At 32.0% G+C, this 108,796-nt stretch overlaps 2 protein-coding genes across 3 annotated transcripts; both read left to right on the forward strand.

Annotated features, from left to right (window-relative positions):
- The first annotated feature begins 802 nt into the window (after positions 1 to 802).
- On the forward strand, positions 803 to 20,608 carry LOC139516830 (cullin-4A-like). Its single transcript, XM_071307157.1, has 21 exons — positions 803 to 1,219; positions 2,312 to 2,531; positions 3,201 to 3,270; positions 3,633 to 3,706; positions 6,104 to 6,266; positions 7,082 to 7,171; positions 7,935 to 8,017; positions 8,894 to 8,961; positions 9,345 to 9,463; positions 10,270 to 10,345; positions 10,613 to 10,741; positions 11,451 to 11,488; positions 12,031 to 12,097; positions 12,704 to 12,814; positions 13,307 to 13,500; positions 15,416 to 15,526; positions 15,977 to 16,085; positions 17,340 to 17,413; positions 17,855 to 17,953; positions 19,460 to 19,612; positions 20,197 to 20,608. The coding sequence occupies exons 1-21, from the start codon at positions 940 to 942 to the stop codon at positions 20,290 to 20,292; spliced, it is 2,424 nt and encodes an 807-aa protein (XP_071163258.1). The 5' UTR covers positions 803 to 939; the 3' UTR covers positions 20,293 to 20,608.
- Positions 20,609 to 27,047: 6,439 nt separating this feature from the next.
- Positions 27,048 to 83,587, forward strand: LOC139516831 (methanethiol oxidase-like). 2 transcript variants are annotated; one of them, XM_071307160.1, is made up of 11 exons: positions 27,048 to 27,179; positions 67,102 to 67,268; positions 71,446 to 71,631; positions 72,608 to 72,728; positions 73,084 to 73,260; positions 77,700 to 77,881; positions 78,774 to 78,852; positions 79,409 to 79,530; positions 81,286 to 81,351; positions 82,271 to 82,416; positions 82,867 to 83,587. In XM_071307160.1, exons 1-11 carry the CDS (start codon positions 27,176 to 27,178, stop codon positions 83,054 to 83,056), a joined length of 1,440 nt encoding a protein of 479 aa, XP_071163261.1. In that variant the 5' UTR covers positions 27,048 to 27,175; the 3' UTR covers positions 83,057 to 83,587. The 2 variants fall into 2 exon arrangements, with proteins under 2 accessions (XP_071163261.1, XP_071163259.1); XM_071307158.1 differs by lacking the exon at positions 27,048 to 27,179 and adding an exon at positions 66,552 to 66,667.
- The last annotated feature ends 25,209 nt before the right edge of the window (positions 83,588 to 108,796 follow it).

Below are 108,796 nucleotides of genomic sequence, written 5' to 3' on the forward strand. Positions count from 1 at the left end.
CAGTGTGAAAAAGTTGTTGATAAAACAATTACGTTTTTTAGTTACTTTCATTCTTTGGTCAACTACTTCAGACTTTTTCTGTTGATTATGAATCAGATTACTATATTCGGTTGTATAACTGATCGAAATGCACATAAGGTACGCCAAATATTCTTAGCATACGGCAAGCCGTTTTTCAATTTATTCTTTAAAATATGTTTATAAGATATCTTATAAACTTTAGGAGATATCTTATTAAGTATATAAGATATCTTATAAACTATAAGAGATATCTTATAAACTATAGGAGATATCTTATAAACTATAAAAGATATCTTATAAACTATAGGAGATATCTTATAAACTATAGAAGATATCTCATAAAATATATTTAGAAATCTCAGTATAAGATATCTTATAAAAAAGAAATTATGTAAGATATCAAGATATCTTATATTTTAAAGAGATATCTTATATATCATAAAAATATCTTATATATCATAAAAATATCTTATATATTAAAGGAGATATCTTATATATATCATAGGAGATATCTGTCATAGTTTATAAGATATCTAATAAAGTTTACTAAGATATAACTAGACATCGTATGTATATATATAGTTATAATTAGATATCTTATAGTTTTCTTTCTTTAAAAGGTATAATTTTCTATTTATTCGTATTATTCTCATCGGCATAATAATTTCATATTTTTCTTTTATTTATGTTCAAATGTAATTTTGTTTTTGTTTTTTTCATTATTTATTTAGGTCCAAAATGATTCTTTCGTAAAAGTACATCAGTAAACAAATGGATTATCTCCCTTGTCACGAGACAACACACGAGATTTACGCCATTTTGACAAAGAAAGGCAGACAGCCTTGTGAAAAAGTGTAAATACACACTTAATTTAACAGTTCTGGCTCCTTAGGCCACTTAAGGCCTAAAGAGAGGTGTATGCCACTCTCAAATGCCAACCAACGCAATCTGCCTGAACAGCAGAGCCAAGAAAACGATCTGACAAGTTCGAAGAAAAGGCGACTGAGTGATAACTGTTCAAGTCAAAACAATAAACGATTTAGGGAGAATTCTGAGATATCCCCAATGACAGATTCTCAGAAACGTGCAAACTTTTCAGCGTTAACTAATCCCTCAAACGGAATAAATAGGCATGCATCCCCTCTTGCCAATAGTAAACCTGGATCCACAAAGAAACTGATAATAAAAAATTTCAAAGGTACTTAATTATGTAAAATAAGTTCTGAAATGCAAAGCATTTACTCTCTAGAACTTAAGATCAAACATTGATGCATACACTTCAATATTTTGAAAAGTACAGCTAATGTCTAAAAAGCCAAATCTGATTGTTTTTAGCATCTGATTTGTATGATGGTGATCAAATAAATTCATTCTGCTGTCAGTGATATTGTTTGCCTTAAATTAGTGGAGAATACAGGCTTTTTCCCCTGGAGAAGAATGCCAATTTGAAAAAAAATTGACTTAAAATTATTCCCAAAAATATAACTTTTCCCCAAACAGTGCAGTCTCAGTAGTAAGTGTGCATGAATTCAAACTGAAAAACACTCATTTAAACAATTTTCTTGCCTAAAATTACTATATGTGCACATTTGAGGGTCTACATGTATTTATGTATGTATCATCACTGACAAAATGGGGTCTTATTTTAAAGCAGGGTTTGACTCTTGAAAATGGGTCTGTAAATTGAAGTTTCAGTCAAATTCATGGTTTATTTTAAATTTCCCAATTTGATGAAAATGACGCATATTTTCCCAATAAAAAAGGGTAGAGGTAGTTTTGATAAAAGCCAACAATATCACTGGCTGTTTGGTACTTCAGATATCTTTTTACTGTTTCAGCTAGGCTAGCTAGCAGTCGACATGTGGGACAATCCTCATTAATGTGTATTATGTATTCAAAAGTAGGTAACCGTTCTTAACGGTTATTGAAATTTAATTATCCTAGGAACTTGACTCAGTGTTATGGTTATCATGGTTATGGTGTGCAAGATGAAGTGACCTCTGGCTCTGCATTTTTGAAATATACATGTATATAAAGAAGTGAAAAATCTCACTGCTATGCACTGGTCATGGAGAGAACTAAATGTATTATTAAATATTGAACTCTATATATATATGCTACTTGTTCACAGTCCACTAGTCAGTACATGTGCAGGTCACCTAGGGTTTTCAAGAGAACTTTTCAATACTTGCAGTTTATTATTATCAGTTGTAATGTTTTTTGTTTATTTGCATGAAACAATCTAAATTTAACACCTATATTTATGTTTATATGAAATGTTTTACTCTAGAAAAGCCAAGACTTCCAGATAACTTCCAAGCTTTAACATGGGACAAATTGGCAGAATCCGTGCAGGCCATTCACACAAGCCGCTCTATAAATTCCAGTTTAGAAGAGCTATACCAGGCAGTAGAGAACATGTGTTCTCACAAGATGTCTGCAGCTTTGTATGATCAGCTGAAACAGATATGTGAAAACCATGTGAAGTCAAATATTACTCAGTTCTTGGAATATCCTTTTATCATGTTTATCAAAACTATAGCCCAATTTGTACGGGACAAGTACAAAAATGAATGCATATTTCAATAATGCTTTCAGAATGTTATCAATATGTAGTAGTCCTTCAGTCAGTCATTGAGCATTGCAAAGCTTATAATTATAATTGCAGATGGTGTGTAACAGATGTACAAATGGCTAATGTTTAAATGTAAATCCATTTGGCTTTATTCAATTTTACTTTAGTAGAAGTTTTCTTGTTTGAACTACTTTAAATCTGTGCATGTATTAAGGCAAGCCATAAAAGAATGGAAAAAGTACCAAAAAAATGAATGAAAAGTTTCGAAATCCATACCAATTGTGTAAAGCAGACTCCTGTGTAATGTTATAAAGGTTTTGAAATTTAAAACAAAGTTCTGGTTTGGACCCTTACCATTTATGACATTATGTCTATTGAACTGGTCTCAGTCAAAACAAATGCAGAGAGTACAATGTACAAAAAATGTATAACAGTTAGTGTAACCTTTGTGTTTGCAAAACATATTCATGATTGTACTCCTTAATGAGTTTTTAGTAATTAACAGCACTTAATTTGTTTTGTTAAAAATCCCAAGCAATCAAAAGTTTTTTTTTTTTACTATAACATGAAAACCTAAATATGTATGTTCCTTAACACTGGATACAGATAACATTGGATATGAACAGTTTCTAAAGAAGATGGATAACATTTGGCAATCTCACTGTAGACAAATGGTAAATCATTTATTTTCCTTTTATCTGGAATTTTGTTAAATGTTTAGATTAGCCTCTGCATTGTGTACAAATCTTCTTAGATTGACACGTTGAAAAAGACTAAAGTCAATAAATAATCCTTTCAGAGGGTCTGTGTGTACTATATAGCTAGTGTTGCACAACCCTTTCAATTCCAACTTTGAAGTTGAAGACCTCGCACAATAATTTAGAATAATAAGAACTTCAGAAAAATATCATATCATGAAAGATACAAATTTCAAATTTTAATTGATATTTAATGTATTTGATTGTTTCTTAGGTCAACATTTAATTGGATAAGACTTCATAACTTATATTGTTTGACCAACTTATTTTTGTTTCAGATAATGATCAGAAGTATTTTCCTGTTTTTAGACAGAACGTATGTTTTACAGACCTCATCAGTGATGTCTATATGGTGGGTATTAATGTTCAGATACATACATGTATACTGCCTGTGAAGGAAATAAATACAAATAATGAGACAGTTTTCTTGCATCATTGATTTCAAACTTTTTAATGAAAACTATACCATTATTGCCAGAACAAATCCAATTTGATCTGTATTTATTTGAATGAAAAATATTAACATGCTAAGTATTTAACTCAATATTGTTATGTTTCCTGCCAGGTCTGCTTCTATCAGTTCATGCCATATAAACTAAAGGTTTTGGGTTTTAAGATCAATTAAAGTGTGGTTTAAATTGGTTTACGATGAAGTAATTATCACATCAACTTGAAATTTATTTCATATATTCATTATGATATGAATGTTTCATATATCATGATATATACAAAAATATCATACATGTATGAGTTTTGTCCCAGATTTCCCTGTTCACTGAACATGACAATGTCAGAGATAGTGCAAGAGGGACATTTTATTTTTGGGATACGATTGCTTTTAAGCAATCTGTAGACTTATACCATTGATTCAGGGCCATGCCCTCACGTCATCGTTTTATTCTAAACCTCAAGGAACATCTCAGATTCTTGAGATTGTCTTGCTTTAAATGGTATAAAAAAACAAAAGGATTGAATTTAAACAACTGTCCTATAATGTTCTTCTCATAATCTTCATGTTTCAATATTTCCCTTGACTTGTATGCGTGTTTTTAACAACACAGAAATCAGAATTAAGCAGTATTTATATTTAGTGTTTTTATAAATTGAGAAACACGTCAGAGGGAATTCCCCAGTTTTGGTAACATGTGAGAGTTCTCTGAATTCCAATCGATAAATCTATTTCTGTCATATAAGAACTGAAGTGGAGTTTTCATATATGTCACCGTTATGAAACTGAGATTTGATATTGTACTTCTACAAAGAAATGGAGGTCGATTAATTAACATTTAATATACGTCCTTGCTACAAATACAAGTCTAGGGTTTGTTTAGGTAATTATGTGCATGCACTGCATATAGTTTTCTTGACTTGAAGAGGTATCAGATTGAATGGTTGCTCTGGATTCCCCACTCCATTGATTAATTTGAAACTCACTAGATCCTTTCTATGTCTGTGTGCTATTGATGGTTATTGTTGTTGCATAATTTTAAATCATATGCATCATTTAAATTAAAATAAATGTAGTCCACAACGTAAAGGTGTAACTAGAACACCCCTTCAGCCAAAATTGAGTCTTCCATATAATTGCTTCGAGTTGTCTCCCTTCCGTAAGTAACTTTCGTTAAACGACGATACATCAAGAAAAATTAATTCGTTCTGTCGATAGACGTGGTATTATATTAAAACCGATCACAATTTAAACAGAGGAATGTGTACTAAAGGAGTCATGCCCACTGACCCAAAGGAAATTAAATATTTAAAGAGTTAGAAATAGGGTTCCACCTAGAATTCACATAGGAAAATAGGTGATAAGGTACGAAGTGAAATACCTTCTCCATAGATGCCAACCATTACGATTTTTCCGTAGTTTTTCCGATTTTGCGATAAAAACTACGCTATTACGGTCAAAGTCGAATAGTTACGGATTCCCAATCATCGCCGTTCAATTTTGTAAAACGCGGATTTTTATCATTACTTTTCCGTCCTGGTCCGGTATTTAGAAAACGCCAATGTAATGCTTCCGGTTTCTCGGGAGTTATCAACCTATTGTAGGGAACTAACTGACTTCCAAAGAGGCAAACTTGCATTTTATGAAGTAGCTTTCCCCCTTTCTATACTTCTCCTTGACAAAACGAAAATGTACGAGTTGAGAACATCTGAACAATTAATAAATGGAATGCATACTACAGACAACATGTTGAACGACAAATTTTAGTGCAAATCATTTTGCAACCACTCGTCGGTAATTTTTATTGGTAAATGCAAGTTTATGAATGATTACTGAAAACTTTTCAATAATACGGAAAATTTGATAGTTTGTTACTGATTGTGTCAAAAGGGGTTGGCATCTATGCTTCTCTCACTCTAAGTGACTACGGTGGAAAGTCAACTTGGAATTGATAGTACAAAAATAAAACTGTTGATAGTACAAAAATAAAACACAATAAGTACATTGTTCATACACTTGTATCGAGGATTGGCTATTTTTTAAGTTGAATAACAATTCAGATTACGTAAATCACATTTTTCGAGTATTTTACACGTGCAGTTGAATTATTTTTGAAAATAATACTAATACATGTATCAATGAAAACAATGGCAATTTCATCCCTCAGAGCAATCTGCTCATTGATTATTTATTGATAACATAAGACTGTAATGAACATTTTTACCTTTTGTTGATTTTCTATAATTTTTGCAACTCTTTTTAAAAAAATTAATACCAGAAAAAACATATTTAAATTTTTAGGGATATGGGACTAGATTTATTCAGATCAAATATTGTTGGGCATCACATTGTTCAGAACAGAACAGTAGAAGGATTGTTACAATTAATATCAAGGGAGAGAAGTGGGGAGGCTGTGGATCGACAGTTAATGAAGTCTTTACTCAGGATGTTGTCAGATTTACAGGTAATTATTCTATTAAAAGATGCAAAATTAATTGACCTCTGTTTTTGTGTTGTTATAAAATACATAGTATTCCCAAACTAATTTTGATTTTTTGGGCTTTGGAACATTGCGCTAAAAATAAACTTCCTTTCACAATTGAACATTCTCTTGCAGATTATAGAAGAAATAGATTTAGTTTGAAGTAATTTCTTTTCAGGGTTCAGGTCTTTGTATATGTCTCATCTATATTCCTCACAGTTTAGTTAAGCTTGCTTTTCTCCTATTTATTGTTCAACTCAACTGACCAAAATGGACTTTGTATGCTATTGCCTTTACTTTGCATCTGTTTTGTGATTGGTGTATGAACTTTTCTCTTTGGAAAGCCACTTTATTTAAGCATAAATTGTTTATAAATATCAATAAAGGTCATTTTAAAAGTTTTGTTTGAGAATTTACTGAAGAAAGAATATTGGATTGTGGGTAATGCTAAAGTGAAAATATGTCATAACATTCCCTTTTTTCAGCTAAAAATATAAGGACTATATGGCAATTATGCTGTCCTATGATGGTTGCCTTTCATATTGTTTTAGATTATCTAGGCTTTCAAACAAATATGGAAGCCAGTATTATATAAAACAAACTGATTAAAATGTATTAAAAATTTCATTTGGCTCATATAAACAATTCAACTATCTGATGTTCATCAAATCACCTGATTACTTGTCTTGAGTGTTTATGAAGATGTGAAGGGTTTGAATTCAAATCAATGGTGCAACTTTGTCATATTTATGATAATCATACATTGTTTTACATAACAAGAAATTGAATTTTTGTAGATATATCATGACTCATTTGAAAAGAAATTCTTAGAAGCAACAGATCGATTGTATGCAGCTGAGGGTCAAAGGTTAATGCAAGAAAGGGATGTAAGTATGAGACTTTAAAGGGACTGTATTAAAGGGAAAATATGTACACTTTGATATCAGTGGTTTGTAACGGACAATGAGTGAAAAATAAGAGCTATAAAAAAAAGATCTGGTATGATTACTCTTCACTAGAGACCAATTGACACAGAAATTTAAGTTTTATATTTAAAAAAAGGGCAATATTGCTATCCATCAGATTCAAATGATATACAGTGGCTAAAATTAGATTTATCAGGGACAGTTGTAGTCTTCTGTATAATTTCAAATGATTTCATTTAGTTAGATTTCAATTATAATATAGATGATGGCTGCTGATTTCTCATAAGAAGCAGATTTGGTAAAGGTTTTTTTACCCCCATTATTTCAGTGTTAAATCAAGTGTTTCAAGTTTTATGCAAAACAATTTAGAAAGTAAAATAGCTCTAATTTGTTGTATTTTTCTAGTAAAAAGTTTTCGGTTCATACTTGATATTCATGTTTATTTAAAGTCATGAAATAAAAGCTGATCAGTTAATTTTCAACAACAATCCAAAATGCCTCTATGATTCACTCTGACTATTAAACCATAATAATTTAAGTTATAGCTAAGAACAGGGACCATACATGTACAAAAGGTTTGAATAAGCACTTTGCATGTTTTGTAGTTTCATTGCATAAAAAGACGTAACAGAAGTAATGAAAATCTTCATAGATGAAAAATAGAAATTTCTTTGATTTTGTGGTGATGCAGTCTTATATAATGTTATAACTACTTCGTTTACAGGTGCCAGAATACCTAGCTTATGTTGACAAAAGACTTGGAGAAGAGAATGAGAGACTCCTGCATTATCTTGATCCATCCACAAAGTAAATTTCATTTCTCGTAAACTATATTGTTTTTTGGTAAAGATTGCATGACATGCAATGAAAACCCTATGTTACTGACTTGATATACTTATCACTATCTTTTTAATATAGTGCATTGATCATAACATTTTATAAATTCTATCCATGAAAATTACCAGAAATTTATCAATGTAATATATGAACAGATATTCAAGTCACAAAATGCTGTAACCCTGTTCAGAAAAATAAAATAACTTTTGCAAGGTGCAGGAATCTATTATCTGTTCTAAAAATATGAAAGATGTCACTGTTAAACTAAAGTCATCTTTATCTTCCATTGTCCAGAACTGTAATTGAATCAACTACAACCAATGCTTTATTGGCTATGCAATATTTAATTTTACTTCTTACTGATAAATTAACACAATCTTTACCCTTCTGTGCTTACAAGCACTTTCATTATATCAGTCATTCATTGTGGAGCATTTAATCTTTTGTACAAGCTTTTGGAGATACCTATAGCATATTCTCTACATACATGTTTAAAAAATTGTCTGTCTGGGTTAAGTTTTGTTTAACATAGGGTAATGTTAAAGCTTATTTAGCATATATAGTTCTGATAGAAAAGACCTACAAAATATTTTTTTCATCTTAAATATTTATTATTATTGTTAATTCTGGTTAAGTTTTAAGTTCATTAAATCATAGAGCAAATAAGAATGTGACTGGAATATGTGCACAATAATCATATCTCTAATTTTCATAACCAAGTTTAACATTTGTTGGTTTTAGAGATGTTTATTTTGTTGCCATTTTTCTCATATTAAAAGTTTTGGAGTGATTTTATCATCATTTATGCTGTAAACAGTTATTAAATGACTATTTTTTTTATTTCAGGAAGAATTTGGTTTGTTGTGTTGAAAAACAGTTACTGGATCAACACTTAAATACAATTTTACAAAAAGGTAAATTAAGATTTGAAAATATTAAATGTTTATTAGTCAAAGATTATTCATAGAAGGGGAAGTTAAAAGAAAAAGTTTTCTCAAACCCATATTATTTTGAAAAATTAATTAACATTTTTCGTCAGTTTTTTATATCGTAGAAGCTGATAGAGTCAAAACTAGTAAGGTGGTTTTAAACTAATAAAAGTGTAATTAAAGATTATATATATACAGGAAGTGAAATATAATTGAAATTGAATTATATAAGTTATATAGTTTAACATTTAATCTTGCATGATAAGAATTTAATTTTGAATTATGTGCATGTTACTGTACTGTAAATAGCTGACAGTTACAATTACAGATAATACATGTTTTCAGATGGTTTATATTGTTGCTTATAGGTCTGAATCAGTTGTTATCAGAGAACAGAATACAGGATCTCACATTAATGTATCAGCTGTTTTCTAGAGTAAAGGATGGGTTAAAGGAACTTGCCATAGCATTTGCTGCATATATCAAAGTATGTACCAAATCATTATATAGTGTCATAGAATGTTTGCTTGGACACCAACTTAATCTTAGTTTTGTGTGTGTCCTGGGGATGATGTTTTGTTGACAAATGCTCTCAATTTCTCCCTTTTGTTGAGCCTGTGACTTTTGTCGCAAAAACGAGACATAGCCATCCTACATTCAGTCGTCGTCATCGTCCACAAATATTCACTCTGTGGTTCAAGTTTTGAAAATTTAATTACTTTCTTAAACTATTCTGGATTTGTACCAAACTTGGACAGAAGCTGGTTTATGATCAAAAGCTAGCATCTAGATGTAAATTTTGTGAACATTTATTTCCTGTTTATCGTATTTAACTTATAAATGGACGTTCTGCCAGTTAAATTACATAGTCTGCAGTCAAAGTTTTTAAATCATTTATTAGATTCATAAACCATCCTGGATTTTTACCAAACTGAGACAGAAGCTTCTTACATTCAAAAGATAGTATCTAGAATAAAATTTTGATTAATTTTTTCGCTACAAACAACAGCAAAAGTAGGCTAGACACTATGTTCTGCGAAACCCTTACAAAATTTTTTCATAACTGTCTGTTTTATTGATCTGATTGGTAAATGTAGAGTTATAATATGGCAACAGGCAGGTTTTAGAAATAGAATTTTGTGAATAATACAGTGAGAAAATCTTTATTTACAGACACACTAAGATTACTTGATTGTATTTTGTTATAAGGTAACAACAGATAAAAAGTTTTTGTAGAAAGATTTGTTATAATTTTTTATATGCAGGAAAATCATTCCTTTTACTTTTTTTCAGACTACAGGTCGTCTTATTGTAGTAAATACTGACAATGATCTAGAAAAGGACAGAGATATGGTACAGAAATTATTAGGTATGGTATTTAGATGAAGAACAGCAATTCAATCACTGATTCTTTGAAATATAAGTTATTTTGCAGTGTGATATTTTTTTACATTGTTTTCCATAGCAGTACATATCAGTCATATAGACTAAGATGTTCAGAACTTTGTACTGTTACATGTACATGTTAAAACTAATAAAAGCAGTGTCTCTTGTGTATAGTTGTCTCTTTCGCAATAATACCACATCTTGTTTTTTATATTGATTAGTGTTATTAATAACAAAACTTTTGTTTCAGATTTTAAAGAAAAATTAGATAATGTAATAGACATTTGCTTTGCCAAAAATGAAAAATTTATCAATGGTTTAAAGGAAAGCTTTGAACATTTTATTAACCAGCGACAGAACAAACCTGCAGAACTTATAGGTATTTATATTATGAAATGATATTATATATATCATAAAAATAACTGTGAAATATCCCATTTACTATCCACCGTTTTCTATCTACCTTCGAAAATGTAGTTTAATATGTGACTATCACTGAACAAATCAAATTAGCTGAAATGTACGAATTGATAATATTATTATATACATCATAGTAAAGATAATTTGTTAAAAATGGAAATATAAGTATTTCTCCAAATAAAAAGTTCATGACAATATACTGAACATCCAACAGTAGATCACGATTTAAATTTTAATACATCAAGCATAACACTTTTCATAAACATACTTTTAATACAAAGATCAAAGGAGATGTAGGGTATATTAATGAAACAGCAACACAACAACACAATCAAATGTAAAAAAGAAATAGTTATCTAAACTTCTGATCTACAGTTAGATAAGTAAAAAAACAGCAACCAAAAAAGAAGACATCTAGTTTTCAAATTATGTTTACCGGTTAAAAAAGTCTTCACACCAAATCATTGAGGTCCACTTATCTAGAGATTTATCAAAAGCAATATATGATCTTGATCTTTTAGTCTGTTTTGCATATCAAAAATCAATCATGGGAGGCTTATAAAAAGAATTGAACACATTTCTTTCTATTTTTGTGAAGATTGTATAATTATGCATGTTGCTGTTATGTTTTTAAGCTATTTATGAAACTTATTTTTTACTTATTTCAGCAAAATATGTTGATTCCAAGTTACGTTCTGGAAACAAGGTAAAGATTTAGTTTAAATTTATTTAGGCATTTGTAGAATTAGTCCATTTAGGTGTTTTGTGGAATTCATTTTGAATTAAAAGGAAGATGTGGTATGATTGCCAATTAGACAACTTTGTTCAAATGAAGTTGATATAAGCAATTATTGGCCAACACACGGTATTCAACAATAAAAAAAACTCATGCTGTATAGTTGGCTATTAAAGGCTAATACAATGTACATGAAAAAATGTGAATCATAAATTAATACATATATTGAAACTGGAATTATATTTTTACTGCACCTCTATTGAACTTGATTTTAAGTATTGCTGGCTCTTCATTGTTACAATCTAAAGCAAACTATGCTCCTCTTAAAGTTACATTATTTTGAATAGGTGCCAACCTGCCTTTTAATGGTATTTCTGTGTATTTTTAGAGAAAAATAGTTTTATGTGTTTAAGATTAACCAGAGTATGTTTCTATAAAAAAAATTCATCTATTGAAAGGGGAACACTATATGAATTATTCTAAGAATTTAATATATAATTATTTGTCTTTAGGAAGCAACAGAAGAAGAACTAGAAAGACTGTTAGACAAAATAATGGTTCTTTTCAGGTTTATTCATGGTAAGTGAACATTTTGTACATGTTTTGTGAGAGAAAAAAATTCTAGCAGGTTTATGGTCTGATCATTTGATTAATTATTCTAGTTTAGATAAACATAGTAGGTTATTATTTGATAGGTAGATTAGAGGGGCATTCATTAGGTGTCAAATTCATGTTACCAATTTGACTAAAATATAATATAATAAAACGTATATTCAAATTATAAAAAGTCTAAAATAAACAATTTACAATGCATGGGCTTGATTATATGCATCAGCAATTCGTGTGTATTTCAGTCTAAATGCCATCTAATTAACCATTGAGGTGACATCTGAACACTGCCAACGGTAATATAACCCTATATCAACATAAATATAGATAGAAAACTCATTCAATTGGATTTTTCTTAGTCTGTTTGTTATACTATTGGTTAAAAACATAAGTTAATCATTGTTTTTATCTGTTTAAAAATCAGTCTTTGTGCAAGTGAAAAGTTCCAAAGCAATGTGTTTAGCTTAATTTTGACAAAATGGAACCGAACTGGCTCTAAAAGTGAATTCTTATTTAACTATTTCACCTTAAATAATGATTGAATAATGTTTTTGACCATTATTTTTAAATTTACAGGTAAAGATGTATTTGAGGCATTCTACAAAAAAGATTTAGCCAAGAGATTATTGGTTGGTAAAAGTGCTTCTGTAGATGCAGAGAAATCAATGTTATCTAAGCTCAAACAAGGTAAAATATTAAATAATTGTCAGCATGCATTTTATAAAGTTATTGTTCGATTATTCTTATTAAAACCTTATAATGCAGATACAAACTTTTACCATGTTATCTGTAAACTTACTTTCAATGATGAAATATCTTCACCAGTTCATTGTAGAAGTAGAATCAATACTAGTATTACTTAAAAATGCAAACAACACGTAATATTGGATAGTATTACTTTAATGAAAACCTTTACATATTATGGCTCCATCTATCTAGATCAAGATTTAATGAACATATTTATGATTTTATTTTCCTCTTTTATAAAATATTTTCACAATACTATAATAGATAAATCTAAATAGAAGTAATTCAGTTGCAGTGTACCTAGACTAGATAGAGCACCATTAGATAGAATAATTATTAGCCTGGCCTAGGTTATCATTCCTTTAAATTTTTGAAAAAAATACAGTAGTTAGGTAGTCCATATAGATATCAATGATTGTCATTGTCTTTCAGAATGTGGAGCAGCATTTACTAGTAAATTAGAAGGAATGTTTAAAGACATGGAACTGTCTAAAGACTTTATGTTGACATTTAAACAACAAATGCAGCATATTGACACCCCTGGTGGGATAGATTTAACTGTCAATATATTAACTATGGGCTATTGGCCCACATATATGCCAATGGAAGTACATCTTCCCGCTGAAGTAAGTATCAGTATAGACAATGATAGATTTAACTGTCAGTATATTAACTATGGGCTATTGGCCCACATATATGCCAATGGAAGTACATCTTCCCGCTGAAGTAAGTATCAGTATAGACAATGATAGATTTAACTGTCAATATATTAACTATGGGCTATTGGCCCACATATATGCCAATGGAAGTACATCTTCCCGCTGAAGTAAGTATCAGTATAGACAATGATAGATTTAACTGTCAGTATATTAACTATGGGCTATTGGCCCACATATATGCCAATGGAAGTACATCTTCCTGCTGAATTAAGTATCAGTATAGACAATGATAGATTTAACTGTCACTATATTAACTATGGGCTATTGGCCCACATATACTGACCGGCTTTAGAAACGCAACACTAGATTATTCTTTTCAATTTTCATTTTTAATTATGCATTTTTTTGTAAACAAACTTATGAATAGAAAGTTCTGTCATTACTTAAATGTTTGAAAAAAAAATGCAGTTCGAAAGTTGAATTGATTACGTCATTTTCGATGTTCAATTATTGTGGTATACACTGAAACCCTGGTTTAACCCTTACCAATGAAAGTGTCACCGTCAAAAGCAATGACTGCCTGTAACAAACCCCAAAATGATTGTCAGAAAGGTCAACCATTTCTGTTCGGCACGTTTTGGTTTCTGTTTTGCACCTTCTGATTTTGCCGTTGTTCCACCCATTACAATGTGTTTTGTCAATTATGCGGTTTAAACTTTAAGGCTCTGAATGTTTTTCTGCAGTCGATTCTTTGCCAGTTCAGTTAATGGGAAACATTTATGGCATAAATCTGTGCAAAATTTCATTCATCAATTTGGTTAGCAGTTGACGTTGCGGCCGTAGATCTGTCTCACAAATGACGTTGTCTAATCAAATTCTATTGACGTTGCATTGTCACTACATGTTGATCTAGTCTTTGATGGTCTTCAACAAATCCAGTCTACCGGTATCATTGTCGGAAGGACAGTAAGATGAGTTTCTGACGTCAATTTGTTGTGTTGCAGCACGTTCACGTTTTCCTGTTTGCAGAATTCTAATGAGTTGATTCAGCTTTTCATTCCTGAGTTTTGGCAATATGGAGATGCAACATTTTTTAAATTATTAAAGTGTGTCCAAGTATTGAACGAACTGTTTCACAAAGAAAAAAAAACGGAAAAAATCTTTTATTGGCTTGAAATTTCTCTTTCTGAAATTTCGTGCGATCTAAAAAATCTGGTATGTTCAATAGCCACAGGTAAGTCAGATGTTTATTTTTCGAAAGGGAAAGACATATGATGAGCATGAATAGTAGTTGTATGAGGATCAAACATTATTTGGTGAAAAAAAATCTACAAAATGAGTGTTGCGTTTTTAAAGACAGTCAGTATATATGCCAATGGAAGTACATCTTCCTGCTGAAGTAAGTATCAGAATAGACAATGATAGATTTAACTGTCAATATATTAACTATGGGCTATTGGCCCACATATATGCCAATGGAAGTACATCTTCCTGCTGAAGTAAGTATCAGAATAGACAATGATAGATTTAACTGTCAATATATTAACTATGCGCTATTGGCCTACATATATGCCAATGGAAGTATATCTTCCTGCTGAAGTGAGTATTGTATTAGTAAACCAAGGCAATGTCATTCTCACAACATATTTAGCAGACTACAGATTTGCTCATTGTTGAGAGCCATACAGTGACATGGTCTCTGTTGGAGAGATGTCTCATTGGTAAATCATATCACATCTACTTATATTTATAACCAAAAATATATCTTAAAGTCTGCTCCTCTTTATTTAAACAATGAAAACTATACAGCTCACAATAATAGATAGTAAATTATTGACAGAAATTTGTAAATTGAATTAATTATTGTAAATTTTTGTTACAGATGGTTAAATACCAAGAAATTTTCAAAAAGTTTTACTTAGGTAAACACAGTGGGAAAAAACTTCAGTGGCAGTCAACTCTGGGACATTGTGTTCTCAAAGCATGCTTCCCAGTAAGTGATTATTTTAAGAAGAAAAAAAGGTTTAAACAAGAAAAATAACAACAAGATGACAAGCATCACCAAAAGTTCTTGATTTAAGCCTAACAGACCATATCAATCATTAACACTGAACTCTGAAAAAAACAGAAAAAAACAGAGAAAATAACATAATAAAAGACACAACTAATTCATGGTCAGGATAGCCTGATTTGGTACAGGAACAAAATGTGTTAGGGTTGAATGAGTTTGTATGTGCACACAAACCTCAGGTATTACAATGTATTTATAAGTAAATCTTTTAATCAAATTTTAAGAAAAACTGTGCATGGTTAATCCTTACATTTACAATTGTTTTGTTTCTAATGTAAAAATATATCAATTATAATAGTATATTGGAAGCCAATATCATAAAATATTATTGTGTAAATGATTAGTTAACCACAAGTTAATAATTGTTTTCAGGGAGGAAAGAAGGAACTACAAGTGTCCCTATTCCAAACCTTATGTCTTCTTTTATTTAATGAGGGTGATGTTTTCACGTTCAAAGAAATAAAACTGGCTACAGCAATAGGTAAGTCTTAGGAGAACATAGCCATCATAAATTTTAAAGTGATATTGATTCTTGAATGGATTCATATTGAAGATAAAAAGATTTTCCTCCCTTTTTAAGAAATTCAGTCATTTCAGAGGAGGCCATGATTAAAAAGAATAACTACGAAAAAAGATCAAACACAGTGGAAATTATCTAAAATTTTAGTTTAGTTCAAGTACCTTTCCTAGGGTTAACATAATGAGCCTTGTATTATAATGTTTGATGGACAGTTATTCTGGTTAAAACGAGTTAAGATAGATAGATGCTTAAATTAATGAACAATAGGTTTGTCTAAAACTTTCTTGGAAGGAAGAATTAATTGAAAATATGTTTAAAATTATTTGAAAAAATAAAGGTTGCTGTTCTTATTTTATGACATAGTTATAAATTTAAATGCTACATATTTTATATTATATATGAGAATCCATTCTTTGGCAAACATAACTTAAACTATACTAAAAAGGAAATGATAAGTAGCATATATATTCCTTGGTATATCACAAGTAATTATAAAAAAAATAGTTGATGTTCAGTCATGTCCAAGTGAATTATCTCCCCTTGAATTCAACTCATTTGTGGCCAAGTTATCTCCCAAGATAAAATATCTGATTTCTTTTTATTCATAATGAGATAAATATTGATTACTTTATTAAAGAGGATGATACGAAAATGTCTTAATCATGTGCAGTTGTATAAAGGCAAAAGTAAATTCTCTTTTGAGAATTAAAATATTTTTTTAAAAATTTAAGCAAATTAATACGCCCAAAACATTACATTTGTTAAGATTTTTTAATGATCTTGGTTTTTTTTCAGAAATGAAAAAAATATATAAATGTAATTGGATAAAAGTAATGTAGATATGTTCTTTCTTGAGGTAGTGTAATTTTAACCTCTTTTCTACCTGTGATTTCTGTGTTTACACAATATGATGCACTGAAGTTAAAATCTTGAGACTTTTAAACAAAGGGAAATCATTTCAGTTGTTGTTGCTAAATATATTTCTTTGATTTATAAAAATAATAAATTATTTTTTGTTCAAATTGCAGCGTTTAAGCAGTCTTTACCTCTCAGTGTCACTAGCACTTTGATTTCATTTTTCTTTAGAACAATTAAAACAAATACGAGTGTAAACTGTTATATATTGGGAACACTTGTCAAGTAATGCTTTTCCATCAAAAACACTTACTTATTTGATACATATATCTGAAACAACTTTTTTTATTTTTTCTACAGAGGATGGTGAATTGAGACGGACTCTACAGTCTTTAGCATGTGGTAAAGCCAGAGTTATCTCAAAAGAACCTAAGGTAGGAAATGTTATAAATTGATGTAAACATATTACCTATGTATGAAAACTTGAACATGTTTGAAGTGTACAATTGTCAACTTCTTAAAAGAGTTTGTACAAAACGCTGTTTTGACTGATTTATACTTTTACAGTGCATAGTATCTTACTTTAGTAGAATTCAAAACTAACACTAAACCATTCTCTTAAAGTTAGTCGAAAGAAAAATTGTATAAAAGCTTTTTAAAAAGATTTGCTTAGTGTTCCTTGAGGTCATGGAGGTGACATGCTTGCTTTAAAATCAAACAAAAAAAGACGTTTATTTGATTATCGAGTAAGTGCATTGAATTAATGTAACAATGGATATCTTATAAAATCTTGATTTTCAGTTTACTCATTGGAATAGTATATAATATATTTTGTGAAATCTACAGTTAAGGATTTTGTTATTATTTTTTTCTAGAGTAAAGATGTGGAAGATGATGACAAGTTCATATTCAATGATGGATTTAAGCACAAATTATGTAGAATCAAAATTAATCAGATTCAAATGAAAGAAACAGTAAGTATATGTAGTAGAATGATTTGTCTTTCTATACAATTCTTAATCATTCCTCTTGTCAGTCATTAAAATGTTTTCCGAAGTCAGAAGAAACGTAATATTTATTACTAAACATAACTTTGACAAGATAGACAATTTTACTATTTTTGAAAGTTTAGGGGTTAAACAGTGGCTCTAATAAGGAGATGTGGTATGATTGCCAATGAGGCAACATTTCAGCACAGCAAAGTCCATATGAAATGGATGTAAGCAATTATAGGCAACTACAGATATTTCAACTATGAGAAAAACTGATACAGTATACTCAGCTAGAAAAGCCCCGACATTTCAATTGATTATTTATATAACGAAACCATTTATGAAAGCTATTATGACTCACATGAACAACAACCACTGAACATCAGGCTCCTGACTTTTCATAGGTACATAAAGAATGGTATTAAAGGTGTATGCTTAATTCTCTAGTACTTGTGACTGGACCAATTAAAAATTCAAATTCTAAAATCCAAAAGGAGCAAATGTCAGCAAATGTCACTTTTAATATTAGTTCATGTTGCTAAATTTTATATCAATAATTAGAAAAATTTGTATTATGTAGAGAGAATACATATATTTCATCTTGATATTGTCAGGTATTGTTGAAATATTTAATATTGGTGTTTTGATTTGTCCTTATGAAGTTTAACCAATATCTATTTTAGTAAAGAAACAATTCTTTGATAAGATCAGGTTAATTTAGTTCCCATCAGCATACATATTTTAATTATGACTAATTGAATCAATTGTTTCCAGGATAAAAGGTTTTGTAATACTTTGAAGTGATATATACTGTGATTTTCTTAAAACTTTAATACCATATTTTGTATCTTAAATACTTTTATTGCCTATATCGTCGCTGTTATGCAAAAACCTCGTATCTCAATTTTTTGTGGAAATCTTTTTATTGATTATTTAGAATTAAATATGTATGTTCCACTGTATGCGAAAATATCTGATCTTCTAACCAATCATTAACCTGAATTCTGACATGTGACGAAAAAGTGTAGTCGGATTGGTGAGACATTTTGTTGTTCGAAAATATCGTATCTCAAAAGAAAAACACACGGCACGGCAGCTGACATCATAACAGCTACAGTTTACTGAATCAATTTTAGGTTCTCAAAGCTAATAAAGCTTAGAAATAATGTGAAAAGCTTTCAAAATACAATATAGGTGCAGACATTTTTGCTCGTCTTGGTAATTTATTGGTTAGAAGATCAGATATTTTCGCATACAGTGGAACATACACATTTAATTCTAAATAATCGATAAAAAGATTTCAGTTTTTACTGCCTGGTGTGAAATAATCAAAACCTTAGATACGAGGTTTTTGTATAACAGCGACGATATACTTTGTGTGCATAAATATATTAATATGAATGAATTTTTACTTTCCATCATATAAGGTGAAATGATTTGTAACTTTTAAAGTACAAAATTTGTATTTGTTCTTTTGATATTTTACAGCCGGAAGAAAACACCAGTACCACAGAACGTGTATTCCAGGACAGACAGTATCAAGTTGACGCAGCTATTGTCCGTATCATGAAAACACGCAAAGCACTTAGTCATAATTTACTTATCTCAGAACTCTACAAACAACTCAAATTCCCTGTAAAGGTAATTCTAATTATTACAACTTCATATTTAGTCAAAGTGGTGGAAAAACATAAAAATGCCACATTATGGCAGGTTATACAACCACTGAAGAAGAAAAAAAACCAGATTTTGATTTAGGATATATGGCTTGTGTGCCACTGCCAAACAATGTCTGTGCATTAAAACTCCGTTCAGGAGTAATGGTTCTTCAAAGTTGAAAAATAATCTTTCCAGTCTTGTTCCTGCTTTTACTCATGAACCGCTCAACCAAAGCTTTTCAGATTTTCATATGTTGTTACTGATGACAAATTGGAGGTCAAGTTTTGTATTGACTATTTTCACTTTACCGTTCAGGAGTTATGGTCCTTGTGATATTGAAAAATGCAACGACACAAATATTAAAAATTCTGGTTTGCTGTCGCTCTGAAATCCTTCTTCTTTTGAGATGTTGATTTAATTTTTAGACGACACAGCTATCATTCTTTATTTGTTATCTTTATACATGTACTTATTTTATAACCATATTCTGATTTATCATTCTCATTATGTTTGTAGTTTACAAAATGTCCATTCAATCTTGACAACACTATTATTCTTTGTTACAGCCTACAGATCTGAAGAAAAGAATAGAAAGTTTAATAGATAGAGACTATATGGAAAGAGACAAAGAAGATGCTAATCAGTATCACTATGTTGCTTGATTTATTGTAAAAATAGGAAGAGAAGAAAACTCTCATATAATTGTGATTATTTGATGATAGAGTCAGATCAGCGCTATCATCTGACTGTGTCATAAAGACTTTATATTTGTATGTTTCAGCACAGATCTGGGTTGAATTCTTATATTTACATCAGTGCTGTTTTGACTTCTTGAATATTTTTAATGCAGGAATTTGAAGCGGATGAGTTAGCTTGAGTTGACTTTGGATTCCTGGATATTTTCACTCTATTTGTACACCAGTTTTCATGTTTAAATTAACTATGTATGATGATGTAAAAATGTGATAATTTTCATTATGTCTTAGTTGTTATTTTTATCACCTTTAACCTTCAACTTCACCTTCTCACTGTCAAATGGTAGAATAGAGATATATACCATTGATAACATACAAATTTTACCAGAATAACAACTTTGTTTGACAGATACTCTAAATGAGAGATTTTATAACATTTTGATAAATAAATGCTAAAAAATAACAAATTTTAGTATTAATTGTGCTTTTTTTTATTGATGTCATTGTGTAAAATGTTAAAAGATGTCAAGCAAAATGAAAATGATTAAAAACCAACAGAAAAGAAACCATGCTTAGGGTTATGCTTAGGGTTATTTTTGAAAATACAATTATGGTCAAATTCCTTTTTGAAATTTTCATTTTAACAAAAGGAGGTTGAAAAATAAACACACTAAAAACCTTATTTATACAATAAATACATTTTTTTGAAATTCAAAGTTCAACAATGTACATATTTGTCTATGCAGACTGTGACAAATTCATGACAAATCAAACACCTTTAGACTTTTTTTTTGTTTCAATCAATGACATTTGGTACCTACAAATAAAAAAGGATTATACTGTGATTAATGTCCTAAGGGATTTCACTTAGGACCCTTCTGTCAAAGCCTAAGGTTATTAAAAATTTAAACTCCATTTATCTGTTTGAAAAGATTTCTGCACATTTAACTGCAATAGGGTTTTTTATTGATATGTTTTTTTGCAGAATCAATAGTTTAAAATTGACAATTTGTAATATGAGAAGTTATTTTAGTTAAGTTAACTATTGTGACCTTTTGCCATCATTTCGTGTCTTTTACTGGTAAAAACATTTTTTTTATGCCCCACCATCAGGCATTATTTTTTGGGCTGTGTGTGCATTTGTCCATCCGTTCGTCTGTCAGTCTGTTCATTTGTCCCACTTCAGGTTAAAATCTTTGGTCAAGGTAGTTGATGAAGTTGAAGTCCAATCAACTTGAAACTTAGTACACATGTTCCCTATGATATGATCTTTCTAATTTAATGCCAAATTAGAGTTTTGACCCAAATTTTAGGTACTACTGAACTTAAGAAATGATAGTGTTAATGGGGCATCAATGTATTATGGACATATTTTTGTTGATGAGTAGTATTACAGAAGACCTAAACCCTGTATCAAAGACTTCTCACAGGATGTAGTTCATAATCAGCATGATCTTAAAAGTTACCTTAAATTAACTTTTATAGTTCTGTTAATTATCACCACAAAGTAAATTTGATACTGGCATGTATAATAATCATCAGTAAAACAAATGAATAAAAAAACACCAAAGGACAATTATTATATATACAAGTTTAATAATTAAAAATAATTTGTTCATAAAAACGGATGCAAAATACAAATTTTATCTTTAAGCAGAACCCTACACTGATCGAATATCTGTATTCATGTTTCATTATCAGGTAAACATTTTGACCAGTCTATGAAATCTTCCTTCCTAGCTGTCATAAAGAAAATATAAACGATAAATTTGATGAGATTAGTAACTGAAAACACTTGCATATAAACCAAATGTGATGTGTATTTTTCACAAAGGGAAGGGCGATTAACAATAGAAAATGTTATCCTGATTGAAATAATTTTGTGTATAGAGGTCATCTTGAGAAATTTCTTTTTATGGACAACAATTTTTTTATATGACCGCAAAAATTGAAAATTTTTAGTCGTATATTGGTATCACGTTGGCATCGTCGTCGTTGTCGTCCAAAGACATTTGGTAAAAGTAAATAGAAATCTATGAAACACCAGGTTTATGACCATAAAAGGAAGGTTGGGATTGATTTTGGGTGTTTTGGTCCCTACAATTTAGGAATTTGGGGCCAAAAAGGGCCCAAATAAGCATTTTTTTTGGTTTTCGCACAATAACTTTAGTATAAGTAAACAGAAATCTATGAAATTTTAACATAAGGTCTATGACCACAAAAGGAAGGTTGGGATTGATTTTGGGAGTTTTAGTCCCAACAGTTTAGGAATAAGGGGCAAAAAAAAGGGCCCAAATAAGCATTTTTCTTGGTTTTTGCACAATAACATTAGTATTAGTTTATAGAAATCTATGAAATTTTAACACAAGGTTTATGACCACAAAAGGAAGGTTTGGATTGATTTTGGGAGTTTTGGTCCCAACGAATTAGGGTCCAAAAGGGTCCAAAATTAAACTTAGTTTGATTTCATCAAAAAATGAATTATTGGGGTTCTTTGATATGCCAAATCTAACCGTGTATTCAGATTCTTAATTTTTGGTCCTGTTTTCAAATTGGTCTACATTAAGGTCCAAAGGGTCCAAAACTAAACTCAGCTTGATTTTAACAAAAATTGAATTCTTGGGGTTCTTTGATATGCTGAATCTAAACATGTACTTAGATTTTTGATTATGGGCCCAGTTTTCAAGTTGGTCCAAATGGGGGTCCAACATTATTATATTAAGTATTGTGCAATAGCAAGAAATTTTCAATTGCACAGTATTGCGCAATAGCAAGAAATCTTCAATTGCACAGTATTGTGCAATAGCAAGAAATTTTCAATTGCACAATATTGCGCAATAGCAAGAAATCTTCAATTGCACAGTATTGTGCAATAGCAAGAAATCTTCAATTGCACAGTATTGCGCAATAGCAAGAAATATCTAATTGCACAATATTGCGCTATAGCAAGAAATTTTCAATTGCAGAGTTTTTATGAAATATTCTTTGAAAATTGGAGTTATCTTTCTTTCTCCAGAATAGTAATTGAATCAACTTAAATCATTGTTGTAGAGCCTGCAACTTTTGTTGCAGAAAGCTCGACATAGGGATAGTGATCCGGCGGCGGCGGCGGTGTTAGCTTACTTCTTAAAAGCTTTATATTTTAGAAGGTGGAAGACCTGGATGCTTCATACTTTGTATATAGATGCCTCATGTTACGAAGTTTCCGTCAGTCACATGTCCAATTTCCTTGACCTCATTTTCATGGTTCAGTGACCACTTGAAAAAAAAGTTCAGATTTTTTGTAATGTTGAATTCTCTCTTATTATAAGTATATGTAATAGGATAACTATATTTGATATGTGCGTACCTTGAAAGGTCCTCATGTCTGTCAGACAGTTTTCACTTGACCTCGACCTCATTTCATGGATCAGTGAACAAGGTTAAGTTTTGGTGGTCAAGTCCATATCTCAGATACTACAAGCAATAGGGCTAGTATATTCGGTGTATGGAAGGACTGTAAGGTGTACATGTCCAACTGGCAGGTGTCATCTGACCTTGACCTCATTTTCATCGTTCAGTGGTTATAGTTAAATTTTTGTGTTTTGGTCTGTTTTTCTCATACTTTATGCAATAGGTCTACTATATTTGTTGTATGGAATGATTGTAAGGTGTACCTATCTAGCGGGCAGATGTCATGTGACCTTGACCTCATTTTCATGGTTCAGTGGTCAAAGTTAAGTTTTTGAGTTTTGGTCTTTTTATCTAATATAGGTCATCGATATTTTTACTACCAACTAATAAATTAAAACAATCTTTACCATTCAGTGATGACAAGCACTTTTTTTTACATTTTAGTATTTTATGATGTATTTGAATGAGTAGTTATTGTTGCAAACTCCATTAGAATTTGAATTGAGATCAGTTTTGGAATAAGGGAAAGGGGGGTGTGAGAACAGCATAGTGAATTGCTCAAAGGCAAAAAAAAATTATGTTCATTAGACCACATTCATTCTGTGTAAGAAACCTATGCTGTGTCAACTATTTAATCACAATCCAAATTTAGAGCTGAATCCAGCTTGTATGTTGTGTCCGTACTTGCCCCAACTGTTCAGGGTTCAACCTCTGTGGTCTTATAAAGCTGCGCCCTGCGGAGCATCTGGTTTTAAATATCAATTGTACATGTTTATTAAGAAAATTAGATTGGAATTTTAAGAAGAAAAATGTAAACACTTCTGCAAGCATTGTTAATTATATGGATTGAATAGGTTTGTTTTAATGTGGCAAAGTAACAAAATGCAATACAGAGATTATGATGGGATCTTCTATAACTGAACTCTGACAGATAGGGTTTAACTGACTTTGACCTAATTTCAGGGATCAGTGATTGAGGATAAGTCCATATCTCAGGTACTCTTTTAAGTTGTAGGCCAGCTTTATTTGGTGTATAGAAGGAATGTAAGATATACTGTACATGTCTGTCTTTCAGGTTTTGTCTGAGTTCATTGAATTGTAATTTAAATAGTCAGTTTCTCAGAGAAACTAAAAGCAATTGGTCAACTGGACTAAGTATATGAAATGTTGTTAAACATGTAAGTCTGTATGACAGTGTTCATCTGACCTCAATCTCTTTGTGGTTCAAAAGTTACCATAATCATTTCAAAGTCTGTTTCTCAGATACTACAAGCAATTGCTTAACTATATGCAGTGAATTGAATGATCATGGATCAGTGAACAAGGTTAAGTTTTGGTGGTCAAGTCCATATCTCAGATACTACAAGCAATAGGTCTAGTATTTTTGGTGTATGGAAGGACTGTAAGGTGTACATGTCCAACTGGCAGGTGTCATTTGACCTTGACCTCATTTTCATGAATCAGTGGTTATAGTTAAGTTTTTGTGGTTTTGGTCTGTTTTTCTCATACTTTATGCAATAGGTCTACTATATTTGTTGTATGGAATAAATGTAAGGTGTACATGTCTAGCGTCATTAAAGACATTTGTATAACCTTTTTCTCTTAGACTCTAACATAAATTAATACTTATCGGTAAGGAAGACATTTCATAGTGTAAAAAGTCTTGGCAAAACAAGAATTGTGCACCTTCATAGTGAGCAGCAACCGTCTATCAAAGAGATTGTTATAAGAAAAATAAATCCACAGAATATCTGGTTCCAAACATTGGACAACTCATCTCAACCCCTTCCTTTTCTAACATGAAAAGACAATTTGAAAGAATTTTAAGTTTGTTCCTTAAGAACCCTGTGTCTTGCATGTGCTTGCTGGTGTCAGCGTAAATTGAGAAATTGAAAATTCTACTCAGTGTGCTGAAGCTTCTTTTCAAGTTATGAAAGATTCCATGAAGGTTTAACAAGGTTATTCAAGTATTATCTTTATTCGTTTGGCTTTTTGCAATTACATCGAATGAGCTATCATTACCCTGTAAAGCAACGTGTTCCTGTATACGTGAGGCAGTCTCTCACTAAATAATCAAGGTGTGTTGATCGTTATATATACTGAACTTGATATAAAGGATACAACACATATACTTGGTATCTTGTCATACATCTAGAAGTCGATATTGAGGGTCGTTTAAGATAAATTTTTCAAAACTACATATAGATGATTTTAATTTTCCCACTTTCTAGCTTCCATTTGAATGAAGCAAAAATTCTGATACATTTAAGGAATACACGTTGTATAGACAGTTATATCTCCTCTGTTATTTCTTTGTCGACATTTCAGTGAGATGAGACAGATATATCTCAGCCTGAATGAAAGACACACAAGTGTTGTATAATTAACCTTGGTTCTTCATGACCCAAGTCTATAATTGGGCGAAATGTTTATTACGTTATAGATATGTCCTTCAGAGTACATGTGCTTGACCATACTGCTTTTGTTTCATAATCTAAAATTATTTTTTTTAAATCGACTACGAAAACCACTACCCTGACCAGAAATATAAAAATTATAACATGACCTATTCCATTTGAATTTATGTTCATGGGAGTTGGTTGCAAATAAACACTAGTAGTTTGGATAGTGGGGGGAAATTAAAGCCTAATACATGTAATAAACACACTGATCATCAGCAAGACCAGTCTCCTTTATATTATAATGCCGAGCATATTTATTTCTGTCATTCGCTTTCAATTTTGTATCTTAATGTAGAGCATATTTTCCGTAGTGAAAAGTGAGAATAAGTAGCATGGGCGTTAAAATTAAAACCTGTACTTAATTATCCTAGACAATAAAAGAGAATATTATGATATTTATAGTGATTTTTATTTTTTGTAAATAATTTCAGCCTTTTTATTTTCAACTTATTCCCAATTATAAACAGATAGGTCATGTTATCCGCATATATATAGGTGACAATCTATTTTCATATTCCAAATTCCAGGATCAAAGTTATCATAATCATTTATTTTTCAAACAGTTCATCCGACTCTAGAAGGTAATAAATTTCCATGTTGTGAATTGTTTGCGATAATGACTGCATGGGTTCAACGATGACCATATAGGTCGATTCCTACCGGACGTATTGAGACGTGCAAATGAAAGCTGTGCCACTGGCAACTATTTACGTTTCACATAATATGTTTAAATCACAATATTTAAAAATTGTAAGGATATATTCAAAGATCTTGCATGTTTTGATTTATGTAACGTACGACAGACCATCAATTTCAAAGGTCTTTAAAACCTAAAAACCGGGGTCAAGAAACAGGGCAATTTTAAATATTTGCAATATGACACAGGTAATATTTGTTTTACTTTTAACTTATCAGTAATATATACACTGATCTATGTACAATCACGTGTAGTTAGTGTGTGTAGTGAGAAAGATATTCGCTTACACAGTGACACTATGGGTAGGTAACACTTTATTATATACAATTTTTGAATCCTGCATGTCTGAAATTTTGCAGAATTGGAAATAGATTAAGTCATTTTGCCTATAATTTAGAGATGTCACGTTCTGTCTCATTCTTGTTTTATTGACTATACTAGATATGCACAAGGATTAATTTGTATAATAGGATCTGCCACTGAAAAAGAGCTACTCATTTTCAAGTGACCCTGCCGAGTTGTCGCAATTCCTCATAGTTCGACACAATATGCTATTGCATTCTTCCTGGTTGCATGTTGATCAGCGGTAGCCACTATTAGTTTGTTCCGATGCCTCGTGAACTTCTTTTCCACATTGTTCCACATTAAATCCAAATTAACTCAAATAGAAGGAAAGAAAACGTTTATAAAATAATAGTAATTTCTTACATAAACGTGCATGCGCCATATGTCCATGATTTATGTGGTCCTTATTTGTCCTTCTGAGTACCAGAAGTTCTAATGAGTTTGTGTCCATGTAATTCATTGCTCGTAAACGGTATGAAATATTATCGTTTTTTTTGGTTCTTGGAGGACTTGTTGAATGCACTTTTAGCAAACGACACAATCACCACTGAGTACAGAAACTCTATGGTTTTTTATATGTCCTTTGTAGATTTAAATTATAATAGACAATATAGGAACATTACAAAAGGTCAAGACGGTTTCTTCACAATTTTTCTACTTTTCTATTACAGCTATAAATTTCATTATGCTTGTAGAGTAAAACTTTGATTGACTTAAATTGCTTGCTTTGTATGTATAAACATTTACTTAAGCCTGTATTTATTATACCCCCGCTTTAAAAAAAAAAGGGGGGTATACTGTTTTACCTCTGTCTGTCAGTCCGTCCGTCAGTCCGTCCGTCCGCCCGTCAGTCAGTCCGTCCCATGAAACTTTCGTCACATTTTTCTCAATAACTACACATCCATCCTTTCTGTAATTTGGTATCAACATTAATATATGTCAGCCATACCGTGTGATGCGTTTTCAGATTCATCACTTGACAACTTCCTGTTTACCGAACACTTGTATGATTTTACACATGATAGCCAAGTTGAAAATTTTCGTCAAATTTTTCTCAGGAACTACAATACAAGGATTTCTGAAATTTGGTTTCAGGATTTATATAAGTCAGCTATACCGTGTGATGCGTTTTCAGATTCATCACTCGACAACTTCCTGTTTATCGAACACTTGTATGATTTTACACATGATAGCAAAGTTGAAAATTTTCGTCACATTTTTCTCAGGAACTGCAATACAAGGATTTCTGAAATTTGGTTTCAGGATTTATATAAGTCAGCTATACCGTGTGATGCATTTTCAGATTCATCACTCGACAACTTCCTGTTTACTGAACACTTGCATATTTTTACACTATTAATATTATCCACTTGCGGCGGGGGTATCATCAGTGAGCAGTAGCTCGCAGTTTCACTTGTATTATATCTAAATTTGATTGGACATTATACCAAATACAATTATACATTGTACAAACAAAGCAAGCACGCTAACCAAAGTCTTGCTCAACTTGTAGTAGGAAATTAGCGGTAACAGGCAAAATATGTTTTCCTTGCTTTATTCTAACTGGTATGTTTTGAAATTTGTTTTAAAATACGTATGTCTGTAAATTGACCCACACATGAAAGTAAAGTTAAAAGCGAACGAAAGGGGTAGGTCAGATAAATCAAGGTCTCTTAATTTATCTGAAGCATGACTATAGCGGACCCCCTCTTATGACAGGCAGTGCCCCCTCCACCTAATAAAAGTTCTGGATCCGGATCTACTCTAGAAAAGCCGAATCATTTAAAAAGTAGGATACTTTTTTGATATGCCGGTGTTATATAGCCATTCTTCACCCATGCCAGTTTTTCCCCGAGGGAAATTTTGGATCATTGCCATTCTTCCCCCGCGGAAATTTGACAATACGTATAGGTATTGTCACTTTTCCCCATGCCAATCTTTCCCCATAAAATATACTTTACTATATTTATATCAGTCTGAAAATTAAACCCAACAGAGTTGGAATTAGATTTTCATGCTGACAAATATTTTTTGTCAATGTCGACATAGTCCTCAGCTGTATATGTGTCCACTCGTCTGTCTGTATTTTCCCCAGTTTTTTTTCGAATAGTCCTCTAGTCGGTTTACATTCTCAACAGGATATGTGTTCACAAATCTGTCTACATGTTTACCAGTCTGTCTATTTCTAATAGTCCGTCTCATCGGTCTGTCTATGTGTCTACTTGTCTGTCTGCATGTTCAACAGTCTGACTTCATATTCACCAGCCCGTCTATGTCTACTATTATGTCTACAGGTCCACCCGTCTGTCTCCGTGTTGACTAATCTATCTACATGTTTACAAGTTAGTTAACGTTTACACCAGTACTTTAGTGTGCCTACATCTCTACTAGTCTGTGCATGTGTCCACCAGTCTGTCTACATGTCTACCAGTCGGTCTATATTTCACCATACTGCGTCTACATGTCAATCTGTCTGTCTACATGTTCATCAGTCCGTCTATATTTTTTTACCGTCTGTAATTGCATTTTTTTTTTATTATTTTGTCTGATCGTCCGAATCTTCAATATGCTGACATTTACATGCATTCTTTTGACCTGGCAACTAACAACTTACTTTTATTATTTTTATTTTTTTACAAGGTGTATACTCCATACTAATACCATAATCCTTTGAACTGCCAGCAAGTTTTCATTGGGGATTATAAGCCAAGGACCATTTTATCACCACAAAAATTGACGTTGCACGTTTAGTTTTTCGGACAATAGGCTAACACTCATACCACATCTTCTTTTTTATAAATAGTATGACGATTACACTTGTATATACATGATGCAAGTAACGCTTTAGAACTAAATATTCTTTGGCCTATAATGGTTTACCATCACAAAGTGTGACTTGGATGGAGAGTTAATTGTCTCATTGGCACCCATACCACATCTTCTTATATCTATTATCATTCTCGGGGGGAGGGGTAGGAAGGGTACTGATTCCGAAGTCCCGGGCTTAAAAACACGAAATCCCGAGGTCCCAAATTTAAATAAATTTAAATCCCGACATCCCGAAAATCGAAAAAAGAATTCCCGGATCCCGAAAGGGTCAATCCCGAAATCCCGAGCTTATAAACACCCGAAATATATATCAAATAAATATTGATACGATGAAGGTTTGGTACCGCTAAACTATTTTTTTTTTTTTTTTAGAAATATTTATAAAACTGACATCGCCTACGTTATATTTAATTTCAAGGGGGAGGAAATTAGCTTCTCGTCCTATATAAGGGGGAAGATTGGCCTGATCGTGGTTTTACCCCAGTTTTATTGAGGGGAAATGTTGGATCATGCCAATTTTTTCGGGGGGGGAGGGGGAATTGGATCGAGTTCCCCCCCCCCCCCCGCCCGGAAAAATTGGCATGGGGGAAGAATGGTTATAGGACACCGACGTTTCTATTTATCTCAGTCAAAACAAAAACTCTCGATTCTCGGTTTTTAATTCTGGAACAATATTAGATCATAGTATAGAAATGAGGAGCCCGATATGATTGCCATTGAGACAGCTAGCCACCAGGATCCAAATGACATGAATTTAAGCAACAAAAGGCCACCGCACGACAAAAAGCAATTCCACACCAAAAAGTCAGTTTTAAAAGGACCTGCTGATTTGCACTTCTCATTTTGGGTGCCATATCGATGGTTGTTTTTTGCTGCTTAATTTTCCCGAGATTTGCGGTTTCGGACGCTTAAGAGTATATTACTGGGAAGGACGTACGATCGCCACTCCAGTAGGGGTCATAGTCCTGAACGAAGTAAAACCACGTAGCCATTTTTCTAAACTCTAGCTACTATTGAATAAGTAGTGCATCAGAGTCATTTTTAATCTGTAGGACTTTGATCATAAGATTTGCACTTAAAAATAAGAACGAAATTGAAATGTAATATATTCTATAAACATAAACAGGTCTTGACTGTGCTTAACATTTGTTATAAGTAGACAAACTTGTTGCATATAAGTCGTTTATCACACGCTGTGATAGAAAAATCCGAATAAGTTTTGTAATCTACTTTAATTAGACTGGCTTCACTATAAGCATTTCCCTCATTATAGCTTCAGAACTTACGTAAGACGAGATTATCCTGAATATAAAATTGCTTTCTAAACACAGTTTGTAAGCATATTTATGATTGTAATGGTGGTTCTGTTTAGGTCAACGGAATTATAATGCTCACACTCGGTGTTATACAGTACAACAACATACAACCAAACTCTGAAAATCAGTTTAAAAGGGATTAACTCATCAGATTGATACAAAGTAGAAAACACCTTACAAAAATATAGACCGGACGTGGCAGGGTATTTATAAACATCCCTAACAACAAAAATTGAGAATGGAAATTGGGAATGTTTCAACGAGACAAACAAGTACAGATCTGAGAGTACTCGCAGTTAATGAAAGCGTGTGAAAAGCCAATATCAACTAACAAATGACTAATATTGAAACAGCCTTTTTAATCAGTTTTCTTTTATTTCACAGACCAACTTATAAACAATTCATTATTTTAGCAAACATAAATTTATGTACTGGATACGCACTCGGTCTCCGATTCCCGGCTCTATACTTTATGCAAGTACTTCAGCTGTTGAAAAATTGTAACAACTAGCTAGTTTTTCTACCGGATGTCGGAGGTTCTCACTGGATATTTCGGCTTCCCCACCAATAAAAAAACTGGTCGCCACGATATAATCAAGAGTGCTTATAGTGGTTAAACACCACAAATCAATCAAATTAATGTTACATTACGCTATTGCAATGTATTGATCGTCCAAAAAAAAAGAGGTGTTCCGTCCCCCGGACCCTCCCGCCTATGGCACGCCGTTTTTATATTTATTCAAATTTGAAGATATCTTATTTATTTAACAAGATATCTTATTAAGTATTAAGATATCTTTAATTTTTATAAGATATCTTATTTAATTTGAAAGTAAATAATATATCTCTATTAGTTTATAAGATATCTCTACAAGTTAATAAGATATCTCTATTAATTAATAAGATATCTTATAAAGTATATAAGATATCTTACTTCTTTAGAAAGATATCTTTTAAATACATACTTTATAAGATATCTTATTAATTAATAGAGATATCTTATAAACTAATAGAGATATCTTATTAACTTATGGAGATATCTTATATATTAAATAAGATATCTACGGAAGCCTGGAGCTGCCTTGTATTATTGTTTATAACTAAACCATATATGATAATCATCGCGATAATGTTTTGTATATTGCAATACGACGCCTTATTTATCGCAATATTTCGCTATATTTAACTACAAGGCACTTTATTTAGCGCAATGATTTTTTATATTTAACAGTAAGAAGACTTAATTATCGCAAGAATTTGCTTTATTTAATAAGACGACTTATTTATCGCAATAGTTCGCTATATCTAACAACAAGGCACCATATTTAGAGCAATGCATTGCTATATTTAAAAAGAAGAAGCCTTAATTATCGTTATTATTTGCTATATCTAACAACAAGACGTCTTAGTTATCGCAATGATTTGCTCTAGACACCTTATATATCGCCATACTAACAAGATGCCTTAGTTATTGCAAGATTTTGATTTTAATATATATTCCCACACTTCAGACTGTCTATCAACTCCAGCAAAATTTCCTTAAAATTACTAAAACGGGGACAGCATCCCAACAACAGGTTGTCCGATTTGTCTGAAAATTTCAGGGCAGAAAGATCTTCACCTATTAAACAATTTAATTCCTTGTCAGATTTACTCTAAATGCTTTGGTTTCAGAGATATAAGCCAAAATATACATTTTGTCCCTATGTTATATTTTCAGCCATGGCGGCTATCTTGGTTGGTTGGCCGGGTCATCGGACACATTTTTAAACTAGATATCCCAATGATGATTGTGACCAAGTTTGGTCAAATTTGGCCAAGTAGTTTCAGAGGAGAAGATTTTTGTAAAAGTTTACGGACGACGGACGACGGACGCGAAGTGATGAGAAAAGCTCACTTGACCTTTCAGGTCAGATGAGCTAAAACTATTCAAGATAATAACCAAAATCTGAATTTTTTTCTTAAAATTACAAATTCAGGGGCAGCAATCCAGCAATGGATTGCCTGAATGGTCCGAAAATTGCAGGGCAGATAGATCTTGACCAAAGAACAATTTTGTTTTTGAAAGATTTGCTTGAAATGCTTTGGGTTTAGATATATGAGCCAAAATCTAAATTTTACCCCTATGTTCTATTTTTAGCCATGGCGGCCATCTTGGTTGGTTGGCCGGGTCACCGGACACATTTTTTTAACAAGATACCCTAATGATGATTATGACCTAGTTTGGTTAAATTTGGCCCAGTAGTTTCAGAGGAGAAGATTTTTGTAAAAGTTTACGGACGACGGACACCGCCAAGTGATAAGAAAAGCTCTCTTGGCCCTTTGGGCCAGGTGAGCTAAAAAGGAAGAGGCGGAAGACATTTGTCTGCCCAGAACTTTTTCGAGCGAAAAGAACAAAAGAACGAAAAAGAAAATATCAAGAATTCAAGAATAAAATAACTGTTCCGCATGAATGCACACGGGTTTTAAGGGGATTATGAGAGGTCACCTTTGGTGACACCCGTCGCTCACAATCAAGATAAAAGTCTATTGGGATTGTAGAAGTACATGTTTGCCTATACCACCCGGCTATTCTACTGACACATTTATGCAGTATGTATATATGGTGTCTCTGACTGATAAATACAGTCTGTATATATGGTGTCTGTGGTTATAAGATGTTGTCTGTGGTTGTTAGATGTAGTCTTTACATTGTATCTGTTGTTGTTAGATGTAGTCTATATATGGCGTCTGTGGTAGTTAGCTTTAGTCTTTACATGGTGTCTGTGGTAGTTAGATACAGTCTGTATATATGGTGTATGTGGTAGTTAGATAAAGTCTTTATATGGTGTCTGTGGTAGTTAGAAGTCTGTATATATATGATGTCTGTGGTTGTTAGATGTAGTCTTTACATGGTATCTGTTGTTGTTAGATGTAGTCTATATATGGCGTCTGTGGTAGTTAGCTTTAGTCTTTACATTGTGTCTGTGGTAGTTAGATACAATCTGTATATATGGTGTATGTGGTAGTTAGATAAAGTCTTTATATGGTGTCTGTGGTAGTTAGAGGTCTGTATATATATGGTGTCTGTGGCTGTGAAATGTAGTCTTTATATGGTATCTGTGGTAGGTAGATGTAGTCTTTATATGGTGTCTGTGGTAGTAAGATAAAGTCTGTATATATTAGGTGTCTGTGGTTGTTAGATGTAGTCTTTATTTGGTGTCTGTGGTTATTAGATGTAGTCTATATATGGTGACTGTGGTTGTTAGATACTGTCTACGTATAACAAAATAGAAGTTATCTTTATATGCTGTCTGTTTTTGTTAGATACAGTCTGTATATGGTGTCTCTGTTTGTTAGATACAGTCTGTATATGGTGTCTCTGATTGTTAGATACAGTCTGTATATGGTGTCTTCGGTTATTATATTAAGTCTGTATATGGTGTCTTTGATTATTAGATTAAGTCTGTATATTCTGTCTGTGGTTGTTAGATGCAGTCTACATATGCATGGTGTCTCTGGTTGTTAAATGTAGTATGTATATGATGTCTGTGGTTATTAGATTAAGTCTGTATATTCTGTCTGTGGTTGTTAGATGCAGTCTACATATGGTGTCTCTGGTTGTTAAATGTAGTATGTATATGATGTCTGTGGTTATTAGATAGTCTTATATGGTGTCTGTGGTGTTAGATACGGGCTGTATGTGGTTGTTAGGCACATTCTGTATTTGGTTTCTTGGGTTGCAAGATGCATTCCGTATATGATGTAGGTGGTTGTTAGATAATGTTTACGTTTAACAAAAAAAGTAGAACATGTGGTGTGATTGCAAATGATACAAACTCTCAAGGGGGCCCAAAACAATGAGTGTTACAACTTCAAAATCGTATAAGGGGAAAAGAGGGAGGTACATGTAATAGTAAATATATGTTTTCAATTATTTAGTGACAAGGATTGAGTTTTAAAGGTATGCAAATGAAAATTATTGCTTTTCGTGTGTTTATTATTTACAATCAATTCTATACGATATGGCAGCGAACACAATCATGATCATGATGTGATGTGATTTAAACCTGCTTTGAAAATTAAGCAACACTGATCTTTATTTTTAACTTGATACTCCGAAAGGTCGTCGTGCAGAAGGACACAGGTTACCATACCAAGTCCCATTAACTAGTACGATTGGGCTGACCAGTATTTTTCCTATTGAACAATTACTTGCTAGGAATCGAATGTTTATCCGTAGTACGAACATATAATATGACAATTGCATGTCTTTTGCTGGACTTCTGATGTACGTAGTTTTACATTTATGTCAAGATAGCACTGCACAGTTAGAAAAATATTAATTAAAATTGAACCACAAAATGTTTCATCATTTTCTATTCCTGGCTTTCTAATACATTAACCTAACTGTTTGTGTTATACATTTTCAAATGTATGTAATCAGTAACTTCCATAGATTTGATTTTCAAAAGTTAAAAGGGTGAAATATGATTCCTTTTTTGTGTATCCATGGGAACATTTTGCATTTATTTACATAACATATTGCAAAAAGAAGGGTGAAAATGTCACATATTCCCCCAAAGTTTGAATCAAACTAGAAATTCAATGCCTTTGAGTGATACCTTTTCAAAACTGTTCACATTAATCTATTTAATGATCAAATAAAAAATGGGTGTCTTTCGCCCCGTTTTTGTCGCAAAATTAATCATTTAGTTCGTGCGACAAAAAGTTGTAAAAAAATATTACAATAATTGACAAACCAATGCCTGGTCTGGATATGCAAAGACAGACTATCATACAGAAAACAGGCCATATTTCATACATTACATACTCTTGATATTCATATGAACTCACTATGAAGGCTATTTTAATCATCTTAATCATCAGCTATCCAAAAAAGAATTTTATATTTGAAAAAGTGACCAAAATGCGAAACTACACACCGAACTGTGGAGTGCTACCTAAATCATAGTTGTGGTGTAAATAGGAAGAACTAATGTACATGAATGTCGTGTATTTCCAGTACTTATTATATCACTGTATTGATCATGAGTTCTTTCTGTAAGTGTATTAGTAAAGTGCGTTGCTTTAAGCTTAGTCAATTATTATGCAAATGTATTTTTTGTGAAACAAAAATTTGACAAACTCAGTGGTAGATCCAGAAATTTTCATGAATGGGGGCCAATTGAATGCCTAAGTGGGTGCCCGCTCCGGTCATGATTCATTCATTTCCTGTATAAGCAAATAAAATTTCTCCCAAAAATAGTTCATGCATGTAGGTTCTCAGATACTATCAGATACCATCTCGTAAATTTAAACCAAGTCATTCTGAAAAGCACTTAATGTGTTACTCTCTTTTTTTTGTTTTCACTGGCATTTAATTTCAGTTATTTTATAAAAATCATTTGGTAATGCATGCAATTAGCGTCTCCTACGTGACAGTCTTTAACAATATAACTTACTATTAGAAACAAAAACACACTAATAAATTTTAGTATTTGGTACAGGTAAAAATGAGAAAGGAAATGGGGAATGTGTCAAAGCGTTAACAACCCGACCATAGAGCAGACAACAGCCGAAGGCCACCAATTGGTCTTCAATGTACCGAGAAACTCCCACACCCGTAGGCGTCCTTCAGCTGGCCCCTTAAAAAATATGTAAAATAGTACAGTGATAATGGACGTCATACTAAACTCCGAATGATAAACAAGAAACTAAAATTAAAAATCATACAAGACTAACAAAGGCCAGAGGTAGAGTGTCGCTTTGCTACAGTTGAACACAGAACAGTTAAATGCTGAATAAAGGAGAGAACTCTTTTTCTCAGAAAACACAGGCAAACATTCAAACAATCTATTCACTCTGAACTGTGTCCACACTTGTTTCCCTAGTAAAACTTGACATGTTTTCTTTAATAAGTCTATAGATGGCTGCTTGCAGACGTAATGTGCAGGTTGAAAAAAACATAAATAGTTAAAACGGCTTAAATCGACAAATCTATGTAACAATAAGGCAACATTAGGTAATATGACTCTAGGCATTTCATTTGTCAGGTTATTTCTATACCAACTTTTATCTACTGTGTAACTACAATAACATGCCCTAGATACCTTGGAATCGAAAGTGGATAATGACAAAATCTAATGATTTGTTAGACTACATACAACCAAAGTATGTTTTATTGTGCAGTAATATAAAAGAATTGACACGAATATTCACCATTCCAATGTTAAGGAAACATTTGAATAATTGGTCTTGCACTGATCTACCAACAGACATAAAACAACATAGATTCAAAGACGTTGACTTAACGAGAGATAAATGGTACTTTAGAAGAATGAAAACCCACTCAAATCAGAAATGAACATTATATCTTAAATTGATGCTATAAAGGTTTCTTAATTTTTGTTACGTTCGAAAGATGTGTTTTTCAATACTTTAGTAACCAATCGGCATTGTAATGAGAAACAAACGTGTTTCTCTTCTTCTCGACTTGTTTATTTACCTGTTTACATTAGCGTCTAAAGACGAATGAAAAGCAGCTATACAGATATTTGCATCTCACTGAATAAGTCAAAGTTTGCTGACTATGTCATGTATGTTACGTTGAACGCATTGATTCCATCGATCATGAAATAAATGGATAGAACATATATACAATTAAGCCTGTCTTATATCATAACTTACATCTTTAATTGACAATGAGGGTCGGTTAAAAACAAATCTGTTGATTTTTACTGGTTTTGTATATTTAAATATGTTCAGCAATGTTGAATGACGTGTATTGTATCAAATCATACAAATACCCCGAAAAATACCAAGGGTTTAGACTCAAAGAAAACAAGTAAGATTTCCCAAGTATTTTTGTTGAATACTAGTAGGTGCAATTTTAGTACTCGGTGCAATTTGGGTACTGTGACTTTATATACCTTCCAAATATCGTGGTTTATGTGAAACCATGCCCCCTTTTATACTCAGTGACGTGAGCGACAGACATGCTATATCATACATTTCGTTTCTCTTTAGTTTAGCTACACTCTGTCCAGTTCATTAAGAATGAAACGGATTGGTTGAGTTGACACCAAATAGATTTGATTGTAATTAATATTTTGTTAATGTATGACACGTTAAACTCGATGGTCATTTTTATGGAAAAGTGTTTGGTTATTGTAACAGATATGAAAAATGACTGAATGATACTCAGCTTCATCATGAAGGAATAGACCAATATGGCATATTTAAATGTGTCGAACTGTTATCAATTTAATGATGACTCGGGCATAGGAAAGACTTATTAAAAGAAACAGTAGACATTTATTCTTTACTATTTATATAATACTAAAATACAACAGAACTTTTTCATTCAATATTTACATGAATTCTGACAAAAAACAAGCATAATCAACGAAAAACAAGAAAATTAGTATGTACACATTATGCACTTCAATGTTGTTCTTTGCATCAACAGATCAAATAGCTTATGCGCGTATTCATTCGACAACATGGTGACATAACAGATAATTATCATGAATAATAAATGTAAAATCTGTAAATGTTTATCGATTTAACAAATGTTGTGATACTACGCCTGATAATAAGTTGAACAATTCTTTGGCCTGTGTTGGAGTTTCAATGACATCGAATTCTTCGATATCTAAAAACGTGAGAGTATTTATTAATTGTCTAAATTCTTCTTTAGTGCCTCTAGGTAGAACAGCATCCGTGTAGATATCAGTTAAGTAATCCAATACAACTATGTCGCACGGCAATTCATAAGAGCAGTCATATTTATCGTAAATAAAAGGTTGGTAGTACATAACGTCAGGTATACCATGTGGACATTCAACATTTCTTTGAGATCTTATTCTGTGTGAATTCCATGATTGTAGAAACATGTATAAATGTCTCTGAATAAGTGGTAGGAAACAAAACCGTATGCATTCAAGATGCACAGGGTCGGCATTGTTAAGTATAACTTCATCTACCATATCTTTAAACAAATTCCTCCAAAATGTTGTGAAATTTCGCATCAGAAAACTCCATAGCATTTCGATCTTTTGGTTGGCCGTTGATCTTCCTATTGAAACACTTCTATGTCCAGCCATGCTATCAGCATGAAATGATCTCAAAGCTATTTGAATACGTTCAACTATAACATTTTCAGTTCCTGCATCCATGCGTACTACCCTTGGAGCCCTCTTGCTTGTCTTCAAATACTCAAGAAAATGTCCTGCAACTATACGGGGATTTTTATTTGAACTTGTAGCCTTCAGCCAAAGTATCTTTCTTGAAAAACCGTCGATTCCACCATGGACAGATATTCCAAACGGCTTTAACTTATCATATCCATCGACGTGGATGCAAAAGCTCGGTCCGTTACTTGTGTATCGTCTTCTTGTAAGCCTATGTCTTTGTCTCCTTAAAACGCCGTCTCCGTCAATAGCTTTCAAAACTAGCCTAACCGTGTGTTGTGAAGCTCTTACGCCTAGGCAGCGAAGTACATTTCATAAAGATCGATAACCTATATTGGCATATCCTGCATTTCTTAACTGTAAAATTTTTGTAACAATATCAGCAATAGCACTTTCAACTCCTCTTTTTTGCAATCTCAAACGTTTTTTAATTCTATAAAATGATCTTTCGCTCAGCATTATATGATGTATGTTTAGTAAAAACCCGAGTACTTCTTTTGTTGTAAATGAAAAACTTGTATAGTATACAACTAGTTCATCTAATGATGCATCTATGTCTGGATATGGAATAGCACTGGCCTTGCAGAACAGGAGAAGAGCAAGTACCATCTGAAACATAAAAGTGTACAACTTAGAACTTTAGACTGTTATGATATTGCATTTGTTCCACTGAAATGGTCTTATCCGATGTATAGTAAACTTGGGGAAGATGTTCATATAGCCTTAAAGATTAGATCAAAATGCAAAGATATTAATCAGTAGATAACTGTATTGTATTTTAAGCTGCGACGGCAGCAATTGGTGATTGGATGGTCGCAAATTAACTTTACTGGCAACGCGCTGGCAGAGCTAGTAAACGGGTATTTGCGATCTTCAAATCACCAATTGATGCCGTGGAGCTTAAAATAAATATTGTTATCTTCATTCTTATGAAACTGAGAGAAAACAACCTCAAATCATAAATTTAAAATCTGCCATACATCGTCTGCGCTTGTGTGTACATTATCATAACATCAATTGTCAATTGATGCCATGAAAATTAATGACGTTATCCTATCAAATGGAACTAAAATACTGAACTTCGAGGAAAATTCAAGACGGAAAGTCCCTTATCAAATGGCAAAATCAAATGACAAAACACATCAAACGGATGGACAACGACTGTCATATTCCTGACTTGGTACAGGCATTTTCAAATGAAGAAAATGTAGGATTGAACCTGGTTTTATAGCGCTAAACCTCTCACTTGTATGACAGTCGTATCAAATTCCATTATATATAAAACGATGTATGAACAAAACAGACATAAAAGGTCAAATAGTCACAATATGGGTATAGCAGTCATACTTGTGTCACAATCTCAAAACAAACAAATATTTAACAAAAAGGCACCTATCAAATTAAAAACCCGCAAAGGGTTGCTAGCGAACTAGTACGAGCTTTCTAAAAACTGCTTTTTTCTTCAATGCCAATGTTATAGGTCTTATTTTGAGTTTAATGTTGGAGTATGTAAATGGATGTTGAAATATGCAAATGACTTAAGGTTAATTTTGTTCTACCAAACAGATCTTATTGAAATTCTATCACGATGTTAATGTTGAATAAAGAAAGGTTTGTGTGGAAAATTTGGATTGTACTTTCAACCGTTTCTAAATCACAGTTACCTTGTTGACAAGACTAACATCCACCCCTTTTTATTTTTGCTTATTTCTAACTTCCTCTGTGGTATGTTTTTTGACATAAAAGTAATAATTAAAAATATTTTAAATAAAACCACGGAAAGTCACGATCAATACAAATCTATTTCAAATAATTCGTGCTCTTAGTAGTTCAAATATAAAGAAACTGTATTTTTGCTCATTTTGATATGCATGCAAGGTGTAAAAACTAAAGTTGATTATTTTCCTTTCTTCTTTTCACATGTTTCAGGCTGAATCGGAACCAAACAATTTATTAGGTCTTTCCACCTTTCCGTGGAAAGACCTATTGAATTTGTTCTGATTATTATTATTATTAGGTCTTTCCACTTTTCCGTGGAAAGACCTATTGATTTTGTTCTGATTATTAGGTCTTTCAACCTTTCAGTTGAAAGACCTATAGGGTTTGTTCTGATTATTAGGTCTTTCAACCTTTCTGTTGAAAGACCTATTGTATTCGTTCTGATTATTATTAGGTCTTTCAACCTTTCAGTTGAAAGACCTATAGGGTTTGTTCTGATTATTAGGTCTTTCAACCTTTCAGGTGAAAGACCTATAGGGTTTGTTCTGATTATTATTATTATTATTATTATTAAGTCTTTCCACTTTTCTGTGGAAAGACTTATTGTATTTGTTCTGATTATTATTATTATTATTATTTTTTTTTTTTTTCCGCCAACTTTTGTTCTTGCGATAAATGTTTGTTTTGCAATATGTCGCTTAGATATTTCTCATATTGTATCGTATAAATTATGCGCTTTTAAATTTCACCCTGCTAAGCCGAACCATTTTCTTTGTAAGAGTTATCTCCCTTTTCACTGTTTATCATCAAAGCGTATCTCCTTCGTAACAAAAAAAGATAGCGACAAGATTCTTTTTACAAATTGTTCGTTACATCCTCAGTAATTTTTGGCGTATTTGGATCGAAGCGATTCGATGAAATTTTATAGGAGTTATCTACCTTTACAAAATAAATTTGTCGGTATGTTTATTTAACTCATTAACAGATAACCGTATAACCCTGGGATGTTTTTATTTGAGTCCCCTAGGTCCTAACTTAGAAAATGAGGTCAAGGTCAAAGGTCAAGGTCAAGTTCTCAATTGTGACTTTTGCTTGTTTTTGCATTTTCTCACTCACTTTGAGAGATACATATAAAAGAACAAGTGCAAAATGTCTGCTTAATTGTTATGAAGATATGCTACATTTAGTCTTATACAATTAGATGGCATCTTATAGGAGTTGTCGCCCCTGAAATGTCTTGATATGAGGTTATTTGATTATAACTTCAAGTAAGTTCATTATAAAGACATTTGACCTGATACAAAAGGTTAAGTGACAAATGACCTTGAAAAATGGCTACCGGAAGTGACCTTGAGAAAACCGGAAGTAGCTTTTTTTGCAATTTTTTCACATAAAAGTACTCAGAATCCATATATTTTTTCATATAGATACATGAACAAATTACTGAAGACTAAAAATGACTTCCAACAAACCGGAAGTGGCCAATTATCTCCCATTCTACATACAAAAGTATATAGAAACTATATATTTTTGCAATCAGTGTGAAAGAAGCTATCATATGAGACCAGATGTGACATTCATTTCACCGGAAGTAGCATATTATCTCCCTTATATCACTCAAAAAGATAATTAAACCATTATTTATCGCATCAGTATGAAGAAACTACCTTCTTATCCAAATTTCTGTGGTGTGGAAAGACTTTCAATTGTTCACTGAACAATTGGTTTTTAATTATTATTTTTTTTCTTTTTTTTTCTTCCGCCAACTTTTTTTTCCTTCGCTGTTTTTTTGTTTCACAAGATGTCGCTTAGATATTTGGTATATGATATCGAACAGTTAATGCGCTTCTGAAACTGACACCGCGTAACAAAAACCTTTACCTTGTAAGAGTTATCTCCCCAAACACTGTTTTTCTTGTGGCCACTACTTCTTCGCAACCGTATAAGAAACCGACAAATTTATTTTTCCAAATTGCTCGTTATATCCTTAGGATGTTCTGTTTCATTTCAACGGAAGCTATCCGGAGACTCCATATGAGAGTTATCCCCCCTTTTATATATGATATCAGTGATATGCATTTCTAACTGGTAAACTATAAGTGATAGAGACCTAGGGTCTTTTGATTTAAGATCCTTGGTCCAAAAAAATGAAAATTAGGTCAAGGTCAAAGGTCAAGGTCAAATTCTTAATTTTGATTTTGGCTTATTTTCACCTTTTTTCATTAACCTTATAAGATATCGACAATTTTTTTTTACTAAATTGTTAGTTGCGACATATCGTAACTTATAAATTTTGGTTGCGAGGGTGCATAAACAATAAAAGGGAGTTTTCGCCCCTCTTATATTAAGAATTATGCGTAAAGTGATTTTACTCATGAACCATACATATTAAGGAACTAGTGTCTTTTTGTTTGAGATGTTTAGTCTATGACCTTGAAATTGAGGTCAAGGTCATAGGTTAATTGGACGTTCTGGATTTTGACCTTTGCTTAAAATTCATATTTATACATCATTAAGCCATAGGAACTGACATTTTCAACTGAATTTTAATATTTTCATATCTAAATAGATCCTTATTGGTTGAAAGACCTTCAATTGTTCTTTGAACAATTGGTTTTTAATTATTATTTTTTTTTTTTTTCTTCCGCCAACTTTTTTTTCCTTCGCTGTTTTTTTGTTTCACAAGATGTCGCTTAGATATTTGGTATATTATATCGAACAGTTAATGCGCTTCTGAAACTGACACCGCGTAACAAAAACCTTTACCTTGTAAGAGTTATCTCCCCAAACACTGTTTTTCTTGTGGCCACTAAGGCTTCGCAACCGTATAAGAAACCGACAAATTTATTTTTCCAAATTGCTCGTTATATCCTCAGGATGTTCTGTTTCATTTTGACCGAAGCTATCCGGAGACTCCATATGAGAGTTATCCCCCCTTTTATATATGATATAAGTGATATGCATTTCTAACTGGTAAACCACAAGTGATAGAGACCTAGGGTCTTTTGATTTTAGATCCTTGGTCCAAAAAAATGAAAATTAGGTCAAGGTCAAAGGTCAAGGTCAAATTTTAAATTTTGATTTTTCCTTATTTTCACTTATTTTCAATTACATAATTAGATTTCGACAAATTATTTTTACTAAATTGTTAGTTGCGACATGTCGTTACTTATAAATTTTGGTTACAAGGGTGCGTAGACAATAAATGGGAGTTTTCGCCCCTCTTATATTTAGAATTATGCGTAAAGTGATATTACTCATGAACCATACATAATACAGACCTAGGGTCTTTTGATTTGGGATCCTATGTTTATGACCTTGAAATTGAGGTCAAGGTCAAAGGTAAATTGGACGTTCTAGATTTTGACCTTTGGTCGAAATTCATTTTTATATATCATAAAGCCATAGGAACTGACATTTTCAACTGAATCTTTATATTTTCATATCAAAATACATCCTTATTGGTTGAAAGACCTTCAATTGTTCTTTGAACAATTGGTTTTTAATTATTATTATTATTATTTTTATTTTTTTTCTTCCGCCAACTTTTTTTTCCTTCGCTGTTTTTTTGTTTCACAAGATGTCGCTTAGATATTTGGTATATTATATCGAACAGTTAATGCTCTTCTGAAACTGACACCGCGTAACAAAAACCTTTTCTTTGTAAGAGTTATCTCCCCAAACACTGTTTTTCTTGTGGCCACTAAGGCTTCGCAACTGTATAAGAAACCGACAAATTTATTTTTCCAAATTGCTCGTTATATCCTTAGGATGTTCTGTTTCATTTCAACGGAAGCTATCCAGAGACTCCATATGAGAGTTATCCCCCCTTTTATATATGATATCAGTGATATGCATTTCTAACTGGTAAACTATAAGTGATAGAGACCTAGGGTCTTTTGATTTAAGATCCTTGGTCCAAAAAAATGAAAATAAGGTCAAGGTCAAAGGTCAAGGTCAAATTCTTAATTTTGATTTTGGCTTATTTTCACCTTTTTTCATTAACCTTATAAGATATCGACAATTTCTTTTTACTAAATTGTTAGTTGCGACATGTCGTAACTTATAAATTTTGGTTGCGAGGGTGCGTAAACAATAAAAGGGAGTTTTCGCCCCTCTTATTTTAAGAATTGTGCGTAAAGTGATTTTACTCATGAACCATACATATTAAGGAACTAGTGTCTTTTTATTTAAGATGTTTTGTCTATGACCTTGAAATTGAGGTCAAGGTCATAGGTAAATTGGACGTTCTAGATTTTGACCTTTGCTTAAAATTCATATTTATACATCATTAAGCCATAGGATCTGACATTTTCAACTGAATTTTAATATTTTCATATCTAAATAGATCCTTATTGGTTGAAAGACCTTCAATTGTTCTTTGAACAATTGGTTTTTAATTATTAGGTCTTTCCACCTTTCCGTGGAAAGACCTATTGAATTTGTTCTGATTATTATTATTATTATTATTATTTTTTTTTTTTTTTTTCTTCCGCCTAATTTTTTTTCTTGCGTATTATTGATGTTTCAAAAGATGTCGCTTAGATATTTGGAATATGGTATCGTATAGTTTATACGCTTTAAAAATTTACAACTGTGTAACAAAATACTTTACGTTGTAAGAGTTATCTACCCAAACACTGTTTTTCTTGTGGCCACTACTCCTTCGCAACCGTTAAAGATTACGACAAATTTATTTTACCAAATTGCTCGTTACATCTTCAGGATTAGGATATTCATTTGGACCGAAGCTTTACGGAGACTCCATATGAGAGTTATTCCCCCTTTTCCCTTAAATTAAGTGATATGCATTTCTAAATGGTAAACCATAAGTGATAAAGACATAGGGTCTTTAGATTTGGGGTCCTTGGTCGAAAATAATAAAAATGAGGTCAAGGTCAAAGGTCAAGGTCATATTCTAAATTTTGATTTTGGCTTATTTTCATTTATTTTCAAATACCTTATGACATATCGACAAATAATTTTTCATAAATTGTTAGTTGCGACATGTCCTTACTTGTATATTTTGATTGAAAGGGTGCGCAGACAATAAATAGGAGTTTTTGCCCATCTTACATTTAGAATTACGCGTAAAGTGATATTACTAATAAACCAAACATATTAAAGACCTTGGGTCTTTTGATTTAAGGTCCTTGGTTTGTGAACTTGAAATTGAGGTCAAGGTCATAGGTTAATATGACGTTCTAGATTTTGACCTTTGCTTTAAATTCATATAAATACATCATACAGCCATAGGAACTAACATTTTAAACTGATTTTTAATATTTCAATATCAAAAAAGATCTTTTCTAGTGGAAAGACCTACAATTGTTCTCTGAACAATTGGTTTTTAATTATTATTATTTTTTTTTTTTTTTTTCTTCCGCCAACTTTTTTTTCCTTCGCTGTTTTTTTGTTTCACAAGATGTCGCTTAGATATTTGGTATATTATATCGAACAGTTAATGCGCTTCTGAAACTGACACTGCGTAACAAAAACCTTTACCTTGTAAGAGTTATCTCCCCAAACACTGTTTTTCTTGTGGCCACTACTCCTTCGCAACCGTATAAGAAACCGACAAATTTATTTTTCCAAATTGCTCGTTATATCCTTAGGATGTTCTGTTTCATTTCAACGGAAGCTATCCGGAGACTCCATATGAGAGTTATCCCCCCTTTTATATATGATATCAGTGATATGCATTTCTAACTGGTAAACTATAAGTGATAGAGACCTAGGGTCTTTTGATTTAAGATCCTTGGTCCAAAAAAATGAAAATTAGGTCAAGGTCAAAGGTCAAGGTCAAATTCTTAATTTTGATTTTGGCTTATTTTCACCTTTTTTCATTAACCTTATAAGATATCGACAATTTTTTTTTACTAAATTGTTAGTTGCGACATGTCGTAACTTATAAATTTTGGTTGCGAGGGTGCGTAAACAATAAAAGGGAGTTTTCGCCCCTCTTATATTAAGAATTATGCATAAAGTGATTTTACTCATGAACCATACATATTAAGGAACTAGTGTCTTTTTATTTGAGATGTTTAGTCTATGACCTTGAAATTGAGGTCAAGGTCATAGGTTAATTGGACGTTCTAGATTTTGACCTTTGCTTAAAATTCATATTTATACATCATTAAGCATTAGGAACTGACATTTTCAACTGAATTTTAATATTTTCATATCTAAATAGATCCTTATTGGTTGAAAGACCTTCAATTGTTCTTTGAACAATTGGTTTTTAATTATTTTTTTTTTTTTTTTTCTTCCGCCAACTTTTTTTTCCTTCGCTGTTTTTTTGTTTCACAAGATGTCGCTTAGATATTTGGTATATTATATCGAACAGTTAATGCGCTTCTGAAACTGACACCGCGTAACAAAAACCTTTACCTTGTAAGAGTTATCTCCCCAAACACTGTTTTTCTTGTGGCCACTAAGGCTTCGCAACCGTATAAGAAACCGACAAATTTATTTTTCCAAATTGCTCGTTATATCCTCAGGATGTTCTGTTTCATTTTGACCGAAGCTATCCGGAGACTCCATATGAGAGTTATCCCCCCTTTTATATATGATATAAGTGATATGCATTTCTAACTGGTAAACCACAAGTGATAGAGACCTAGGGTCTTTTGATTTTAGATCCTTGGTCCAAAAAAATGAAAATTAGGTCAAGGTCAAAGGTCAAGGTCAAATTTTAAATTTTGATTTTTCCTTATTTTCACTTATTTTCAATTACATAATTAGATTTCGACAAATTATTTTTACTAAATTGTTAGTTGCGACATGTCGTTACTTATAAATTTTGGTTACAAGGGTGCGTAGACAATAAATGGGAGTTTTCGCCCCTCTTATATTTAGAATTATGCGTAAAGTGATATTACTCATGAACCATACATAATACAGACCTAGGGTCTTTTGATTTGGGATCCTATGTTTATGACCTTGAAATTGAGGTCAAGGTCAAAGGTAAATTGGACGTTCTAGATTTTGACCTTTGGTCGAAATTCATTTTTATATATCATAAAGCCATAGGAACTGACATTTTCAACTGAATCTTTATATTTTCATATCAAAATACATCCTTATTGGTTGAAAGACCTTCAATTGTTCTTTGAACAATTGGTTTTTAATTATTATTATTATTATTTTTATTTTTTTTCTTCCGCCAACTTTTTTTTCCTTCGCTGTTTTTTTGTTTCACAAGATGTCGCTTAGATATTTGGTATATTATATCGAACAGTTAATGCTCTTCTGAAACTGACACCGCGTAACAAAAACCTTTTCTTTGTAAGAGTTATCTCCCCAAACACTGTTTTTCTTGTGGCCACTAAGGCTTCGCAACTGTATAAGAAACCGACAAATTTATTTTTCCAAATTGCTCGTTATATCCTTAGGATGTTCTGTTTCATTTCAACGGAAGCTATCCAGAGACTCCATATGAGAGTTATCCCCCCTTTTATATATGATATCAGTGATATGCATTTCTAACTGGTAAACTATAAGTGATAGAGACCTAGGGTCTTTTGATTTAAGATCCTTGGTCCAAAAAAATGAAAATAAGGTCAAGGTCAAAGGTCAAGGTCAAATTCTTAATTTTGATTTTGGCTTATTTTCACCTTTTTTCATTAACCTTATAAGATATCGACAATTTCTTTTTACTAAATTGTTAGTTGCGACATGTCGTAACTTATAAATTTTGGTTGCGAGGGTGCGTAAACAATAAAAGGGAGTTTTCGCCCCTCTTATTTTAAGAATTGTGCGTAAAGTGATTTTACTCATGAACCATACATATTAAGGAACTAGTGTCTTTTTATTTAAGATGTTTTGTCTATGACCTTGAAATTGAGGTCAAGGTCATAGGTAAATTGGACGTTCTAGATTTTGACCTTTGCTTAAAATTCATATTTATACATCATTAAGCCATAGGATCTGACATTTTCAACTGAATTTTAATATTTTCATATCTAAATAGATCCTTATTGGTTGAAAGACCTTCAATTGTTCTTTGAACAATTGGTTTTTAATTATTAGGTCTTTCCACCTTTCCGTGGAAAGACCTATTGAATTTGTTCTGATTATTATTATTATTATTATTATTTTTTTTTTTTTTTTTCTTCCGCCTAATTTTTTTTCTTGCGTATTATTGATGTTTCAAAAGATGTCGCTTAGATATTTGGAATATGGTATCGTATAGTTTATACGCTTTAAAAATTTACAACTGTGTAACAAAATACTTTACGTTGTAAGAGTTATCTACCCAAACACTGTTTTTCTTGTGGCCACTACTCCTTCGCAACCGTTAAAGATTACGACAAATTTATTTTACCAAATTGCTCGTTACATCTTCAGGATTAGGATATTCATTTGGACCGAAGCTTTACGGAGACTCCATATGAGAGTTATTCCCCCTTTTCCCTTAAATTAAGTGATATGCATTTCTAAATGGTAAACCATAAGTGATAAAGACATAGGGTCTTTAGATTTGGGGTCCTTGGTCGAAAATAATAAAAATGAGGTCAAGGTCAAAGGTCAAGGTCATATTCTAAATTTTGATTTTGGCTTATTTTCATTTATTTTCAAATACCTTATGACATATCGACAAATAATTTTTCATAAATTGTTAGTTGCGACATGTCCTTACTTGTATATTTTGATTGAAAGGGTGCGCAGACAATAAATAGGAGTTTTTGCCCATCTTACATTTAGAATTACGCGTAAAGTGATATTACTAATAAACCAAACATATTAAAGACCTTGGGTCTTTTGATTTAAGGTCCTTGGTTTGTGAACTTGAAATTGAGGTCAAGGTCATAGGTTAATATGACGTTCTAGATTTTGACCTTTGCTTTAAATTCATATAAATACATCATACAGCCATAGGAACTAACATTTTAAACTGATTTTTAATATTTCAATATCAAAAAAGATCTTTTCTAGTGGAAAGACCTACAATTGTTCTCTGAACAATTGGTTTTTAATTATTATTATTTTTTTTTTTTTTTTTCTTCCGCCAACTTTTTTTTCCTTCGCTGTTTTTTTGTTTCACAAGATGTCGCTTAGATATTTGGTATATTATATCGAACAGTTAATGCGCTTCTGAAACTGACACTGCGTAACAAAAACCTTTACCTTGTAAGAGTTATCTCCCCAAACACTGTTTTTCTTGTGGCCACTACTCCTTCGCAACCGTATAAGAAACCGACAAATTTATTTTTCCAAATTGCTCGTTATATCCTTAGGATGTTCTGTTTCATTTCAACGGAAGCTATCCGGAGACTCCATATGAGAGTTATCCCCCCTTTTATATATGATATCAGTGATATGCATTTCTAACTGGTAAACTATAAGTGATAGAGACCTAGGGTCTTTTGATTTAAGATCCTTGGTCCAAAAAAATGAAAATTAGGTCAAGGTCAAAGGTCAAGGTCAAATTCTTAATTTTGATTTTGGCTTATTTTCACCTTTTTTCATTAACCTTATAAGATATCGACAATTTTTTTTTACTAAATTGTTAGTTGCGACATGTCGTAACTTATAAATTTTGGTTGCGAGGGTGCGTAAACAATAAAAGGGAGTTTTCGCCCCTCTTATATTAAGAATTATGCATAAAGTGATTTTACTCATGAACCATACATATTAAGGAACTAGTGTCTTTTTATTTGAGATGTTTAGTCTATGACCTTGAAATTGAGGTCAAGGTCATAGGTTAATTGGACGTTCTAGATTTTGACCTTTGCTTAAAATTCATATTTATACATCATTAAGCATTAGGAACTGACATTTTCAACTGAATTTTAATATTTTCATATCTAAATAGATCCTTATTGGTTGAAAGACCTTCAATTGTTCTTTGAACAATTGGTTTTTAATTATTATTTTTTTTTTTTTTCTTCCGCCAACTTTTTTTTCCTTCGCTGTTTTTTTGTTTCACAAGATGTCGCTTAGATATTTGGTATATTATATCGAACAGTTAATGCGCTTCTGAAACTGACACCGCGTAACAAAAACCTTTACCTTGTAAGAGTTATCTCCCCAAACACTGTTTTTCTTGTGGCCACTAAGGCTTCGCAACCGTATAAGAAACCGACAAATTTATTTTTCCAAATTGCTCGTTATATCCTCAGGATGTTCTGTTTCATTTTGACCGAAGCTATCCGGAGACTCCATATGAGAGTTATCCCCCCTTTTATATATGATATAAGTGATATGCATTTCTAACTGGTAAACCACAAGTGATAGAGACCTAGGGTCTTTTGATTTTAGATCCTTGGTCCAAAAAAATGAAAATTAGGTCAAGGTCAAAGGTCAAGGTCAAATTTTAAATTTTGATTTTTCCTTATTTTCACTTATTTTCAATTACATAATTAGATTTCGACAAATTATTTTTACTAAATTGTTAGTTGCGACATGTCGTTACTTATAAATTTTGGTTACAAGGGTGCGTAGACAATAAATGGGAGTTTTCGCCCCTCTTATATTTAGAATTATGCGTAAAGTGATATTACTCATGAACCATACATAATACAGACCTAGGGTCTTTTGATTTGGGATCCTATGTTTATGACCTTGAAATTGAGGTCAAGGTCAAAGGTAAATTGGACGTTCTAGATTTTGACCTTTGGTCGAAATTCATTTTTATATATCATAAAGCCATAGGAACTGACATTTTCAACTGAATCTTTATATTTTCATATCAAAATACATCCTTATTGGTTGAAAGACCTTCAATTGTTCTTTGAACAATTGGTTTTTAATTATTATTATTATTATTTTTATTTTTTTTCTTCCGCCAACTTTTTTTTCCTTCGCTGTTTTTTTGTTTCACAAGATGTCGCTTAGATATTTGGTATATTATATCGAACAGTTAATGCTCTTCTGAAACTGACACCGCGTAACAAAAACCTTTTCTTTGTAAGAGTTATCTCCCCAAACACTGTTTTTCTTGTGGCCACTAAGGCTTCGCAACTGTATAAGAAACCGACAAATTTATTTTTCCAAATTGCTCGTTATATCCTTAGGATGTTCTGTTTCATTTCAACGGAAGCTATCCAGAGACTCCATATGAGAGTTATCCCCCCTTTTATATATGATATCAGTGATATGCATTTCTAACTGGTAAACTATAAGTGATAGAGACCTAGGGTCTTTTGATTTAAGATCCTTGGTCCAAAAAAATGAAAATAAGGTCAAGGTCAAAGGTCAAGGTCAAATTCTTAATTTTGATTTTGGCTTATTTTCACCTTTTTTCATTAACCTTATAAGATATCGACAATTTCTTTTTACTAAATTGTTAGTTGCGACATGTCGTAACTTATAAATTTTGGTTGCGAGGGTGCGTAAACAATAAAAGGGAGTTTTCGCCCCTCTTATTTTAAGAATTGTGCGTAAAGTGATTTTACTCATGAACCATACATATTAAGGAACTAGTGTCTTTTTATTTAAGATGTTTTGTCTATGACCTTGAAATTGAGGTCAAGGTCATAGGTAAATTGGACGTTCTAGATTTTGACCTTTGCTTAAAATTCATATTTATACATCATTAAGCCATAGGATCTGACATTTTCAACTGAATTTTAATATTTTCATATCTAAATAGATCCTTATTGGTTGAAAGACCTTCAATTGTTCTTTGAACAATTGGTTTTTAATTATTAGGTCTTTCCACCTTTCCGTGGAAAGACCTATTGAATTTGTTCTGATTATTATTATTATTATTATTATTTTTTTTTTTTTTTTTCTTCCGCCTAATTTTTTTTCTTGCGTATTATTGATGTTTCAAAAGATGTCGCTTAGATATTTGGAATATGGTATCGTATAGTTTATACGCTTTAAAAATTTACAACTGTGTAACAAAATACTTTACGTTGTAAGAGTTATCTACCCAAACACTGTTTTTCTTGTGGCCACTACTCCTTCGCAACCGTTAAAGATTACGACAAATTTATTTTACCAAATTGCTCGTTACATCTTCAGGATTAGGATATTCATTTGGACCGAAGCTTTACGGAGACTCCATATGAGAGTTATTCCCCCTTTTCCCTTAAATTAAGTGATATGCATTTCTAAATGGTAAACCATAAGTGATAAAGACATAGGGTCTTTAGATTTGGGGTCCTTGGTCGAAAATAATAAAAATGAGGTCAAGGTCAAAGGTCAAGGTCATATTCTAAATTTTGATTTTGGCTTATTTTCATTTATTTTCAAATACCTTATGACATATCGACAAATAATTTTTCATAAATTGTTAGTTGCGACATGTCCTTACTTGTATATTTTGATTGAAAGGGTGCGCAGACAATAAATAGGAGTTTTTGCCCATCTTACATTTAGAATTACGCGTAAAGTGATATTACTAATAAACCAAACATATTAAAGACCTTGGGTCTTTTGATTTAAGGTCCTTGGTTTGTGAACTTGAAATTGAGGTCAAGGTCATAGGTTAATATGACGTTCTAGATTTTGACCTTTGCTTTAAATTCATATAAATACATCATACAGCCATAGGAACTAACATTTTAAACTGATTTTTAATATTTCAATATCAAAAAAGATCTTTTCTAGTGGAAAGACCTACAATTGTTCTCTGAACAATTGGTTTTTAATTATTATTATTTTTTTTTTTTTTTTTCTTCCGCCAACTTTTTTTTCCTTCGCTGTTTTTTTGTTTCACAAGATGTCGCTTAGATATTTGGTATATTATATCGAACAGTTAATGCGCTTCTGAAACTGACACTGCGTAACAAAAACCTTTACCTTGTAAGAGTTATCTCCCCAAACACTGTTTTTCTTGTGGCCACTACTCCTTCGCAACCGTATAAGAAACCGACAAATTTATTTTTCCAAATTGCTCGTTATATCCTTAGGATGTTCTGTTTCATTTCAACGGAAGCTATCCGGAGACTCCATATGAGAGTTATCCCCCCTTTTATATATGATATCAGTGATATGCATTTCTAACTGGTAAACTATAAGTGATAGAGACCTAGGGTCTTTTGATTTAAGATCCTTGGTCCAAAAAAATGAAAATTAGGTCAAGGTCAAAGGTCAAGGTCAAATTCTTAATTTTGATTTTGGCTTATTTTCACCTTTTTTCATTAACCTTATAAGATATCGACAATTTTTTTTTACTAAATTGTTAGTTGCGACATGTCGTAACTTATAAATTTTGGTTGCGAGGGTGCGTAAACAATAAAAGGGAGTTTTCGCCCCTCTTATATTAAGAATTATGCGTAAAGTGATTTTACTCATGAACCATACATATTAAGGAACTAGTGTCTTTTTATTTGAGATGTTTAGTCTATGACTTTGAAATTGAGGTCAAGGTCATAGGTAAATTGGACGTTCTAGATTTTGACCTTTGCTTAAAATTCATATTTATACATCATTAAGCCATAGGAACTGACATTTTCAACTGAATTTTAATATTTTCATATCAAAATAGATCCTTATTGGTTGAAAGACCTTCAATTGTTCTTTGAACAATTGGTTTTAAATTATTATTATTATTTTTTTTTTTTTTTTTTTTTCTTCCGCCAACTTTTTTTTCCTTCGCTGTTTTTTTGTTTCACAAGATGTCGCTTAGATATTTGGTATATGATATCGAACAGTTAATGCGCTTCTGAAACTGACACCGCGTAACAAAAACCTTTACCTTGTAAGAGTTATCTCCCCGAACACTGTTTTTCTTGTGGCCACTACTACTTCGCAACCGTATAAGAAACCGACAAATTTATTTTTCCAAATTGCTCGTTATATCCTTAGGATGTTCTGTTTAATTTCAACGGAAGCTATCCGGAGACTCCATATGAGAGTTATCCCCCCTTTTATATATGATATCAGTGATATGCATTTCTAACTGGTAAACTATAAGTGATAGAGACCTAGGGTCTTTTGATTTAAGATCCTTGGTCCAAAAAAATGAAAATTAGGTCAAGGTCAAAGGTCAAGGTCAAATTCTTAATTTTGATTTTGGCTTATTTTCACCTTTTTTCATTAACCTTATAAGATATCGACATTTTTTTTTTACTAAATTGTTAGTTGCGACATGTCGTAACTTATAAATTTTGGTTGCGAGGGTGCGTAAACAATAAAAGGGAGTTTTCGCCCCTCTTATATTAAGAATTATGCGTAAAGTGATTTTACTCATGAACCATACATATTTAGGAACTAGTGTCTTTTGATTCGAGATGTTTAGTCTATGACCTTGAAATTGAGGTCAAGGTCATAGGTTAATTGGACGTTCTAGATTTTGACCTTTGCTTAAAATTCATTTTTATACATCATTAAGCCATAGGAACTGACATTTTCAACTGAATTTTAATATTTTCATATCTAAATAGATCCTTATTGGTTGAAAGACCTTCAATTGTTCTTTGAACAATTGGTTTTTAATTAAGGTCTTTCCTTTTTCTATAAGGAAAGACCTTACTGTATTTCTTCTGATTATTATTATTATTATTAGGTCTTTCAACCTTTCAGTTGAAAGACCTATAGGTTTTGTTCTGATTATTATTATTATTATTATTATTATTTTTTTTTTTCTTCCGCCAACTTTTTTTACCTTCGCTGTTTTTTTGTTTCGCAAGATGTCGCTTAGATATATGGTATATGATATCGAACAGTTTATACGCTTTTGAAACCAACTCTGCTTAACCGAATACTTCCCCAAATAAGAGTTATCTCCCCGAACACTGTTTTTCTTGTTATCTCTAAGGTTTCGCAACCGTATAAGAAACCGACAAATTTATTTTTCCAGATTGCTCGTTATATTCTCAGGATGTTGTGTTTTATTTTGACCGAAGCTATCCGGAGACTCCATATGAGAGGTATCCCCCCTTTTGTATATGATATAAGTGATATGCATTTCTTACTGGTGAACCATAAGTGATAGAGACCTAGGGTCTTTTGATTTAAGATCCTTGGTCCAAAAAAATGAAAATTAGGTCAAGGTCAAAGGTCAAGGTCAAATTCTAAATTTTGATTTTGGCTTATTTTCACTTATTTTCATTAACCTTATAAGATATTGACAAATTATTTTTACTAAATTGTTTGTTGCGACATGTCGTAACTTATAAATTTTGGTTGCAATGGTGCGTAGACAATAAATGAGAGTTTTGGCCCCTCTTATATTTAGAATTATGCGTAAAGTGATATTACTCATGAACCATACATATTAAGGAACTAGTGTCTTTTGATTCGAGATGTTTAGTCTATAACCTTCAAATTGAGGTCAAGGTCAAAGGTTAATTGGACGTTCTAGATTTTGACCTTTGCTTTAAATTCATATTTATACATCATAAAGCCATAGGAACTGACATTTTCAACTGAATTTTAATATTTTCATATCAAAATAGATCTTTATTAGTTGAAAGACCTTCAATTGTTCTCTGAACAATTGGTTTTTAATTATTATTATTTTTTTTTTTTTTCTTCCGCCAACTTTTTTTTCCTTCGCTGTTTTTTTGTTTCACAAGATATCGCTTAGATATAAGGTAAATGATATCGACCAGTTAATACGCTTCTGAAACTGACACCGCGTAACAAAAAACTGTACCTTGTAAGAGTTATCTCCCCGAACACTGTTTTTCTTGTGGCCACTACTCCTTCGCAACCGTATAAGAAACCGACAAATTTATTTTTCCAAATTGCTCGTTATATCCTTAGGATGTTCTGTTTCATTTCAACCGAAGCTATCCGGAGACTCCATATGAGAGTTATCCCCCCTTTTATATATGATATCAGTGATATGCATTTCTAACTGGTAAACTATAAGTGATAGAGACCTAGGGTCTTTTGATTTAAGATCCTTGGTCCAAAAAAATGAAAATAAGGTCAAGGTCAAAGGTCAAGGTCAAATTCAAAATTTTGATTTTGGCTTATTTTCACTTACTTCATTAACTTTATAAGATTTCGACAAATTTATTTTATTAAATTGTTAGTTGCGACATGTCGTTACTTATAAATTTTGGTTGCGAGGGTGCGTAAACAATAAAAGGGAGTTTTCGCCCCTCTTATATTAAGAATTATGCGTAAAGTGATTTTACTCATGAACCATACATATTAAGGAACTAGTGTCTTTTTATTTGAGATGTTTAGTCTATGACCTTGAAATTGAGGTCAAGGTCATAGGTAAATTGGACGTTCTAGATTTTGACCTTTGCTTAAAATTCATATTTATACATCATTAAGCCATAGGAACTGACATTTTCAACTGAATTTTAATATTTTCATATCTAAATAGACCCTTATTGGTTGAAAGACCTTCAATTGTTCTTTGAACAATTGGTTTTTAATTATTATTATTTTTTTTTTTCTTCCGCCTAATTTCTTTCTTGCGTAGTATTGTTGTTTCACAAGATGTCGCTTAGATATATGAAATATGATATCGTAAAGTGTATGCGCTTTAAAAACTGACAACTGCGTAACCAAATACTTTACGTTGTAAGAGTTACCTCCCCAAACACTGTTTTTCTTGTGGCCACTACTCCTCCGTAACCGTAAAAGATTACGACAAATTTGTTTTACCAATTTGCTCATTACGTCTTCAGGATTAGGATCTTAAATTGAACGAAGCTATCCGGAGACTCCATATGAGAGTTATTTCCCCTTTTGCATTTGAGATAAGTGATATGCATATGAACTCGTGAACCTTTAGGCGTATAAACCTAGAACCGCTTTATTTGGTGTCCTGGGGTCCCAACTTAAAAAATGAGGTCAAGGTCAAAGGTCAAGGTCATGATCTAAATTTTGACATTCACTTCAAACTGCTTTTTCTTTGAAAAAAGTTAGGGGTAAATTTGAAACAAATGTGAGCAAAATGTTAGTCGCGACATTATTTATGTCGTGAAATTTTGTCGAAAAAATATGCGTAGTATTTTGGGGGTTTTCATGCCACTGAAATGGAAATATCAACAAATTTACTAATTATAGCTTCAAACTTTACAGCTCTCATGATGCGTACATGCAATTTATCTTTGTAAATAATCCAATGCCCACAACTACCTATCTAACACCCCCCCCCCCTTTTTTTTTTTAGGAATCCCATTTCTATTTTATTATAAAAATGCTAATCCATCTTTTTTATAAATAAATTTCTTTCTGAAATACAAATCTATTCATGCACAATAAAATATCTGCTCCAAATCATGTACATGTATTTCTGAAAATTGATCGATAAACGTTTTGTTAAAGTACTATAACACCGGCATTAATAGCATTTTTGTGTGCATGCAATGTATGAGTCGACCAGTGGTCAGCGGTCAGCGATTGGACAATAATTTACCTGTAAAATAAATCGAGAAAATATATTTTCCGTTAGCACTACAAATCACGTGCAGTCCGCTTAACGTTCCAATCTGGATTGAGAAATTAAAATCAATGATGTAGAAATCAATCCCAAAGTTCGTAAAAAGTAGTAAAATCCTAGAATCAAACTTCTAAACATGCATTAAAAAACAAATCTGTGTTCCCGTAGATACGTGTGCAAAAAATGCATGCACAATCCGACATCAATGACCTGTTAATGAAAGAAAATTAAATCCGTTTGCACATTCTTTATACATAGGTGCATGTGCTCAGGACGACGTCTCTCTCTGCAAAGGATTATAATAAACTATCTGTTTGACTATATCAGCTTGGTGACGTCACAATCGCTGCATCCGGTACTACCTAAAATGAAAAAGGGGTTTTCCCCTTTTCGAAAAAATTAAAATGTGCACGTACATTTCAAACCATGCAGGTCAGGTTCGATTTCCTTTAAATACAAAATTGAATACAATGCACACACAATAAGATCAATAAGTAAATAAGACACACATCCTGGGAAACCCTATAAAAAAAAAAACATGTATAAAGGAAGATGCAAGGATTTTTTTTATAGGCGTGTATATATATCCTTGCATGTTCCTACAAATATCATAATTTCAATACAACTAAAATGTTGCACGGACCCGTTTTTACGTGTTCCTAGAGGCTAGGTCTCAAGTGTTTAAACACGGGCACTAGGCTCTCAATGCCGTTTTCACGTGTTCACAGAGGCTAGGTCTCAAGTGTTTAAACACGGGCACTAGGCTCTCAATGCCGTTTTCACGTGTTCACAGAGTCTAGGTCTCAAGTGTTTAAACACGGGCACTAGGCTCTCAATGCCGTTTTCACGTGTTCCTAGAGGCTAGGTCTCAAGTGTTTAAACACAGGCACTAGGCTCTCAATGCCGTTTTCACGTGTTCACAGAGGCTAGGTCTCAAGTGTTTAAACACAGGCACTAGGCTCTCAATGCCGTTTTCACGTGTTCACAGAGGCTAGGTCTCAAGTGTTTAAACACGGGCACTAGGCTCTCAATGCCGTTTTCACGTGTTCCTAGAGGCTAGGTCTCAAGTGTTTAAACACGGGCACTAGGCTCTCAATGCCGTTTTCACGTGTTCACAGAGGCTAGGTCTCAAGTGTTTAAACACGGGCACTAGGCTCTCAATGCCGTTTTCACGTGTTCCTAGAGGCTAGGTCTCAAGTGTTTAAACACGGGCACTAGGCTCTCAATGCCGTTTTCACGTGTTCACAGAGGCTAGGTCTCAAGTGTTTAAACACGGGCACTAGGCCATCAATGCCGTTTTCACGTGTTCCAAGAGGCTAGGTCTCAAGTGTTTAAACACGGGAATTACGCTATCCAAATCCTTTTCAACGTGTTCCGTGAGGCTTCAACTCTATCTATCAATCAATCAATCAACTGATTAATCGACCGACCAACCAATCAATCTATCACTCAATTAATTAAGCAATTAATAAAAAATCAATCGTGTTTCAGAGGGGAAAGACCGTTAACAATTGTTTTTTAAACAATTGATTTATATTTATTAGGTCTTTCCACCTTTCCGTGGAAAGACCTATTGAATTTGTTCTGATTATTATTATTATTTTTTTTTTTTTTTTTTTTCTTCCGCCTAATTTTTTTTCTTGCGTATTATTGATGTTTCAAAAGATGTCGCTTAGATATTTGGAATATGGTATCGTATAGTTTATACGCTTTAAAAATTTACAACTGTGTAACAAAATACTTTACGTTGTAAGAGTTATCTCCCCAAACACTGTTTTTCTTGTGGCCACTACTCCTTCGCAACCGTTAAAGATTACGACAAATTTATTTTACCAAATTGCTCGTTACATCTTCAGGATTAGGATATTCATTTGGACCGAAGCTTTACGGAGACTCCATATGAGAGTTATTCCCCCTTTTCCATTTAATTAAGTGATATGCATTTCTAAATGGTAAACCATAAGTGATAAAGACATAGGGTCTTTAGATTTGGGGTTCTTGGTCGAAAATAATAAAAATGAGGTCAAGGTCAAAGGTCAAGGTCATATTCTAAATTTTGATTTTGGCTTATTTTCATTTATTTTCAAATACCTTATGACATATCAACAAATAATTTTTCATAAATTGTTAGTTGCGACATGTCCTTACTTATATATTTTGATTGAAAGGGTGCGCAGACAATAAATGGGAGTTTTTGCCCATCTTACATATAGAATTACGCATAAAGTGATATTACTAATAAACCAAACATATTAAAGACCTTGGGTCTTTTGATTTAAGGTCCTTGGTTTGTGAACTTGAAATTGAGGTCAAGGTCATAGGTTAATATGACGTTCTAGATTTTGACCTTTGCTTTAAATTCATATAAATACATCATAAAGCCATAGGAACTAATATTTTAAACTGATTTTTAATATTTCAATATCAAAATAGATCTTTACTAGTGGAAAGACCTACAATTGTTCTCTGAACAATTGGTTTTTAATTATTATTTTTTTTTTTTTTTTTCTTCCGCCTAAATTTTTTTCTTGCGTAGTATTGATATTTCAAAAGATGTCGCTTAGATATTTGGAATATGATGTCGTATAGTTTATACGCTTTAAAAATTTACAACTGCGTAACCAAATACTTTACGTTGTAAGAGTTATCTTCCCAAACACTGTTATTCTTGTGGCCACTACTCCTTCGCAACCGTAAAAGATTACGACAAATTTATTTTACCAAATTGCTCGTTACGTCTTCAGGATTAGTATATTCATTTGGACCGAAGCTATCCGGAGACTCCATATGAGAGTTATTTCCCCTTATGCATTTGATATAAGTGATATGTGTTTCTTACTGGTAAACCATCAGTGATATAGGCCTAGGGTCTTTAGATTTGAGGTCCTTGGTCCAAAAAAATGAAAATAAGGTCAAGGTCAAAGGTCAAGGTCATATTCTAAATTTTGATTTTGGCTTATTTTCTCTTATTTTCAACAACCGTGAAAGATATCGACAAATTCTTTTTACTAAATTGTGAGTTGCGACATGTTGTAACTTATAAATTTTGGTTGGAAGGGTGCGTAAACAATAAATGAGAGTTTTCGCCCTTCTTATATTTAAAATCATGCCTATAGTGATATAACTCATTAATCATACATATTACAGACCTAGGGTCTTTTTGTTTGAGGTCCTTGGTTGGTGACCTTGAAATTGAGGTCAAGGTCAAAGGTTAATAGGACGTTCTAGATTTTGACCTTTGCTTTAAATTCATATTTATACATTATAAAGTTATAGGAACTGACATTTTAGATTGATTTTTAATATTTTGATAATAAAATAGATCTTTACTTGTGGAAAGACCTTTAATTGTTCTTTGAACAATTGGTTTTTAATTATTATTATTTTTTTTTTTTTTTTTCTTCCGCCTAATTTTTTTTCTTGCGTATTATTGATGTTTCAAAAGATGTCGCTTAGATATTTGGAATATGGTATCGTATAGTTTATACGCTTTAAAAATTTACAACTGTGTAACAAAATACTTTACGTTGTAAGAGTTATCTCCCCAAACACTGTTTTTCTTGTGGCCACTACTCCTTCGCAACCGTTAAAGATTACGACAAATTTATTTTACCAAATTGCTCGTTACATCTTCAGGATTAGGATATTCATTTGGACCGAAGCTTTACGGAGACTCCATATGAGAGTTATTCCCCCTTTTCCCTTAAATTAAGTGATATGCATTTCTAAATGGTAAACCATAAGTGATAAAGACATAGGGTCTTTAGATTTGGGGTCCTTGGTCGAAAATAATAAAAATGAGGTCAAGGTCAAAGGTCAAGGTCATATTCTAAATTTTGATTTTGGCTTATTTTCATTTATTTTCAAATACCTTATGACATATCGACAAATAATTTTTCATAAATTGTTAGTTGCGACATGTCCTTACTTGTATATTTTGATTGAAAGGGTGCGCAGACAATAAATAGGAGTTTTTGCCCATCTTACATTTAGAATTACGCGTAAAGTGATATTACTAATAAACCAAACATATTAAAGACCTTGGGTCTTTTGATTTAAGGTCCTTGGTTTGTGAACTTGAAATTGAGGTCAAGGTCATAGGTTAATATGACGTTCTAGATTTTGACCTTTGCTTTAAATTCATATAAATACATCATACAGCCATAGGAACTAACATTTTAAACTGATTTTTAATATTTCAATATCAAAAAAGATCTTTTCTAGTGGAAAGACCTACAATTGTTCTCTGAACAATTGGTTTTTAATTTAATCTATTTCCCTTAGGATCAGAAAGCACTACTCAAAATGATTATTTGATGACACAAGTAAAATTGTATATGATTTGATATGGTTAACCGTTTATGCCTGTTATAAACAGGTCGAGAACTCCAGATTTTCTGACGTGAGAATATTTTGCATAGTAAAAATGTAGCAACTTCCAAAAACAGAAGGCCGGTATGGCCTTAAAATACTGACCAATCGACTCAATGAACTACGGCTACTTCGAGTTTACTATGACCCGGAAACACGTGGAATTAGTATGAAAACTGTCAACTTTTATAGTTTCTGGGACTCTCATAATAGATGGTGTTGTTCTGTGAATATGTCTAATGTAAAATACATAACATAATATTCAATTTGCATGTTCAGATTAAAATAAGTATTGTTACTGGCTTCACGATTCTATTTTCCTTTTCGCCTTGTAAAAGTAGTAGTTGAACTGTTTTTTATACGCCTGTCAAATTTTTGACGGGACCTATTATGGTATACAATTGTCGTCTGTCCGTCAGTTTTGTTCAGTGGTTTAGGTTGATCTTGCAGTTGCGAATAAGAAATGAGTACCCTTTGAAAAGGGATGGCAAAGTCCATGTTTTGCTATGGCAAACCCAAAAAATATAAATTTCAATCAATATCTGAAATAAGAGGTGCATATAGAGGCATTATATTATAAAGAATTTGTGAAAGTTTTATTAAGTTTTGTTCAATGGACAAGGATGATCTCGGAGTTGCAGATAAAAGATTGGTACATCCTGCATGGCTACAATAACGGACGGAAAGACGGACGGGGCAACGATTACTATATACCCCCACGTTTCAAGTGGGTGGTATAAAAAGAACAAACAGTAGCTATATTATGTTGATACCATGAAATATTTACTTACCAAAAGCATTGTTTAGAATGAGGGATAGCTTCCTTTATATGTAGGTCCACTTAGTCTTCTCTAGTCAATTGAAGAAATTATTAAACAAATGATTCATACGGGAGAAAATGGTCTGGTTGATCGGGTGTTGATCATAACGAAAATGGCCGTTGAATGGCTGCTCACGCTACATATGTAAATTGAAATATATTATCGCCATAATTATGATGACTTAGCTTTAACTTTCGAAATTTAAAGCGAATAAAAATCGTAAATCGCGTTAATTAAGTGGTACTGTTTTTACACAATAAAATCATCGCAATAACAAAGACGTCTTGTTGTTAGATATAACGAAATATTGCCATAAATAAGGCGACTTGTGGTATATATATAGCAAATATTGCGATAATTAAGTCTTCTTAGTGTTAAATTTAACAAATCATTGTGCTAAATAAAGTGCCTTGGTGTTAGATACAAAAAATTATTGCGATAAATAAGGCGTCATTTTGCAATATACAAAACATTATCGCAATGATTATCAAATATGGTTTAGTTATAAACAATTACACAAGGCAGCTCCAGGCTTCCGTAGATATCTCTATAAGTTAAAAAGATATCTCTAAAAGTTTATAAGATATCTCTATAAGTAAATAAGATATCTCTATAAGTTAATAAGATATCTCTAAAAGTTTATTATATATCTCTATTAGTTTATAAGATATCTCTATAAGTTAATAAGATATATAAGTATATAAGATATCTTACTTCTTTATAAAGATATCTTTTAAATACATACTTTATAAGATAGAGATATCTTATAAACTAATAGAGTTATCTTATCAATTAATAGAGATATTTTATAAACTAATAGAGATATCTTATTAACTTTTGGAGATATCTTATTAAGTAAATAAGATATCTCTATTATAAACTATATAAAAGATATCTTATATAGTTGATAAGATATCTTATAAATTGATAGAGATATCTTATATTTTAAATAAGATATCTTATATATTTAATAAGATATCTTTATAAACATTTTAATAAGATATCTTATTTGATATATAAGATATCTTTTTAATAAATCAGATATCTCAATTTTATAAGATATCTCATTTTTGTTATTAAGATATCTCAATTAATTTATAAGATATCTTATTTAACTAAATAAGATATCTCGAAATTGAATTAATATAATAACGGCGTGCCATACCCGCCCCCTTTTTCGGATCCCGGCCACTGCTTGCGCACTTTGTAATTCATCATACATGTATGTATGCATGTGTGCAATGTTTAATCAATAAGTTGTACATGTATCTTTAAAAATAATAATATGTGTGGGAAGTCGTTATTGTCATTTTCATTTTAAGTGTTTGTAAACCGCTTTTACAAACCAATTTCATAAACTACTTTAATCAAATACAAAATGTAAACACTCACTTCATTTTTTTCATTCAAATGCATTCGGTATTATTTCTAATTCATATGCCAGTCATTTTAAAAGCCTCTGCACACAAGTAAATATAAATAAATTTTTCCTATAAAGAAAAGCTGACTAAATTTCAATTACGTTGTACAGCTTTGTCTTTTTACATACACTTTTAACAATAAAACAATAAAACACAAACAGTTTTTTATTTTGATTCGAAGGCCACTATCAGTCCTATGTAATTATACAATTGTCGGTTTTATTGTTTGTATTTAATGCCATAACCCTTTGATGTAAACGTGTTTGTGCAAATAAATATTTTCTGTTGTCTAATTTTAATGCGTAAAAGCATAATTAATCATGATAAATGTATATTTCGACAAGTATTTCGTGTATATTGAAAATAACTGAGAAACGGGGGTTCTCACTGCTTGAGTTAATAAATTATTAGCGTGAGGATTTGGATCCGAAAACTGGTTATTTCACGCCATGTATGTGTCAGGAATTCTTAAAGTTAATTGTATAAAACCATTTTTTTTTAATTTTGGGCAAACATCTATCATGTCTATACTCGCAATTTACGTCATTTTTGTCGAGCCTTCGACTTTTGTCGAAAAAGCGAGACATAGCGATCCTACATTCCGTCGTCGGCGTCGTCGTGGTTGGCTTCCACAAATATTCACTAAGTTTTTGAAATTTTAATTACATTCTTAAACTATCCTGTATTTGTACCAAACTGGGACAGAAGCTTGTTTATGATCAAAAGCTAGCACCTAGAAGGTATTTTTTTTACAATTTTGTTCTTGTTTTTCCGTATTCTACTTATAGATAGACTTAGTTTTTCTTCCAGTAAACATTACATACAGTCTGCAGTTAAAGTTTTTAAAACATTTATTATATTCATAAATTATCCTGGATTTTTAACAAACTTGGACAGAAGCTTCTTAAAATCAAAAGATAGTATAGAGAGGAATATTTTTATTATTTTGTTCCCTCATTTTTGTTGAGCCTGCAATCAACAACAAAAGTAGGCGCTACACTAGGTTACGCGGAACCCCTTAAATTTTTTTTTTATTACAGTCGTTCAAATTATTCTAGAAAAGCTCTTAAAAAATAGTGGCAAATGACTTGTCTTTGAATTTACAGAGTTGGATAATGCTCTCTGATACTGAAGAAAATTAGAGTTGCACTCTTGCACAGGATTTATTTAACAACTTTTGGGGTATTTTAATCAAAGGCAAATTCAGTTCTGGCAGCCTCCTTCCCATTCTCTTTCGTTTTGACAGAACAGGTCATATAAGACTTTAATGAGATGTTCATGACCTCTTGTCCTTATTCGAAAAAAAACACCCTATTACAAAATATAATGACATTGCATTTAAACCCAGCAAACCAAATATCATATTCATAACTAGTCAACCATTTATTATTTTACATCCGGACAACTATTTCTTTCTTTACGGTTGAGTCTTCTGCTACCTGTAAGAATTTATTCTTTTTAAAAATGTCGGACTGTGAAGAGGAATCTGGTAAGTTCTAGTTAAACATATTTTTTTTATTTTTTTAGACCGCTCTATAAGACGTGTCTCCGAATGTCTTTAGATCAGTGTGCAGCACTAATTTTGACTATTGTGTATGTTTTCATTTAAGGTAGCACAATACAAAGATTTTTCATCCCCAATCAGACATCTTTAAACTGATGTAATTCCACTCATCTTTCTTTAAATTTTATAAATGAGGTACCAAAAGAAAGAAGAAGGATTAATCTTTCAAATTGTGATAATTCGGTTCACATAGTGTATGCTATTAGTTACATGCAATCAAGTGTAGCAATATTGTATTAGTACTTTTCTATGCTCCTCATTTCTGTCTGGAAATATTGTTTGTACAGTCACACTACTATCAATTATAATATACTTTTCACCTTGTATTTTTGTTTTTTTATGTTTATTTTCCTCAACAGCTTGTTGCGGAGGACCTGGATATGCCTCACCACTTTCTGCCATGCGGAGCGGAGCTAGGGAGACATTGGTATATATTCCCTGTATCATTCCACCAAGCAGACGGAATGTTGAGCCAGATTACCTGGTCACAGTAGACGTTGACCCCAAATCACCAACTTACTGCAAGGTAGAAAGGGTTTGGGATGGGTGTTTTTTTGGAGGGGGTGTCGTATTAGCGACAAAAGAATCTCCAGTTTTCTTTGATTCTGTACCTTGTTGAACACAATAACAACAATACAAAATAAAAAGTTAGACTTATGTTTCCATTTCTTTTCCCTCCCTATGCTACAAGAACGTCTAAGTTCAGCTCACTTGGTATCTGTACCCGAATAGATTTTATTTTTTCCTTCCGCTATTATTTTTAGATAGTTTATATTTTGGAATATTCAAATATTGCCGGTAAATACATTGAAGTAATTCAGCAATCTTCTACGTAATGAGTTTGATTTGTCTAAGATCTAAACTATCAAAATATCAGTAAGTGAAAGGTATTTCAACTAATCTTCTGGACTAAAATACCAATCAGTATATCCCTTATGGGTTTAGTGAAATAAGACGCGGGAAAAGCCCCCCTTTGCGCGATGCCAATATTTTTCGTACATGTTATTTTGAAACAGTTACTTTACGATATCAATTTATCTATTCATCATTTGTTCAATTGATTTGTTTTTGCTGCAGTTATCTTTTTCTCAACACTGAAAAACTTTCTTGATTTTCAACTAGCATCTTGTCAGATAAAAAGAACGGCCGAAGAGTTTTTTTGCTTGTGTTTTATATGTCTGCATGTGAATTCACAAGGTACATGCACTACGTGACAACATTTTGGACTACGGAAATACAACCATAATTTGCAGAGTGATTCAAAAGAAGCAAACACCTACATTAAGTTAAATACGGTATATACATTGACAGAATTATACACGTTGGATATATATATATTTCTTTCTTTTATTTTATTTACTTGCACGCATATCTCTTTCGGATACATTGCTCAAGTTACCCCATTTAACTTACATGCACTATAGTCGATAATGTAAAATAAATACCTTGGTCATTTCTTATGCCTACTATTGGTTTAATCAATGCATCTTTCTGTATCTCTAAAATTTGTAGTGTAATGAACTTTATATTGTCAACCCATGATTTTTAACAATATTTATTGAAATGGATTGTCATTACTCATATGTTATGTTGGACAGTAATTTGATAAGTATGAATTAGTATATTTCTCAGTTTTAGTAACGAAGTGAAAATAATACCTGAACTTATATATATCATAAATAGGTTAATCTTTTTTATATGTTTATCAATGCGGTGGTATGTTTTGTAAAAGATGTAAGGTCGGGTATTCACAATACAGACTTGTAACTTATACTACAGTCATTGTTATTTAATGACTTTTTTGAACTTATAACGAATAAAAAATGTTTGGTAATTTGAGCGTTTGAAGGATATGTGAAAAAAATACTCGAGATATACATAATAAATGAGCTACCCATCCATAACATAAAGCATACCGAAATAAGTCAGTTTAGTTAAATATTTGACCTTTACCTGTATAAATATATACCTGATGTTCATTACTTTTATGGAAAGAATAGATTTAATGATTAAAGCACTGAAAAAACATAAAATCTGTAAGATTCACATGTGTGATTCCGCTCCTCTTGGAGAACTCCTATTATAACTATATGTGTATTCGTTATTCGATGTCAAGACTTGAATCTTAGGCTGTGGACTGGCTTTTCTTTTATGATACAGCAATCCAACAACACTCACAAAAGACATCTAGTAGTTCAATGTGTTTTCGAAATTAGACAAACGTCTATACTGTCTCTCCCCGCCACGCCTTGTTTATTGACCTTCCCATCCTAGTTCATTTAAATGATTACTTACTTTTTTTCAAATATTAAACTTCCGTCTTTTCCTTGGTTTAATTTGGTGTTGTTTCTTGTAGGGATCCAATATTGTCGTGACATATTCAATCTTTGAAAGAAAAAGTGCAAAGTTTAGATATAGGAAAATAAATTACTTCAATGCATATGATGAATGAATGAATGAATGAATAAATAGTTTATTAGAGTGCAACCTGAATATATACAATATAATGTATATTGAGTATTGACATAATGATTCAGCCAGCCAAATAGGCTTATGATGCACTATCATGTTTTAACTTTAAATATTACAGATATAAGAAAATGAGGTCAAAATTATAACATTTAAAAAAATGTAGACATGCGTATACGATATTTACTATAGAAAGATTAAACAGTTATATAAATTCACGTCTTATATTGGAACATTCTAAAATAAAGTTTGCTACAAGTTTGGTATTAGCATTTAAGAGTACTGTAATGGCTTCGTTTGGAAGTAGCTCATCAATGCGAATAGAAGGTAACTCCCGTAACAGTCTGTTTCGTGCATCAGTATAACGGTCACAATAGATGAGGAAATGTGTTTCATCTTCAATCGAACCTGAATTACACTATTTACATATACGTAGATTAGGTAGAATGTTTCTGTAACGACCTTGTTCAATTTCTAGGGGAAAAGTTTCACTTCTTACGAATCCTTGCAAGTGCTGAACGTTGCACCCTTGATAAATGTCTTTTTACATATGGTTCCGTTGAGAATTCGGACTTAAAAGTTTTATACGTTCTCAGTTTGGGCATTGTTCGCACTTCATTACTCCATTTATCTTTGAAGTCATCTACATATTTACTTTTGACTGTTTCTAAACCGTAGTTTGTAGAAATATTCTCGCCACTGTAGTTGATCAAATGCGTAAGATTACAAGTATTTAAAACTGTCTTGATATTGTTAAACCAGGTATTTTTGTAGCGTGTAGAGGTTTCAATGTCCCAACAGAACACTTTACGACAAAGTCTATTGTCTGGCATTTTCATGAGGCGACACCATAGGCGTATCGCATTACACCGCGTATGAATATGTACAGGTAGCCAACCCATATCCCCTAAGACAGAAGGAATCGGAGCACATTTGCTAATGCCAAGGAATGTCCTTATAACGCTGTATTGTAGTCTCTCAAGTGAGTCATAGCGCTTGGTACCTCATATTCCAGACGCATAATCCATAACCGGGATAACTGTGTTGTCATATATCTTTGTGTATACTTCGAAGTCCATATTTCCCATATGCAAGAATTTGGATGTTAATGATCCTAATGATCGGCTAGCTGCCGCTGACAGTTTATTAACAGACACTTTATAGTCGATGTTTTCGGACAATGTTAGGCCTAAATAACGGTACTTTTCTACGTAATCTAATTCCTTTTGTCCGAGTCTGAACAAACCATCTGATCTACTGGAAGATGCCTTACGAACATGCATAGCTTTGGTTTTTCAATGTTCACATTAAGAAGATTTTTCTTTGTCCAGTCATGTAGAACGTTGAGTTGAGATTGTAAGCCTTCACTTGAGTCCGAAATGAGAACGACGTCATCAGCGTAAAATAAACAACTAATCATGTCGTTTCCAACCAATACTCCTTGTGAAAGACCTTTGATAAGTGGCACCAGATTGTCAATGAATAACGCAAGCAATGTAGGTGTGAGGTTGTCTCCTTGACGTACACCGGAATCTACCGAAAACCAGTCTGTAAACATCATTGGCGAAAGTCTAATAGCACTTTTCAAGTTTGAATAAAGACATTTTATAACTTTGAACATGTTACCGTGAATACCCGCACCTAACAGTTTGTTTGATAAGATAGTGTGACAATTTATGAGACAGAATAACGGTATTTGAAATGTGTCAAAGTGAAGTTAATAATCAGAGAAGAGTAATTTAAATCCACAGGGATAATGGTATAGTCCAGTCTTCATGTCGTTAGACGCAACATACCATTCTGTTGCAAAATGATATTTTTAATTGCAGCCGCCCAGTTATAGAGACGATGGCGTTGCCGTCAATATTAGGTGAACACGACACTATAGAGATTTTGAAAATACCAATCACATTTGTAGGCATTGTAACGTTTGTAACTGAAACAAAATTTGTAAACATTCTATTTTAGAAAAAAAAAATGAATAACAATTCTGAATTTCTAACCACCATAGTATTAGATACATACGATTGTATTACTATATGCCACTAAATACGTGTTGATAGAGGCTATTATTGGCTTTTTATATACACGTATCAATTGCCTTACTGATGTAACTATTTACCACCAAGCCATGCCAAATCAGATACATGGGTTGGCATGGTAAATCATTCACCAATGTAACAGTTGCATACATACCTTGGAAGTCAATTTTAGCTTTGATTATCTTTTTTAAGGTTATCCACAGACTGCATATGCCAAATGTGGCAGACGAACTTCATCATACAGGATGGAATGCATGTTCCAGTTGTCATGACGATCCGTCAAGATCTAGAAACCGACTTATTTTACCATCAGTCAACAGCAACAGAATATATGTGGTGGACACTGGAACCGATCAAAGAAAACCTCAACTAGACACGGTAATTACAGCCGATTGCAATGAGTGTGTAGGCAAGGTTATATCTTTGGTTAGCTTGCTTGTTAGCTGAACCATGAAGTCTTTATCAGGTAAAGTATACTACCCTACTTTCGAAGTGGCCTAGTCCTACAAACAGATAGATTGGCTATATGTCGGACTAGTCTACTCTTTAAGGAAGTTAGTTTACCTAACCTAATAATGACTTCACGGTTCAGCTTACAATTAAGCTAACCAAAGATATAATCTTTGCCTACACACTCAATGCAATCGGCTATAAACTATTATACTTAATACGATTTACGTTTCTTGTTGATGATGACGAGGACGATGGCGATTGAGAGATGTAGACGTCCGGCGGCAAATAAAATGGATATAGAGGACAATAACAGGGGTTTTGGTGTCGAACTTAACCGATCGTTACCTATTAATAAACAACCAACACCGAACCATGAGCACGAGACAAATAAACGAAAAGATCGAGGGGTATATATGTGTTTTAATATGTACTTTATGCTTTCCCATTTGCTAATTAAACTTTGTCAAAGCAGGGAATAAGTGGCGAATTGATATTTTTCTTTCAAAATCGGTTAAAATTAGATCAAATTCACGTTTGTTTAACTTTTATTTCATCATGGGGGTTTCTCTCGCAATTGCGCTGTCTAGTTGTAGAATTTGAATAAGAAAATGGTGTACGCGAATTTGTGCACGTGAAGACAATAAATCGATAGCAGCACATATTCGAATATTTTGATAGAATAAAGGATTTTCTTTTACACATAATTATGTGTACATGCAGTTTATATTAAAACTCAGCTATTCAGGTGTATAAAATATATTCAACTTTTATGTTTAATTTGAAGTTTGGTTTTAAATCAGCAGAAATTTCCAATACCATTGAAGTTTACGAACGATTTCAAACTTAAAAAAAAGATTTTGTACAAAAATGTATTATGTATTAAGTTTTATATTTTATTAAGAGTATTGAGCCATGGGAGATGACAGAAAAATGTGGGATGTCAGCTCCTCACACGACACATTGTCTTGGTTCCGGTGATATAATGATTAGCTGTATGGGAGATCCGCAAGGAGACGCCAAAGGTATGTTATATATAACGATCTAGATTTTTATAGTTTTTTTCCCCAAATTCTCTAATGGTACTTTTTTGTCCTCAATATTAAAAAAAACTCTTTTATTTTTTTTAATTTTAGGACATTATATTCATGGATACTTTCGTGAACATTACAACTACAAGACAGGAAAACAAAATACTATATAAAATAATGTATGATTGCCAATGAAACAACTGTCGTCGTTTACTTTTTTAAAAGTAAAGAGATAACGATACAACTGCAGTTTCATTGACAGTACGTGCAAACCAAAACCCAATATGACATTTTTGGTCCTAAATCTATTACTGTATGCTCTATAAATATTTCATTTTATTACTTTAAGGTGGTTTTGTTTTGATCGACGGCAAAAGCTTTACAATAAAGAAGAAATGGGAACGTGAATCTATTGAATTCGGTTACGATTTTTGGTATCAGCCATATCATAACGTCATGATCAGTACTGAGTGGGGTTCACCAAAAGCATTTAGGAGCGGATTCAATCCTGACCATGTAAAACAAGGTAAGACATAATCATTATTTCCTGTTTTAATATTTAGTATGAATTATTGCTATTTTGGTTCATACTGGCTTGATGTCAAGCTACTATATGATTTGCAAAATGAGCAAATTGAGGCAATAGTAGTTTACCGATGTTCAAATCAAAGAAGACATATATCAAGGTAAAAGACAAAAAATTAAAGAATCGCATACCTCCCCCCATCGGAGACCAGGTGTCGACAGTATAAGCGACTCCTCCTATGCCTGCATCACCTGCTATAATAATTCTCACTTCATCAAAATGTCACAAAAACACAGGAAAAGGAAGTTAAGGTTCAAGTCTTTTTAAATCCACAATGTCCACGAAATACTTTTGTTTACTTCAAAGACCAATCAAAACATACCTTACGTGGTATGATTAACTGTAAGGTTAATTTTTTCTTTCCAATTATCTGATTTTGTCATGTTAAATGTACCCCAAGCTCTTTTTTTTTGTACAATATCATATCTTTTGTTTTTTGTTTTAAAAAGCAAAATGACATGACAAGAAAATTGAAATTATATGTAAAAATAAAATCATAAACACGCTCCAAGATTTAGGACGCATTTGTCGCTTTACAGTGGCCATCCTTTTGTTTCAACATGCATGTCCTACTACACTGATACGAAAGTATTAAAAAGAAAGAATTTGGAGTTAGAACACATACAGTTCAAGCTTGAGTTCAATATATATAATGCAAGGAAAAAGTATAGAATTAAACAAAATTACCAAAAAATGAGAATATGATATGACCCTTTATGGCTCTCGCTGTGCGCGTGTAGAGTAATATATAATTATTTTCATCATTTGTCCTTGTGAAACACAGTAATAACAACAGAACTTTTGCTATAAATATGACAAACAATCATTTTGAGTATGATCGTCATACTAAATATGATTGTTTGTCATATATCCTCACGACTATCATGCAATACTGTTGTTTTGTAGTTCACAATTTTTAAGAGTTATGTATACAAAAGAAGATGTGACTTTATAGTTTTATTTAACTTAATGCTACACCTTAACACCTAGTAATTGCAACCCTCTGAGATTGCTGTCATATTTAGTAGGATCACTTATTATAATAATGTGAAACCCGTTATTTTGATTTGAGAATTTTTCATCATTTCGACCATTTCTGGATTAGGTAACGTAATTACAACTTGTTAACGCCACTCCTCTGCGATCGTCTGAGAATACTTTCGTAGTTAAATTATTTGTTATAATGCGAAGTTGACCATGATATTCCTTCAGTTTGATTTAACAGTTTGAACTGGAGTTGTTGGACTTATTATTTTTAATATTGTTAATAATTGTCACGTAGTTACAGCAATACCTTTTAGATGTTGCGATACACTTTATAACTTTGAAGGATTGTTTGTCATCGTGTGTAGTTGACCATACTCTACTGTGATTTTAATTTGACAATTCTTGAGGCACACTGACACTTTGTGGACATAAGTCCTCTGTGAAAATTTCCCCGAAAGTTTCATTGTTGGTATGATTGGTTGTCATCGTTTGTCGTTGTCTATATCATACCGACATTTTGGTTTAAACGTTTTTGTTTGTAAGATAATTTAAATGGAACTTTACCATTGGTTCGATATAAGTAATTACATGAGCATCTGTTATTTATAGAAGACATTAAATTCTAAAGTAGATAATCATTTAGAACACAGCAATCTTCTCTTTATGTAATATAGCATGAAACTATATAACATCTAGGTTAATCATATTAGAGTATTATTTTGATTTGATATTTAAGCAAACAACATTTCTAATAACAAAAAAAGAGGTGAACAATATGTTTTGAGATACCCTTAAATTACAGAGATTTTATCATTTTTGCAGTATTTATCTTTGTATAAATGGTTTGATTGCCATGTGATACATTACTGTTCAGTGTTGAAATTAGGAATTTATGTGGGAATGTTTTCTACTGTTTGTATTTAAATGTATTTATCACATTGTCCAATTGTATAAACTAGTTTTTTTTCTTTAATTTGATATTGTCCCAAACTGGTCAGCCGTTTGTTTTAACAAATATTTCTACAAAAATCAAGTGATTTATATGTGCGTCTACAGATAATATAGGACAAAGATCAGTGAAGCAAACAAAAACAATAGCATCGATGCTGACAACTATTTCTATATGTCTCCTCTTTTAAGGTTTGTATCAATGCACTAACTTTTAATGTTTTTTTGGGGGGATATTTCTATCATCTGTATATATCTGAAACATTTTGGTTAGGTTACGTTTGCTTGTTTTAATTAACTCAGTTTCCTGGATTTTTTTTTATCAAGTTTATTAAAAAAAAACAAGAACTGATCACAGATACCAGGCTTTTATTTTTTTATTTTCAAATCGATGTTTAACTGTCGAGACTATCGTATCTTCTCTAATTTTGTTGTTCTATTGCTCAGTTTTGTTGTATTTGTATATGTTTTGTCGTCCTTCTATTTATAAAAGCTTTGAAAGATTTGTGACATTTGAAGTACATATTAAAGAAAAAAAACTTTGGAGATAACTGAACGCTGACTTGCTGAGACTCGTCATTTTAGTAACGGAAAAAAGTGCCGAACTATTGGCACATTTCGATGCAACTTATGCTTAATTTCCCTTACACAGTCTCGGGCATCCTTATTTACATATTAATGAGACGTGGCTTTTACTCCCATGTACTAAACAAAATAATTGGTAAGTGAATCTTAAATTGAAGTAAGTCACATTTTTCCTTTTTAAATTTTGACGTAGAAATGATAAATTATTCTTGAAAAAGTAGGTCAATGTACACATCAAGTGTTAAAAAAACCATCGTCTCCTTTTTCATATGTATAGTAATTGACACCATGATTTATACGGTAATATGAGGTTCGGTGTTGCTTTTATTGGTATTAGGTATGATTTAGAATGATTGTTTTAACGCTGATATTTAGTTTGTTCCTAATGACGACATGCTGATAATGTCACTTGACATGACGTATTAACAGAGTTGCTACTGTTTGATTTATATCGATGTTGAATGGTAATTAATGTTCTTATTATATTTTTCGATTTTTCCCAAAAAACCCACAATATTTTTATATCAGATTGATTCTCAAGGTGAAAACTAAAACAAAATCTAATCTTTAGTCTGTCTATGACGGCAACTTAACCCTACGCAATGAAAAAATAGACAATATACTATTGCGTATAACTGCGTTCAAATAAAGAGCCGGAATGATACAAATGGACATCATATCTCGTAAATAATTTTCAAAGGTACCAGGCTTATAATTTGTTTACACTACACAGAAAAAAAAGACTGAGCAACACAAACCCCACAAACAAGATGTGTCACTAGATCTCCTAAAGGATAGGTAAATCCTTCTCCACAAGTGGCACCCGCCATGGTAAGTACCAATTCGGTAATTAGTGTCATAGTGATAACTAGCGTGAAGCTTAGAGAAGTTAAAAAGGTGGGGTTCGTGTTGCTAAGTCATTAGTTTTCTATGTCTAGTGTACTATTTTTTTTTCTTTAGCCATAGCGTTGTCAGTTTAGTTTCGGTCTATGATTTCTAATGTCCCTCTGGTATCTTTCGCCCCTCTTTTAAACTGTTTTTATACTGTTTCAAAAGGAAAGAAACTGAATCAATGTGTTATAACATATATTTTTAGTTTCTTAGTATCCACGTTGATTCAAAACCGCATTGATAGAACCTAGTTTCTGAAACCTTTTATTGAAGGCTAATACAATTGATGTTGATAGTTTTGTAAGATTTTTCTTGGATCATTTGACAGGCTATTGTTTATTCGGGAATTTTCTCTTGTAAGCAGGAGTGAATGTTGAGCTTCCATGTTAACTATCAATATCTTATTCTGTTATGAATCAGTTTATGTTAGGTGATTTACTAACAAAAAGCTATGTTATTCGGGTCTTTATCTGAACAACACAGCTGTAATGGAGTAGAAAATGTGCTTAGTAAATATTTGATCGTTGAACAGAAGTAGCATGAACGTTCATAGACCCATTTAGTTATTTAGTTAAAGTTTTACATCCATTATGAATTGGTACCTTTAATGCTATTGTAACTAGATTGATAAAATACTAAACCATTCTTAACATTATGAGCTGAAAGCTATCAAACCCGCCTCATGATTTGTATTGCTTAATTGAACTATTGTATGAATCGAGGTCATCTAGATACTGACATTTCTACGTATTTATACCACTCCGACGGTTGAGTATTCCCCAAAAAAGGTATAAAGAGAAAAATGCATCCGGCGCACGAAATTATAGAGTGTCTTTTATTTACAAGCACTGACAGATACCGCTTCGGACCCACGATTTGGTTTTAGCTCGATATGCGATGAGTATAATTTGGTTTAGCCTAGTACTTTAAAAGTTTTATTTGAGGTGAAAGCCTTTTTTTCTCACCAGGATTGTATGGACAATGTTTGAACGTTTGGGATTGGCAAAAACATGAAAGAATTCAAAGAATTGACCTTGGAGACGAAGGTTTGATCCCACTCGAGATTAGATTCCTCCATGATCCGGAAGCAACAGAAGGTTTTGTTGGATGTGCTCTTAGTTCCAATGTCTTTAGATTCTGGAGAAAACCTGTTAGTACAATACTTGTTTATAAGAAGAGATTGTGTTGTAAATTATTTAAAAAAAAAATACTGCCTATATAAATAACATGGATTTCTGTGTGATATAATTAAAATACAACAAATAACCGTTATTTCTTTAAAGAAAACAATAATAACATCAATTCTAATTTTCACAAATTTTTTTCACAATGAAGTGATATAAATTTTGTTTTCTTAATTGAACATATGTTCTCGTGAATCTACCAATGAAATTCTTCTAATACGAGAAAAAGAATTTAAAGGACACAATCTTTCTACGCAACAAATATACTCGATGTCGTACAAGAAGTACACAAGACAAGTAAACAAGGTCATTGAACAACTACAAAATGTTTAGAATGCGATATTATAACATTTGTTCATCGTAGCATCAATTGTTATATATTTTAAACACACATTACAAGATAAAATTAAATGGTTCTAAATAGAAAAACTACATTTTTTTTAAACGTGTATTTAAATAAATAGAAAAATATAATAATAGTGAATCACTATTCTATTTATTTAAAGATAGTAGTAGCGCCAAAACAAAAGAAACATTTAATGTCAAGATTTCTTTACAAAATTTATCAAAAAGTAATACAATGATATTTAAAATCCGAGTACAACTCTATCAAACTTTAAACTCAAACCCCAAGATATTATGTTATCATTGTAGTGACTACATAAGTAATTTTCAGTCGCTTTTGTTTGGAATACAACAAATAAAAATTATTTCAAACCTCCACATAGTGAAAAAATGTTGACAATTCTAATGTTGATTTTACACTGGTTATATTCCAGTAAATGTCAGCTTATTTAAAAAAATATCTACGAGATTTAATTATAATATTAATTGGCATTGTAAAAATTTGATATACAGGATGGTGTATGGGATGCTGAAAAAGTGATTGATATTCCCTCAAAAAAAGTTCAGAACTGGGCCCTTCCGGATATGCCAGGTTTGTTTGGATTTTATCCCTATTACATAAAAAGTACGTTACAAAAGTACCGAACTCTGATGCACATTCAAAACGAAATGTCTGTAATCAAATGGTAAAATCAAAAGCTCAAACACATCAAACTGTTATATCATTGAGTTGGAACAGGAATTTTCTTATGTAGAAAATGATGGATTAAACCTAGTTTTATGACTAGCTTAACCTCTCACTTGTATGACAGTCGTATAAAATTCTATTTTATTGACAACGATCTGTGAACAAAACCAACAGACATTATAGGTAAAAATGTCAAAAAATTTGGGTACAGAATTCGACATTGTGTTGTAATCTTAATCACTATAATAAGATTTAAGTAATTGTACTTTGAAAGTAAAGAAGAAACTTTCATTTAGACATTTTTATTTATGTCTCATTAAACTAACTTACTGTAAAAAATATATATGGTACAATAACTTTATTTATTTATTGTGTGCACTCATTTAAGAAGATGGTAAAATTAACCTTAGTTTGCACATATAAGAACAATATGTGATCGAATTTTAAATTCTTTTCCAAGGTTTGATCACAGACATCTTGTTGTCACTGGATGATAGGTTCATTTACTTCAGTAACTGGATACATGGCGACATTAGGCAGTATGACATCACAGACAGACGGAATCCAAAACTAGTTGGTCAGGTACGGTTTGATGTGGAGTTTCTTAAAATGTATCTGTTAAATTTATAATTGAAAAGGTTTTCTATTTGTTTGTTCTTAAGAAAGCTAAAACAAACTATACTGATAAAGACACAACTATTCCATGGGATTCAAATTACGTTGTCTTTTTACATGCTAATGTTTCAAAAACAATAAATGTCAAAATGTGTGAAAATAGAAATAAGATATATAACTTGAATTAACTAGTGAATATCAAATTTCAAAACGTTTTCCAGAAGCAATACTATTTAAATGTGGTCATAAACAAGGTTATAGATAAAAGAGTAGTGACATTCTTGAATAATTACATTAGATGTATGTTTCATTATAATACGTTATTCCTTTTTGGCTAACTCGCAATCTCGCATTATTCCTTAATCAACTGCATTACACAATGCAACTTATCATTCATTATGACACGAGGTTCCACAATAAAGTGAACAGGTAAATTAAATAAAAACTTGATAAAAATCGTGTTTTCTTGATCCTAGCTAAACAATGTAATTATAAGTATTGAATGCTTTTCTTTGTAACTTCATAGGGTTGTAAAAGTGTTGACCGTGTGCACATTTTTGAAGCGCTTCATACAAAATGTACTTTGGTCAACGCTTTTACACCCCAATAAAGTTACAAAAAGAAGCATTCAATTCTTAACTAAAATAATCAAGAGGTTTGCTTTGTGATATTTATTTCAAGACGTGATCATCTATAAAGCGTCACTGATGAGTGTTTTGTAGACGAAATGCCCGTCGGCTTCCAATATAAAATTTCAACCCGGATATTTTTGATGAGTTTATGAAGAACGATGTGGTTCACATTGTTTTGCTTTGATTCAGATCCTATACAATTTATCAAAGTGATAAAAATTGAGGCAAAAAGTAGTTTTTCAGTATTCAAATCTCCTTATGAATACAAATCAATGTAAAAATCACAAACAGGGAATCACATGAACCTTACAAAGCACAAGACCAGTTGTATCGACAAGGGTAATGTGTCCTGCTATGCATACATAACCCGTAATGCGAATAATACTCAGTCAAAATGTTACAATCTGGCATAGCACACAACCGATTAAATTACAGGTTTAACTACTCTGGTATCGCAACATCGAAGTCTGCGAAAACATGTCGCTTGTGATTAAAAGTACAGATATATCATATCGGTCAACCTATTCGTAAAAATGACCGTAAAATTAAGTTGTATCGATTTCAGTCATTATTTCGTATTACTTTGTTGGGATATTTTTTATAAAAGGAGCACTTTCCTGTCAATGAATTCCATAAAGTGTGAAAATGCACGAACGTACCGTTTTAATTGTGATATTATAATGCCAAACTATGAAAAGCCTTAAATCTTTTGACATCAGGTCGTCGTCTATTCTGAAATTTTACCGATTGTGACATTTTTACACAAATGAAATAAAAAAAGAAGTGTCACTATCTGAATTTAAAGTTAGAAACCAAAAATATCAATAAATTTAAAAAAACAATCTAGTGCCTTAAAGTTTGTTAGAAAAGATGCCTTGGGAAAAAACAAAATTAGCTGTTCATTATTGTTATCATGGAAAAAAGGTAAAACTTCAAAACTACCTAACTGCAAATGAAAAACGGAAAAATTCCTTATCAGATGGCAAATTCGAAATTCAAACGCATTACGCACGAATGTTTTTCTTGATTAGAGAAATCTGTTATTTTTTTCTTCTTCAAAAACTGATTTTCACTTTTGCTGCACATAAAGGTATGGCTTGGTGGAAGTATCCAAAGGGGAGGCAAAGTAATAGTTACAGAGGACAAAGAATTGACAGTAAGTGAAGAATTACAATTTGCATAGTTAAATGAGGTTGCTTTTTTATATTTTATAATTGTATACAGTTTTAAAATGCCATTATTTGGCCCCTGAAGCTGTAAAATTAGTAGTCCTTATTCAAGATATATTATTTGAAATATCCCTATGACGTAATGAACAATACTACAATTTAGATATTTAGTTAAAAAATTGTACTTGACTTGAAAAAATAACAAGTAAAATAACAAAACACTCCTCCGGTAGTAGTATTTTCTCTCTGTTTTGAAGACCCATTGGTGGCCTTCGGCTGTTTTCTGCTCTTTGGTAAGTTTGTTGTTTCTTTGACACATTCCCCATTTCCATTCTCAATTTCATCATACAGAACTCCAAGGAAAATTTTAAACGGAAAGTATCTTAACAAATAACAAAATCAAAACCTCAAACACATCAAAGAAATGGAAATTTTAGGTTGGCTAGAAGAATGAAGGCATTAAGCAAAACAAAAAAACAAATACTGAATATTCATTTATTTTATTACCAACGGCACCAATTTTACAGCACTAGATGTGTATCTCGATAATTTCTGTCTTTTTAGTGCTGCTCGAGTCATGAATATTTATAAATCAAATTCCTTATAAAAACTTCAATGAGTTGCTAAAAACCAAAACGAACCTTAAGTGTATCTCAGTCACACCAATGAATCGGTAATCGTTTACCTATCCTATCGAAATTTCAACACTGAATCCTGGTTTTAAACATTCAATAACAGTAATTTTGATTTACAGCATATTCTTAACTTATTATTAACCGATTTTATTTCAAGGAGCATAGAGATTAATATTTAATGAAGTTATATAAATAATATGGTATACACTCATTATACGATGAACAAGACAAAAACATTTTTCGCTCTACTTTTATATTGTTTTAATTACAGAGACAACCAGAACCAGTCTACGTAAAAGGACGTTTGGTTAGAGGTGGTCCTCAGATGATTCAGTTGAGTTTGGATGGAAAAAGATTGTACGTAACATCATCTCTATTCAGTTCCTGGGATCAACAGTTTTATCCCGAATTGATTACGTAAGAAATAACTATTATCTACATTTGAACTTGTATATTTCATGGTTGCTTTTATGTTTTAGTTAGAAGAAAGTCAAAGAGAATACTAGTATGAGATAACATGTAAACTAATTGCGTTTAATTACTACACTTTAATTACTAAACAGTAACTAAATTAAAATCGTGGTGCATCTCTGATTTATTGATTGTTTTAATTGATTTTATGTTAACCGCTTTTGCAATTCTTAAACAATAAAGGCAAATTAAAACTATACTTAGGTACAAAATCTACTAACAAAATCCCCAAAACAAACATAAAAAGTTACTAGGAAAACAAGATTTAAAACATTAATGAACTGTCTATCTGTTTAATTACTCATGAAGAAGCAAACAAGATGATACAACATGAATACAAAACAAACAGATTTTTTTAATATAAATTATCCAAAGTTCTAATCATTTCTTTAACAGGGAAGGTAGTCAGCTTTTTCAAATTGATGTTGACACAGTTAATGGAGGTATGACGTTGAATAAGAACTTCCTGGTTGACTTTGGAGATGAACCAAATGGACCTGTTATGGCTCATGAAGTGCGATATCCCGGAGGAGATTGCAGTTCTGATATCTGGTTGGCCAGCACGGTTGGCAAAAATAAGCTGTAAAGTGTTACGTAGATATGTCAAATAGGAGTGTTTTAAAAGCATGAACTGTTTAGCTTGAAATTTTAGGAAAGTTTACCGTTTAACATTTTCATGAAATGAAATTGCTGTTGCTTGTTAGATATATAATTTATACAGAAGCTTTTATATGTTGAAAATTAGGGACCAATGTTTGTTTTTATATGTACTTGTTCTTATTGAAACTTTATAGGATAAGTATCTTTTTTGAATAATCAATTGCGTTTTAGAACTGCTAGAAACATTTATGTATCGAAATGCCGAATAATTAACTTTATTTAGTTAAAAGATACAGAAATGAAATGGATATTGCCTGAAATGTCATAGATATATAAGGTCTTTTGTCAATATTTTGATTTCATGACCAATAACTCTTGTACTATTTAATTGTTGTAACTATTTCTTTACTGGATATATTTTTTTTTAGAAATTCAAATGTTTATTTTTGTACTGTATCTAAATGCAATATAACTGAACATAAAGTTATTTATAAATACACAATAAACTTCTGATGTTGTTTGTATTGTTACTATATGTACCGATGACTAATGACATGTATATTAAAATGGATAATATAAGTATTTTCAGTTCACGAAATATATATCTTTAATGTCTCGTTGGTTTTTTCCAATGGGTACTTATTGTGCACCCCTATTGGCCGATCTGTTTTTAAACTTGTTCGAAGCAGAATTTAATTTATTCAGGACATTCTAAAAGACAATGAAAAATCAACTTGTGATATTCTTAATCTTTACTTTCAGGTATATCGATGATGTCATATCACTGAATAATCCATATTTCAATCAGTACTTACATTTATATATTCCAGTGACCTTAAAATAAAGGATACTACTGCAACTAAAAATATTTAGCGGTATTTTTTACATTTTTATATGAGCTGGATTTTATCTAGCCACAAAACCAGGTTCAACCCATTAATTCTTTTAGAGTATCCCGTACCATGTCAGTAATATGGCAGTTGTTATCAAATAGTTAATTTCTATGTATGTTGGCGTTTGTTTTTGTTGCAGGTCAGTGTTGCTGTTGTTTCATTTTTTTCTCTACTAGTTGATGTGTTTCCGTAAGTTTTGGCTTTTGACCCGGATTTCTTTTTCGCTTAATCAATTTACGACTATTGAACAGTGATATACTACTGCCTTTGTTTATAAGCAGTTAAACACTAAAATGTGTATTAATCGTCAACTTAAGGCGTGAATCTTATAACGATTCGTCTGAACATTTTGATGGAAATAAAGGGCTTATAAATCTAAACATTCGTAACTTAAGTCCCCTCGTATTTTTCCATCAAGGTTTACAATATGTTAGGCATTGACTAGCGTTTAAAAACTATAATATATATTTTAGCCACGGCAGCTATCATGGTTATAGACAGAGTAAAGATTAACCAATTTAATTCAAATTCCTTGAAAACGACCAAGTCAAGTTTTATATCAAATGATTAACTGGTTTCAAAGTAGAACATTTTAAAACGTTTACAGGCGACGTCCAAGACGTGACAAATGCCCATACGAGTATTGTGTCTGATAAAATTCTATGTCATTTAGTTCGAATATAAAATTGTCTTATGGGCAATCATGCCACATAAAGTCTAATTTTTATAATACAATTATTTGCATACTGACGTCCGTTAGAATGTTGCACAATGCTGAATCTTTCATTACATTTCAACCCATTCGTTTGATAACACCGAGTTAGTAGTGGCTCCTCGTTTATAATTTTGTTTTGATAAAATCTTACAGATACTATGTGTTTCCCTCAATAAGTTTTCCTTGATCACAGACAGTTTTTTCAAGCTGTTTCGATATTCAATAAGTTATTGTAAACAGATATTAGGTAAATTTAGAAATTTGTTAAGAGGACCGAAATCGTATCAGTTTAATCAGGAGTTTCAATTTTTGTAAAATTAATGTCTTCCATAATATACAATCTACATCATATGAGATACAAATATGAGCTCAATGTCAATTACCGTATAGCGGGTTATTTTTGCGAGTGTAAAATTTCACGATTTTCATTGAATAAGGTATACGTAATATTTTGGCGATCATTATTTTGGCGGATTCAAAACTTTACTCAATACCCTTTGCATGTGCACTTTTAAATTGGCAGTATTTATTTTGGCGGTTTTGTTCTATCCGCGAACATAAGCGAAAATAACCCGCCATACGGTATATGACGCCAGAGTGACTAATGGTCCAACTAGAGGGGTATCCATCTAATGGTACAATCAATCCTGGTGTGATTTTATACAAGTTGGATATTCACATAGGTGATTTTTCCTTCCTTCAGATTTAGATCAGCATTAACACCAAATATTTAATAAAGTGCTCTAGTTTGAAGTGTACTTTTCCCAATACAAATTATATTATCGATAAATGTCGAATAAACTTAATATTTCTCAAATCCTCCATGTTATTTTGAAAAATTGTGAAAGTTTAATTATATTTCGCCCATAAATGAAATATCGTATTTTTGAAAATAAGTGTTCTTAATGGATGTTTACTGTTTTTCTAATTCTGAGTATCAGATTTAGCGCCGAAATGTTTCTTTAAGAGTGTAATGCATTGATTACAGTTTTCCCCAAATACTGACAATATGTTATTAGAGTCACATATGCTAATTTAGATACATTTGTTCCGTGAGGAATAATAGAATTTATTTGAAAATATACAAAATATATTCTATTCGTAATTCTCGAATTAAAATACTTGACATATTTGAGTAAAATGTTGTAATAAAGATAATTTAACGACTTGATTCAATCCATTTAAATGGATATGTCTAGACACAATCAAATTTTTACCGGAAGTCAAAGTATATTATATCACTATTGAACCTTGAATGTGCACATGTGTCTGTTTTTTGGATATTTAAAATTCAAAGCGATAAGAAACAAACAATTTAAAATGCTTCGAGGACTAAAATCAGTCTAAAAACTAAACACATTTTCTACTTTTGACTCTAATTGTGGATCTTGAAAATTTGTAAAAAGTATAAATTATATACTTTAGTAACGATTTACAGTTATAAGAAAAACTTCATAAAACCAAAACCAAAAGGTCCAATTTTTTACATTTTTCATTTACACATATTGTTGTCACTATAACGGAATTCTATACAACTGCCATACGCATGAGAGGTTTAGCTAGCAATAAAACCAAGTTTATTCGCTATTTTGTACAATAGGATTTGCCTGCACCAAGTTAAAATATGACAGTTGTTTCCATTAGTTTGATGTCTTTGATCTTTTGAATATTCCATTTGATAAAGGACTATCCGTTTTGATTTTTCTTTGGAGTTCAATATTTTTGTAATTTACTTTTCTCTAAAGATAACAACCAAAACCTTCTTAGGTCAACTTTGTCTTAGGAGTATGCACACTTTATTTTAATTATAATTACAAGATAATAAACTGTTTTACAAACTAAATGAAACATTAAAATCATGCCATTACAGAGGCACTGGTTACAAACTATGGTTGATGATAAGTAACTGAATTTTTGGTCGGTACCATTCATATATATAAATGGATAGAAAGTTTAATTCCCACCAAAATTTGGACCTTGCTTATCTAGATGTGGTTTACTGCTACTGTCATACAAGTGAGCGGTTTAGCTAGCGATCAAACCAAGTATAATCCACAGTTTTTTACATAAGAAAATACCAGTGCCAAGTCAGGAACATGACAGTTCTTATTCATTCGTTTGATTAGTTTGAGCTTTTGATTTTTCCATTGATTAGGGACTTTCCGTTTTAAATTTTCCGCGGAGTACAGTATTTTTGTGATTTTACTTTTTACTTTTTACTTCCATTATAAGAAGATAGGATCTTATGGAGGGATAAATGAGTGACGAATTGTAACTAATAAAGGGCAAAGTTCTCGTAATCCGATTACTTAGTATAACAATGTTGGCTGCCTTTTTGAACTGGTATGTCATTTTCAGTCTGGAACTGCACTGCTCTTGTTATTTATATATATTTGAGTAAACAATAAAACAGATTTTGTCATTTCTATTTTCTTTGAACAAATACCATCTTATCGTCTACACACCGATCACTTTTGATGGAATTAAGCATAAAATTAAATCAGTACCAAATCTCGGTCTTTTTAACCAAATATGAGTACATACATTTTGCTTCGATATGACCCCAGACGACATTGTCTCATTCAATCATGTAATACATAAACATTTCCAGTTGATTTGAGACCTTTCTATCTGTGTTAGACTTCCAATCTACTTTGGGATGGAGGCGTTATACAGCCGGATAAATGTAGATGAAGGTATTGATACTAAGTTGTATAGTTACTACTCACCCATGAAATCTATTGATTATTCCCTGGCAGAATGATCTACAAATAAATGCTGATTCCATAATGACATTTGATCAGAGTTTTTTGTAATTTTCATATCTATTATTATATCTTATTTGTGTGAACACACAGAATAAGTATATAAGAAAACCGACTTATTAAAAAAACAAATGGAAATACAAACATACTAACAAATTCATGGTATTACTCGGCTTGCAAGAGAACTATACCGTATACTTATAATCAATTGCAACGGTAAATTTAACAGTAAACAAATTCTTGTTAAGACCAATTAATTGAATAGTCAATCGTTGTAATAATTCATACATATTTTAACCATTCACAAAAAGATTTTTCGTTTTTAGAAAGTCTCATTAAAAGATTCATATTTTCTTTTGAAAAGAAAAGATTCAAAAGAATAAATTCTACATTTATATTCATATTCAAGAAGACAGAAATATAGCTCATCGGCGCTTTCAGAGGCTTAATAAACATTACGGTATGGGGTTTGTTCATTTTTGAAAGCCAAATGATGGCATGCAGAAGTTTAGATCCTAATCTTTGGTCTCATGTTGATAATTGTCTGATTTTCAAACATACTACGTCACCTTTTTTATATTGAAAATTGAAGCTAAGAGTTTTAAAAAAACTTTAAAAACAAATATTTAACAACAAAAAATGATTAAAGACACTGATCAGTCTGTTTGTTTGTCTTTTTGTTGTATGTACACATGTCATTTTGTTTTGGCAATGCGTTAGTTTCTTCGCCATAATTATCTGATTGCGTCCATGGTATCTTCAACCTCTTCCGATGGAGATTTTACAGCCATTTGTATTCATCTAGGAAATCACTCTGTTCTTGTACCTCCCGACAATGCAGCAATCATTGTTTTTGTTGATTTATGTATGCAATGTATTGAAATCTTAAAACTGAGATTATAACATATAGGTCACAGTACGGCATTCAACAATGAGCATAGCCCATACCGCATATTCAGCAATAAAGTGCCCCGAAATGACAAATGTTCAGACAGCCGTAAAATTCTTATGAAATACTGTGAAATTCCCAATCTTTAAAGCTGATTTTTGGATTCTTAGAAAAGTTGCGATCCCTTAAAAGTCAGTTTGCCTACGTTGAAATGTTTGGCTTTCTATCCTTTATACTACACTACCACACAATCTTTTTTGATACAAAGAGTTTCCTAATTTAAGAAATCAGCCTTCTGATAAATATGGGTGTAAGTATATCTGTTGCAGTTCCCATTTAAATGATAACACTAACAAAAATACACATTTGGACAAACAAAGAAATATTTAAACCTATAAAATTTTGCTCTTCAAAATTAATGTCAGTGTTGTAGAAAAATATGAAGTGATACGTTTTCCGATGAGGACTATACCACACATTTTAAGATTTATTCTATACTTAATGACAAAGCTTCAAGAAACCATACAAAATTTTAAACCCCACATGATAATCACTCCACCCAAAGCATTTTATATAACCAATCACTTATAGTGACCGATGTCCGTTAAGACCTATATGTTAACATTTCACATCGTAATGTTCAAACTAAATTTTAGGATTTACGTTACGTTTTTCATTGTTTTTTGGTTGTTGCTTTCCTTGCTATTTAGTAAGCTCCGGTTAATCTTTATCATGAAGTGTATATTTTTCTGTTCGTTTCCACAAACGTGATTACTCTGAAGTATCATATTACAACAAAATCAATATTTGCATTATAAAAAAACACTTTAGCAAAAGGAACAAAGCTTTATAATCCTGGTACCTTTGATAATTATTAGAAATGCTCAAAACAAATTTTTAAATTCTGTCACAAACAAAGATATTTATTGTATATTTTTCTGTTGGTTCGATATGCGCGTGTTTACGATGAAATATCAGATTACAACAAAATATTTGCAGTATTAAAAACCACTTTAGTTACAGGGACAAAGATTTCATATTTGTTTATAAATTTTATCACAAACAAAGAAATTTATTGTAGGAGTATGATTCTGCATTCAAGGATTCAACGAAAAGTAGAATTTTGTGTATCCAGAGCTTAAAATGCATGATAAATGAAATTTTGTTTTGACAAATATCTTGTTATAAAACCAAATAATAGCAGTTTTTCTTGTTATTGGTATCGTTAACTGAATAGACTTATTGATAACTATTTTAATTATGTTATTGCAACCAAGCACTGTGTCTCATATTATTGGGGATACATATTGAATTGCAATTCATATCCTGAAATAATACTACAAAGGATTTTCACGGTGTTTTATACTGTTAGATTAGTTATAAACAGCACCAATGTTTTTTGCACCAGATGCACATCACGACAACTAATGTTATTTTATGTTCATTATTATAAATATAGAACTTTTAATAAAACTCTGATTTTTTTCGAAATACTGAGGATTTTCTACCCAAGGAATAGATTATTTCAGATGAATAATGGCAAAACATTCAGAATTTTGGTCGTCTGTTTTCTTCAACTTCGTACTTTATTTGTTTTTTTTTTATTCGAGTGTCAAAAGAAAGTCATTTGTAGACAAAATACAGTTCTGGCAAACACAATTTTGATCCTGGATTCTATGATTTGAGTTTATTTAAAGCTTATTCAAATATTAGTTGTTGAAGTCGACAACCCAACTGTAGTTATTGTTATACAGTTGTTTGGAGATCATAATTTAAACAAATACTTCACTACTTTATACATTCTAGAATATATCAAAGGATATCGACCAAAAAAGTAAAATAAAAAAAAAGAACTCCGAGGAATATTCAAAACGGAAAGTCCCTAGTCAAATGGCAAAATTAAAAGCTCAAACACATAAAACGAATGGATAACAATTTTCATATTCCTGACTTGGTACAGCTATTTTGTAATGTAGAAAATAGACCTAGACCACAATATGCCATAACATTTGTGGTACATTCTGTTTGGCACCTAAACCATAAAAATACAGAAGAGGACGGTAGTCGCATTCTTTTAACTAATAAAATCATAAGTGATGAATCTATTAATGATTGAACAGATACGATTAGCGACTTTTTTCAGTTAGAAAATGCCAAGTCATTACAACTGGTTTTATCCTTTAAATTGTCCTGTTAATTAATTCTATTCTTCTGTGTATAAATAGAGTAGAAACAGCGCAAGGATTGTATAAAAAAATATGTCTTAAAAGGGTAAAAAGAGGTCAAGCAGTTTATTGTGCAAGTGGCATGTTTGTTAATAATCCAGACATGATTGAAAAGCCTTGTACGACAAATTGTAGATATACTCACTGACACAATTAATTAAACCTCCTGTGTTTTTGATTTGGTATCAATAGTACTGTTGCTATCCATTTATTGCAGTTCACTCAAAATTCTGAGAAAATTGCAATTCGTTTCATCAAATCAAACTGTTCAACTGACCAGAAAAAATTTAACCATCTGCCGCAGAAGTACCACAGTCAAGTCATTAAAGTGCAGGGATAACATTATGCATACCTAACAATCTGATAAGATTTTAATCCCATATGCAATGTAAATTAGAAGGACATTCTTAACCAATCTAAAAATGCTATCACATAAATATAGGAAAACAAAGTCGTTCAGATATGAATAAATGCAGTTTGATCTAGGATGTGTATCCTTTTTTTAAACGTGTAAATTTTGCAAAAATACTCCCCGATCAGCAATGCAAAGAACTGGATTACAAATTAAGTACTTGGATATATGTAAAATTGATGAAACACAATTTGAAGTACATTGTTGAATCAATTAAATATTTGAAACTCCAGTAAGTTTCATCTAGGAAAACGTGGTTTTATAGTTATTATTTATGTTTGAAACACCAGCAAACGGGAAATCGTCACAAAGGAAAGCAAATTCAGCGGAAGGGAAAGTAATGTTTGAGATACTTTTTTGTCAGAACACTTTTGGGGGTATGTGTAATACACTTCCGATCTTAGTATGCACGGCCTATGTAGAAAAAACTGAATCGATAACACAAAAACAAATTAAATCCATAACTTATTTGATAATCAAAAACTTATTTGCCCCCCTTGTTGGGGGGGGGGGCGAAGTCAAGCATTTTTTTCTCTGTTCACTTTCAGGGGTTTGTCTTCAAGTGTCAGTCCACGCCTACGCCACTGGGGTTGAGCATTTAATTCAACATTTACGAAAAGTTTTGTTGAATTAAAGAGAATATATCGTCATGGAGTTTACCAATAAACTCAGATTCAAAATAAAGTGTGATTGACACAGAATTATTTTCCATCAAGATACCAACGATTTGATGAAATATTTCTACCCCTAGAACGAATATCACCTATTTGAAGCCAAACAAAAAATAAAACTACGTAAACAACACCCCCATGTACAAAACTTGTAGTTAGCATGAATCTCTTGCGTAATGAAAGTACTAATTATTAAAATAAATTGGTTACAGATATCTAATAACATGATAAAATACAATGACATAAATTAGCTAGTATAACAATATTTCCATTTTTTCCCTAATACAGAGAGTATTTTAACAGTTCGTTTGTATTAATGTGAACAACGCTGTTGTTTAGATTTATTGAATATAATCATACATTGATACGTGTTAATATGTCTGTATATATGAGTGATATTGAGCTAAAGCTTATGGAGAACGATTATTAATATTTGATAAACAACAAAAGGCGTACGTATTATATGCAGTTTGAATAATAAACATTTGTCAATTCATTTCTGTCTATGCCTGGCGAAATCGATGCAACAATTTTACTTTTGGATTAACATTCCTGTTATATATAGCCTTATTTTGATTATTTTATTTATGATGGTAGTCTTTCATTTCCCTTTTCAGATTTAAGACTTTTTGGGCTCAGTCTTTTCCCAAAATACGGTTAAGATTTTAGACCTCCCATATATTTATTTTTACCTTCTATCCACATTTTGTTTCTGAAAGTCATCGTATTTCACTGTGTATCCAGAGTTTTACACAAGACATAAAGAAACAAAACTAATCAAGTGTTTTAAGGTAACTGCCGAAGATTTCTGGTTAAGGTAAATCCGCGCATGCACACCAACCACATGGAAATTGATTTTCAAAATTTTGTACTGTGTTAATCCAAAGGATGAAGACCGGGATCTTCCATCCTTATATTGGATTCCTAAGCTTCACAAGAATCCTTATAAGGAAAGGTATATTGCAGGTTTTTCCAAGTGTTCCACTAAACCCCTTTCTAAAGTTCTTACTGCAATACTAACTGCAGTTAAAGAAGGACTTCCGAAATATTCCGAAACGACATATTCAAGAAGTGGTGTTAATCAGATGTGGATACTGAAAAATTCAAAAGAGTGATTAGCAAAATTACAATCTCAATCGATAAAACATTGTACCAACATTAAAACCTTTGATTTTTCAAATCTTTACACCACTATTCCACATACTAAACTTAAAGCTCGACTGATAGAACTCGCCAGCTTATGTTTCTTTAACAAAAAGGGCACTAGACGTTTTAAATATCTAGTTTTGGGCACGAATTCAACTTACTTTGTTAAAAATAATACAGAGTCGTTTGGAGGTTTGGTCTTCCAACGGACTATTGTATTCCCAAAGGGTACCAATTGCGCTCCTCTACTTGCAGATTTGTTTTTGTATTCCTATGAAGCAAAATTTATCCAAGGGCTTGTACAGAAAGGAGAAAAGAAATTAGCCCAGTCTTTTAATTTCACCTTTCGGTATATTGATGATGTACTGTCTCTTAATAAAAATAGAATCAGTGATCACTTACATTTAATATATCCAAGTGAACTTGAAATTAAAGATACTACCGACACCGATAAATCTGTTTCATAATTAGACCTTTTTCTCGAAATGACAACTGATGGTAGGTTAAATACCAACAATTATTACAAAAGCGATTATTTGAATTTTCCTATAGTCAACTTTACATTTCTGTGTAGCAACATCCAAGCGGCACCAGCATATGGAGTTTATGTGTCTCAATTGATACGTTACTCTAGCGCTAGCTCAAAGTACGTTGATTTTGTTGAACGAGGAATACTGCTTTCTCAAAAGTTGCTAAGACAGGGCTATGAATCAATCAAATAAAGATCATCACTCAAGAAATTTTACGGTCGCCATCATGAGCTGATTGTCCATTATGACAAAAGTGTGTCAGAAATCATATCTGATATTCTTCTTCAGTCATAATAACCTTCCATCATTACCGGACTGAACAAAGACATAACACGACGGGTGCCGTATACGGTGCAGGAAATGCTTACCCTTCCGGAGCACCTGATTTCACTGCCGGGTTTTTTGTGGAGTTCGTGTTGTTTCTTATTTATTATTTATAACTGTTGGTGTAAATGTCTTTTGGTTTTACGAGTCTTTGTTTACTCCTTGGTTTTGATTGTTATTGTCTTTATAAAGTTTTTAATTCATTGTGTCCTATATATCAGAAAAATAATTCATTTACGTATAAATTCCAAATTCACATGGTTGATGGAGATATATTTTTTTAATCTTTCAGCACTCAAAAAGTACCGACAAGGATAGTGGTTATCCATTCGGTTGATGTGTTTCTACATTTGATTTTGCCATTGATTAGAGACTTTCCGTTATGAATTTTCCTTGGAGTTCAGTATTTTTGTGATTTAACTTTTTAGAAATAAGGTAACTTATATGTTAGCGGACTGTCCTTCGCCAATAACTAAATTAAATAAAGATATTGGTTTTTTTTATTAAACATCCATCTTCTTGACTTTGATATTTGTCAGCTTTTTTTCAAAGGCTGACAAATATCAAAGAAAAGAAAAAAAAATGTCAAATACTAGTATACGAATATCTTCTTTATTTGATTTTCAAATACTTTTGGGGGGCAGTTACTTGTAATTTCTGAGAATACTTGTAATTTCTGAGAAATACAATGTCATTTCAAAAGGTTCTTAAAGCAATAGACTAAAAACTTCTAGAAAATATGAAATGCAACACAAACACGATATTTTTTTATAAAACAAATATTTCGAATGAATTAGGTATATGCAACAGACTAACAATAAGCAGTTGTAATATCAAAACGAGCTTTGTTTACACTAAATGAAGGAAATTACGACATTGTTATCATCCATTAAAATATTAAAACAAGCAATGGTAGTTTGTTGACTTAAGATTTTTGCACCAAAATTGATTAATTTTCCTTATAATGTAAAAACTTTTTTATTTCCGTTAAACCTAGACTGTGTGTTAGATAGCGTCTTGGGGATTATTCTCTGACGGGTGAAATCCATCGAAACATGTGTTTTAACGTCTACTTGTCATTTTCCCCAATAGTATGGCAGAAGTTCGATCTATTTGAAAATATTGTAAACAAAAATTTACAGAAAATTTTGAAAGGAAATATAACGACGTAGAATGTTCGTGTTAAATTATAATAAGTTTATTTAGTCATCGAGATCTTTAGGTTTTAGTTTGAAATAGTTCTACAAAATGGTACATTAATATGATATATAAAAAAAAAGAAGATGTACGTTGCTTTATACTATATAGGTCAATGATGTTCAATCAATAAAGGAATGGGGACTGTTTAATACACATGGTCGAAATCACAGGCGTTTGTGGAAGGACCCCCTTTTTTAAATTAGTTGCTTTTTATTTACATATATTTTCTTATTTCAACTTATATAAACTTAGTTTTACTATCGATAGAAGGGATTTTTTTTATTGATATTGTTAAATCGCATTAAAAGACTTTGAACATCTTTAATAAGTAAAACTAAGTAAATATAAGGCCACACCAATTAAATTCCTTGTTCGACGGACCCGCCCGCACCTAATTTTTTCAAAACAGCATTTTTTTATTTTTATTTTATTCCCGCTTCCCGCATCCGGAAATGTAATCATGTCCATTTCCCGAACCGTTTTTTTTGTAAATATTATAAAAAGATCTTAACATTTGTTTATAAAATTACAGTATAACCTTTATATAACGATTTCAAACATATAAGCAACCCACAACACTGTTACGATCTGTGAGAATATTTGTTCCAGCATAAAACCAATTTATTCCAAGAGGGAGAGTTCCGATATAAATATATAACAGCGGAAATACCTGTATAGAACAAAACATTGGTTTCTTTCCCCTTGACTTATATTCCCTATAAAAAAAATGTTCGTTGTTAAAATAAAGTACAAAGAACTTCTGAAGGAGTTTCCTTCAACTCGGTTATAATGTATGCTGGCGGTCATACCCGCTGCAGGTTTGTGCACCTGTCCTGATTGATTCAGGGACCTGTCGTTTTTTGATGTGGTTCATAATTTGGTATTTTCCCGTTTGGAAATATAAATTAGATTGTTGGTTTTCCTGTTCGAATTGTGTACAATACTACGTTGTGGTCCCTTATAGCTTGATGTTTGGTCTGGATCAAAGCTCTGTGTAAAATGCCGTACTTTGACCTATGTTTGTTATTATCAGGTTATCCCTCAGACAAAAGCCTTGAAGGGGTCATTTTACCATGTTTACTCTTGTAGAAAAGAAAATAGAAATACTTAGGATTTGTATAGTGCTATTATACAAAACCTTTGTAAACTTAGAATTTTTACTCAAAAACTTTTAAAGAGGAGAAATACATTATATTTTAAACAACTTTTCTAAAAGAGGGATCCACTTATTTTGAATAATATTAAAACTGTCAAAGTAAATGTGTTAACATGGTTAAAGTCAAGGAATATTACAAAATTCTTGGACATGTTTTGACCATTACCATATAGATATTATAGTTCTTTGGGAAAATATAAGCCCTTTTGTACTAAAAGTGTTTTTACAAAAAAAATATATTATAACTTATATTGACTCCTCATAAAAGGGATATTCATAACATAAAGGGGTTGTTCTGAACCTGATTATGACTTGGATGGAGAATTGTCTCATTGTCAGTCACACATACATATACCAGATTTAATTATTCAATTATTTCTTGTTGAACAGGCAAAAAATACTTCATAGATTAAAGAAATGTCAAGGTACATTTACAAGTGATAAATCAAGTTTTAATATAGTCAAAACCTACTATTTAATGTTTACAAAAAAAAAATTATAATCGCTCGCCTTTACTTTTTAAGCTTCGCCTCAAATTTTTGCAAATTAAATATTTTTTTATTAAAATTTTCAAATCGCTCGCTCGCCCCAATTTTTAGAGTCCAAAAATCCGTAGAACAAGAAATTAAATTGGTGTGGCCTAAGTTGAAATATATATATAAAAAAAAAAAAAAAAATCCAATAAAATATAAACACTTAATAAAAAAAAGGGGTCCACTCCACAAATGCCTGTGCATTCTTCATTCGTTTCTAAATAAGCTCATCATACATACCAGATGATGATGATGATCATCATCATGAGTATTACCGTCCGGCTATCCTGTCTTGATATTGCGAAATAATGTACAAAGTAACAGATTTGGATCGGTCTGTCGTTTCGCTTTCATCTTACTCCGACTGCGGTGTTGTGGCTGGTACGGAGTATTAGGCCGTTCTGCCAGGATGGCTGCTCCCATTGCCTCTTTAGATACTATGTTAAACGGCGATGTATGTGGTGGTGAGGTCAGTAGGTCAGGGTCGTTGATGTCAAACCCTTCATCGAAGTCGATCCTACTGCGCTTGCCTCTGTCTGTTGTGGTGGTATAGTATATAAGACGATGATATGTGGTTGTAAGGACTGTTGAAAATATCCCTGTTTATGACAACTTCAACTGGTTCCCCTCTGTACTTAGTTGGTGCAAGTAGTTGACTAACTATGGTGTCTCTAACTTCTGTCTTAGTGTTGTGGTCTACGCAGGCCTCGATGGTTTGATGATGTTCTGCAGCGGTACAACAGCCGTTTTCTTGTGGTCATCCACTGGGCGTAAAGTTTAGCGTACGCCTGCTGGTAGTTGGTGGCTTATTTTTGCTTTTAAGGTCCGGCTCAGGTTGTCTGGATGTGGTATCAGGTTCCTTGGCCTTGATCCAAGTAAGCTGAACATGGACTTGGTCAGAGCTGGCGGTAAATTCCAATCCGGCTCTTTTCCATCTAACTTCATAGATACCAGAAATTTGAAAACCTGTTTATATACTAGCTAAATAGTGTTTGAAACTAAAAGTACACATGTTTGGTTGTGAGACAATAATATTAAGTAAAGATTGAAATAATTTGAAATTGGCCTTGGCGTATGATACATTCAGGGATAACTGGTCCCGATTATTATATAATATAACCCACCAAGCATAATTTTACTTCAGATGATTTTTCATTTTAATTTACGGTTCCTTTTATATAGTCCTAAGTTATAATACATATGTGACTTGCTCAAGTGTTTGTTTTTGTCCTTCTAGACGAAGATAAATAAAGAATAACGCACAGTGAACGCAATGAATTTTTGAATTTTGTCAACACGATTATTTTATTCTGTAAGTTCAACAGTGAGGGTTTATCTTTTCTAATCGGCCTAATAATAGAGAACATCACGTTATAAATGTCGTGCATTTGAATATTTCTGGATTAATAAAATAAACGGTACCAATTTTCTTGCACCAGATGTGCATTTCGACAATACATGTCTCTTCAGTGATGCTCGTGGCCAAAATATTTGAAATCCAAAGTTGATATAAAAGATGAAGAGCTATAATCCAAAAGGTCCAAAAAGTATAGCCAAATCCGTGAAAGGAATCAGAGTTTTGAATGAGGGAGTAACATTCCTTAATTTATAATATTTTCTAATATTTTGAAACAGCAAATTTTAATATCACAAAACTTTCATCAAACCCAATCCTTTGGATGCTTTGGTGATATCATCCGAACGGTCATGTCATCACAGCCACGGCTCTTGTGTGTGTGTTTTCCATCTTCCATTTAGCCTTCATGCATCTCCTTTCATTTTAATAACCACTTTAATACCCGAGTATAGGACCAAAATACACCTTCAAAGAACTAAAGAACTACAAAGATAAAATGATTATGGTACTTTGTATAATCAGATTACATCTTAGCCTTTATGCACCTAATTTTTATCAAAACCTCTAATATCTTTTATCTACAGTAGTCCACGTTTGTAAAGTACATACATATTAATCAATTATCGCTATTTTATATATATAAAAACTATTTAAACATTAGAAACAAATTAAGTCGCATGTTTTGATGTACATTGTATACATATACCGTATTAGAATATATTTTCATCTTTTTCCTGTTGTTTCTTTTATATACTCTTGTTTGTATGTTCTACTTCTTCCGCCATGTTGTTATAGCCTTCGTGCAACTCCTTTCATTTTCATCCGTCACTTTTCAATTACAGACATCACGATATGTATTTTACATTAATTGTTGGATTTGTTAGTGAGGATTCAGCTTTATCAATGATATTATAGAATTTGCGTGTATTTATTGGTGATCGACATTCAAAGTCTGATTTTATTATTTTGTAATAGAAATACATACGTCTAAAATAGACAACAATAGCGAAATCGAGAGATTTAAAAGAGTTTGACACTTGTGAAATCATTATTTATTCTACGATTAAGCATGTATGAATCAAGTTTAACTTGTATAACTTGCAGATGACAATGAGGAGTCCGAATAAAGGATAGATTACACTAATGGTATATATGTAGCCACTGGAATTAACTCTTAATATTGAAAACGTTTCCCTACTAAATAATATCAATTGTCCGCCTAAAATGAAATCAAAAGTTTGACGTAACATTTGTTTAAACGTGGAAGAATTAGTTCAGATTTAATGATTCTTTGATATTTTTGGATCACCTCGAATTAAGTCCAAAATAACAAGGCATCTTTTCTTATTATTATGAAACTAAGGTTTCAACTCCCTCAGGCAAAGTTGGCTTTAGAAGAATTTGGCTATTTATTTTAGGTAATTTTGACATATAGCTCTTCAACGATTTTCGGTACTTATACATCTTCGGATTTCAAATGTTTGGCTTTGAGCGTTCCTGATGAAGGTAAATCCAGAAAAGCGCTTCGGACGCATTAAATTATTAAACGTGTTGTTTTCTATTTTTTACATCACTGGGTCGATACCTCTGCTGGTGGACTATCAGTCCCCGAGGGTATCATCAGCTCGGTAGTCAGTGCTTCGGTACTGACATGATTTAACAAACTTTATTAAAATTATCCGTTTATAAATTTTGAAATTATTATGAAACTAAGGTTTCAACTCCCTCAGGCAAAGTTGGCTTTAGAAGAATTTGGCTATTTATTTTAGGTAATTTTGACATATAGCTCTTCAACGATTTTCGGTACTTATACATCTTCGGATTTCAAATGTTTGGCTTTGAGCGTTCCTGATGAAGGTAAATCCAGAAAAGCGCTTCGGACGCATTAAATTATTAAACGTGTTGTTTTCTATTTTTTACATCACTGGGTCGATACCTCTGCTGGTGGACTATCAGTCCCCGAGGGTATCATCAGCTCGGTAGTCAGTGCTTCGGTACTGACATGATTTAACAAACTTTATTAAAATTATCCGTTTATAAATTTTGAAATTATTATGAAACTAAGGTTTCAACTCCCTCAGGCAAAGTTGGCTTTAGAAGAATTTGGCTATTTATTTTAGGTAATTTTGACATATAGCTCTTCAACGATTTTCGGTACTTATACATCTTCGGATTTCAAATGTTTGGCTTTGAGCGTTCCTGATGAAGGTAAATCCAGAAAAGCGCTTCGGACGCATTAAATTATTAAACGTGTTGTTTTCTATTTTTTACATCACTGGGTCGATACCTCTGCTGGTGGACTATCAGTCCCCGAGGGTATCATCAGCTCGGTAGTCAGTGCTTCGGTACTGACATGATTTAACAAACTTTATTAAAATTATCCGTTTATAAATTTTGAAATTATTATGAAACTAAGGTTTCAACTCCCTCAGGCAAAGTTGGCTTTAGAAGAATTTGGCTATTTATTTTAGGTAATTTTGACATATAGCTCTTCAACGATTTTCGGTACTTATACATCTTCGGATTTCAAATGTTTGGCTTTGAGCGTTCCTGATGAAGGTAAATCCAGAAAAGCGCTTCGGACGCATTAAATTATTAAACGTGTTGTTTTCTATTTTTTACTATTTTCTACCTTACGGATCCGAAAACCATCGTTATATGTCCCTTTATGTTACCTTACAGACTTTTGTCACCTTAAACATTGTTCTTGGTGGATTGAAAAAAATATGAATAATCATTTTCATAATAGCGTGGACAAGACTATTTCTTGGTGTGCTCAGCTTATCAATTAATTGGGTCGGATTATGAGAACCTTCGTCTGTTACGCCCACTTGCCATATCGTACGTGTAAAAGACATTTTATAGTGGGGTCGACAAAAGTTTTAAACGTCTAACTCAAATAATAAAAATAACTAACAGAGGACTTAACCATATGTGTTTATTTAAACGTTGAATACTTAACTTTTTTTTTAATCTTTTTTTATTCTATTTAAATCCCCACTTGTAGGCCTCTGACAAAATGAGTGATTGTAAAATCACTATTATCGATAGACGATGACAAACAAGTTCAAGGTAAACGATTCAGTACTATTAACAGCATACGTATTGCGGTTGTCCAGGTATTATAAAAAGTAAAATCACAAAAGTACTGAACTCCAAGGAAAATTCAATCGGAAAGTCCCTAATCAAATAGCAAAATCAAGTGACAAAACACATCAAACGGATGGACAACAACTGTCATATTCCTGACTTAGTACAGGCATTTTCAAATGTAGAAAATGGTGGATTGAACCTGGTTTTATAAAGCTAAACCTCTCACTTTGATGACAGTCGCATTACATTCCGTTAGATTTACAACGATGCGTGAACAAAACATACATATCGAAGACCAAATTTATTCGTTCATTGTGTGTTAATTTGCGTTTTTTTATTGCGTTTTTCATTTTCAAAAATGGTGGATTGAACCTGGTTTTATAAAGCTAAACCTCTCACTTGGATGACAGTCGCATTAAATTCCGTTATATTTACAACGATGCGTGAACAAAACCTACATATCGAAGATCAAATTTATTCGTGCAATGTGTTAATTTGCGTTTTTTATTGAGTTAATCATTATCAAATGTAAAAAAATGGTGGATTGAACCTGGTTTTATAACGCTTAACCTCTCACTTGGATTACAGTCACATTAAATTCCGTTATATTTACAACGATTAATTTGCGTTTTTTTTATATTGAGTTAAGCCTTCCAATTGATAATTTATAGTGTGTTTTTCTATGTTGTGATGTTATACTATTGTTTCAGAAAACGGAGAAGGTTTGGTACCAATAAAACGTTTAATCCCGCTGGAAATGTTTGCACCTGTCCTTAGTAAGGAATCTGATATACAGTAGTTGTCGTTTGTTTTTGTAGTTCATACGTGTTTCTCGTTTCTCGTTTTTATATAGATTAGACCGTTGGTTTTTCCGTTTGAATAGTTTTACATTACTAATTTTTGGGACCCTTTATAGCTTGCTGCTCGGTGTGGCCAAAGCTCCGTGTTGAAGGCCATACCTTGACCTATAATGGTTTATTTTTATAATTTGTTATTTGGATGGAGAGTTGTCTCATTTGCACTCATACCACATCTTCCTATATCTATATAACGATAGACAAAATAGAAGTAAAATAGTCAAAATATGGGTACAGCAGTCATCACTGTGTTACAATCTCAAAACAAACAATTATTTACAAAAAAGCACAAAAGCATCTATCAAATTAAAAACCACAGTCATTGCTACGCGTGTCTGACGTCAAAACATGTAGGAAGAAATTTTGTCGTTCAATTTTTATTCAAAAAAATTATAATTTCACATGGGGAATGGTGGTATACAGGGTTAACAAATCAAATGTTATGTAAAGAATTTAAAATTGTCCAGAAGTTCTTTTAAAAGAAATTTGAAGAATCCACATATGGTTAATGCCACTACGCGAGTAAAATAATTTTGTCGTTTGTCGTTCAAAGTATTTTCACATTTATAATAGAACAATAATATAATGACGGGATCTTTTAAAGTACAAAGTCACGTTATAAGAACCAAAGAAACACAAAAAGTCACATATACAAAACACACCAGCAAAAACGAAATATAATACAAACACATTGACGGGATGTATAAGTACCGAGTCACGTCAAATGGTTAGTACAGAAACCAAACCAAACAGTAACAGTAATATTAATAATAGAAAAAAGACAAATAAAAGAACAATATAACACGTTGTCAAAATGATAAACAACGTCAGTACGCAGAATCAATATATCAAGACCATCATGTATTATTTGTGAAGTTGATACGGAATATTTATCAACAAGGTCTTGGTACCTTCCGATGAACTTTTTTTTAGAAAAGGACGAGACGTTCGTTTACATACCCCCTGGTTTATCAACTTTCTGCGCAGACATTGTCGACGTTTAACAAATTCTGAGTAGACTCTGCAAGCTCTTGAATATAGAAAATTTTGGGAAATGTATATTCCATATGCAGGTGAAGTAAGTAAATTGCTACTAAGGTGGGGGAAATTTATAATTTCAAAATTAAATTCGTCCCGTTTGTCATATATTCTGGTACTGAGATGACTGTATGTCAAATTCGAGATATAAGTCTTAAAATGAGGCAGAGGAAGCTGTGGCTTCTTTGATCTTCTTGTTTTTGACAAGTGTCTGAAGGAACTCCGATTCATTTGAAAATAAGAGGAGGTCGGCAAGGAGAGGCGCACAGTTCGTTTCCATAGAATGCCGACAATTAGTTGAAAAAAAGTTCACCTCCAAATTAAACAAATATGTTGTCGTTAAGAAACTCCAGCATACTGATCACTTGTTCTTCTGTGTAGCATGTTTTATCTTTTTTTTCACTATTTACAAAATATGACTGATGATATCCCATATAGGTATCAACTACAAACAAGGTAAGTCCTCTCTCCGATTTGGTGTTCAATGTAAAAGAGGGACGAAAGATACCAGAGGGACAGACAAACTCTTAAATCTAAAATAAACTGACAACGCCATGGCTAAAACCGAAAAGGAAAAACAGACAAACAATAGTACACATGACACAACATAGAAAACTAAAGAATAAACAACACGAACCCCACCAAAAACTAGGGGTGATCTCAGGTGCTCCGGAAGGGTAAGCAGATCCTGCTCCACATGTGGCACCCGTGTTGTTTATGAGATAACAAATCCGGTAAATAGTCTAATTCGGTAGGTCACATTCATGAAAGGGAAGGGGATTGTAGTTACGACGTAAGGAACAAATCCGATATCATTTGTGAAACGGTTATTCCATAACGGTCAACCAACTCGTAATGGCGTCCGTAAAATTTTCTTATTTTTGAGTGTGAATTCACATTACTATAAGACGTGTCACGGTACTCATCTATCCCAAATTCATGTATTTGGTTTTGATGTTATATTTGTTATTCTCATAGGATTTTGTCTAATGCTTAGTCCGTTTCTGTGTGTGTTACATTTTAATATTGTGTCGTTGGTCTCCTCTCATATTTAATGCGTTTCCCTCAGTTTTAGTTTGTTACCCCGATTTAGTTTTTTTTTGTCTATGGATTTATGAGTTTTGAACAGCAGTATACTACTGTTGCCTTTATTTACGAAGAGATGATTTCAATTTCACCATTTGGAACTCTGGATTTAATAGCTTCCTTGTGAGCAACAACCCTCTATCAAGAAAATCATAATAGGAAATGCATGCACGAGAATATCGTATCAATTGGGAAATATATACACCGTATGCAGGTGCTGCTGGAATGTTGCTACTTAGAAATGGAAAGTTCACAATTGGAAAGCTGAAATCATCTCTTTTGTCGTAAAGTTTTGTTTTCAATCGGCCTTCATTGTCAATTTCTAGATGTAAGTCAAGATATGAGGCCGACTTAACTGTATCTGTTGTATCCTTTATCTCTAGTTCAATGGGTAAGTTGCATTCGACATAGTCACCAAATTTTGAATTATTTAGTGAAAGAACATCATCTATATAGCGGAAAGTAGAGTTGAAAAATATTGCTAATTAGATATAGGAAGATGTGGTGTGAGTGCCAATGAGACAACTCTCCATCCAAATAACAATTTATAAAAGTAAACCATTATAGGTCAATGTACGGCCTTCAAACTTCTTATCTTTCTTCCTAAGAAGTTCCTGTATGAAGTCAGCCTCATAATAATAGAGAAACAATCGACAAGAAGAGGGGCACAATTCGTTCCCATTGGAATACCGATAGTATGTTGAAAAACACGTCCTCCGAACGTACCAAATATGTTGTCAATCAACAGATCAAGCATCTTGATAATGTCATTTTTTTTAATCAGAGTGATCCTTTACAAAGTAGGATTTATCCCTCCCTAAGACAAAATACAATAAAAGGTGTTATAAAAGACAAATAGTGAGACGAGATATAACACTAAATAAGAAAACATTGAATAACAAAAATGCATTATAAATTGTATCAACAGGTAAACAAACACGAAAGTACTATTTGAGAGTAATCGCAATTACTAAATGCTAATTAATAGCAAAAACCAATTAATTAATAAAAAATAAAATTGCATCAGAGACTAAAATCGACTAAATCAAAACACAACCCAGGGATTTGATATTTGAACGACATGGACAGTCAAAGAACACATGACTTGTGCAATGTCAAAAGTATCGACAAGCAGTAGGATAGTTCCGAGTTAACCTTTTAATACATATGTTATATATAATCAGAGTAATATAGAAATTGAACGTAGATGCGTATTTATACATAATAAAAAAAGTTTTGAAAAGAATATTAATTTAGTTATGTTTTAATTTGCTGATGACAAAATCGATATTTGTGCCAATTTAAACTATATTCAATCATCTAATTACAATACTGCGAAGATAACCTTTACTAAACTAAAAAGGGTTTGTTTTAGCTATACGTATACTAGTATATTTACCGAACTTTTTTCTTGTCTTTATTTTTATCCGGACAGAAACGTTAGTTTGTTTCTCTTCACAGTGATAGTTTCAGTGTTTTTATATTGTAAATATGTAGTTATAGATATTAATGAAATATGATAAAGAACGTCGAGTTTTAACAATTTGGTACTAATTTTATTTTCAAATAATCAATGGCCATCTCTTGTTAAGCACCCCTCTCCCAATCCACTCGGCCTGAATTATTCATCATTCCGTTAACTTAGACCATAGAAGAATGCTTTGGTACTCGTCACGAAATCTCAACTCTAACACATTTTATCGTCATCTTTATATGTATTCTCAACTTGTCTAAAATCTGTCTGAAAGAAAGTTTTGTGATTACACACGCATATATCTAAAGACCATATGATGACCATTTATCGACCTACAGATGCATTGATTTAGTTAACACTTATTTGTTTAGCTGCAAGTTTGTGGTTAACAAAACGACACCTTTTATTCATATCCAAATTTACTTTTAACACTATGACGTCAATGAAGATAATAAGTGGGTGCGTACATAGTTATGTTCCTTTTGTTATTTTGAATCATCGTTATTTATCAATACTTGTCTGCTAGACTATGATCAGTTTATTTGTTTTAATTGTCTAATTTCTAGCTCACAATAACTGCAAGTACTCTTTGAAAGGAGCTTTGGGGTTTTTTCTTTTTGTGTTTTTTTGTGTGTGCTTTGCTGCTTTTTGAGCAGTCAAGTCATTTCAAACGGACTTTTACTGTTTGTGCTTATGTTGTGCTGTTACATCATGTCTTATGTTAGTGCAGGGTTGAACTTCCCCACCATAATCTATACGTGCCTCTCGTGTGGAACTTTTATCTAGGTACGCTGGTTTTTTTTTTTAACTTTAATTGAAGACCGTATGTAGGCCTATAACTGCTTGCAGTCGTTTAGCAATCAAACCGTATTTCCTTATTGTAAATTATTTGCTACTTATTTAACTGAACGATTTTATTTGACAAATAGGTAGATCACAATAACACGCGATTTGCACAAACATTATAACTAATACGCAGTGTTTATTTTACATAAAATACTCACTCTCATTAGTTATTAGCTTTATGAGTTTATCATACAACGATTCCCAAATATCATATACGATAACGATTTTCAGCTTCTTTATACACTGCAATTGCAAGAATCGAAAAAGAATGTGATATTCTTCCTATACACTTTATTTTTCTATAAAGATTACTAGAGTGCGTTTACTATTAGTCTATTTTCTTTAAAAAGGATATATGCTATATAGCTAGCTATAAAATTAGGTTCAATCCACCATTGTCTACATGAGAAAATGCCTGTACTAAGTTAGGAATATGACAGTTGTTATCCATTCGTTTGATGTGTTTGAGAATTTTATTTTGCCATTTGATTAGGGACTTTCCGTTCTGAATTTTCTCCGGAGTTCAATATTTTTGTGATTTAACTTTTTATATGTTCTATCTGTTTCGATTATGCCCTGCAATTAAAATTGTAATTTTGTCTGTTTATCAATTTATAAACGTGTAAAGCATTGATTGGTTAAACTTCTATATTTGTAACATTTAATGGAGAATTTGAAGAAATTTAACTTTTTTTACATTTTTGACACTCTTTTAATGTTATTTACATGATGTATAGAACTGACATACATAATGTTTAATTCTGGTATCTATCACTTTGGTAAATACTATTGGATATATTGGACTGTTTTTTTCGCATCTTAGATATCACTTAATACAAGGTTACATCTTGATCCGTACATGAAAATTGACTGCCAGTTAAAAAGGTAACCTATGTGAATGCCTAGTGAATTATCTGATCATTGACCCATTCCTGGCTATAAACTGACTTAGTCAATAATACATGTGAGAAACAAAGCAAATGATATTCTCTGTTGGGACTTTTAAAAATATCAAAAAGTTAAAAGAACACTTAAAAAACTTGATTTACTAAAGAAAAGATTCGAGTTGTTAATATTTAAGAGAGTTAATTCAATGTTATCCTTGATCTTTTATATAATAAGTGATTAACTGTTTTCACTGCAATTTAAACTCTGAGATTAATGTTTTTTCTATATCATTTGATTGCACTTAATGAACTATATGTTGATCTTTATTTGACCAAGTATTGCATTTAAAACTTTCATTGTTAAATAAACATATATTCAATATTGACTACAATAATCCTTCGTAAAAGATGTGTGGAATTTTGGATCCTCAATGCTCTTCAACTTTGTACTTGTTTGGCTTTATAAATATTTTGATATGAGCGTCACTGATGAGTCTTATGTAGACGAAACGCGCGTCTGGCGTCCTAAATTATAATCCTGGTACCTTTGATAACTTTTATCTAAACATATAAGTGATAGATATCCTTCACAATCGTACGGTTCTATTGACTGACTATTTATATGACTTAAAGTTAATGTATTCATTAGTTTTCCATCAGATTCAACTTCTTGGATATTTTATATCTTGGAAACATACCTTAGCACAATCTTTCAGTGTCATTTTGAAAGAAGAAATTGGAATTGCAACCTGGCCTTAATGCAATGCTTCATTGATTACTTTTGGGGAGGTTTTCCTTGGAGTTTACTTGGAGATAAATACAAGACAACATTTACAAAAGTCCCTCTCTGAGGAAAGTTTACTCTTGAACTGTCATTCTTGTAGGAAGATTGGCGATTTTTTTTATCTTGTCAATACAGATTATCGAAAAAATGTTTCAAAATCTATTACTAGATATTTTTTCTATAGACATTTTACTGCAAAATTTGTAGTTTGTTGTTCTAGACTTCATACCTCATATCTTTTAAAGGTCAAACATGCTTAGAAAAAGCAAAGGTACACAGAACAATTTACCAGGCAAGATAAAACAGCATGCTAATCAGCAGTATCTTACATTCTACTCCCATTTTATACCGTATAAATATCTCAGTAAATACGTTACGCTCTGACATGGTCACACTTTACTGACTTCCTTAACAGGGATGTACTTATGACACAAAAACAGCTCCAACAGAGGTATGAAAAAGAAAATCGACTGAAATCAACACTTGATAAGAATTACGGTTATCATGACGAACTGGTTAATCAATACGATCGCAGTCTTAGATATCCAGATACCAGAATAGTCATCTGATCTATAGATCAATCAGTTGCATCCTTTTCCAATTTTGACATTTTGGTTGAGTAGTGTGGATTTGCTATGCGGATTATGCATTCATTGAAAGAGACTCATACCATGAAAATACAACTGGTCTCGTTTCTTTTGAGTTTATTTTTTTCTGTTTCGTTAATATTGATAAACTACTGTTGTCTCTAATTTGTTCTCCTGAGCTATTCAAATTAACGTTTTTTTCAATTCAAAGAAGAAATAATTGCACTACGGTTAGACTGAAAATAATTTAAAATATTT

Source organism: Mytilus edulis, chromosome 3, assembly GCF_963676685.1.
Source record: "Mytilus edulis chromosome 3, xbMytEdul2.2, whole genome shotgun sequence".
NCBI classification, from domain to species: Eukaryota; Metazoa; Mollusca; class Bivalvia; order Mytilida; family Mytilidae; genus Mytilus; species Mytilus edulis.

Bases quoted from the DNA above. Each gene is read 5' to 3' on its own strand.
- LOC139516830 (XM_071307157.1), top strand. From the start codon at position 940: ATGCCACTCTCAAATGCCAACCAACGCAATCTGCCTGAACAGCAGAGC. The intron at 9,464-10,269 runs GTATGTACCAAA...ACTTTTTTTCAG, and splicing joins CATTTGCTGCATATATCAAA to ACTACAGGTCGTCTTATTGT. The intron at 11,489-12,030 runs GTAAAGATTTAG...ATTTGTCTTTAG, and splicing joins AGTTACGTTCTGGAAACAAG to GAAGCAACAGAAGAAGAACT.
- LOC139516831 (XM_071307158.1), top strand. From the start codon at position 66,643: ATGTCGGACTGTGAAGAGGAATCTG. The intron at 72,729-73,083 runs GTATGTTATATA...TATTACTTTAAG, and splicing joins TCCGCAAGGAGACGCCAAAG to GTGGTTTTGTTTTGATCGAC. The intron at 82,417-82,866 runs GTAAGAAATAAC...TTTCTTTAACAG, and splicing joins TTTTATCCCGAATTGATTAC to GGAAGGTAGTCAGCTTTTTC.